This window comes from Camarhynchus parvulus, chromosome 5, assembly GCF_901933205.1.
Source record: "Camarhynchus parvulus chromosome 5, STF_HiC, whole genome shotgun sequence".
NCBI lineage: Eukaryota > Metazoa > Chordata > Aves > Passeriformes > Thraupidae > Camarhynchus > Camarhynchus parvulus.
Genome location: NC_044575.1, coordinates 55,848,577 through 55,991,333, shown reverse-complemented (window position 1 = coordinate 55,991,333; position 142,757 = coordinate 55,848,577). Strand labels below are relative to the sequence as shown.

The 142,757-nt window shown below is 45.5% G+C and overlaps 1 protein-coding gene across 2 annotated transcripts; it reads left to right on the top strand.

Annotated features, from left to right (window-relative positions):
- The first annotated feature begins 28,564 nt into the window (after positions 1-28,564).
- Positions 28,565-142,076, top strand: PRKCH (protein kinase C eta). 2 transcript variants are annotated; one of them, XM_030949160.1, is made up of 14 exons: positions 28,565-29,020; positions 55,246-55,309; positions 74,451-74,601; positions 75,399-75,433; positions 76,377-76,465; positions 78,063-78,192; positions 79,050-79,177; positions 81,685-81,828; positions 82,667-82,765; positions 97,702-97,856; positions 122,705-122,843; positions 123,724-123,912; positions 139,721-139,864; positions 141,069-142,076. In XM_030949160.1, the coding sequence occupies exons 1-14, from the start codon at positions 28,661-28,663 to the stop codon at positions 141,213-141,215; spliced, it is 1,974 nt and encodes a 657-aa protein (XP_030805020.1). In that variant the 5' UTR covers positions 28,565-28,660; the 3' UTR covers positions 141,216-142,076. The 2 variants fall into 2 exon arrangements, with proteins under 2 accessions (XP_030805020.1, XP_030805018.1); XM_030949158.1 differs by having other exon boundaries at positions 82,592-82,765.
- Positions 142,077-142,757: the final 681 nt, after the last annotated feature.

Genomic DNA, 142,757 nt, shown 5'->3' with positions numbered 1-142,757 from the left:
TCCCAAAGATTAAATTAAGAAATGACACCTAAATTATTTTTACTTTTAACCCGATAACCAACCACCCATGCCCCACAATGTGGACTTTTCTATCCAACTACACAAAACCACCCAAATCCATGGAGAAGAAGGTGAAGAAGGACCAGCCTCTGCTCTAAAAACTCCATCTTGCTTTATATATATTACTATATTCTAAAACCTAAAACTCTCGGTTTTCCACCATGTGACATCACATACTTCTATTCAAACTCCACACCCACAATCCCAGTTCTAGCATTCCATTTTGGAAACCTTCTCCACAGCCTCAGGTCAATGCAGTGTTCTCTTGGGGGTCAGTGCCTGTCAGCACAGAAAGTCTGAAATTCTCAGCATCCAGGGTTCCAACAGGTGGGAGTCCAGAGGTGCAGCTCCACTGGCACTGCACCCATGATGCTGGAAGTCTGTGTTTGTGGGCTCAGCACCAAAAGGTGCCTTTTGTGGCTCACTCGAGGCCACAGAGGTTCTTGGTAAAGAAGGGAGCTCAGATTTAGCAAATATAACACCAGTAGCTTGGCCAAAGGGCTGTGATGTCTCTGTTAACACAAGAGTAGAAGTGACCTGATTAAGGATGAACAAGAGATGCTTTTTACCCCCAGAGAAGTTAAAAAGAGAACCAGCACATGGCAGTGCTACCACCAAGGTAGGTGTGCCAAGGAAGGAAAGGGGGAGGACAAAGCCCAGATGTGGAAGTAGAGGTGTGGTGCAGAAAGAAATGTAAGGTTGGATTTACAAATCAGGGAAGGGTCACTGCTGCTCCATGATTTCCATACACAGTTCAGAGCATCCTAACGAGAGGCAAGGATGTGTTACATGGTTGTAGTAGAAATGACACACAATTTAAAGAAATGGATCAGCTTAAAAGAATGAACAGCTTTTTTTCTCCTCCAAAGAGCTGTAATTGAAATCAAGACAACCTACTACTTCCTGAGGGCTTCGTCATTCCCTTCAGATATCCTGAGGATCCATATTTGGATTTTTACCATAAACAAGCATTGAGAAACATGTTTCTTATTTAGGTTGTTCACGTGCTTTTCCCCTTCCTTCTAGGTCAAGAGAATTTCTGTGGACACGAATGGGAACAGGAAGGGAATTTGTCATGTGTGGAAAGGCAAACTTCCCAAAGTCCACAAAGCTCAAAACTATTAACCTATTTTGGGCATTTAGAAAACAAAATGTTTACCCTCACAAACTTGTTTTGCCTGTAATTTAAACTAATTTTCTCTCCCATGCCATTTAAGCAGATTACATTTCAAAACCAAACAGATTTTCTAGGGAGCCTGCTTATGTATTAAAGAAGGCTGACAAAAGCAAAGCAGCCACAGATCAGTCCTACAGAAAGGATTTCTGTGTGCCCTGGCCTCATATTTTCTAATATTTCTTCTGTTGGAAAGCATTTTAGATTTTTTTGTATTACATTAAATATTAAATTATGCATTACGTAAATTCAATAATACACATGAAATAATTATAAATTTGTATTTGTTATATTTATTGCTTATATTTATTTGTATTTTTGTTTGTATGTATTAAATCCACTGAAGCTTCTTTTTTTTCTCTGCCTTTCAGTTTATTTTGTCTCTGTCAACTCCTCCCAGCAGTGCATGTCTTAGTGAGAGGTTATGCTCTGTTTAGAAAACATGAATTCAATAATATGGAGAATAACTTTCTAATTTGTTGACATTGTCAAAGAATTTGGAAAATTTGGAAAATTTCAAACTTTAAGGTCAAACCAACTGAGAAAGCAAATATTTAGATATGCTAAATATTGGAATATTGTGGGTTATTCTTCAAACTTCCCTTTCTTATTGGTCTCACTTTGATGCTTAAAACTGATTCAGTTTTGCTGGCAGGGTACTGTGAACAGGAGTGAGATTCCTGTTTGTATTACAGTGACAACCAAGCAGCTGGTAATGATAAGGGAATTTTCTATACAAGTCAAGAGGTGCAGGAGGGAAGAGCCAAAGTTGAGCTTTCAGATGTAATTTTCTATGTTCTGACAGTTATGTATTTGATTTTTCAATGTTATGGTTTACTGCTAGCCCAGAAAGACTATAATGAGAGTTTGGAGGCACAGTGATAAAATTGGTTTGTACGAGGTCTCTGAAAGTAAATAGCATGAAAACAATTTGGCTGCAGTATTTTAATTGAATTTAACTGAATTGAAACACTTTGTTTTTTAAAGAACGGGGCCATTTGTGAATCTTCTAATTTTTTAACCCACATGCTGTATTTTTGTGCTTGTTGTGTCTTCTAAGGAGTTACATTTTATTCCTTTATCTATTCAGAAAGTTTTTGAACATATCTCTCTCGAAAAGCTCAGGGTGGGTGGATCTGATTGCAATTCTGAAGAAGAAATCCCATGGAAAGCTGTGGATATATTCTCACCCCATGGACATGCAAAGCAGGTCTGGATTCCCAGTGGGTCTGAGTCAAAAGCCCACAAAATCATTCTGAGCTTTCCCTGTGACTCCAGTTGTCTTTGGCTCGTGTTCAGTGAGTGGGGAGTCAGTTGACTTGTAATTCTGACCCCAACTTATTTTTATTTATTATGAGTGGACACCAGCTGCTTCTTTGTTGTCTGAAATATACTGTGTGCCCTTGAACTTTGACATCTTCCTTCCAAGAGGATGATTTAGGCTTTGTCCAGGGTTTGCCAAACCAGCAGGCTGCCCCATACTTTTGGACTTCCGACAGACCACGAGGGACCAATCCCCCACCTCCCTTTGGAGTGGTGCAAAAAAATGAAATAAGAAAAACAAAATGAGGCCTTATGGAATGGAACTATTGATGGACAGGGCCACAGCTTGTGTGCTACCTTTGCTGAGATGTTCAATTAACAGTCCTGTCAAGGAGAACCTGGCTTTGGTCACTCAACCTTACTTCATTTGAGTTGATAACCCTCGATATCCAACAGTGGGATAAACCAGATTCCTCAGCTTTGTTTGTTTTGGCCTACCGTGTCTCTTTATGAGGAAAATGGTCAAAGTAAAGTGCTTCCTCTGTGTATTTTGACAGGAAACAGTACTAATATGCTTTCCTTTTGTCGTATGCCTTGCTCTTTTCTCCTGGTGTTGTTTAAATATTTTCAGTCCAATGACATATTTATTAACCCACCACTCTCTGCATGGGGGAAGACTTTGATTGGCCCATCTGTAAAGACTCTCGGTTAAGGTGGTTTTTTCAGCGAGAGTTAATAATATTACTACTATTCACGTAAAACTCTGAGACAATCTCTTTAAAAATGGAGCACATTTATCTAAAACAGCTGGTTAAGAGAGCATGAGGGCCCAGCTAGAGTCGGCAAGGTCGGGGGTCAGGGTTAACACCAATCTCTCTGGAACTTTGAAGCTGACATTTTACAGATTATATGTGTCTCAGTGCACAGTGGGCATGGCATATAAATTGGTCTTAGAGGCCCCTATTTGTTCTCTGCATTTTTATGAGCCTACAGAGTTGTTCTTTGAAGCAGCACACACAGAAAATAAAAACTCATTTTAATGTTGTGGAACTATTTGCAGTAAATCATGTTAACATCCTGGCTTTTCTTTAGAGAGATGCAGGGTGTTTTTCCATGTTCTTGGGTGCTGTGATTGCCTCTGATTTAATCCTGTAATTTTCCTTCTAATCTCACTTCATACATCTTGTCTTCTCTCCTGTCCCCACTTTGGTGTTTGCACAGTTCTCCTGTGTGCCTGGCTGGTTTTAAGCTCCAAGGACACCTTCCTTTTGCCTCATGCAGTGACTTAGTTATTGTAAGTGCTTACTCCCTCCTCTATCAAAAATCCCCTGGCACTATAAATCCCTTGCTATTGTATGGCACTGCAGCCTTAAAAGAAAGCATCTGATTTCAAAGAGACCAAGTTCCATTCTGGAACTAATTATATCATTTATTTTATGATTTTTCTTTTAATTGCTAGGTGTTTTAACTGGAAAATGCTGAATTCTGGAGAGCCACAAGGAACAGACACTGTTAACAGAATCTGCTGGAGGTATTTTAGCCACCTAATTAATTTTCAATAAATGCTTCCAATAGGTAATTTGCTTCTGGCCAAATGTAAATCAACTGGAGACAAATAGGGTTAAAATTGGAAATGTGTGATGGGGACAATGTTTATGGACAAAATAACCTGGCACTCCTAGAAATAACTTGCTGACAGTAATAGAAAATTGGACCACACAGATGCTAACAAAACCTGAACACTGTGTGTCTGTCACATGGCCCTGGCAGAGTTTCTCCAGCTGGACACACAACTGGCTCCTGTGTGTGAGTCTCACCACACAAGGCCTGTTTATCCTAATACTCCTTTGGAATGGGTTGGGAATGATATCCCTCAGTTCTCATGTACCTGGCATCCTTCCTAAGGTGCCTTTTCTCCATTCTCTTTTGCAAAAATTGACTTTATCGTTCTCTTGAAATTCCATGAAGCCTCAAAGACACTCCAGACAGTACAAACATCCTCTTCAAAGCTCCAGGGCTTAGGGGTCATATTTTCAGAGGTACATAACAGGTGAAACACAGACAATTGATCAATAAAATTTTATAATTTTTTAATTAATAATGGTACCAATCTACACCATCTTCTGAGATATATTTAAAATTTCATATTTGCTTTTTAAAAAAATTTCCTTACCCTTTTCACATATTTTTCACTGCTTCTAATTCCATGATAAATCCCATTGTCTTCTCCAGAAAATGAAGTCAGTATCTGTCCCTTCCCGAAGGGGCTGTTAAAGATTAATTTTGTACTTCCCAGTGTTTCCATGCCAGGTGGCCCTTGGACAGAGCTGTCTCATGGCCAAAGTCCCCCATGAAACAACAAACTGCCCAAGTGCCTTCCTGCCCTTAAATCCAAACTGGGAAAAGTCTGACCTGGGCAGAAACAGACTCTTTAACCATGGAAACCTTCATATGAAAAGAGAAGTGTTAAGGTTTGATGCCTTTTTATTATAGATATTAAGTCACTCACTTTATAATTTAGAACAAATTAGACAATTTGGTTCAGAGACAATGACAGGATTGGTGCTACTTGCTCCTGGTGTCCCTGTGGGTACTGGGAGGCACTTCAGAGAATATGCCAGCTTCCCTATGAACAGGGAAATCTCCCAGAGCTGGTGCTCACAGGCAGACCAGCAGCATCCCTAACGAGATGTGGTGGAGCTGCAGTGACATTGTCATCCTGAAAAACAGGATACAGATAACTCTGTGGCACAAGGTGTGACAAACACGGGCTGCTGCCAAAAAAACGAGGACAAGGAGGTGTTTGGAGGTGTTTGATTGCCCTTCTTGCTTAAATCTTGAGAATTTTCTGAAACCAAAACTCAACATGTGGTCTTGCAACTTTTTATAAGCTTCTCTAAACATAAAGGTGACAAAGCAAATTATGACAATTATCCTGCCATTTTTGTAGTCTCTGTTACTGTAAAAGCACTCACAATTCTCTAAAAAGTCTCAGCATTTCCCTAATTTTAGTGGATTTAGGTCTGGTCATACCCAATAGGTAGGATCTCTGTCAGCTTCAGGAAAACGGCTTGGCAGCAAGTTTGTTAGTTGATCTAGCAAATCTTTTAACACTGTAGAATCATGAGGGGGTCTGGAAAATCTTGTTCATCTTTTTGAAGTCCCACAAAGTTTATTTCTGTCACTTTTATTTTGCTGTGATGGCCAGTGTATGGAAAATGGCAGAGTATCAGGCTCCATCCCTGCCTCAAGCAGCCCCAAACAAGGCTGTGTGCTGGCTCCCACGCTGCTTTCCTTCTTTTTCTTGGCTGTGCTGGCAGAGGCATTTTGCTGACACTGAGAGAGGAGTATTTATTTAGTTCTATACCAATGGAAAGTTTCTTCATCTGCAGTGCTGCTCATCAGAGATCTTTGGTTGTTTTTTTTTCAAATGGCTCAATGCTGGCAATGTCTTCAGTCAAAGACGTTTTCTCGGTGTCCCTTTTGCTGAGCAGGCGGACAAATGGGTTTCATGACTGGACTGAGAGAGGAGTATTTATTTAGTTCTATACCAACGGAAAGTTTCTACATCTGCAGTGCTGCTCATCAGGGATCTTAGGGTTTTTATTCCAAATAGCTCAATGCTGGCAATGTCTTCAGTCAAAGACGTTTTCTCGGTGTCCCTTTTGACACCCTTTTGTCTGAGCAAGCAGACAAGTGGGTTTCATGACTGGACAACAGGATGGGCATGTCCAGCCTGCTCCTGCTTCTCTGCAGTCTGGAGAGCTTTGCTGGTTTGTAAGAATGCTGTCACAGGAGCTGCCCAGGAGATTAACCACTGCAAGACTTTGTGTTTTGGCTGTGGCCACACCTCTGTTTCAACATTGTGCAACTGAGCAGTAATGACAATGTCGGCCAAAATGTCCAGCTCATGCTGTTCCTTCCTCCTTGTAAGACACATTGTTGCTCCATCAAAACCCATCCTAAAGAGCCTCTATGTTTTGGTTCCACCTATTTGTGAGACTATGTGGTGAGGTAAAATACCTAACACACAAATCCTTGTATATTGACAAATTGTTCTCACTGAAAGCAGAAAATGCCTAGAGACTTTACCATACAGCTTGAAAATTCTTAAGGAAATACTTTATGATCAAAAAACCAAACCAGCTGTTCCCATTTTGCTGGGGTAATGCAAGCCCAGCTGGAAAGTGAGCTGGACTGACCCCTGCCCTGAGGAGGAGCAGCCCACAGCAGAGCAGGGTGGTGGCACCAGTGCTGTAAACATCTTTGCAAGAAATCCTGAATTGTACAAAAGCAGAGCATCATTCCTCAATTTGATAATTCTGCTTTTTCCCCATCTAGCTACTCTAAAGACTTCTGCATAGCTCCAGTTTCCAATGTACCTGTCCAAGCTGGGTGTGTCCTGCACTCAGGTGTGCTGAAATCAGAGTAAGTTTCCCTCATTTTTGATGAGATAACAAGAAAGGCAGATAAGAGCTGAATTCAACAGGATTGTGCAGTTTGATGCAGAATCCCATTACAAACAGGTATTTTAGATATGTTGCCCAGAGCAATATTCTAAACTAGTTAAAAAATGGATAAAGGAAATAACTGGGCAAAAATATGTTGTAAAGATGGGGACAGATTCTCAGCTGGCCTAAATTTCTGTAGCTCTGATGAAACCAGTGGAGCCTTTTCATACTTTGCTATACTGGTATTTCAGCACATAAAGCTGTCATTTTTGTCCATCATTAATTATGAGCTGTATTTTTAAAATTCATAGTCAGACAAATAATTCTGTAATTAACATTGTGCCTAAACATGCATTTAGGGTTGCAGGAAGAGGGGCCAGTTAATCTAAAGACCAATAAAAGAACAATTCACATGAGGAAACAGAAACTGATTCTGCATGGCATTTTAAGAATATTTTTCTTCTGTATCGTGAAATAGATTGATTAATTAACCCTGAATCACATTTAATAATCAAGCAATCAATTATGTGTTCCAGGAATTCAGATTTTATGACCCATCTCCCTATAATAGCAAATTACCTTTACTAACTGTGTTTAAGATGGAGTTACCATAATTTTTTTTGACTGCTAGAAGAGCTGATGGTCATAACATCGGACAGATCAATCAGTTTTGGATAATAATCTCGAATTTTGGACGAGGACAGTTCTACTCTTAGAATTCTATTAAGATAAATGACAGCAAATTTTCCTTAAGCCTTGTTCTACCCAGTAGTACAAGCTAGTTAATGAGGGACTTAGAAGTTGCTGGAAATACTTTATTTTTGAGTTTATGGACATTTGATACAGTGCTGAATCCATATATTGCCTTTAAATCTAAAAAGCATAACAAGACTCTACATTTTCTGCATTAATCTAGATGTATTTAATTAGCAGTAAAGCACAAGGCTGGGAGCCAGGAGGTCTGGGCTATAACTGCTGTGGGGATCCTTTGCAAGCCTTGCCTTTGCCTGTCACCTGGGAATAAAAGTCTCTCCAGGGAGTATTTGCCACAGTGGAACTTAATTTACTGATGTTTTTAAAGAGCTTTAAAGGACTGAAATGGGAGGCACAGGAGAAATGAGAATTGTGAGGATCTATTGTGCATCCCAGGACCCTGGCAGCTGTTAATGATGGACACATGGCAGAAAGTTTACAGAATAGCTTAGATAACCACATATTTGGGTACTTACCAAACACAAAGCTTGCTCCTGCTGAAATCAATGGCAGTCCTGTGCTAAACTTCAGGAAAGCAAGACCAGCTCTTGTTCTCTGGGTCTGTGTCAAAAAAATGTGCAGACATGTTGTCATAAAATTTTCCCACTGGGACCGCCTTCATCACATTGAACTAGAAAGTGCAAAGGAAGAGGGAATCAAGATATGTATCTTTTGCATGAAATGGAATTTAATTTTTAATATCAAGACAGACTTTTCTTGATTGCTGTGCACAAATTTGTTTCACTTTGCTATTGCCAAATTTCTTGAGCTACTGCCAGTCGTAATTCATCTGAGCTCCCGTGCCATGATTAAACACATTGAGTGACTGAATGAAGATGGGAAATGCCAGTGCACATAAATCACAACAGAATGCCAGTTGTTCTCCATTTGCTTGCTCCTGCTCCTCCTCGTTGTCTCCCAACACCCATGATCAGTGCTGTTTCTTGATTGCTTCACTAACGTGTCCTGATCCTGCCTTTCTTCCAGCTTAGTTTACAAAAGCTTCTCTCTTGTTCTGCCAAGTAATCCTTGTTTCTGGGGAAAGCCCATCTGGAACACTCAGGTGAGTCAAATCCAGCGGTTTCCATTAGCATTGCAGGGATATGTCCACATTAGTGTGAAAAACCACCTGGAAAAACCCATTCAGCTTGGCATTTCAGCCACCGAGAAACGCCACTAATCCACATCTCTGTTCTCATGGTTCTGCCCCAGCAACAGCTCCCAGCCCAGCCCAGCCCAAAGAGTCTTAAACACACAGCCAATGGAGGAAAGTGTACAAAAACCTGAGACTACATTTCAGCCCAGGTTGATGAAGATGAAGAATTGTGCTCTGGGCAGAAAGTCACAAAAATGATAAGCGAAAAGACCGAAAAAAACCGGTAAATCACTCAAGGAAAACGACATCTATTTTGTTTTGTCCTGAAGTGTTTCATTATAATCATAAACTATAAGGTGTTAAAGGGGTTAACAGGCTCTCAACTCATTGTCAACTAATTATCTTTAAGGTGTTGTCATCACATACTAATCGCTGGGTGAATGCCAGTCCCACCACGGGGAGGTGCCCAACCCCAGGGTGACCTTCTCTCACCTAACAGATGCTTACTTCATTAACTTCAACCATCACTTGCACGGAAAAAAGCTTTTAGGGGCTTTCATCTTTTTAAAAGGGCAGGGAAAAAAACCCTAATAAACTGGTAGCCTGGTTAGCAGTAGGGGACAGCTTTAGCTTCAGGCACCATGGGTGGCTAAGATGTATGAGAAACAGATGTAAGACCTTTGGTGATAGGTCTGCACTTTCTATTTATTGACAAATGAAACAGGCAATAGAAGGCAATTAAAAGCCAATGATTGCACACAAACAGTGCAAACCACAACAGCAGAGAGGAAAGAAAAGCAACAGCATAGTGCAGCTCAGCTTGCTCAGGGCCAAGTGACATTGATTTGGGAAGCAAAAATGTGAATTCATTGCAAAGAAAATGTTTTGAGTTTAAAGCTGAAGAGGTTTGATCGTTGTTCTTGCTTTTGTATTCTGTTTTTCCCTAAAGGCTGCCCAGTTACAAGGTACTTCCCAGCTGTGTGACTCTGGTTTTCTTTCTGGGGTTCAAAGAGGAGCTTTAGTATTGGTTTTAATTAATGGAATGGATAAGAAAGATAATCAAATGTGAACACACAGCAAAGGGACAGTCCTTCATGGCTGTGACTGAATGTGACAGTGTTTTGATACCAAATCTCAAGTTTGACAACCTCTCTACATCTTAATGTTTTCTTAACAGGCAGCTGAGACCTGGACATGAAAATATAAATTCACATTCCTCTACTCAGGTTCTCTAGAGGGATTTATCCCTTTTCATTACTAATCTTCTGTCCTCAGGAAATCGGTTTGCAAGATAGTTTATCTCTGAAAGAACTCGGGGAGTGCATGTTCTGCTGACCTCCCTGATCCCAGAGCACACAGATAGGGAATGCAGGGAAGAGGGGATCTTCCTTGTGGGCATTTTAACAACCAGACCTGGGATAACACCTACTTTTCACTTAATATGGTGAAGGTGCAAATCCATAGGCCCAATTTAAGTGAGTCTTTATTCTGCAAACTATAATTTTGCACCAGAGGCAAGGAGAAAACCAGCAAACCCTCCCAGGATGATGTTATGGCCGAGCAGAATCTCATTAAAAATCAATTCCTCATGTCCATAAAACAAGTTTATTTTATCTTGTGGGAGCCTGCTGTTAGCACTCACACAGTCCCATTGTGTGGAATTCCTGCCCCTAGTTGTATGCCAAACTGCACAGTGTACCATTAACAAGTTTCAATTTTATGCTAAGCTTTTCAATATTTTTGGTGTCATTAACCGCAGGTTATTTTGCCAGCGTGTGGTGTCTTATAACATATGTTATTAATAGTGATGACATGTTTAGGTTCTGAAGGTTTAAACAAGACCTCCAATATTTACATTTATAAAAGGGGGAAATGATGAGAGCAGGGCTGCCATTGGCCACTGAAGGCTCCAGCTGTGCAGGTATTCATCCTAACCCTCACAGGTCAAGGCTTGCTGGCCAACTGTTACAAAAACATAATGCAAACCACATTTTATAAGCACCACAAGACAAGGCAATACATGTTAATTATCTATTACTCTGTCCTTTTTGCCGAGGGTAACAGGAGGGACATGTGTTTGGCCTTGTGCTTTGCAGAACCCCACCCACCCAAGCTCTGCAGGGATGATGGCACCTGGGTGATATGGGTGCCATGGGCCCAGGTGTCCTAATCACTTACACTGCCTTAACACCACAATAATCACAGAATAGCCAGAGCTGGAAGGGATTCATAAGGATCTTTGAGTCCAACTCCTGGCCCTGCACAGGACAGCCCCAAAAATCACCTGAGAGCGTTGTCCAAACACTGGGTGAACTGTGGCAGAGCTCAAGATGCTCAGCAGCTCTTCTTCACTGAGACCATGCCATGAAAGCAAGGTAAAATACACTCACATCTCAAAAAGAGAGGTCTGAATTAATGCATTTGGTGCCTTACTGCAACAGGTTAAGAATATGCATGTGCTCAGTAAATAGTTTTGCTGACCTGTGGTGATTTAAATTTCTGTAACTTGATTGTGTCTCTGGGCCTTTCATCTACAGGGCTTTTACATCTGTCTCTGTGTTCTGGTTGAAAAATGGCATTTGGGATTTTTAGGCACTATTGTAAGTAATGAATAATGGTTTCATAATAATTTAGAAATGTCACTTTTGCAAGCTGTGAAGAAAACATCATATGTTCAAAGTACTGCTAATCTTGCATGTGTGTGTTTGGGAAGAGAGGAGAGAATTGCAGTCCTTAGTACCAGACATCATTAGGATGATTAGTCAGGGCTGACTACACTGTAAATTATAGGGAGCAAAGAATGGTGCTTGAGTGATGCTTTGTGGTGCTCGGAAATGATTCATGTCTAGGAAGGATAAACACAGAGTCTTAAATGAATTATCATATACTGTATTTAGTTATAGTGACAGAAGGAGTCTAATTTTCATTTTTTTAAATTTATGGTGCACCTCAAATTGCAGGCTTAGGATTTTCAAAAGGACACATCCAGCTCTGTTTAGGCAACCAACTAATTGATTTTGTTTACTTGATTAAATTTCCCTTAAAAACTCCAGGGGCACTGGTTTAGGTTTTTGGTTCCCAAAAAAGCACAGGCATGGAAAAATGCTGCATAAAGTGGAATTTCCTTTGAACACAGAGCTGCTGTGTTTGTAACAGGTAAGTGTAGGCAGCAAGGAAGTGATGGTCACAAATGTGCCTGTGGGCCCAGCGTTGCAGAACCAGGCATGGGCAGGGGACATCCACTTTTCATTCTTTCCATAATGATTGTGCTTTTTGCAACACTGATGTTATTTGCTGTAATCTCAAATGCTTCAATTAAAATGCAGGTAATTAAAAATATGACATGACCTCACACTGCTGTCTCTGAAATGAGTGGTCATAGAGCACAGATAAGGACTTGGTGACACGTCAGTTGTTTGGGTCAACAGGGAGCCCGAGATCTCTGTTCCTCAAACTTCTCTGGGCACAGCAGATGTCATGGTCAGTAAATTTATTTTATTTTCCCATTATTTTAAATCAAAATTTCACAATAAATAAAGCGAGGGATAAAATAGAGATGAAATTATCCTTATGGTTTTCTATAAGGAAACAAGCAAAATTACCTCACACATCATGTGTTCCCACGCCTGTATTTTTGGGCTTCCATTCATCCAATAAAAGCTGTGTGAAATTTTTAGGGAATTTCAACCAAATCAGATGAACAGAAAGAAGATTTAAAGTAAGGATTCACAGGGGATTCCTACAGGTTTTATGGAAAGTGATGTCTGTGTAAAATGAAAACTCCTTTTCAGTACTTCAAGGGAGCTTATTAAAAAAGAGAGTAACTTTATACACAAGCAGATGGAGATAGGACAAAGGGGGATGGTTTTAAACTAAAAGAAGAGAGGTTTAGATTGGAAGAAATTCTTCCCTGTGAGGGAGGTGAGGCCCTGGCACAGGTTTCCCAGAGAGGCTGTGGCTGCTCCATCCCTGGAAATATTCAAAGCCAGGTTGGATGGGGCTTGGAGCAACCTGGGATAGTGGAAGGTGACCATGGCAGGAGATTGAGATGATCTTTAAGGTCCCTTCCAACCCAAGCCATTCTGTGATGATCGTGTAAAAGATGTAAATAAAAGCTCCCCCTGTGAGAGAGAGGCAGCAGCACAGCTCCTGCTGTACTGACAGAAATGGGAAATATACCTGTGAAACAGGTATATTTCCCATTTATTTACCCCAAGATACAATTCCCCAGTACATTTCCCATATATTTACCCCAAGAGGAGAAGAAGCCTGTGCTGAAGTTCCAATCCAAGTATTAGACACAGTCACAGGTTTCACCAGTTATGGTGTTTACAGAACCCCTTGACTTTAGACCCTCACCCCCCAAAATTAAAATTCCTTTTGAATTCAGCATCATAAAATAGCATCTATGAAATGGAATACTTGCAGTGTGGTCAGGACACTGAAGAGTGAATTCTACTTTGTTTAAAAGGCATGTTTTTATGAGTTCTCTCAAAGGTTACACACAGAAGAAATAATTTGTTGCTACAGTTGTTAAAAGTCAAGAAAAATCACCCAAATTTTATTTTATTTCTAGTTAATGAATTTCAAAATAATATTTATCAGAGTTTTTCAAGGCAAATGGGCAAGTTAGGCATGCATCTCCTGCTGGCTTTCAGTGGGGACTCAACAATTCACTGCCATATTTTTTCTTTAAAAGTCTCCCCCACCACTATGCAACTATTCATTTAGGGCTGATTTTGTATAGAAGGAGTGCCAGAACATTAACACAACTTGTAAATAACAGAGGGCTCTGCTGGGTGGTGAAATAGGTCCTGCCTCACCATGCTGCAGCCCTCTCACAACAGCTAACCCTGGATTCAGGCATCCAGCACTAGGAGTGCAAATTGAGAAATGCAGCTGGTGACTTTTTGCTTCATTTTTATTTTTCTCCTCCTCTTAGAAGTCTCCAGCTAGAATTCCCCAGCAAGGCCCCCTGCAGACAGCACGAGCAAAGTAGTTGGTGGGGTAGGAAAATTTTGGAGAACCAGAATGATCTGATCTTCATTGTTGATCCTCTTGGTTCATATTTATTTCGGTTTGAGAAGCGTCGCTGCCTGCCTACAGCATCTCTTAAAGGTTACCTGTGGAACTTTTTGGAATTTTAAGGGTCTTCAAATTTGTCCAGTTCATCTGGTGACAACAAACAACAAACGGATGAATGGCACAGTGCTGTCATCTGGTGACAACAAATGGATGGAATGGCACAGTGCTGAGCCCAGGAAAGCTTGGAAGGAAAGTGTGACCTGGACTTGGGTGTGCCAGCTGCTGCTGGGGCCAGGAGTTTGTCCCTGGCACTGAGCTGGCTCTCCCACATCCTTTAATTTAGTGAGATCAGTGGGGTCCCTGCCCTGCTCCCAGCCTCAGCACAGGCTCTTGCCTCCTCCCTGACACAGGATTTACAGCACTGCAGCTGAACAGCCTCAGGACTGGTGTTTTGCCTCCTCTTACCCTAAAGCTACCCTTTCCAAGGGCTCTGCCCGTGCAGGTTTTGGATGAGCACACAGAAATCCAGGTTTTGCAGCAGGTTCTAAATTCAATTATTGCTTTGAAGTCATTACAGTAATCAACACCAAAAGCACAGGGACTCAGATACACTTCCCTGCTTCCCTCATTTTTGGGAGCTCTTTGGGATCAAGGCAGAGTTCTTGCAGGTCTGTCTCTTTCTCATTCTCACTACATCTTGTCTTCAGGACCTGGGAGCCTTTTCTGCTCCTCTCTTGCACATTTTCTTTATCTCAGCTTGTTATAAGCTAGTCCTGGAACCAGCATTCTTCAGGATAAAACCATCTCCTGTTTTCCTGCACATGGTGTCTTTCTCAGATCCTACAGTCCCTTTGGTCTCTTCATTTGCAATTCCCTGCCCCTGTTTTCTGCTATTCCCTCTCTTGTCAGGTGGCCTCAAGCAGCCTCCAAAGTTATCTAGGTCCCCACCTGATGATCAGCAGCTGAGTCTTCTTCCCTCCCAGTCCCTGAGATGTTCATCATACTTAAGAAGTGAAGCAGCAGCTTTCTCCTTGTCCATGGCTGTTGCAGTGGAACAGACTTTTGGCAGCATTGAGTGACCCCTTTTTTTATTAGCCCTGTGAAAAGGCACTAAAGTTTCTCTCATCACCTCCTGTGGATTCTGGGACACTCTAAGCCTAAGGGAGCCAAGAAAGAAAAAGATTCCCTGCTCAGAGTAGGTTTTGTAACCTCTCAGACATGCAGAGAGAGTCCCAGAGAGCAAGCAGAATTCACAAGCTGTGTGTGGAGAGATTGCCCAACTTGTCACTTAACATGAAATTTTACAACCTTTCCCTAGGAACGTATATTACTTTAACAAAATAAAAAGACTTTCCCCTTATCAAGCATTATTCTTTTACATTTACAGTTTGCCTGACATACAGGAGTAATATTCCATGGTTTGCTACAACTTGTAAGTTTATGACCCTTCTGTGGCAGATCAGACTAAACATAATTCATTCACAGCTACTTAGTGTTCTGGGAAATAAACCCCTGAACTTAAATAACTATAGTGTGACCTCTGTAAAATATTATTTATGGGTTAAGAACTGTTATTATGTACATATCAAGATATGCCAAAGGTTGTAAAGCAAACACTAGTCAGCAAACTGCACTGTTTACTGGCCAAGTCACTCGTGGCTTGCTTTCTGGTTATAGTCCTACAAATTCTGCAAATGGAGAAAAAATATGACTTGGCTGCCTTGGTAATTAGAATGAAGTTGAAGCTATTGACCACTAAGGATTCGATAACAAATAATTCTCTGTCATAAACAGAATGCCAAAATATAAACAAGCAATCCAATGGAAACACAGGGTGTTTTCCATTAAAAGAACATTGATTGCCACGAGGGAGCAGCCACTGTCCAAGTCAGCAGGGAATGACAGCCCTTCACCCACGACTCATTTTGTAAATCACGCAGGAGAAAGCTCCAAGCACACATGTGATGCCTCCAGAAGGGAATTTCAGGTTCTGGTTTTGATATCTGCCATCCCACAGGGGCTTAGGGAGCACGTGAGGGTGTATTCATTGCTCTGCCTGTTCCTGTGTAATTTAGCTCTGTCAGAGCACATCTTGTGCACAAGGCTCCTGAAATGTTTTACAGGCAGGGCTGTGCAGACATACATCAGAAATGTTCATATCAGTCAAAACCACATCATATAATTTTATGTGAGAAATCTGTCATGGTTTATTTCCCCTTTCCCTTACTCCCCCCTTCTCCCCCCAAATAATGGTAATGAAAGAAAAAAAAATACAATAAAGGTATGAATGAAAAAATTAACCACTAACTTTCTCTGGACAGATCTTGTAACAGTCACATTTAATGTCATAGACAGACCCTTCTATCACTTTTTCAGACAGAGAAGTTCCCCAGGAATGTCAAAGGGATTTTAGTAATTTTTGCAGTAAGGACAAACGTAAGTACCTGCACACAGGTTTTCCTGGCTCTCACATCAAGTCCAGTAATGCTCAGCTCACAAAGATCCCTTTCAACTTGCTCTTTAGACATCAGGGAGGGTTTTAAGCATGTAAAGTAAATTTGTAAGGGGAAATAAGAAATTTTTAGCCCTCTGAAGAGAAAATTTGTCTGTTAATAACTCATTATTTTGTTATTAATTTTTTGTTGTTATTAAATTTTTTTGGTTGTTATTAACTGTTTTCTCTTGTTTTACTACAAAACTACCACGTAAGAGAGCTGGTACCAAAATAGCCAACAGCCCTGTGGTTAGGACAACCCCTAGAGACGGTGAAGACTGAAGTTCATGTTCTTTTGCAAACTTTGGATTTGCCCTTGGTGTGCCCCATCCCATGAGAGTGCCTGCTGACCAAAATCCCACGCTGGGCTGAGTCAGATTTTCTCCTGGGAGCTGGGTGGGAGCCAGCACCTTTCACTGGAATTTTTCAATCCATTTTCTTCAACAGGTCTCTTCTGCCCTACTAGTTGATGCTTTTTCCATGGTGTTTGCACTGAGGGACCTCAGTGTTTTACATTTCTAACATTTCCTTCCATCAATCCCATTACAGGAGTGACACTGGCAGTGACTCTGGGTATTTACATAAACACCATTTTCCTTGGATTGAGGCAGCTGAAAGATCCCAGTTTAGCAGCAAGGAGAAACCAGGTCTTGCACCAATATGATGCAGAATGGGAGGAGAGAGTTTGCTGCTATATTGCCACTTCTGGATGGAGTTGCATGAATTCTAAGGTGATATCCCTAATCTAGGTGGAAAACTAGCTGTGAGTTTGCTGCTCTATGGTCACTCCTGGATGGAGTTGCATGAATTCCAGGGTGATACCCCTAATGTGGGTGGAAAACTGGCTGTTAGCACGTGAGCCAAACTGCTCACTAAATCCCCCTGAGCTTCCCTTAGAACATGGGAAGTGCAGACTTAGCCACCAGTCTCCAGGGTTATGGGAGCTGCTGGAACAGGCAGAGTTTGAAGTGCTGGGTGTATTTTCCTTTGAAAAAATGAAAAGAGGTGGCATTTCCAAATATTTGGTTCCTTTTGCTAGGTCACAGGTTAATGTTTACTCATGCTTAGTGAGTAAACATTTTCTGTGCATCCATGTCTGTGTCCTAGCAGGAAAAACCCAAACTATGGGGAAACCAGGCCCCTCTATGGGCACAGAGCACCTGAGGCAGTGTGAGCCAAGCACAGGGAGCCTGGCAGGAGAACTGGCAGACCTGTGTCCTGGTCCTGGCTCTGTCCCACCTGCAGGGTACTCTCAGGCCACCACTCTTCCCCTCTTTGATCTGATTTCCTCCTTCCCTTGTGCATTGTCTGTTTTGATGGCAAGCTCTGTGGGACAAGCTGTGTGTTTCTTCCAAAGTGCTCACCCAGTTCCTACCACAGGGCAGTCCTATGCTTACTTCACTCCCCTAAGGCACCACTAAAAAGCAAATAATGTGAGAGATCTGAACATTTTTGCTCTTATGCATTTAATAAGATTAAATATGTATTTTACATGTGAGCTCCTGCAGGTCTCCTGGTTTTTTTTCCTTTACACCCCAGAGTAATTTTTGTCTTTGATTGCACAGGAGGCTTTAACATTTATGTCCTTGGAAGAGCTGGAAGTTGAAAGCATAGCCCTGTGCTGCTCAGTGCAGTCCCAGCCTGCCCAGGGGGCTGCTCTAACTAACCAGAATCAAATTAAAATGCATCATAAAATTACAGCATGCTTTTCTGTAAAGTTTTATTTTTACTTTCCTGGGCCTGGCCTTCAGGTTTCATTAGGAGCAGTGCTCAGCAGAGCTCCCTGTGGGCTGAGGGTACCCTCTAGAGGAATAGGCACTGGCAGCAGTGAAACACAGGGATGCTCTGTCTTCCCAGGAACTTTTTTAAGGCTGATGAGAAATTAAGGAATATGAAATGCTGACTCTGGATCCTGCCCATTTGTGCTGCTCATTCTGTGCAAGGGTGACAGGATGCAGGTGGTTTTAGGGGTCATGTTTAAAGGCAGATGTGTGCTTCTTCAATCCTCCCAAAATCTGGGGTTTGTGGTTCCCAGGCCTGGTGGGAATAGTGCAGTGCAGAGAGGGACACAACACTTGGTGTTTCCTCCTGTGCATAGTGCTGGCAGAGAATCATTTAGGTTGGAAAAGACCTTTTAGGTCATCAAATCCAGCCATTGTCCCAGCACTGTCAAGGCCACCACTAATCCATGTCCCCAGGAGCCATATAGAAAAGGTTTTTGAAGGTTTTCAGAGATTGTTATTATTATTCCACCACTTCCCCAAACAGCCTGTTCAGGGCAGTTTGGTGGGCCATTTCATTTTGTCCTATCTCTTGCTCCCTAGGAGCAGAGCCTGACCCCCACCTGGCTGCTCCATCCTCCTGTCAGGAATTGTGCAGAGCCAGAAGTTCCCCCTGAGCCTCCTTTTCTCCAGACTGAGCCCCTCCAGCTTCCTCAGCTGCTCCTCATCAGACTTGTGCTCCAGATCCCTCCCCAGCTCCATTTCCTTCTCTGCACCAGCCCCTCAATGTCTTTCTTGTTGTGAGGATCCCAAAGCTGACCCCAGGATTCGAGGTGTGGCCATGGTGGTCCCCTCAAGGCTTGTTCTCCAGGCTTATGGGATCATGCAGGCTGAACATGACATTCAGGCTGTCAGTTCTCTTCAGTCTGGCCAGCCCTGCTGGGAAAATTGCTTCCACTGTCCATGGAATGGGGTAGGTCTTCCTGAAATGAAATTCCACTTTATGGGATGAAAAAAATTCTTTGTTATCCAAATATTTGCAGCCTTTCCCTCTTCATAGGGATATTCTTTACATTCAGATCTCAGCACCCTCCAGTTGAATCTGTCTCTTCACCCCCAAATTGGAAGGAGTGACTTTTGTAAGCAAGGCCATTGGCAACACAGCTGGTTTCTCAAACAACTATGGAGAAGCTGACAGTATCTAATGACAGCACAACATGCGTGCAAAATAATGCTGCCATTCCATTTCCCCCTTGCAAATGCCTAAATTTAAATTAAATTCCCATTGTACTGCCTTATGGCAGTACTTAAGTGGCTCTTGATCGGTTTGAAAACAAAAGAGGCAGCTCCATCTAGAGGTCTGTGACCAGGGAAGAAATCCTGGCTCCCACAGCTCTGCTCTTAGGAGTTTCTGTTGATGCAGCATTGTGTATGTGGGAGCGCTTTCTCCTGTTCAGTGTGGCTTTTCCTTCTGGTTTCTAAATGTTTTGTAAGTTCAAAGATTTTTGGAGCAAGGTTTTGAGGTTTTAGAGCAATCCTGAGCTATTCTTATTCCCCCAGCTTATTCAGAGCGAGCTGGAGCTCAGCAAGAGCATCCCTGTGTGTAGCTGGCTGCCTGTGTGCAGAGTTTGGGACAGAAATGGGAGGGTCAGGGAGGTCCTGAGCATTGTTTCTCCCTGATTCTTTACAGACATCTGAGAATTTCTCAATGCAGTGTGGGAGAGAGGACTGTGCTCAAGCCTGCACTGGTATTTTCTGGCTGAGTGCACACCCTGATGCCAAAGAAGGGAAGAGTTCCCCTGTGGGAACCACCATGGAGTGGGGATGGGGACATGCATGTAACTTTTACTCATAGGTGTGTACCAACAGAAATATTATTTTAAGTAATTAGGAATCAAACAGTCCGACTCAAAGGGTCCTTGGGATGGCATCTTCATACCCCAGAGCTTTGGGCTTTACTGAGATTTTAAAGATCTCAGTAAAGGTGCATAGAGAGCTTTTTTTCTTCCTCTCAGTGATGAATAAAACAAAACCAAAGAGAAATATCCCCCGCACAGCACATCCCAGAGTGCAGCCTTGCCACAGCACTGTAATCCTGTGCTGGGGATTGTGCTGGGGTTTGGTTCTGAACCAAGAGGAGAGTTCTTTGTAATGGACTGAAGAATAATAATTAATATTCCTTAGATGGAGTTCAAAGGTTAATAATGCCCAAAACTTCCTATGTGTTTCTTTTTCTTCTGATCATCCAGTCCAGGTAATTGCTCCCTTCTCCCTTTGAGCATCCTTCATCATCATTATATTCTCCATAGTGTGCTCTCACTAGAATACTTTTAACTCCATTATTCCTAGCCCTTTCCTGCTGCCTTTTCTACTTCCATCTGTACTATAGGTATTGAAGATGATAGATCTTGTGGTTGCTAGAAAATGTACAGATAAATAGAAATTACTGGTCAATGCCTGCATTTCAGTAGAACAGAGTTCAGCTCTTGAGAAAGAATATGCAGTTCTTGGCAGATGGGATTTTGTTCTACTGAGAAGAAAGAAATTTTATGGGAGATGTGGCAGAAAACTGAAAGATCAGGCTGTCTTGACTGAAAAAAGAATTTTGAGAGCTTGTTGATCCTTTGCCAGTGTTAAAGGAGTCAAATCAGTTAAGTATTCTTAGCTAATATAATGAGTCTACAACATGCAGTCATAATAGCCCCATAACATTATTACATTTTTTTTCCCTCCTCTTTAGTCGGCTTAGTGTTAAACAATGTCTACCATTGTTTTAGCTCAGCTCATAGTTCAGTCTTTGGAGGACTTAAAAAAATGCAAACTTAAATTATTCAAGAAATGAACAACACCCTACTTCTTAAGGAGTAACATGAATATTAGAAAAACATTGCAGAGAGCAAGGACATTTTTAACTAGATCAGGTTGCTCAGAGACTCATCCAACCTGACCTTGAATGTTTCCATGGATTGGACATCCACAGTTTCTCTGTGTCAGTGTTTAACCACCCTTGTTGTAAAAAAAGTATTTCTTATACCTGATCTAAGCCAACCCTCTTTTAGTTTAAAACCATTACTCTTATTGCAACAGAGTCTACTAAAATTTTGTCCCCATTTTTCTTCCAAGCCCCCTTTAAGTATTAAAAAGTCTCCCTGGACCCTTCTCTTCTCCACCTTGAACCCTCAACTCCCTCAGCCTTTCCTCACAGCAGAGGAGCTCTGAGCACCTCCATGGCTCCTCTGGACCATCTCCAGCAGTTCCATGTCCTTCCTGTGCTGGGGACCCCAGAGCTGGATGCTGCACCCCATGTGGGCAAAGACTCGGGGTCTCTTCAGTGTTTGAACAGTCCTGCTGCTCCTCATAGAAATTCCCAGGATTTATTATGTTCTTCACAGAAAATCCCAGGATTTATTATGTTCCTCATGGAAAATTTATTATGTTCTGAGCTGACTCGAAGCTGAAAGAGGCAGAGATGCTCTTTTATTCTACCCCATTTCCAAAAGGTAAAGAGAGTGCACACACCTGCCAGTCTGGGGCCATTCCCAGCAAGCCTCTGCTGCTCAAAGGCATAAAGTGCACATCCCTGGGCTTCTTAAATACTTCTGGATTTCTTGTCCAACTGGTTCTGTTGCACAACATGTTAGCACGTGCTGGCTTGGGAAAGAGGGTGGGAAGGAAGTTGTTATCAGAGGCTGATAGGAGGGAAGCTGTACTCCAAGTGCTTGTTTATAGACAGCAGCAGATAAGGTGACTCATATCTCTGAGTCCCCAGCACTACAATGTCCCCATGCTCACACCACGTGAGACACAGGCATGGGCATACACAAGAGGCTTTAACCCCTGCCCCAAGGATGGCAGAAGCCCTTTTTAATCCTTGGTTGTACAAAACAGCACCGTCTTTAGCCTGTTCTTAGCAAATCTCCCACCTTTTTCTCTTGATATCAGATCTGCCATACCTGCTACCCTGCCACAGCATCTGAATGGGCTTGCAGGTAGCACTGGGCTGATGTAATTTGACCAAATTTGAAGTCCATGCTTGTCCTCTGACCTCTTTGTGTGTAGTCAAACCATGATAAGATCCCATTTCACAAGCCAAACAGGAGCAGGGTTGGTGAGGCACTTCCAGTGCAATGCATTCAGATACTGCACCATGAATCACTTTATTTGGAGGAGTGACCTCTCCTCTCCAGAGGGTTAAGCATCACATGTGCCACCAATACCCTGTGCTGGTTGTTGCCCTATCTTGATTGATCCAGGCCTTTAGTGAGCAGGTTGGATCACCTACACCAGGTGTGCCTTTTTGGGAGAGAACAACTTTAAAAGTACCATTAATAACTGCAGTGTGCTAGGAAGAGAACAGCTCAGAAATTGAGTTATTTCAATAGCATTTAATACACCCAACCACACAGAGGGTAAAGCTCAGTCATCTCACATATTTCCACCTCTGCAGTGCCGATAGTTGTCTTATAACACCAATTCCACCAGCTGGAGTCCAGAAGACAGTGTTCCCCAAGAGCACTAACAATGCATTTCTGGGTTTCTCCTCCCTCATTTGGGTGCCATGGCACTGCGGGTTGAAGAATACTGCTCCATGAAAGCCACTTCCATGGCAAGCTGCTCCCAGGCCTTCATGGCATTTTGACACTGGTGGTGTTTTCCCATTGCTTTGAACTGCAAAAAGGGGAAGAAAGCAGAGAGAAAAGTGGATCAGAGGCCTTCAGCATTCAAAACGTCGAAGGGAAGGGCTTTCATATCTCACTAATACTGGGTAATATTCCTCACGTGCAGGCATTTGCAAGATTGTGGCTCTAAGCTTATTTGTCAGCCACAAGGCCAGAAGAGAACTGTACAATTATCTGGACTAACTGTTAATGAGGGACAGAAAGCATTCACCCTTAGCTGACACATCAGTCCCCGTGAAGAGGAAGTAAAAGACATTTTTAAACTTGAATGTTGGATTTCAGTAGGTAAGAGAGAACCATGAATGAAGCAGAAGATTCTTCAGCCTCCTACGTACACACTACTGGATCTTTTACTTAAATCTCGTTATTACATACATGGGTGGAAGCTGCTGCCCAAGAAAAAAATACAGAAAAATCAGGAAAGCAGAGGGCACTGCAGATGCCTGGTACCTCAGAGCTCTGTGGTTTAGAGGAGAGGTTTGTTGGGCTCAGGTGTAGGGGGCTGGCATGTGAACTGAGTGTCCACATGGATGCCTTGAACCCATTTCTAGGCATGTCCGTCATGTTCGGGAATAAGTGAGAAACTAAATTATAAATAATAGAGCAAGACTGCTGGGAAAGAAATAAACCCCAGTAAACCAGAACAATCAGTTTGTTCTCCAGTGTTTCCTGTACAAGTAATAAAATCTAATAACTGAGTTGCTGTTAACAGTTAATGACCACTGCATTTGTTAATGGACCCAGACAAATGAGAGCAGTTTAATACAACAAACAGGCCATTAGCTGTATTAATGGTTGGCTTGTAGGAGTTAGAGCTCTTATAAACTATATTCTGCAGTTTATAATACCAGCACTTTATAAAATGACCCGGTGTTTTCCAAAAAATAAAAAATAATAAGGATCAGGTGAGCTACAATTAAAAAAAAATAGGTTTCCAAAAAATAAAAAATAATAAGGATCAGGTGCGCTACAGTTTAAACAATCAGTATTCATGGCAACTAGGAAAAGTTGAGATTAGGCTACAATTTCTTTTTCTCTTTTGCACTGGAATAAAGCAGGACCAACAGCAAACATATAGACCAGGCCTGATTCTTGTATAGCTTAAATGAGTGACAGCTTTGCTTTTGACTCAGTAAGTTTTGGATTGATCCTATAATTATTATTATTAGAGAGGAATTTGATCCTTTTTTTTTCTCTTCTTCTCCCTAGACTACAAATGATTCCACATATGGGATATTCAGTCTTCAGCAGCTGTCATTGTTTAAAGGTTTAACAAGCAGTCTTATAGAAAGAACTATAAAAGGGAAGTGGTATAAATAGACTAAAATTAATAGAGGAACAAAATAGAGTTAGTTCCTACTTCAATTGCCTCTACAGTTCTCTTAATTTTTTGTGTTTTTATAGTGTATTTAGCTGCAGTTTCAGTTACAAAAAGTGTCACTGGCACTTTTTGCAATGGTAGTTGTGAAAGGCAAAATTCTTCCATTGCTTTACAGACTCACTGCTCAATGTAACCAGTGTCTGGTAGAAATTTAATGTGGAGCAATTTAAGACTTTGCCCTTAACTTGCCAAATGAGGATGATACCAAATTGTTACAGAATTATAGGTTACTGGGGAAGGGCATAACACACAATTTTGTAGGAAAAAGAAATGGAGATTTTTTACAGGGTACATGAAATGGGCTCTAATTTGTGTATATCTGTAGTGAGATGAGGCCAGACTTAAATCATAATGTTACAATAGGAGTTGGCCAAGCTCTTTGGCTTTGTTTGTGGATCTGAACTGGAAGTTTTTCAGATAGATTCCCAAAAACATAAGAGAGAAGTTGCATAAACTTGTCCTTAAGGTTACTGTGACCTGAAGGAAGAGTGGAGGAGTAAACTTTGAGCGCTGTTCCCATCTTTGACCATTCACCCACCTGCAAGGAATGGTGCCTAAGCCAGCCTAAGGAGGTGCCATTCTTCAGTTTTTTACTTGGATAGGGAAATTACAGTTCAGAGGAGCATAGCATGCTCACTGTGTCCCTCCTAGGTCCACCATACCTCAGCCATGCTGTTCCATCTCCTTCCTGTTGATTCCTTTCAGCTGGCAATTTGTGGTTTAAGATGTTCCTGAGCCAGGGTTTATCTCATGGTCAGTAGCCACTATTAAGTCTATCCTCCATTAACACCTACTCCTGGATAAAGCTGTTTCTATTTCTGGCCTCCATTTTTTTGCAATGAACTCCAAATTATAACTATGCATTCTGTGAAAAGGCATTTGCTTCTGTATGTTTTTAAACCTCTGACCTCAAAACAACTGTAAGTGTCCTTTAGGTCTTGGCTGGGAAAGAATGAAAAATCCTTTCCCATTCACACAGCTCATGTGGTTTATGATTGTACAAATCTTGCTCATGTTTTCCTTTTCATTCATTCCTTCCCAGACTTAGAAATATCAAGCTAGGCAGTCTCTTTCCTTTCACAACCATGTTTTGTGCTTTTCATGACCTTTGTCATCTTTTTCTGTGCATTTCCTAGATTATTCTGCATTTTTTGAGATGGAGGGAGCAGCAGGCTTGCACACAATAAATGGTATGAGTGTGTCATTTTTACAGTGACAGTTTTGGCATTGCTGTCAGTTGTTTCAAACAATTACCAATAGTCTACTTGTCTTTTTGATTGTTGGTGAGCTCTGTTTTTTTTTCCAGGGGGTTTTCCACTACTACACTAAAACCTTCTCCTAGAGTGCCAGGTTAATAAGACTGCCGGTGCTCTGGCTTGTTTATCCTGTAATTTACCCATAATTCAGATTGCACAGCCTTTCTGCTTTATTTTCTATTTGTTGCCACTGCATGTTTCCCACCACTCTGGTGCTCAGGCACATCAGGAGATCTGTTCACTCTTCTCAGTGGGTTCCTTGAGCAGCTCTGTGCCATGGGCTGACTGCTCAGGGAACCATCCAGCTTGGCAGGAAGCACTGGGACGAGCTCAGCCTCCCTTAGCATTGGAGGGCACAGAATGAATCACCCTGCCATGCCTGGAGCCTGATGTCCAGGGTTCTGCTGAGGAGAGGAAGAGAATCCACACTCCTGCAGACCTGGCTGGCCCCCAGAGCTGTGCAAGGAGGATCAATGCAGCCATCACCAGATGGTGCAGCTGCATTCAGCCTTGCAAGGTCATGGTGTGCAGGGATGTTTTGATTCTTGGAAGAAAATACCTAACTGGGGATGTTTTTCCAGTGCATGGATGTCTGGAGAGTAGGCAGGGTAGGTTCTGACTTCATGTCGCTGCTCAGTTCTCTTTGAGAACAGGACATTTGGGCTTTGGCTGGGAGTTCACAATAGGGGTGTGTTCAGATGCTGTTTGAGATGATCTGTTCCAGACTGGTTTGAGTGGATAAACAAAATTAATTAGATTCACATCATATGAGTCCACAGGATTGATTTTCTCCTGCAGCAGCAAACTGGCTCACACTGCTGTTCACCAGAAATACTTACAACTGTGGCTCACCTGCTTTTTTCCATGAGTTTTTCAGTACTTGCTAGGTTTATCTGAAGTCTGGGTGGAGGAATCACATTATCACATGAGATTCCAATGAACCACTGCATAGAAAATGTTCTTTAAGTCCTCATCCCTATTATGGATGAAACTCCAGCATGGCAAAGTACTTCACCTTGTGTGATTAAGCAGAGGAAATGAGCCTTTAACCATCAGATTTTTGTCTTCTCCCTGTTTCTGACAGTAAATATGTGAGCCAGCCATTACTTTGAACAAGTAATGCTTGGGATGACTTCCATCTCTGCCTGCTCAGGAAACTGAGGAAAAGGTGAAGAGAAATTTTGACAGTACTATGGTAGTCTCTGATTGTAATTCATGTTTATCTCTTAGTCTCCTTGTGCCAAACATTCTTCACTGCCATTGCACTGAGCCCTTTGAAAGGGCACTAAGCAAAGTAAAATCTATATTTGCTGATTTGGAATTTACAGAGTGGGTGCTCCAGCCTTTCTAAGGCCTTCAGCCTTATCCTTTGTGTACCCATGCTGGGTGCTTTAAAGTTTAGGCTGTATTTAAACCTCGTCTGCAGCCCTGAGTGAGTCCTGGTGAAGTTTTCTAAGAACTCTGGGTTGCCCATGATGGTCAGTATGGATTCTGCACGGGCTTCAAGGGACAGCTCATAACTCAGAAGGACAGAAGTGTTGAAAGTACAAAATGACAGATACTGGTGCTCTTGAAAAGGTAAATAGGGGACTTTTTTATTTTGTGGTGTCATAAGGAAGTGGAGAATCCAGACATGAAAGCAATAGCTGATACACAGCTGATAAAAGGAAATCTTTATTTCTGACCAGCTCACTGCTGTGGGATACTGGAATCCAAGAAGGTACAAAGATTAAAACCAGGGAAAATAAAATTACCTAGAATGATCACAGCTAATGCTAAAATGTATTTCAGTAGGAACATCAACACAAAAATCCTAAGTCTACAAGTCTTTTATGAGAAGAGAGTATTCTGTGTTTACTTGGCCATACCCGCTGTTAAAAGATCTGGAGCCAGTCACTCCTGGAAACAAAATCCCAGAACCTGTGGTGGCAATTTCTAAAACTAAGCCTGTATTCCTCCTCAGGATGAGCTGTCCTAACCAAGCTCAAAAAATCTTAAACACTTGTCTTCTACAGTTAATAGTGACAGAGCAAGGAACTTAAAAGCCTTAAAAGGAGACCTGTCAGAAGTCTGATTTAAGAGTCTACAAGTTTTTCTGGCAGAACAGTTGCCTCCATGTGAGGAGTGATCACATTACTGAACCTGTTCCACCTGCTCTCTCCAGAGGAGGCAATCAGAGACAACCTGCTCTCTCTGAGGCTTGGAAGGAGCCTTGGCTTGGTGCTCCTACAAAACTTGGACTTCTAGAAGAAGAAAACAATGTGGAGAAGAGGGAAAGCGAGGAAAGGGGATGGGAGAAAACAGAGACAGTCTCCTAGGGAATGTGAAAGATGGCAGAGCTGAGGTGAGAGGAGTGGTCTGGAAAAGAAAAAAAAAAAGACACATAGAAAAAAAGGCTGCAAGCTGTCAGCCAGTCTTGGCACCATCCAGCTGCGGTGGGGTCACTCAAAGGACCACATCTTAGCGAGCGCAACCTAATTCAGATGCTGCCGGCTGAACAATGCCACCGGGAAGGCAGGATTTCATTGTTCCCTAACCAGTTCGCACCGCTTTGCTGTGAAATCTGCAAAGCAATTACAACTAATTAAATTCCGACTTTATTAAGCGCGATCAAACCCCCGAAGACAATCCACCCTAGAACCAAGCCTGCACGCCGAGCGCCAGGCACGTTAATCACCCGCAATTAACCCCCGAACACATCCCGGGGTTCTCCGCGCACGTTCTCCCGGCGGAGCCGTGCGGGGAGGCGCCGCTGCCCGGGGCGAGGTGCGGGGGCAGCGCTGCTCCGGCTCCGGGCTGCCGGTCCGAGCGGCGGGCGCAGCGCCAGCCCTTCCCGGGAGAGCACCGGAGGGTCGGAGCCCCTCGGGGGTGTCCCGGAGCTCGCCCCCGGGGCTGCATCCTCTCTCGGGGCCGGGCAGGGGCTGCTCCTCACTACGGGCCGCACCTGGGCAGCAGCAGTGGGCCGGGCCGGGCCGAGCGCTCCCCGCCCGTTCCCGCCCTCACGGCGCGGCCCCGCGGCTCCTCCCCGCCCGCCGCCGCCGCCCCACGCCCAGGTGTCCCCGAGCCGGATCGCGCCGCTCCCCCGCGGCAGGAGCAGCCCGGGCCGGGCGGCGGGGGGCGGGCGGGGCGGTTCCGAAGCCCCGGCAGAGGCAGGGCCCAGGGGCGGGTGCGGTGCCGCCGCCCGGCCCCCTGAGGAGGCGCGGCGGGGCTGCGGCGGGCCGGGCCGGCAGGAGAGGCTGGGTGCCTCGCCCGGCGGGAGCGGGCTCTGGCTCTCCTCCCGGCTCCCGGGCGCCCCGGGGGCGCGGCCATGTCCGGAGCCATGAAGTTCAGCGGGTACCTGAAGGTGCGGATCGGGGAGGCGGTGGGGCTGCAGCCCACCCGCTGGTCCCTCCGGCATTCGCTTTTCCGCAAGGGATACCAGCTCCTGGATCCCTATGTCACCGTCAGCGTGGACCAAGTGCGCGTGGGGCAGACCAGCACCAAGCAGAAGACCAACAAACCCACCTACAACGAGGAGTTCTCGGCCACGGTCACCGACGGCCATCAGATCGAGCTCTCTGTCTTCCACGACACCCCCATCGGCTACGATGACTTCGTGGCCAACTGCACCTTGCACTTCCAGGACCTGCTGCGCTCCGCCGCCCCCAGCGACACCTTCGAGGGCTGGGTGAGTACCCGTCCGGAGGAGAAGCCGGGGGAGCTTCTGCTTCTCTGGGAATGAATGAAGGGCACTCGCGGAGCCGGGGCTTGTCCTTGCATGCCTGTGCCGCAGACAGGCAGCCCGGTGTGTGTCTGCAGGTACACAGATGTGTTCCTTCGCGCATCTGTTTGTGTCCCTCTGCTTCGCATTTGCTCAGGCTGCTGCTCCTTAGGACCCTAAGGACCCTCAGCTGTCGTAGCTTGAGGGTGAGGACGCTGTAGTCTCTCCTGTAAAGTCTCTCCTCATGTTTGTAAATGAACGGAGATGAGACCTGTAGTACGTAACTTGCAAACGACACCAGCAAATTCACACAAACGTGTTCCTCCCTCCTTTTGCTCAGCACACAGAGGCGCACTTGGAGACTCGGATACCTGGGTTGGATGTATTTCTGCCCAGCTCTACACATGCTTGCACAATAGTTTGATGTGTGCATGCGGATTTCTTTGACTTCTTAGCAGAATGGCAGGACTAGTCTTGTGTCTGTTATGTACACCGCTGCTCTGGGTCAGTGCAGTTTCACTCTGAGCTAATTCTAGGTTATTTTCAGGTAAATGTCACTTGTATGCAGCCCAGAGAACCTAATTTATGGATTAGTCCTGATGGTGACAGAAACAGTACAGTCTCTGAGGTTGTACCTTTGCTTCCAATCTTGTAAAGGAGGATGAGGTGACTGTATTGATCCAGACAGTTTGCTGGTAAGAGTTAGTTTAATTAAAAAAAAGGCATGTATTCTGAGTAGAGAAGGTGCAGAAGAGCTGAGAATGTTCAAGGCTGTGATGGGTATAAACTTTTTGAGGCTGAGGAGTTCAGGATATGTGGTCAGATAACCACCACAATAAAACCAGATGTTGAGGCTGACAGCGTAGAGAACAGATAAACATCTTGATCCTATCACTGGGGAGAATGCTGGGACTTTCTGCTCTCTCTGTCTGTGGCTGAGGTGTGATGCTGCACCTTTGGGATGATAACAGACAATGATTAATTAATGTATATTGGGGTCATTTAGTTAGGTACCTTATAGATAGGTGTGAGGTTTGTGCACTGGAGGTGTTCTCTCTCAGACAGTCCCTGATGCAGTTTTTGGGTCAGACAGAAAGGTCCCAGCAATTCTCCAATGGCTTAGCTGAGGAGTTACTCCTGACAGCCCAGCCAGAGCTGAGGGCTTTGCCTGGTGGATGCATGCCCAGCTTCCCAGGCTACCTGTGCCCCTGGAAAGTATCTGCTCTGCTCCTGGGATTTGTGCTAAACCAGTTTCAAATACAGACCAGACCCCCACAGGCAAGGCAGAGGAGTGAGCTTAGGATAGAGCTATGTAGTTTTGAGGGTTTTCCTGATGTTTGAGTTGCTATTGAGAGAGGCCCAGTCCTATAAGAAGGCTGGACTCCTGGTCACACTGGAGCTGGTGACATGTGGGGGTGGGACTGCTCTGCTGCAAAGGTGGTGGCCTTATTTACATTACTAAAATACCTGTGATAATACTGCTGCTGGTGTGGATGCACGTACATTTCTTCCATTTAGTCCATCCTGCAGTGCTGATTTTTAGGGCAGATGCTGATTGTGGCCTGAAATATTCATCTGGTGGTGAGGGAAAATTTCTACTCCTTGCAGGATAGACAAGTGTTTTATGAACTCCTGTACCTGTGAGCTGATGGGTGCAATGGGGTGGGAAATCAGTGAATTCCTTTATCTAGATTGATGTAAACTGCTTTTATATCTAGGCATGTAGACAGAGGTTAAGAGCTGCTGCTCTCCCTTTAAATGAATGTCTGAAACTTACAGCTGGGGTGCATTTAGAGGGGAATGAGCAAATGTTTGCCTTCTGTTGCCTTTCTCTTTCCCCTCCCTTCTGATTTGCTTTGTTAGCATCTCGCATAGCGTGCAGCCTGGATCACATGATGACAGGGAACAGCATCTTGCCCTGATAATTTAATATGTCTTGATAAATCCAGCAAGGCTGTCACGGGAGTTTGTGTAATCAGAAGGAGAGGAAATGCTGGTTTGTACTAACCCAAGGTCTACGAGCTGCTGGCACAGTGCAAAACACCACAAGGAAATGTACATGATTTGAAACACCTCCACTCCAAAATCCTTCACTTCTGTCCTTTTTCCATCCCCGAAATAAAAGCACAGATAGGCAACTAAGGAGTGAATTGAGTGAGAGGAAAATTGGTGAATCTTCCCAAGTTTAACCTGGCTTCTGCTTACTTAGCTGTGCACAATTTTTCATTTTGATTTGAAATAGAACTTTTATGTTCACTTTTCAGAGACAGGTAAAACAGTATTTTGCTAAAATCCAAGTGATTAATAACAGGCAAACAGGGCAGGTGGCTGCTGTCAGCTCTCAGGCTCATGCTGCTCTGTTTATAAACATGGATTTTCTCCTGCTGGGGAAAAAAAAAAGAGAAAAAGTGATTAGTTGCAACATTGGTCAACACCTTTTGTGAGAACTGTAGGAAGTTTCAGCGAGGGGCAAGGAGGAGCAGTTGGTGTGTAAGAGTTGGTGCTTCCCAGATGACTTGCAGGTACATCACTGCAATTATGACCTGAACACTTAGGCAGATGAGTAAGTGTATGGACATGAGCTGTTTCATCAGTAATGCTTATACACCTGAGTCATCCCACTGGGTGCTGGGACAGTGTTCTCTGTTCATGGTTTGCTTTAAAGTTCATGTTTCAGACACTTCAAAACGGACCCTTTTCCTTCCAACCATTTGGGTTGTTTTCCAAAGTCTTTCTAGTAAACACATTAGCATGGTCCGGATATCTTCTAATTTGTGAGTTTGTTGTTACACACATTTGACTAATTTTCCACAGATCAAATTTGCAAGAGCTTATTAACTTCTTGCCGTTTCCCCTTTCTTATATTAACTTGTCAGGTTTCAGCAAAGTAGTTTTTACCAACATTGTCAATTAAATGCCATTGTGCCTTCAGTGGGCTGTAAGGCAGTCACAGCTGAGCACCATCTCCCCAGTGCCATGTTCTGGCTCTGGTAGGCATTGCCTGTGTGGGTGTGAGGTTGTGCAAACCTGAATGGTTGCATTTTACCCAGGTGTGCATGACCAGGTGCAGGGAGGGAGCTGAGCTGCCTGCTCGCTGGAGCTGTTTGCTGGGATTTACATCGGGGTTGAAACTTGCCTCTTGAAAGCATTTAATTTTGCACTAGCCTGTGCTAGGATCTTTTTACTTGACATATGCACCTTTGAAAGGTATTATCTCCTCTTTGGCTGTCTCTGAGTGCAGTATAGAAAGCTGTCATATATCAGTGAAACAAATGGAGTACTCAGTGTAGCTGAAATGGGAGATGTTTACAATACCTGAGTTTTATGTAGTAGCTGAAGTAATTTTTAACCTTGGAGAAACACTCTTTACAGATACTGAATGGCATTGTTACAAGGGAATTATTTAATCATGTTTGTAAAAATTGTTAGTCCCTGGGTGGATATGCCATAATTTGTAAGACTTTAACAAGGAGTAGACATTTAAACCTTGATCTTGAAGTAGCAAATCATGAGAGTACGCTGGAGGAAATCACATAACAGATGGGCTATAAGATTAGTGAGGCAGTCACAACTTCCTGATGAGTTTGTTGCTCGTGTGCAGGAAGAGATTAAGGCAATTCTTGTGTGTTCCTTCACTTCAGCTCTTTTGCCTGTATCCTTCCCTATTTTTTTTTCTTAAGGCAGAAATAATCGTGTTTTATCCATGTTTATATACAGTTGCATTTGTTGAATGTGAAGTTCAAGAGTTAAAAGATAAGTCACCTTCTCTCCAGAGCATCATGGCCATGAGAGAGAGGCAGGGTGCTGCAGGTCAAATATAACATGGTTGCTGCTTCTTTTGGCTCCTGCTTTACTGCAGAGTCCTTCGGGTGGGCAAAAGTTGCTTCAGGAAGCCAAAATACTTCATAGCTCTTGACAGAGGATTTTGTGGTGCAGTATTTTGTGTCTGTCCAAGTGCAGAGATAAATTAAGGTTGTAGAGGTGGAATAAATGGTGTCTCCATGCATAGGGCAGGAGCGGGCTGGGGTGAAGTTCATTTGACTTCTGTTTCCATGCACATGACAGTGATGTACAAAGTGCAGATCTCTGATCTTGTGAAGGTCACACTGCATATTAATTAGGCTTGAATAAAATGAGCTCCTTTGTGAACTTTTTGGAAGCCTTAAGTTGTTTCTGTAATTGTTATTAGTGGTATGCAGTTACTATGTTGAATAGGACTTGTGGAGAGAAACACCTACTGCAGAAGGTAAATAGGTCTGAAAGCTACTGGAGCTTCAGCTTTTCTTTCTTTCCTTTAGCATAAATTTGTCCTTTGGCCCAATGAACAGATCCCCTCAAAATGCCAACAGAGACCCATGCACCACGGCTACCTGAGAGTGCCCTGCAGCCTAAAACAAAGGCTGTGATAACTAAGGGAAAAATTGTTGCTATTTGTCAGGTGTTTAATAGTCTGTGGGGGTGTGGTGCTAAAAACAGTTGTTCTGATGGAGGCAGATGAGACAGCTGACTGTCACAAAGAGCTGCACATGTACTGCCCTGTTCCAGCATCAGAACTTGAGCTATTTGTCGTCCTGTTTCTTGCTCCTCCTCAATAAAAGGCCTGGCTGGCAACTGTGAGAACCCTTGGAGAACATGGGCGCTTTGCTTGAGAGTGTTTGGCTGGGGAGATTTGACCCAAGCATGAGAAGAACCAGTGTGCAGTGGCTGGGGCCAGTAGGGGGGTGTGGGACTGGAGATCATGTCCTGGCTTTGGACTGAGTGCAGCAAGATGTGTGTTTGGCTCTCAAGATTTTCTGGGAGGCAGTGAAGTGACAGTGTTCCTGTCCCCTCCAGAGATGTCACTGCATTCATCGGGGACTGTGGTTGAGGTCGGGGGGTGGCGGAATTCTGTGCCTGGGGCAGAGCCAGAATTCCAGGAGTGCGGGACAAGGCAGGACAGAGTCCAGGCAATCAGGTGCTGCAGTGACCTGGAGGGAAATGGTGACATGGGTAATGGGCACCCTTTGGGTACTCTTGCCACCAAGAGCAGTGGCAGTCACCTCGAGGTGACTGGAATGAGGTACTGGAGTACTGCATCCATCCCTGGAGCCCCCAGTAAAAGAGGAACATGGACTTTTTGGAGGGAGTCCAGAGGAGGCCATGAAGATGCTCAAAGGGCTGGAGCAGCTCTGCTGTGAGGACAGGCTGAGAGAGTTGGGGTTTTCCAGCTTGGAGAGGGCAAAAGGGAAGCCTTAAAGCACCTTCCAGTGCCTAAAGGGGCTAAAATAGAGCTGGGGAAGGATTTTTGACAAAGGCATGGAGAGACCGCAAAAGAGTAATGGCTTTAAACTGATAGAGGAGAGATTTAGATTGGATGTAAGAAAGAAATTTTTGACAATGAGGGTAGCACAGGTTGCCCAGAGAAGCTGTGGATGCCCCGTCCTGGGCAGCGTTCAAGACCAGGCTGGATTCGGCTTGGAGCAACCTGGTTTGGTGGAAGATGTCCCTGTGCATGGCAGAGGGTATGGAATGAGATGGTCTTTGAGGTCCCTTGTATTCTGTGGTTCTGTCAAGCCCTTGTTGATGTGGTTGGCTGGAGTGGGGGGCTGACTTTGATGCCAGGGGTACCTTTACATTCCTGCTGATGGTGCTGCTGCTGAACCAGTTGAAAGCCCTGCTTGGAGGGAGAAGAGGCAGCGAAGGGCTGATGCCCACATTGCCTTTGGTCATGTTAGAAGCTCATGAGAAGGTGTTTGCAGACCTGCACCCACAGCCCTGGGGGTGCTTTTTGCAGAGAGGCTGTGAGGAGGAGGAGGGGACAGCAGGGTGACCGCAGCACCAGTGAGCCCAGCACCCCAGGAAGCTCTGTCCCCAGCCCTGTGCCCTGCTGGCCCCACCTCACCCTGTTGGTGGTTTATATTTAGCTTTTTCCACAGGTCTTTTAGTAAAGCACATTTCACCCAGGCTGTCAGAGGCTTTTTGTTTGGAGTATTTTCTGAGTAATGATTTGGTTTCTGGCCATTTTGAGCTTATAGGCAATAAACTCTGCAGAGTGGATCGTCAAGGGGGCCATTTGAGCTATTGAAATGCCATTAGAAAGTCTACTGATTTACAGGGTAATTCAATATGAAAAACATATCCCTTACTGAAGTGAATAAGACTCCCACCCTTCCTTCACAAACTATCAAGGCTCCTTTGATGTTTTAGGCTTTAGCTATTGTGCTTTGCTAGTACAGCCAGGAAATTGGGGGCCTTTTGTGTAACCATGGATAAAAAGATGAACAGCAGAGTTGCCACATGAAATGAGTTACTGGCAGCTTTTATAAGGATTCTGGATCAGCCATTGCACCTTCTTGCCTCCCAGATTTCATCCTATTTAAGCATGCAGTTAAGACATGTCAGACCATGCTGCAAATTTAATTTCTTCTGGAGACAATGAGCAATCTTTGCTCTGATTGCTTGCTCCACCCCTGTGCTATTTGTAGGGCTATGCTGGACCCAGGCTGGAGTTGTGGATAACTAACCTGGCGCCGTGTCCTGGTGGAGATCACCACGTGGCTGTTTCTCTCCCAAGCCATGCCCTTCTGCTGGCTGCTTGTGAGGGAAAGCCCTGCATGATAATAATGATATCAAAGATAAATGTGTATGTGGAACAAAGAGCATCCAGAAGCGTCCCATTAACATTGCTAAGCCACTTAGGGTAAGCCAGACAAACAACTGTATTTCTGCAATGACAATGATATTTTTGTATGCTTTGATATCATGAGATGTTCTCATCGCTTAGGGAGGTCAATTGCTGAAGAAACCATCCTGCTTTAATTTAGGAGCCAGCACCACGAGCAGATGTGAGCCAGCTTTTGTCGTGTTTGAGCAGTGCTGTGTGGGAACAAGCATCCCTCAGCAACTCCTGTGCTCTTGATACTCAGTGTCTGTCCTGGGCCCAAGGTGATGGAAAAAATTGCTTTTTCACTGCCCCTGCAAGACCTTTTGTGCCCTTGTTGTGCCAGACCAGAGGCATGTAATCGATGTCCAGATCTATCCCACAGGCGGCCGGAGCAGTCTGACCGGCTGATGGCCCCGCTCCCCGGCTGCTCTGTCCTGGGGCTCCTCCAGTGTGGGGCAGGCTGCAGGCAGAAGAGTTGTTCTGGTAACTGCCGTGGTTCTTTTTTGGCTGGTCTTCCTTGTGAGACCCACTGCATCTCCAGAAAGCCTCGTGCTCTCCAGCCCACCGGTGCTCTCTGTCCTGATGGAGAGATGCAGCCCTCAAGACGGAGATGGGATGCCTGTGACCTGTGTGACAAATGGATGTCACACCCCGGGCTGGCTCCTCTGAGTGCCACATTGCAAAGCAATTAAGCCCATCCTGGGAAAGATGCTGTCCTGGGCTGCAAAGCCACAGGGCTTTTGGGGTGTCAGGTCTGGGATAAGATTTTCACTTGCTGGCTGAACCTCCGTGGCTCTGGATGAGAATTTCTGTGCTCCACCATGTGGTGTGGAGCTGCCCTTTGGGTCAGCACAGCTCACACTGGACTGAAACCCAGCTGCTGTTACTGTACTTACCCAGGAGCTTTGCCAGTACAAAAAAATGTTGGCAGGGGAGGAAGGAGGGAGGGAGGTATTAATCTGTTGGATGACATTACATAAAGGCTTTTTCTTGGTGTTCACCTGCCCAGTTTAGTAAGTTTTGAGTTTTGTGAGTGAGTTGGTTGAATTTGTATCAGTGATACAGTGGCAGCTCTCCAGACTCCTTCCAGGAGGGCACTCCTTTCTGTGGAACAGGGAGGAGATGAAGTATTGGTGCAGAAACATAAGCTGGGCAGCTTTGGTAGCTGACTTCAGTTTGTGAAATGGAAGATAGAATAAATAATCTTTTTTTTTTTTAGCTAACATGAGAATGCTATTTAGCCTTAGTGGAATTTCTCTCTTATTTTTATTTTTTTACTTTTTATGGCAGTACAGATATTTCTGTCAAAATGGGGAGAGGAGGAAAATGCATCCATGCAGGACACGTTTCTAAATGTGTGATTTGCTGTATATGAGTGTTGCATGTCTGCTATATGTTTAAAAAAAGATCAGTACAATCATTTTCAGTGTGAAATCACTTAACAGATCAGTAGAGCCCAGTAATCTCTCAAAATGAGGCAGTAAAGGACAGGATGTGAGAAATAGGCTGTGGGTCTCTGCTGTCCCAGGACTTTACATCTAATAGTAAGAATCACAGTGACAGATTGTCTGATAATGTGCATACAGGGGCTGAGGAGAGGTTTGAGCTGGTACCTCCATATCTGACACTGTCGTGTTTTCCCTGCCTTTCTCTCATATATTCTATGTTAGCCATTCTCAGAGACAGGATTTTTGACTTGCCAGCTGGTCTTATTTGGTGTGAAAAAGCAGCTCACACCTCTCTACACCACCTCTGTTTTCTAGCTCTCTCTCACACTCTGGCCTGTTTTGTGGTTTGTTTTGCCTTTGCTTGTTTCTTTTTTTTTTTAAATTCCTTGCCATCAGTCTGCATTTTAGCATAGCACAGTCTTTTACATGTTTTTTCATGAGTACATTTAATTTTACTCTGTCATGTAAGCAAGACATCCCTTGGAAATGAAATTCTTCATGTACATCTCCACTTGCTAAATTTAGTGTCTTAAACTTCCTATGATAGCAGTGGCATCTTAGTTTGGGAATCCTTTTGTCATTTTTGGATAGAAAAATGTTTGCTATCCTTCACAGCCTTATAGATGCTGTAGTGAGTTCAAGCAGGACCAGTGGTGCTGGGTGCTGTGGGTGTGAGTCAGAGGGACAAGTGCACTGTCAGAGGGATCATTTGGGGTTGTGGCAGCTCTCTGGAGCTGGCTGGCTCCACAGTCAGGATGGGAAAGAGGATGCCAGTTTAACTATGACAGTAAAAGTCAGCATGGGATGTCTGTGCTCCAAAGTGCTTTTATCTGACAAAATAGTTGCAAATCAATGCTGTCTCTGATAGCATTGGAGCTGGCTTGTCAATGTGTGATTTAGTTCCTAGAGGGATTCTCTCCACCTAGACTGGTCAGTCTAGGTGGAGAGAATGTTAAATGTATTCAGTTCTGGGCTTTGCTCCTTCAGAATAACAAAGGTTGTTTAAATCAGGAATGACTAATGCAAGACTAGCTTGTCCTGTTTGAATTCCTGCTTTGTCCTGCATTTGCTTTCTTGGTAAACAAGGACGTATACCTTGTTGGCCTTTTCCTCAGGACTGAAGAGCAGAGGAAAAATAGAGTTCCAAGTAGTGAAATTTGGGATAGAAGAAATCATGCAGTAAATCAATTTCATATCCTTCAATTTTTTTTAATTTTACATGCTTTACATGTTATCCTTCCCTCACATGTTAAGTGACACATACATGAAGCTCTCCATACCTCACTTCTTTCTGGCATCAATTTTTAATAACATCAATGTGAAAGTTGCCACCTTCCTTTCTCACTTGTTTTTAAAAAGTTTGCCTGTGTTTTCTGTGAGATTCCAGCAGAACAGGAGCCTGGTGTTTGCTTCTGCTGTTGTTTGTGAGGTTTACATCAGTGGATTCCCCATGGCTTCGATGGAATTACACTGCCAGCTTTCCACTGGCTAACTGTTAGAAGACCTGGACACGTTTCCTTACCCCTTCTTGCATGCAACAAGAGTTGATAATGATGGCTGGGCTGTACATTATTTATTGGGCACAGCGAGTGCCCATGGTGCTCTGAGAAAGAGGAAGGAATTGGCTTTCGTCAATGAGTTTATTATCTAGGTCATTCACAGACTGAGGCATCTCACATTAATGTATTCAATGAAAATTTATTCTCTAAGGCAGTTTGCTCCTGAGCCTGGAAGAAGATATAACCATGTGAGGAAACATTCCTGTGCAGTCCAAATCCATGGTGGGATTTCTTGTCAAAGCTGCTCATTGGAACACATTGCTAATACAAAAGCTACAGAGCTTTGTGTAGAGTGAGCCTCCATCTCCTAAGAGGGCTTGGTGGGAGTATTGCTGCTGATAATCAGTTTTCTACATGGAGGCCCATGCTTATCACTTCATTACCTGTTTACTTGGTAACAGTGAAAAGTCCAGCTTTGGGTACTTCCCAAGAACTGCTCACCAGACTGGTTTGTAAGGGAGGGTGATTTACTGGAGATGGTTGAAAATGACCCTGCAACAAGTTTTCTTTTATAGAAGTTTGTGCCTTTTTTCTGCAAGGGACTCCTGATGTGGCAGCCAAGAAGAAATGCTGGTTTATTTAGTTTTCTTTAAAGTAATGAGATGTAACTATGGTTATTTAGTAGCTACTCTACAAGCAACTAAGTTGTTCTCAGCTTAGAGTGGAGCAGAACTGGGTGGAAAAGATAAGCCATCTATCTTCCTATCAAAAACTGCCCCTGTTACAATAATCCTATCAATACCTAATGATAGTAACTAATTTTGACCAGGTTTCAAACAATTAGCTTGAGTAGCATCTAGCCTGCCTTGCCAATAGGGATGATGTTTTCTTTTCCCTTATTTCCTTAATTCTAGAAAGGACATGTTCCACTTTCCTCTTGCTGAATGGTTCATCAAAACCTAGATCTTCAAATTCATGCTCATGTCCAAGAAAGGAGCAAGGTCTAGAGCTGTTCTCATGAGCCCAGACAGTGGAGCTTTATTCTTTCCCTTTAAGGGACAAAAAGGGTATGATGTAGGCAAAATAAACGGTACAGGAATAGATAAAAGTTTCCTTGGCACATTTGCACAGGTTGAGGCTGATTTCTCCAGCTCTACCTAAAGCACAGTGGATCTCTCCCACATTTACTTTTAAGGAGCTGTCTCTGCAGGCCAAGACTCACTGTATCCACATCCTTAGGGCTTGTCATCCTCTGGGACTGACAATGTTGAAATGAAGAGCAGACCCTGGATTCTGGAGGATCAGGAATAAAGCATCAAAAATCCAGGCTAGGCTGCACATCCTCACGGAATGTTTTTCAGCCCCTTGTAGACAAAACGTGTTCATGTGCTAGTATGACCCTTTCCATCTGGGCTAATATAATAATTAGGAATGTGTAGGAATGAGTTTTGTGTTTAAATGTGATGGAGCACTTTTTCAGCAGCCCTGTGACCTGTGGGCTCTGGCAGTGTGTGCAGGGCAGATCCAGGAGGGCACCCAGCAGGTTCTTGCCCTCCTCTGCCCCATGGGCAGTCATTGTGCAGCAGGAGAGGTGGAGAGCTTCCTGCTTGAGTCTCTGCTTCTCTCCTACCCCATTTCACAGCTGAGCTTGCTAAAGAAACCATCAGTCAGGCGCCAGGCCAGTCAGTGTGGGGGCCTGTTGGCTGTGGTTTTGGAGTCGTGCGAAAGCACCCGTCCATTGTGCTGCCTCTGCACAGGAGTGGTGGCGGCCGGAAGAAGAGGCGGGAGTGGAATTTTGGGGCAGCTGGGGCCCTTAATCTGCTTTTGGTCAAAGCTTGATGTGTGGATGGCTTTTCCCTGTGTTTTGTATCTACCAAAGGACTTGGTTAGTTATTTATCAGTTCATAGAATCACAGAATTGTTTGGGTTGTAAGGGACCGTGGCAGAGACACCTTCCACCAGACCAAGTTGCTCCAAGCCACATCCAGCCTGGTCTGGAACACTTCCAAGGGTGGGCCAGCAGCAGCTTCTCTGAGCAAATTGTGCCAGTGCCTCACACCCTCATAGGGGGAAGAATTTCTTCCTAATCTCTAATATTTACCCTCCTTCAGCTTGAACCATCATCAACCTTCTGCTTCCCCAGCATTTTCTGATGACTACTGTACCAAGCCCTGTTCTGAGGTGTGCTCCTCTGGATGGGTGTTGGGAGCTGTGGCTGCTCTCCTCTCTGTCTTGGGTGAGAGTTGCCTGTGGCTGCCCATCTGCAAGAGAGCAGGATGTTGGTGCTGTGGTGTGGAGCTGCCTGTGTGCTGTGGCACAGACAGGACACAATGCACATGCATTTTAGTTCTTGCTTGGCACTGTGTCTAGCAAGGAGAAACCCTTTTGGCTGGTTATGTTCTTTCTGGTTAGCACTATCTTGGTTAAAATTCTTAGAATTGAAAGCTTGAGAAATTCTGAGAAGGAGCTTAGAACAGAGAGTGGAAGCTATATCTAAAATCAACACTTGGTTCATTTTAGAATTGCGTGATTCTGATTAAGTCAAGAATAATATTGCAGAATCTGAGTGGATTTCTTTAGAGGAACTAAAGATCATTCAAGTTGTCACATGTTTTGGCTTATGTGGATATGATCTCAGAAGGTTTCTGGTGTGTCCTTGCAAGTCTGTCATTTCCCTTTGTCATGGAGAAAGCTGTGTCTGTGATTAATACGAGGTCATTGATGTTATTTCTATATATAAATAAGCTTAGTGCAAAGATACTTGCCTCAGCAATGCATATGCAATACTCATTGTTTTTAAGCAATGCACTTCTTATTTTAGTAACATTTTTGAAGCTCCTGTTCCTGTTTTGGACATGAACATTAGGTGAGAAAAGAGTAACTGAGCTTGCAGGTTTTAAGTAGCCCTTGGTGTCCCTGTGTTTGGCTTCTGAAAGATTGCTCTGAAAAAATTTTGTGACCTCAAAAAAGCTCATCAGTGTTTTCTCAGTATAAGTTTTGTGGTTCATTTCTAGGTTGACTAAACTGTCTTTTTATGTTAATAGTTCTGGTCATAGGAAATTTCATTTGCAGAAAAATTTGCGAATCTCTCATCTCTGGAAGTGTTCAAGGCCAGGTTGGATGGGGCTTGGAGCAACCTGGTCTGGGTAAAGTATCCCTGCCTGTGGCAGTGGGGTAGGAATGAGATGATCTTTAAGGTCCATTCCAAACCATTCTATGAAATTTGAGTTTGCTGATTTTCTTGTGTTTTTTTTTTTTTAATTCAGCTGCACAAAAATATGCTGTTTCAGTGCCTGATAATGTTTTTTTGCTGTTAACAATAAGGAATTTTTTCTCTCTTGAATATATATGTATGTTTTAGCCAGTAAATGGGTGGTTACAAAATTCTGTACACCTATAGCATTTCTTCTTCCTCCATCTCTGACAATATTAAGCAAGTGTTTCCACAGGAACAGTGCTCTTTACAATAGACAGTGTTGTGGCTTGCTTCAAAGCCACAGCCAGAACATGTAGGTGTTTGAAGAGTACCAGATCTTTCCATCTCTCGCTGTGAATTTTCCAGTGGGTCAGTGCTTGTTCAGACTTTCTATCTCAGTATCTGAAACCACCCCCCTGTTTCATGTTGCTCATGTGTGGTAATGCCCCAGAAGCCTTTCAAACTCTGCTGGGCTGCAAGAGGAGTTTTTTAGAATCACAAAAAGTCGAAATTCGTGGTGCGGCCAAGATCTAGTCAGCAGCTCCAGTTCAGGATCAATTGTTCAAAGCCAGGCTGGACAGGGCTTGGAGCAGCCTGATCTAGTGGAAGGTGTCCCTGCCCATGGCAAGAGGCTGGAACTGGATGATTTTTGAGGTCCCTTCTGAACAAAACTGGTTTATTTTTTTTTTAATGCTTCCATCAAACCCCTTGCTACTGAAATCTTCTCAGGTTCTTCCAATGTAATATGTATGGGGAGTTGAACAGCATTAGGTTTTTTTATCTTTCTTAGGGAAGTGTGTTCGGAATGTTTCCCTTCGCTGAATGTGGGTCAGTCATTAAAAGGGACTGGATCTCTTAATTTACTTCCCTCCAAGGTGGCTGCTGAGAGGACAGGAACTAAGTGGCTTCTTGGCTTTATATTACAGGGCTTGGTAGATCTTAAAGAAGGAAGTGAATTGACTTTATTTTCAAAGGACATAAATGCTGTCCAAGGGATTTCTGTGCTCAGCTAGTGAGAATTAAGATAGAGGACTAAAACTGATGTGACTTTTCCCAGAGTGAATAAAATCTTGCTTTGGGAATTACAGGAACGTGTCCCCACATGCAGCCAGGGCTGTTTGTCTGCAGGAAGAGGAGCTTGAGGTCCACATTAGCTGTGCCACCCAGGTGGGGATGTGCTTTTCTCCAGGAGGGAATTTATACTTTAAACACATTAGTGTGCTGGAGTTAAAAGCATATGTGTTTGTATATAAAACACATGCAACACTCTGGCACAGATAAAATACCAGGGCTTCCATTCACAAAGAAACAAAACATTAAAACATTTGTCAAGGAGGAAACATGACCACAGTTTTCCTAAATATGATTGGCTTTGTAAGTGAGCCTGTCCTGCTCTTAGCTTACCCCATGTGCTGGGGCTTGTGGCAATCCTCAGCAAAGCTTTGTGTGCAGAGCAGAAGGTTTATCTGCAGGTTTGTGGGTCGTGCTGAGTTTTGAATGGGAAGTGTGGTCAGCACTCAAGTTGTATTCTCGATTGACCTGTCAGCAAAACCACTCCAACCATGTTCTGACCTTTTCCTCTACGTACCCTTTCTGGGTGTCTCAACCCTCTGGTTTATTTAATCCAAGGTAAATCTTGGTCGCATTGGTTCCTCATCTTAAAACCACACTTTGGAAAGAGAAAAAGAAATACGAAAAAGGGGAAATACGTGACAGCGTGCTGCTGGTAGGTCCCAACAAGCTGCCTGTCAGCTTCCAGTTGTTCACAAAACCCTGGAGATCCTGCTGTCCTTCAGAGGGTGGCAGCTGGGTCAGCTGAGCAGCACATCCCAGTGACACAGCACCTCGTCACCATCCGGTGGCTGGGGAGGGCTGGAGGCCGGTGCTGTGCAGCTCCTTCCTGGCTCAGCCTCATTGCTGGAGTTACAGCTCTGACTTTATGGTCACAAGTGGGTAGTGAGATCATCTCTCTCATGAGGTAGATGAGGAAAACTGTAATCACAGACTTGATAGGATAAAAATTGCTTGGTCTTGGACAGGCTGTCTCTTATTGTAATGCTTGGCCTCAGGATTTCAGGACAATTTTTTTTCCATATTATTTTTGGTACTGATGTCCAACCCGCTGCGCTGTCCTTCCTCATGAAAAACCTCACCTCTGCACCCTTTTTTCTAACTGCTGTTTCACAGAAATATTTTGATTGTACTCTTCCATCATCCCCACAAAAAAAAAAAAAAAGCCCAAACAGAAAACCAAACACATAAACAAAACCCACTGTACAAATAGGATATGATCTAACTTGGCAAAGCAAGTGTTGGCAGTGGCGTGGCCTTTCTGGGTGTTGTCAGCTGCAACCTACATTCTTTTTGCTGCCTGAAGACTTGATTGTGGCTCCCAGCACTGGACCTTGTGGGATTGGAGCAGAGACATGAGCAGTAACATCTGGACACCAGGAGCAAGCATCATACCTTCAGGAATGCTGGGGGAGTGCATGCCTTGGCACTCCTTTTTTTTTTCTTGTACCTTTGGAAGTATCTAATTGGCTGTGCAGCCAGAAACTGCTGGTGCTTTTACATGATGTTCTGGGATGTGTGTACCAGGGATATGGGGCAATCCCATAAGTGGCTGGCAGGGAATGGGAGAGGGAGTATGTGGGCTAAAGTACTTTTAAACCTTTCTTGTCATCTTTCCCTGTGTCCCAAGCAGGTTCTCTCCTGTGACATGGCGCTCATATTTGATAGTTTGCTTTTCTTCCCTGTCTCAAATCATTGGGCAGATCATCTTGCAACATGGAGAGGGGATGTGGATTAATACAGGCTGGGTATAAATGTTAGTCTTTTATCATTTCAGTGGTAAGAAACTGCCAGGTGAGGAACTGAGAGGAGGAAGAAGGAAGTCACTGTGATCAATTCCAGATCTGGGAATAATTATCAGAGCTGAGGTGCTTGGGTTTTCCCATGGTGTTACAGCCCATGCCAAGGTTTAAAGTTGCTGGATTTAATCTCTCCTTTTTCTATCCTCACTAAGGATGAGTAATGGGATTAGTACTGTAAGTGGGAATATGAGCTGTGTTGGGAGCTGTACTTCAAAAGACTGCCATGCCCCTGAGACATGCCATTTGAAGTCTTAGGATTTGCCAGAAATATTGCTGATAACAATCCTGCACATAAATTAAATCATTGTGATGCTGACAGGGGTGGTGTGTGCCCCTCAATCACTTAGCTCAAGCCTTTAAAGTCATTGAAAAGACTGAGAGTTCTGGTGCTTTGGAGCAATTGACTCTTCTTGATGTCTGGACTTCTGTGGAGTCCCGGTTCATGTTGTTTTTGTGGGTTTTGCTGAGTTTCCCTTGCACTTTCCAAGCAGTGTGGCTGCTGTGCAGCGAGCTAGGTCTGTTTTTTGAAGACCCAAATCCCTGTTTCTACCTCTGCTCCTGCCATCCCCATACATTGCTTTCCTTTTCTGTGAAACTGATGGTGTAAGATGTGCTCAGCACCCAGAGGGACTTTGCTGTCTTTGTTTGGAAAGGTGGAGATGTGTGGGAAGGGTTGGATGTGGGTGATGAGTTTGGAGTGCACGATCTCCTGTGCAGCTCCTTCCCTCTGTCATGTTGGCTTCCAGCACCGTAGGAATGTGACACCAGCATGGCAGCCTGGGTGACAGCCAGCACTGTGGGCCTTCCTGAAACTTCTACATCCACTTTTTAGTGTTCCAGCTGTCCCCAGTGCAGTAAAGATCAGTTCAGGTCTTTTCAACACTTGGTGTTGAAGGGAGGGGAGAAGAAAGAAGGCACCTGTAAATCAGGCCCTGTGCAGAGCTGTTGGTTTGTGTCTGTACCTCTGTGTTGTGGAACCCCATCTTCCTGGCATCGAGATGCTGAGCACATCTCACTCCAGAATCCTTCTTTTTTAGTTTTACAGTGCTCATTATTAGTGATCAAGCATCGTAAATAACTGAACTTTTCCATCAGATTGCTTTTTGCTGCAGCACCAGGACTTAACTTTTAGCTGTTGTTAAAAGGGTGGTGTTTGGCTCTTCTGACTGAAATGTTTGGAGTAGGAGAAAGTTGTGACCTTTCCCCTTTTTACCTGAGGTGCTGAGAAATTTGATGGATTATTTTGAGGACTAATGGATTTTAATGGTTCATGATCTCATCGGCTGTGGCCTGGTTTTAGAAAGAAGAAAGAGCTATTGGACAAAAATGGAAAAGCAGCAGTACACCAAATGAATTACATGTAGTAGGAAGATATTTTTAAAATAGTGACACACCTAATGGAGACTCAAATGAGAATAATTTCTCAGAAGTTTAGGATTATGCAATAAAGCCTATGAATAACAAGAAAATATTTCCCAGCACTGAATAGTGGAGAACAACACAAGTAGGTGAGTGAGCAAAGTTCTGGGGAGACAACTGCAGAGGGGGTCTTTACATAGTGATGCAGCTGGTTTAGGGGTCCCTGCTTCTTGGGTTGGATTCATGAACAGGGTACTGGGGGCTCTGCCTGATGCTGTACAACCCAGTGGATTACCTCTAAGTTACCCCTAAATTCTGTCCTGCTGTAGCTGTGCAGTGATGGTCCCTGGGCAACCAACAAGACACAGAACCTCAGACCATGTGCAGACTGTGCTGCTTAATGTAAAGTCATAAATGATTCATGAAGTCTGCCTCGATTTGTTAGGCAGGTTAATTAAAGCTGAAGGTGAATGCTGTGCCTTGGATGACTTCTCAAGACTGAGAGAACTGTTGTTGCTTCTCTGCCCAATCTTTTTGTTTCTCCTTCTGTATTTCTGCCTGGTGGCTGTTCTGTTCCTCTCTGGACCAAACCCAGGTCTCTGGTGTGCACTGGGCTACCTGGGCTTGCTTTTTCACTGCTCTTTCCTTCCTGGGGGGCACTGCCTCAGTTCTAAGCACATCTGTGTCACTGCTGTACTTTGAGGAAGCTCTGCTCAGCATCTCATTGTGGTGGCCCTTGGAATGTTTCCATGTGGGAAGTGCCACCAACTTGCCTACTTGGCACTAGTGAATGAGTTTATTTCTTTATAACTGTAAACAGAAAAAGTGGCACAATTTCCTATGTTTCTGCCAAGTTATGTTGGGTTCGTGTAGGAGACAGAAAATACTCTTGTTGGTAATCTCCAGATCCTGGAGATAGAGAAGGGCAATTCCTGTATTGTGTGCTCAGTGATAGACCGAAAACGTGAGCTGTCCGGATGATCCCTTTGCAACTCCAGCTCTACAGCTATTGAAAGATTTTTGTTTTGCTGGTAATAACTGGTTGTTGAGCTTTATTGATAAATTGTCGCTGATAATTGAATGGAAATAGAAGATTTTTATTGTTTGGTTATTGGTCAATGCTTTGAAGTCCCCTCAAGAGCAGACACCCTGTCCCACTGTCTCTTCTACCTGCAGTTGCGCACACAGGTGTCTGCAGGCAGATTTCCATACCTTGCATATGCAAAGCTGATAGCCTGATAGCAGCTACTGAATGTGAACATGGGTGTATTTGCTGTAATCAAGTGTTCAGACAGCTGAAAATGAAGCCCTGCATTTGCCATCCTTTAATTTAGTGGTCCTGCATTGATGTCAGCATTTGCCTTTGGGAAATTAAAGTAATCTGTGATTTTCCTTCCCATCCCTTAAAAAAAAACTAGCTGTAGGAGGAAGACAAGAGGAGTTGGAAGGAAAATACAGTGATGGACTGGACATGATGGTATTTGGCACGGTGTTACAAAGATGCATGGCGAATAATGAAGGTTTAATTGTGCTCAGCAGAGCTAAAGCTCTGCTTGTATGTGCTTGTGGTAGGGAAAGGCAGCATCCGTCCTGCCCACACAATTCTGGTTTCACACGGGCTGTGGGAGGCAGCTGGGGGGTTCCTGCCCCTTCTCTCTGCTCAGGGAGGCTCAGAGCAGCCTTTTCTCTCTGCCTGGCATCTCCCCTGGCCACCATGCACTGTCACTGGGGGGTTCCAGCAGCTTTGCTGTTTGTGGCAGTTCAGAGTCATCCCACGCTTGGTGTGTTCTGTGCCCTCAGGAAAGGGATCCTCACTGGTAGGATCTGGTCATCCTTCACGTTTTCTTCTCAGCCCATTGACCAGCCTAGCCACTTCTAGCCCCACACTTACAGGAGGTTGTGGATGAAAACTCTCCCCTGTTGCAGACTCCAGTGCGTGCACGACATTATTAGATTTTCCCATGTTCCCCCCATTTTGTTTTGAATTTCACTTAAATTTCTAAAGGAGTGGGTTCTTACTCAGTGATGGTACTGTTGGGATCAGTGCCTTGTCTTCAAAAAACTTCAGTACCATGGGACTTATAAACAGGCAATTGGATCCTCTCCCCCTGGCACGTAACTTGGGGAAAAAAGGTAAAAAGTCCCTCTGGAGAGTTGTTGTTCTTGTTTTTCTTTGAAAATATAAGGAGAACAAAAACTTAATAGTCCCTGAACCAGTCGTATCTATGTTTCTCTCTTTTTAACTTTATAACATTAATTTTTTTTCAAATATGCTAAAGAACATCTTCCTGCAACCATTACTTGTAAATCATTCATTGCTTTAGAGGTATTTCTCAAAAGCAATATAAATTGCTGTAACATCATAGGAGCAGGCTCTAGGTCTGGCTTTCAAAAGTTTTTTTTTGTTTTGTTTTTTTTTTTTTTTAAGATTTGAAACCTCCTTTTTTTATCTGTATTATATTTGTAGAAAATTCTTGGCAGGAATTTTCACAGGATAAATAAATCTTGTTCCCACCTCAGCAAATCTCCTGTAGAGGTGGGTGATCTCTTGGATGAAACCAGACTAAAATTGATTAAAGAGTCCAGGATTGGCTAAGAGTCATTAGTTATGCATACTTGTTCATGGCTGGTGCACAGCTTATAATTAGGCAGCTTGAACGAAAACAAAAGTAATATTTTAAGCAGCTGTCCTGAAACAAAAAATTAGAATGACAATATTACAGTAATAGCTGGAATAACTGGTTATAGGAGTTTTGTGAGAGACTGACTTTCCACCCATGTATGAGTTTAGCTGCAGAGTATGAAACTTTGTTCAGGTGAGCTGTGAGGGCTTTAACACTCAGGGTACCTGGACCTGCTGACTGCAGGTGGGATTGGCAGCTTTTCCCAGTGCTGTCCAGGTCTGCCCCAGCACCTGTGTGGGAATTGCTGCCCTGAGCACCTGCCAGCCTTTGCAGCAGTAAGAAGGTACTTGGTACCCTGTTGTGTGTGTTTGCTTTTCTTTGTTTTTTTAGGCACCCTAATTTGAATCTCAAAAAGTGCATGCTGTGCATTTGTAGGAAAAGCACTTTAATGTGTTGGTCTGGAAATGCAAAATCCCCTTTCGTACTAGACAGCCCTGAGGATTTTCAAAGGTGTCTGACTTGATAGACAGGTGTCTGTCAGCCTTAAAAAGTATAAGAGGGACTGATTAATCCAGACACCATGTATTTGGCTGAGAAAATTGCCATTTGACCTGTCCAAGGAGGTGCTGCCTTATTAAAATACAGAAAGATCTGACATTCCATAAGCATGATCCAGTGAGAGCTTAAACAAGAAAGATGACAAGAAGTAACTAGAGGCATGTGAAAAACCAGCTTTAACCTAACCCAAATTTTCAGCTCTTTCCACTGAGCCTTGGGAATTACCTCTACAAACGACTGATTACATATGCAGTTCTGTTAATTAAAATTAAAAATTATGTAGGAAGTCAAAAGATATAGCTACTTGTTTAATTAAGCTAATGAAGTCCCTAGGTAGCTTTTATATTTGCTTTACTCACTGCAAGTGTCTGGCCTGTTCTGTTTTTGAAGCCGTGTCAGCATTGACATGCCTCAGAAAAAGGCTGTACTTCTAGGATGCTTATGGATTGTGCCTGTGGGCAAGGAAGGACAGGGCAGCAATGGGAGAAGGGATGTTCTAGGCTCCAGGGTAAACACAGTCATCTTTTGTGTCTGATCCAAACACAATAAAAAGATTCCCACTGATTCTGATGTGCTTTAGATCAGACTTCCCAGACTGGATTATCTGTTAGGGTATGGGAGGGGGAGAAAAAAAAATCTTATAAACTTGTGTTTGTGAGATGTAGTGCTCTTGCCAGGTTTGGTGTTGAAGATGTCGTTTCATCCTGGAGGCCCACCTTATCTACCTCATCTTGATTTTGGAGGGTGAGCAACTTGCAGGCAGGCACCCTTTGGATCTGCCTCTTCCCATCCTTTCCTGGGGCAGGCCGGGCTCTCTCGGAGGCCAACTCACTCTACCTGCTCTTCAAGTTCAGTGGATGCTTCAGCTGGGTGTTGATATGTTGCCTGAGAGATTACCCTCCTTCTGAATTTGTTTTCCAAACCTCTTCCATTGATGAATCACACACAGCCAGTTTTTATTATATCTGTGAAGGCATGTGATTAAGGAGCCCTGTTTTGGTCTCCCTGCATCTGCTCTGCTCCTGAGCTGATTTATTTGTTGTAATGCAGAGAAGGGGAGTCAATAACACCTGCCCTGCTGTTGGGAAGGATGTCAGCACAGCCCTTTTCTGTGAGATGGTTCACTGGGGCCCCTCCTTGTGGGAAACCAGTCCCTGGCAGCTCCCTTTGAAGTCACATGGAGCAGCAGGATCCCAGCAAGTTCAGGCATGGGGCACCATGTGAATGGTTTGGGTTAAGAGTGGAGTTCCGAACTCGCAGCACAGTGTCCTGGCAGAGGCCTGTGCCTCACAGGGGAGGTGTAATGAAGCCATGGCTGAACTCCTCATCCTTACCTGCCCCTTTCCAGCTCGCCTGCCAAAATCCTCCAGCGCTTGTTTTCCCTGGCTGGGCTGTGAAATTCAGCAGAAGTTAAAGTGTGTGCTTAGCTCTGGGCCAAAATCCTGTGCTGTTCTCACAGGTACAGCTGAGCTCCAGCAGTTGATCTTTTCCACCCCTTGTGCTGTGGACAAACGTGCTGCCTTCATTTCCTTGAGGGTGACTAAAGGATTCACTACACTGATAAGCACACTTTCTTCTCCCAGTGAGCTAAAACTTGGCCAAGTTACCTCTAAACCAGCCACAAAGTCTGTGTTTCCCCCCGCTGGTTCTTCCCTGGGGGACCAGGCTGAGGATGAAAGCGCTGGAGAAGGGGGTAATGTGATGATTGTTTACAGGTCTGCCTGTCAGTGTTATGATGCTGCATACCACCAGTTTAGTTTGATTTATTCTGAGATCGCTGCACCTCCTAGCATTCACAGTATCAGGCATGCATAGAATTTCCTAATTTTCCTTTGCTCCCAATACAACAGGACTTTCCTTTGGCATTGATACTAAACCTTCCAGGCATAAGCTTGTGATTCCCTAAAATAAATTATCCCATGCCAGATCTTTGGCATTAGGAAACTTTGTACGTATTAGCCTTTGATGATTGTGTCAAATACATATGGATGGCTACATTCCTGTATCACTTCTCTTGTGCTATGGTGTAGGAGTTCCCCCTGAGCATCACCTGTGCTGCCTTCAGGCTGTTGAGCTCCTCTGAACCTCTCCTGCTTTCTTTAGCAAAGAGTATCAACTGCTTTGTTGACCCAAACTGATTTCATGGTCTACTTTGGACTTTATCAACTCTGTCAAGATGAATACTGTGACACCCTGTTTCTCTGTAAAAATGTAGGGGTTTTGCCTTTAATGTCAATTCTGGGAAATGAAAAACAGAGAAGAAGTGAGGAGTGAAACCTGGCGTCTGCGTGGTGCTTGTGTTCCACCCCCGCTGCTGTTGGGAGGCTGGATCCCGAGGGTGTTTGCTGCTGCTGGGAGGTACTGGCAGCCCTGGAGCTGTGCCAGCATGGAGTCAGGGCTTGGGCTGCCAGCCCAGGTCGGGTTATCCCTTCCATGGCTGGAGGGCCAGTCCTTTGGCAGCTGCTCCCTTTTGAAGTGCTCAGGTCTTGTTAAGTAACAGAACATGGTGAGAAGCCCTCTCTGTGGAAGAAGGTGCTGGTGCTGGAAGTGCTTTGGTGACTGGAAAGGTTGAAGGAGGGCTGATATCAGGAGTTCCTCCTTTTGGGGACACACTGGGGTGCCAGGCTCCTGCTCTGTGGGTCTCTGGTTTCAGCTGGCTCTGGGCAATTTCTACATGCCCAGCTCTGGCTGCAGTTGCTGGGTCAGGAGAGTTTCCCACAGCGTGTGCTACATCTGTGGCTGCACTGCAAGGCTGAGAGCGGTGCTGAGGGTGTGAAGGTGCTGCTGAGGGTGTGAAGCAGGGGCAGGAGCATGAGTGGCTGTGCTGCAGAGCTGCCTGAGGTTACCCCAGGGCCTGAGCAGGGTGCTGGCTGTTCACACCCTGCTCAGCTCGTGGGGCTGCACGGACACCATGGGTGAGCAGCTCACAGGTGTCAGCTGCTGCCAGCACGGGGCCACTCCGGAGTGTGGCCATGGCTCTGGGTGTCCCCATGATGGTGGGAAGCACATCCTGTGAGGCAGGTGCTGCTCGTGGGGATCTGCTGATGTTTCTCAGGCCAGCTCAGCTCTGTGGTCAGACATTTTCCTTTCAGGTTTTTAGGTCAGGCGTTATTTTCTGTTTCAGGCACGTTCCACATGTCTGAGAGTTATCTCAGGTACTGGGTTGGCTGCTACTTAGCTGGTCAAATTGATCCTTAAAGGAGATCACAGCAAGTCCAAAAGCCACTTTTCCCTGTGGTCTGTTATTATTTCATTTCATTTCGTGGTATGTTATCTTTTGTTGTTCTGTTGCTATCAATTTAAGTCTAGAGAAACCCTTAAGACTGTCTGGTTTTAAACCCTTGTCTAGGACAAGAATTCCCCATTGGTCCTGCATCCATCAGCATTGGTGTGCCAAAGTTTCAGCAGCTCCAGGCAAGCTGGGGCTTCAGCTTCATTTGGAACCTTTCAGCTGTAATTTTTAATTAGATCCCCCTTAGATGTTCAGTGAGAAGACATTGAGTGTAGCTCAAGTCCTCTTGGCTGAGTGCTCTTGGACTGTGGTACAACATCAGCACTGCTGCTTGGTAGGTGTAGGGGATTTGACTGGTCTTTAATCTTGGAGTGTGGAGGGGAGAGAGATTGTTTTATAACCCTCATAAATCTCCTGCTATTGCTTTCTGAATTAGTTTCTTTCTGTTTTGTGAGACTGCTGTAGGCAGAGGGCTGTGCTGTGCTAGGGGCAGAGGAATCCTCTTTGCAGAGATGGAGAACGAGGTGTGTCAGGACTTTGGGCCAGTTTTTGTCTGTGCCCTGTGTCAAAGGTGGGTGATGCTTTTGTTGGATTCCCTGGCCTCATCCCAGATGCTTGAGTCCTGACAATCCTTTGCTTTTAAGACTAAACAAGGAGTGCAGGATTTATTCTACATCCCACCAGAGATACTGTGTGTCAGAAGAAGGGAGGAAGGATCCTGTTTGTCCTGTGTGGAAGCAGGAATCTGACATACCCTGTATGGAGACTGACAGGAAAATGATTAGCACTGAAAAATTATTTTGGAAACCTATGTAAGTAAGGATTTTTTTCCCTAAAACCTGAATTCTTGGTATCCCACAAATCAATTTGCATGATTATATATTTATTATTATATATTTTGGAAGGGACCATCTCTTTACAAAGCTGCACATCTCTCCAGGGAACTAAAATATAGGCAAAAATGATGCATGATATTGCTGGAGTTGGAATCTATTTGGGAAATGTCTTCAATATTAATGGAGACAGAGGGCTGTTCAAACACAGCTTCCTAAAACCAGTGTAATATGCAGCGCAAACAAGCACAAAAATTAATATTGAGTCAAGACTAAATATTTGCTTTAAAATTTCCCTGTGAGACTGATTTTAATTTTTTTTTCTTTAGTGAAGAATGTAGTGTCCATAAAATCAGCATTTTGGTAGGATTTTCCCAAGCAGTTGTAGCTTCCCTGTTTTGTGTCCCACTGATAAAAGTGTGTGTGTGGCACCTTACAACCATAGCTGGAGTCATGTGAATGAGATGTTTGCTCATTCTTTCTCCTAAAAATATTTCTTCTGCTCATCCTAACAAATTCTCACCAGTGTAAATAACAATTTGTCTACTTCTGCAACAAATTGTGGGCTCGGGAAATGTATGGCTGGCTGTGCTTCCCCTTCACTTATCCCAGTTTTTTCTGGGCTGTGTCAGCATTCTGTTCCGTAACTCTGCAGAGTCAGCCCAGCTCAGACACCTCCTCCCACCTGCAGCTGTGCAGGTGCTTTGCTTCCATTTGTAGCTTGGCTGTTTGGCTTCTCTTTAGGGTTCGCCTTTCTGTTTTTTTCATTACCTTAACATTATTGCCTGTTAGGTTTGTGGCAGCAGCGTTTTTTGGAATCCAGGAGCAAATGCCTGCGTCAGGGGTGGTCCGTAGCCCTGGCTTGGGGAGCTCAGGCTGATGCTGGGGGTTTGTTTCAGTGATGTGCTGGGTGTTTACCCTGCAGAGGAATCAAAGGGCTCACAGGGTACAGGAGGCAGCCTGAGCTCATCATCCTGTGGTTGTTCAGGAGGAGCAGGGAGGGTTTGGATCAGCAATCCATTAATTCCCCCAGAAAGCTCCATTTTCAAAATTCCTGTTCTGCACAGGTGATCCATACCCATGGGGTGTGAAGCTCCTCTTTGCCAATTTCAACCTTGGAATTTGTGGGAAATTCAGGGTGTGCCTTGTTACTTCTTTTTTTGTGTTTGTTTTTTAACTGAGATTTTTGTTTGACAGCCTGACTCAAACATCAGGAATCCTTAGCTGGTAAATAGAAAAAAAAAAAAAACAACGCCAAAAGCAAGACCTTTATTAAAAATGTATCTCAAAATGAAAAATCTACTCACCAAAAAAGAAATGCTTTCTTTCAAGGACAGGCTGACTGATGCTGGGATTGAATCTCTGATCCCTAAAATTATGTTCTGTATTTCTATCTCTATCTAATTTAGATTAAACGACAAGAAGTCCTTAGGTAACAGCACTAACAATTTTCTATTTCCTATGGTTTAAGGCCAAAAGGTGATTTATGTAAGAAATCAGCATTTGCCTCAGCAATGATGGTATTTTGAGAGACTGAAACAATTTCACTGAGGTAAAATATAATAAAGAGATATCCATGTAATTCTTGAAACAGTTGCACATGAATCTTTTCAGAGAATTCAGTGTTAGTCCTGCTTCATGTATCTCACAACTTGGAACACTATTAACTGTATTTCATTATTTTTTAAATTATTTTTTCTCTAGCAAGGCTGAGTTTGTTCAGCACTTCCAGGAAAAACATAAGACTCAATTTTCTTATTTTTTATAGAGCCCTGAATGCTGAACAATTTGGGCACCAGATGCTTGATTTTATTTTTTTTTTTTTGTCAATTAAGGTGTGCCTGAGAATATATGCACCTTCAAATATTGTCAAATTTCTGCTTCAAAGAAACCAATCTTCTAACATTTCCTTTCCTTTTTTTTTCAGGTGGATTTGGAGCCAGAAGGCAAAGTGTTTGTTGTCATAACTCTCACAGGAAACTTCACAGAAGGTAAGAGAGTTGCTCTGGCTTGTTTCCATTCAGAGCTGGACTGCTCTGTGTCCCTGCCATCAGTTCCAGAGCAGTGCAGACATTTGGATTTTTCAGGGGCTCCATGCTGTGGTGTGCCTGAGGTTTTTTGAGTGATGGGGGAAATCTGGAAGGGGCTGTTGGTGGCAGCTGGAGCTCTGTGTCCCCTCAACTCTGATCTCAGGCCTGGGGAGCTCACTGGTTGTGCTCTCTCTGGTTTATTTCCCTGAAGTTGTCCTTCAGACAGGTTGTTTTTGTCACTGGTGCTTTTCACCTGGCGGCCTCTCCAAGGGCAAGCTGAGGAGAAAGCAGAGCATGTTTAAAATGGAACATTTTGAAAACATCTGGATGGGTTTTGTTCTGTAATTGTTCACATCTACTTCATGACCATTTCTGTTTCCTGGGTTCACTTTGCACAGGAAGCTTGCAAGATTTTAGTGTGACAGCTGCCCTAAAAAAATATCTGGGCAGTCTTTTTTTTGGTAACTGTATTTTATAGTGTGATGGTTTTGATGTCCCTGTTGTTTATTTATTGTGATACCAGTTATGAGTGTGGGTGTGAGCTGTGCTGCAGCAACCCAGGAAATCTCTGTATTTGTAACCAGAGAGCAAAAGAGTGCCAAGGTGTGCTGGGGAGGCCTGGAGGAATTTCTTGCAGGGATGAAAAGGATGTTAGAAATTGGCTTTAATGTCCTATGACAGAGCCAGGGATGGAAAGGAAATAAACTGGAGGGCTTTTACTGACTTACATCCCAGCTTGTATCCACATGCAGGAGTGCCATGCTTGGCCGTTTAAAGCATGGTGGGCATGAGCATAAATGCAGAGTGTGTTTCAGACCTGTGCTGGTGGCTGAGCATGTTGCTAACAAGGTCTCAGGGATGGGAAATGCAGAACTCAGATGTTTGTACAGCTACTGCTTTCCAAAGGGAATGGGAAATGTTGGAAATAATTTACTTCTCTTTCCTCTGTTGTTCTTGAGGATGTGTAGACTTACAGAACAGGAACACCAAAGGTGGCTCTTGGGTTTTTTCTTTTCTGGTTGTTCCCATGTATGGTCACATTTAGAGTTTCCAAGAAAAGTCTTAATCCAGGGCAGTATCTGATTGCAGATACTGACTTTTCCCGATCATTGGGTAAAGGAGGTATTCATGAAGAGGTTTCCCTCTGATACACAGACAGGTCTTGTTCATAATAGCATATTTAAATCTGCTTTTGTCTCTTTTGCTGGAAGTGTGGAGGCTCTGAATGGTATTTGAAATTTTAAGGGTTTTTTGGAAAAAAAGTCTGAGAATAATTCACAACTTGAAAGCTCAAAAAGCAGCTCCCCCCTCATTCCCCTGATCTGGAGGGCAGCCACTGCCACATCCTCCCTGCTCTCTATGACTTCTTATGCTGAGCTAGTTGTTTTGGTTATGGAAATAGCCAAATTCACAGGGTCTCAGGCACCACTGTCTACCTCCAGTGAAGTAAAAGTCCAAAAAGTGGGCAAAGAAAGGGAGGAAGTAGGGGGGAGAAGAAGAAAAATTAGCAAAACCCCAAAAAACCCCCAAAAAACAATTGAGACTGGGGTTTTAGGCCCATGTGAGACTACCTTATTTTGTTTGTCCTGTTTTGTTAGTTTTGCTTACTCAAAACAGGCAGTCCTGGTGGTGCTTGGACTTAACCTTTAGGAGTGGTGGTTTTTTGGTTTGATCAAAAGTTCTTCTGACCAAAGCCTTAATTTGGTTCTGCTCACCTAGAGCAGGGATGGGGGAGCAGGGTGTGACTCCTGAGAGTCTGACAGAGGCATTTGAGGACTGTCAGGATGTAGTATAGCAAACATGCAGCTGCAAAGGGGTCAGTTCTTTGCAGGTTCCCATATGGCTCTTCTGTCCATCACTGCTACACTGCTGTTTTGAGGCAGGGAGATCTGCCTGTTAGATGTGTTAAAAATATATGTAGTTTTTCAGCAAAAGAAAGGAACAGAGCTATAGGAAGTGAGGGAGGCCTAGAGAAATTATACCTGCCTGTCTTTATTTTCTCTGCTTGGATATACTTGCTGTGCTAAGCTGTATTTGATTATATTAACTACCCTCATTCAGCTGACATTTCCTGTGTAAAGCAACCAGTGCAAAATTAAAATGAAAATCTCCTTACCTTGGGAGGAGATTACCGCTCACAGAAGTCACAGAATACTCTGAGTTGGAGGGGACCCACAAGGGTCAGCAAAGTCCAACTCCTGAACTCCCCAAGGTGACACATCCCTGGTGGCCCTGGCACCCAGCTGGGGTGGAGGGAAGCCCCCTCTTCCCCAGCCATCTCCTCACTGACCCAGGAGCTGTTTCAGTCCAGGCTGTTTTATAGAGAAGGTGAAGATTCACTTCTGCCTGCCATACTTCAGGCATTGCTTAGGGATTGATTTCCTGCCTCTTCTCAAATGAATTTATTTACTCTTTTCTGGGTTTTCTTTATTTCACCCTTTTAGGATTTTTTTTTCCAGTCATCAGATTTTTTTCAAGTCATACAATTCCTTTTGAAAACTTTCTTATTCCTTTTGCTCTGGATATAAATACCATTTCCCCCCCCACAAGGGGTGACTTTAGCATTCCTTACCTCTGTGTCTCCTTGATTCTGCTCTCTTAAAAATAGTGGATGTGCCTTCCCTGAGGTGTGTTTTTGCTGTGGATGTGAGGCCTGTTGTCAGCTGAGGAGCTGGAACAGGAGCAGGGTGCAGTGTGTGGGACCACACCAAGCTCTGCCCAGCCCTGGGGACTGCAGGAGCTGTGGTTTAACAGAACCCAGAGAGTCCTGTTTCCCTCCCTCCCTGTGATCCATGTGTGTGCCAGGAACTCTGAGATAATCCACAAGATCTCAACTCTTGCAGGCCCTCTATAGAGGGAGAAAATCTGCTTTATTGCTCTCTTACACACATAGGGCTCTTGAGGTACCCCAGAGGGTGTTGCTCAGCTGGTGGCATGAATTCAGACCTGCTCTCCAGTGCTTGTTTTTTCCCACTGAATACTGGTTTCATCTGTGAAAGAGCAAACCCTGAATTAGCTCTTCTTCAGCAGTGTATGATTGATTTGAAATCAGAGCCTTGCAGTGAGTGTGGGTGAACCTCTACTGTGGTTTGTGCCTCTGGACCCCTGTGAGATGTTAGAAGAGATTCCCCAGAGCTGGTGGTGGTGCTTGGGCCAGGCTGTTTGGCTGCAGCAAGGTCAGGCTGGACACTGAGGGGCCCCAGGTGTGTGCCTGGATGGATTGAACCTCTCCCCTTGCAGCACTGGAGTCCCAGAGCCAGCCCAGTCCCCTCACAGCTTTGCCTGTGCCCTCAGTTTGCCACCTCTCTTTCTGTTTGCCCTATTTAATTCTGAGCAAAGCTAATTAAATTAATACAAATGAAGTGTTTGACTGAATTAATGAATGAAGCAAGACCTGTAGAAAACAGTGTTTCTATTTTAGTGCTTTGAACTCTTGGAATTTGCCTTTTTTTTTTTCATGTTGTCACTCAAAGTGATAATTCTGGTTTGAAATTCAGTTTTAATTTCATAGTTCTAAAATAAGTAATGGTTGTTTCTTTTCTTTCAGTGTCAGTAAAGACAATGACAAATTTGAGTTCTGGGCAAGAAATAGAAAGACAAGAATATTGAAAAGCCAAGTGAGTCGGTAGAGTGGATATAGCACCTGTTGCTAAATATTTCATGCTGGTAGGGTTTGTAGCAGCAAGGAATCATAGAGTCATATTGGAAGGGACCTTTAGGATCATTTAGTGCCATCCTCCCAAGGGGGAGGCTGAACCTGCTTACCTACAGGTAACCTAAGAAGCAGGTTCAGGAAGCCCAAACCTGTTTCTGGACCAGGAAATGCTTCTTAGTTTTGCAGCTGGCACATTCAAATGGTTTGTCCTCAAACATAGACTCCTGGTCTTTTGCTGTCATTTTTCTTAGAATACATTTTTCTAACACAAAGTTTTTTTTTTAAAGAAATAATGTTTTCTCTGACAGGTACCACTAAAGATCTGCAGTCTTAAAGTGTCAAGTGGAACATAAATGTTGTGCTAACAAGATCCTTGCTCTGCACTATAATGTAGCTCCTCAGCCTCATAAAATTTCTATTGACAGATCTGTTATCAGGTTCTTGCACAACAGGGAGGAAAAAGAGTGTTACCAATCCTCTGTAAACTGCAGTAATGACTGCTTTCAGCCCATCTTTTATAGTTAAGGGAATAAATACTGGAAACTAGGAAGCAGGAATTAAAAAATGCTCTTCTCTCCTTCCCTGTTTTTTTGGGCCACTCTTCTCTTTTGCTTTACTGGCTCTAGCAGGGTTTTAATGCTTGTAGTAGACACCACCTAGAAAACCTGCTGGTCCAAACTGGACATGTCAGTGCAGAATAAGATCAGGTTCTGCTGTCCTTGGTTCACAGTCTGAGGACATGGAAGCCTTTAATGTCTAGCCCAAAGTCTTATGTGGCAGAGACCAGCAGGAAACATGCATTTCTGCACTCTTGTATTTTTTTCCAGTAGCTACAAGTTTTTTCAATGCTTTACACTTGTCACACCTGTGTGCTGTAGGCAAGGGATTTCCAGATCCATTCCATGTTGGTCCTGCTCTGCATTTTCAGATGGAGATAGGTCAGGACAGTTTTGAGTCCCATGGGGGAGAAAATACACCCTGAGTGTGCCCTGAGAAGACTGAGCCCTTGCAGGGACCAGGGATGTAATCCACAAATGCTGTGCATCTCTGTGTGGCAGGCAGGTGAACTTCAGTGGATCCCCAGCCTTGCTGAAAGATTTCAGTCAGGTTAAAAAATAAAATGCCAAGTTAAAAAGTAAAAAGTTTCCAGAAGCTGATCTTGAAGTCCTGAGCAGATACTGGTCTCCTGGAGGTCACACTCTGCAAACCTCAGCAGAGGTCTATCAGCCAACCAAGGGGAGCAAGAGCAGCTCTGTCCTTGTCCTGAAGCCTCCATGAGTTTCTTTTTTTGTATTTCAAAGTGAAACTTTCAAAATGTGCTCATTGCATTTCACGTGTAAATATTGCTGAGAGAACCCTAGAGAACTTACACCCTGGAACTCTGATATCTCACATATGTCTCTCTGCCTTAAAAAAAAAAAGAAAACAAGGCAAGTTCTTTAAATTCTGAATTTTCACAGGGAAAAATATTTCAATAGGGAAGTAAACAAACAAAGCTGTTTATTCCTGGTAGCAGGAAGAGCCAGACCCTGGGAAATGAAGTGATTTGCTTGGTGTTTATGGAGGGCCTGTAATGCAGAGGCAGGAGGAGAACAGCATCCCAGCCTGCCACATATCCACAGGACTACTTTTATTTCTCAGAAAATGATGCATGTGAGCCCCACGCCTATTGCAGTGTGTCTAAGGCCAAGAGATTTTTGGTAGTAATTTGTGACTTGCCCAGATCTGCCAACTGCAGAGATACCCAGACACTGTAAAAATGCAACAAACAGCAATATCAGGGTTAATTTCACTTCCTCAGTGGGCTGTGTTTTGTCTGGGCTCTGAAACCTGGAGATAAATATGCAAGCTTGCAATCAGTGGGATTTCAGTGTTCCTGGCTGTAATGTGGAACAGAGGTTTCTCTGCTTTATTTTCATGTGATTCCTGGAAGAGGCGATGGTAGTTCCCAGGGGAGATGAAATCTCCTTGGCCTTGGAGGACAGGGCTGTGCTGGAGCTGGTGTTTGTGCTGCAGTGGGGCAGGATGGGGAGTGTGGCATGGAAGGAGACAAACATGAAGCTGCAGGAGGTGGGTGCTGGGATCCAGGGATGATGGCACACCCTGATGCTGTTTCATGGCCATCCCTCTCTGGACCCAGTGTGGTTGAAGGCATCTGAATGATACCCTGGACTGGGAGGAAGGGGATGCCCTGACAGTAGCACACCTCAGGCTGTGCCTGGATTTCTCTAGACCACAGTTTGTGAGGTGCCTGACTGATGGAATAGGTAAATGGCTGTCCAAAAGCCTCAGTTCTTTAACAGGGGTCACTCTGTAAATCTGTGCCAGAAACTACAGGGAAAAAAATACCAACAAAGCCATGCTGTTCATTTTTTTCATCCATCTCTCTCTCTCTCTCTCTTATATATATATATATAGACATATACATATATACACATATACCTTCAGCTCCACCAACTATCAAATTAATATCCAATTTAATATCTGTATCCAGTTTAATATCTGAGTCTCTCAATTCTGGCTGCTGGAGGAGACTCCTGATTTAGGTGGTACCACCCCAGTCAAGGGTTTTCCTTCTGTCTGGGGAAACCTGTCCAGCATGCAGAAGTCCTTGTCCCCTGAAGGTAACAAATGCTGGTGTGCTGCAGTGTTTATTTACCTCAGTTTACCTGGGAGGTGTTCAGGCATGGTTAGTGCTCCTGGGGAGACCCAAGGGTCCCTCTGGCTCCCCAGACATGAGGAGGACCAGCAGCATCAGTCCTGCTGCTTGGTGACGGGCTTGTGCAGTTCAGTCCTGCACCTCACTGCAGGGGGACAACATGTCCCAAATAACCAAGGGCAGAACTGAGTGTTCAGCGTTAGGTGAGCTGGCATGGAGCTGTAGGAAGCAGAGCTCACCTTCTAGTGGTGCTTTAGGAGGTGAATGCTCACACTTGCAATTTCTACACCTCTGTTTTAGGTTGTTCCAGACCATGCCTAGCAGAAAATAATGAGTTTCCTGCTCTTCAGTGCCAGCTGTTTTTGTTTCCTGGAGTGCTTCAGCAGCAATGATTCTGTTTGTTTTCCACAATGACAAGCTGAATCAAAACAGAGCTTTGAGCAAAGAGATCCTGACGTTGTTGGGCCAGGGTGACCTCAAGCTTGGCAGAGGCAAGAGAGGGAGGGATGAAAGCTCCTGCTGTCCCTGTCTGCTGTCTTTGGGGAATATTTACTCATTTGTGATGTGGGATAAACTGCATGCCATCAGCATGGCTCGGGGTGCTGTGGATACCACCTGCATTGAGCCACCTCAGTGGCTGCTGCTCCTGACACTGCCAGCACTGCTGGGGGTTGCAGATGAGGGAATGAGGCAGTTTCATAATTGAGGGTAAATCTGTCTGTCTGAAAACGATGCTCTTGGGTTTCCCTGGGACTGCCTTGAGTGAGGTCAGTTCTGCACCAGCTGTGTGGAGTGGGAAGTTGGAGCAGGGCTGTGGTTGGGTTTTGGGCCAGAATTCCCCCTGGCTGAGCTGAGCCCTGCCCTGGGTGCTGCTGTGAGGCAGGAGTGGGAGCCCCAGCAGTGATGCAGAGGAGGGAGGAAGGCAGGAGGTCTGGCTGAACAGGTGTCCTGCTCTCATCTTGTCCTTGCCCCATCTGCTAAGACTAGTGACAAGGACAGTGAATGGTGGAAACACTGGGAAAAGATGCTTGGAGAAGAAATAGAGCCATAAGGGTCTGGAAGAAGGACAGAGATAAGGAATGTAAGGAGAGAGAAGGAAGCAGGAGATTTGTCTGGGGACTGCTGATGGGTGGGTATGGGCAGGAGTAGTCAGGAAGAAGCAGCTTAAAAGAAGCCCAAAAGGTTAAAGGAGTTGGGAGGAGGAAAGTATGGACAGAGGGGACTGTAGAGGAGCTGCAGGGGACAGGGAAAGGCTGCAGCAGTAGCATAGCTGTGACCATGAAAGCCAGCTTCTTGCTAGAGGCTGGAACTGTTTTTAATGCCAGAATCTCAGCTCTTTTCTGCCGTCTAGCTGCCAGACTTGTTGAGCATGTGTGTCTGTCACCAGCACTGATCCCCACACTAAAGCAGAGTCCTTTCCTGGCAAGTGTGTTCTCCTGTTAGTGCTCTCCTCTCTCCCTGGAGCTGTGGGCTCAGAACCACAGCCTTGCTGCTGAGCCAGGATCAAGGAGACTGCTGCAGTTCCAGCAGAGGAACTTGCTTCCAATAATAACTTTCTTTGTTTATAAAATGTAGGAGATTGCCTTAGAGCCAGAAACCTTTTCATTTGAAGGATATCACTAGAAAATAAAACTCTCAAAAGTCTGACAATGCTGAATTTTTGTGTCTAAGATGTGTCATTCCTGTATGTTCACAGTACAAACTTGCAGATGACACTTGCAAGTCAGCAAGGATAAAGGCAGAAAAATGTTTCTTGTCCAGCTTGCTCAGCTCAGAGTTCTTAGGTGTTCAGTGTGGAATTTTACTGAGTGATGGCCTCAGTCTAGTCCTATTCCTGTTTTTACTTGCATTGACTCTGGTTCTGTATTTCACTTGTGAATGGGAGGCAAAGTGGGAACAACAAGCCCTTCAAGGGAAGGGTGCAATTGCATCCAAAAGGGCTGATGAGAACTTGAGCATCAAGGCCATGGCAGAGAAATCCCTGTGTCCCATGATCTGGCTGGAAAATGTCTGTGTGGGAAGGCAGGATGCTGTGTGGGGGGAGAACTGCTTAAACCTGTGCGAGGGCTGTTGTGACCATCAAACCACAGGGCTGGCTTTCATCTCCTGTCATTTGAGCCTAAACAAATTCCCTCCTGAAGTGTTCCTTCCCCATTGAAGGACGGGGGAAAAAGATGAAGTGAGGTACAGGTTTTAGTTGTCTCTCACAAGCTGTTGGGGAAAGTGACTTTCTTCCTGCTCACCCACTTCTGCTTGTTTGTTAATGGAGTGAGATGGGAGACCCCATGGGGAGGCAAGGTATGAATTTACTGCTGTTCTTACAGCTGCTGGAAAGGGGCACCTCTTTAGGAGAATGAAATTGATTGTGTCACATCATGGAATGCTGACACCAGACTGCCCAAGCAGTCTCATGGTGAGTCACCATCCCTGGAAGTGTTCAGGAAACAGCTGGACATGGCACCCAGTGCTGTGGTTTTCTTGACAATGTGATGTTTGGTCAAAGGTTGGACTTGATGATCTTGGAGGTCTTTTCCAACCTTTATGATTCTGTGAGCCTGAGTCGAGGCAAGCAGCACCCTCTCCATGTGGCAGCCAGCATTTTTAAAGCTGTATTTGTTTGGATTTGGGACATCTGCTTTTGAAATCCCAGACACATATTTCAGAAGTGGCGAAATATGTATTGCAGGGTGAAAACCATGTTTGGGAGGAGATGAGGAAAGGGGAGAGAATCAGGTCTGGCTGTGTTAGCTGCTGGGAAGCTGTTGGGGCCAACTGCATTCATTTCCTGAAGGCCTTGGGAAATCCCTCTGGGAAATCCCAGTAATCCCCTGGCACTGGGAGGGGCAGAGCACTCATGGTCCCTGCCATCTGCAGAGGTTTCAGGATGGATTGTGCCATCCCCAGCCTGAGCACTGAGTATTTCCTTGCTGCATTGCCAAGGAAATTTGGGGATGTGTTGATGAGAAGAGGTGCTGCTTCTTGGCAGAGCTCTTCCCAATAAGCTGGGAACACAAGAGGCTGCATTTATTTTTCTTGACAGATGCTTTGCTGTGGCAGTGTTTTACTCAGCCCATGGTGTGTGGGAACCTGCGTGGGAGAGCAACATGGTAAACAACCTGCTTTTTAAGGCTGTGGAAATTAGAGGCCTCATTGGCAAGCTGCCACATGGAAATCTCCAAAGTTCCTGGGTCAGCTGTGGGATCAGAGCTGAGTTTGTTGCTGGACCACTTGGGCTCCTCAGCTGTGGGGTGACCAGTCCACCAGGAGAATCCAGGTGTAGCAGGGTGGTGATTCAGGTGTTGATCATCCTGCCCAGTGAGCCCAGGGCCAGTGCAGCTCCAGGGGAAAAGCTGAGGCCTCTCATGACAGCAGCCAGAAGCCCCAGTGGCAGAAGAAGGGGAATGTTTAACTTGTCCTGTTGAATTAGCTTTCCCAGGTACTTTGCTCCTGTCTAGATTCCAGTTGTGCTTTGGGATCTAGTTTACTTTCTCGTGGAGAAAAGTGCAGTGCCCTTGGTGAGGGAGGTTTGAGATTTCATCTTAGAGATGGCTGCTTGTTGAGTGACATGGTTACTTATTTGTGGAGATGCTGCAAAACTTTGGGACCCCTGAACACAAGCTGCTTGATATTCCCATCTCAACTGGCTTTCTGTTCATCCCAGTTACTTTGTGTGTTTTGTCTTTGTGTTCCATAAAGAGTGTTCTCCTGCTCCTCCTTCTTTTGAGGTTGATTTTAAACCTCTGTCTCTAGCAAATTAAACTGCTTGGACATAAAAATGTGAGTTTTCAGCAGATTTAGTTGATTGTCAGACATTGTGTGGACACCCTTGTTTCAGTAACAAGGCAGCCAACTTCTGAAGCTGCCCTGTGCCCCAAAAGGGGGATATCCCCAGAGCATCCACTTTAAAAACAGCTTTAAGCTGCACTTGGTTAAAAATAGGTTTGACTTGAATCTCATGCTTCCCTGTGTGGGCAGGGCCTCCCAGGAGTGAGTTGTGATCCCTGCTGTGGAATCACCCACAGCATGTGAGCTCCTGGTGACTGTGACAGCAGGAGCAGGGGGGGTTCAGGATCTCCCTGCCACCAGTTCTGCTTTTCTGGAGGATTTTGCACAAGTGATGGGAGCTCTGACTTATAAATGCTGTCACTCTGTTCCTGCTACTTCTGCAGCCAGTGTGGTTTGAGATCTTCTAAATCAGAGGGCTTCTGGCACATGAATTAATCATGGCAAAGATCAAAGTTGCTCTGTTAGTTTTATTTTCCTGGTTTTAATGAATAATGTATTAAAATGGTTTCCTTCCCTAGTAAATCACATCTCAACGTTTTTCTCTTGAGTTTAGTAAGTGGGAAGGACCAACAGGAGGTTTTACAATGGAAATTTGCTTGCCTAAGCCCAAGGAAATGGTAATGATTATGATTGTGAGGGGAGGAGGGAGAGGAATCAGTTTGTTAAGGCTCTAATGAGCCATGCAGTGAGAAGTGGTTTGGGTTTGTTGGGGTTTTTTTGCCTGTTCTTATGTAGGTCAGTGTGACAGGAGTGGGTTATGGAGCAGTTGAATGCAGGTAGGTCTGAGATGGCAGGGAGGCAGCTCCATTGTGAGGAGGGAACACTGGGGCTGGGTGACTTTTATATTCTACTTCTGCTACAGCCAGAGGGAAGCACCTGTCTGGGATACAACCAGACTAATTTATTTTGCTTTTTGAAACTGTGTCTTGCTGAGTAAGGGACAGATACAAGGTGGCATCCTGGTCACAGTGCCAGTCTGGGGCTCTGAGAGCTCAGGTCAGTGCTCAGGTTTCTCGTCTCCCTCAAATCCCTCTTCTGATTTCTAAATAAAATCCTTTTCTCCTGGAGTCTCCTCTCTGTGCAAGCTGAGATGCCATCGTTGCCTAAGCCTGGTTTCTCTGGCAAACAAATATATCCTGAGGTTTTGCAAATGAATGCAAAAGCTTACAGAGATGGAATGGTAAGGTTACTCAGTATAGAAATGAGTGGAAAGGTTTTTCCATTGACATTTTCAGCCTTGTGCAACATACTGTGGTGCCTTGCTTCAGAGCTGTCAACATCTGCAAGCAAATGTCTAAAACCAACTTTTCTTAGGGGGAAAAAAAAAACTTTTCCAAGAAAAATCATGTAATAACAAATATGGAAAAGCTGGTCTGTGCACGTCTGAAAACCTGTGAGGCAGTTGGGATTAAAACTCTATGCAAATAACCTGTATGGTGTTCATAACTGGTTGGGAGACTTGAAGAGGCAGAAAAATACTTGTTTTAGAGGTTCTCAAGCTGCCTTCTTCCTGCTCTCTCATGTTCTCACAGAAGTTATGCAAACAGATAAAAAGCAGCTTTTCCTCCCTCAGCCCCAGCTCTGGGCTGCACCCTTGGCTTTGCAGCCCTCTCCCCTCCTGAAGATGAGGGTGCTCCCAGCAGCCACACTCTGGTCACCCCAACTCTGCAGAGCTGTCCTACTCTCCCTGTGCTGCCACAGCCAAGTCCAAGAGGCTGAAGAAAACTGAGCCCCCCAAAAGTTGCTCTTCTGTCTTAGCTACTGGTACCACCAGAGCTTTGGCATCCTGGTGTAATTCTACAAATAAGCATGTGGTGGGGTTTTTGTCATGCTCACCAATATTGTTGTGTGAACCTCACTGATCCTGTTCTCACTGCTGCCACACTGAAACATCATCCTTCAGTCCTCAAATGCTGTTATCACTGAGAGCTGAAACGAATTTATGTTCTAGATCTGGCAAGAAAACAAGGAAGATGGATCTACCCTGCTTCAGCACTTGGACAAGAAACAGAGGTCTTGTCTCCAGTGCAGAGTTCTGTGTGATTTGTTGCAGGGATGATTACATGTTTGCATTTCCAAGATTGCTGATAGTGCTGTTTCATACTCCTGAGTGGGGAAAACTTTTTTTGGATTCAGAGCATCATTGTTCCTTCTCACTCTTTTAGACAATATTGACAGGTTGGCACCTCAAAAGATGAGCTGCCCTTAACATGGCTTTTCTATGAAGTCCTGGAAGTCAGCAGTCCTGCCAGCCCTCACTGGCTCTTTCTCTGATCTTCACACAAAACTTTATCCAGTTTCAGAGGGCAAAACAGCAGCTGGATCAAACATAGGTCCCTGTGTTTGATGTGCCACATGTTTGCTTTGCAAGGAGCCTCTCCTGGGGCTGGAACCAGAGTGCAGAGACTGGATTGTGGCAAAAGCAACAGAAGGATCCACTGCTGCTGAGGGAGAAACCCCATGTGGTCACTTCTTCATGGAGTTGGCTGTTTTCCACCTGTCTAATTTGTGTATCCAACTTAACTTTTGACAGGAACTGAAGGAAAACTTTGTAATTAAAAAATAGGCTTTCACTCTGCAGCATTAATGCTAGGGAAACAGAATAGGATGTTTAAATCCTTTTCCCTTTTCAGGGTCAGGCTGTCAGCTTCTTCAATGGTGTGTTTGTGTTTACAACATTTTAATTAGCAAAGCTTCCCATGGTTTTGACCATCCACAGGATTATGGTGATAAAACTCCTGTTTAAAATATGCAAAACCTTAGTAAGGGATTTTTGTCATAACTTACATGTTTTCCAGCCAGAAAAATAAACATATTGGTTTAGCCTCAGTTTATATTCAGGAGATGTGAGGAAGCCCACTGTTAGGTAAATATTGAGAGAACACCTACATACTGATGGCTGGAGGGTGTGAGGGGAGTGAATTCATTTACTTGATCTGATTTATGTATTCTTTTCCTAAAACACCCACTACTACTCACTGTTAGGGCATGAGCTAGATGAGCATTTAGCATGATCTGAGATTGTTGTTCAGTGCTGTGGTGCTTGCAAGAGGTGAGGGATCTCTTAATCTTCTATCTTGATTTCTATACTCCAGTAAGATCAGTGGTTGGTCTTTGCTCTGTGCTTGTGTGTCACTCAGTGCAAGGGGAGCTTGCCTGCAGTGCTCCTAGGGGAGGATAATGTGTATACTGCTCCTGGTACTAATAAAAAAAAGCTTAATTAAGTTTTTGCCTATTAACATTATTGATTTAAGGCTTTTACATTGTTTTTTTTAATATCTTTATTTCTTCCAAATTAAAATGCCATGGTGCCTATGGGAGGGTAGCACTAGGCACTGTCACGTGTGAGGAGGTACCTGGCTGACCTTTGCTGTGCTGGTGTTACAGCAGTGGTCAATAGCACCATGGTGAGATTTACTTCCAGCAGATGGGACCTGACTCAAACAGTTCCAAACATACCATTTCATCCTGGAACTCTTCCTCTTGTCTTCCTGCTGTAGTTATACCCCACTGTAAGGATTTACCTGACATAACCCCCTGGAATACAAACTGGGGTGGGGGGAAAGGAGGGATCTCTGCCCAGGAAGCTCAGGGGGCAGGTGGGGTGGGGATAGAGGCTGCTGGGTGGGTGAGGCTGTGCTGGTGCTTGCCTTTGTCCTCAGATGACTTGGTGGGTTATTTATTCTCCTCTCCCGCTGCATGTATAATTTCCAGTGCCATAAACACATGTTCAGTGTGAGTGCAGAGGAGGAAAGGGAAAGAGGCTTTTTAGTGTTGAACTTTATAGTTAAGCTTTGCAGATAGACAGGCACAGTGGATACCCCATAGTTACAGATGTCCCAGTTGAACCACGGATGTGGAAACTCCCTTCACTGAGCAATTACTTGTCTGCTTTTATAGCAGTATTTGGACATTTGAACTGTTCATGGTGGTTGTTGCTTTAGCAGAGGTTAGAGGCTTTTAAAAGTCTGGGTTTCTTTAATTGTCTAGAATGGCTTTGTTTTGTAAAACACTCTCTGTGTGCAGAAGGAAAATTTGTATCCTACAGGAAACTGGCCAGAATGCAAAACATGAGCTGGGAGAATGTCTCTGATGGCTTTATATCCTCTGACACCAAGGATGGGGAGGCATGAGGGGCTGCTGCATTGGCCATCCTGTCACAGAATCACAAACTGGTTTGAATTGAAAGAGACCTTAAAGATCACCTCATTCCAGCCCCATTCTATGGGCAGGGACACTTTGCACTAGGGCAGGCTGCTGCAAACCCCATCCAGCCTGGCCTGGAGCACTGCCAGGGATGGGGCACCCACAGCTTCTCTGGGCACCCTGTGCCAGGGCATCATCACCCTCACAGGGAAGAATTTCTTCTCAAGAACTCATCTAAATCTATTATCTTTCAGTTTGGATCTGTTTCCCCTTGTCTAGCACTACCTATCCTGGCAAACATTCTCTGTTCAGATTCCTGGTGGGCTGCCTTCAGGTACTGAGAGGCTGCATTAAGGTCACCCTAGAGCTGCCCCTTCTCCAGGCTGAGCAATCCCAATTCTCTCGGCCTTTCCATTAGCAGGCTCCAGTGCTGTGTTGGTGGATGATTTCTGCCCACAGCCTCTCACCCAGTGGCACTGGGACCTGCTGCACAGATGTGCTGGGTGTGAGCTGAGGAACTGCCATCCTGCTGGTTGGGAGGAAGGAGGTTTTGGTAGCCATATGTTTCACCATTTCAAAATCACTTGCAGCTTGTTGGAGGGCTGAACTTGCCAGCTCCATGGTGTGGTGTGTGGGATGCATGAGCACCCAAGCCCTGGAACAGAGGGATTTATTCTGTGGGATGTGGTTGTATATGTAGATCCACTGAATCATATGATGGATGGTCTCCTGCAGCTACACCTGGGCTCAAGGTATGGCTGAGGTTGTGCTGGGCTCTCCCTCTCCTTTTCACTTGAGCCAGCAGCAGAAAATGGGAAGAAAAGTGCCCAGAAGAGTTGATGGTATGTGGAAAGTAATCCAGGCCTTCCTGAAGCCTGCTTAGTAACACTCAGCTTTGTTATATTGTAAATTGAGGTGAACATAAGCATGGGTGTGAGGATCACCTGAAAGATGTGCAGTATCAGCAGAACACTAGCAGGGTCTGACAGCCAAGCAGTGGGAGAAAGTGTGAAATTTGAGGAGCATTTTAAATATGAGTTAGCTTTTAGTAAAGAAAAAACCCAACTTGTGGCACGTGCATTAATGGCAAGCAGGTCTGCAAGGTGGAGCTGTTATGCTGTGGGGTTTGGGTGTCTGGAGAATGGGGGATGGAAGCCAAGTACAGCTCTAGGGAGGAGGCTTCAGGCTGGCCCTGATGATCCACCAGTGCAGGCAGCATGGAGACTCCCTCTGTAGCCCAGGAAAAAGCAAGTGCCTGTAATTTTTTGGGTTTAGTGAACTGTTTCAAAATTGCCATCTGTCTGAAGCTGGGATGCAAACCACAGGGATGCACAGCAGTGTCCCATGGGTGGCTTTGCAGGCTGGCATCGACTGTCCCCTATTCCTGGTGCCAAGGATTGGTTTCCTCTTGCCATTTGTGGTCTGCACTGCATGGGAGAGCTCCAGGGAGGTGATTACCCCATGTTGTTTCTTGATGGGAACCATAAAAAAACCAGAAGCTGTAGGAGCTAAATTGGGAACATATTCTTTTAAACCCTGCTAAATGGGGGCTTAAAGGGCATTAGCTGTTGGGCTCCTAATGGAGCAGCTGGCATGGAGCAGGCTGGTAACTGGATTGCGCCTTTAGGTGATTTACTCAGGTGCTCACCACCCACTCAAACCCTGTGCTTCCCTTTCCATGCCTCAGAAGTTCTCCTCTGCATGCTGAACACCCATGCAGGACACTTTGCCAGTTGAGGTGTTTGACCCTGATCCAGGAAAAACACTTATGTGTTTACCTAAACCTAGATCAAAGTGATGATCTCTTCAATTTGAAGTTGGGCACATTCTGTAATACTATAAGGATTTTTGGTTTTTTATTCTCACATGAAGTTGCAGGAGGCTTAGGCTCAGCAAAGCAACTGTGTCTTCATCTTCCTTTTAGAGAACCTTTTGGTTGACCTCTTGAGGTTCTTCTTGGGCTTGTTTCCTATGGTAGATAACAAGGCAGCTGAACTTGTGCAATGATGGTTGAACGTTTGAAAGGAATGTTAAACCTCCACAAATCAGATCTCACTTCTTGAGATCAAAATGACATCTTGTGCGTGGGAAAGAGGCAAATTATCTCCCAGCTGCAGAGTTCCTCCAGCTTGCTGTCATGTGTTTCTGGTTGCCCACTGACAGAGGATGCTGAGCTAGATGGACCAATATTCTGATTCAGTCTGGTAATTCCTGTGGTCCCCTGAGTCCTGTTGACCTCAGAGGGGATTAAACACATGTTTAAGCACTTCCCTACAAAGGCAGGCTCTTCTGAGCCAGTCTGTGCCCAGCTGCTTGGAGCTCTGCACTGAAGAAAGCAAGTTTCTGTTAAATGCTTGGATCAACCTTACCACATCCTTTTTCTTGGTGTTTTGAAATGGGGAAATCCTAATTTGTAGCATGCACTTCCATTTAAAAAATAAATGCAAGCTGTCCTAAAGTCAAACCATGCTCTGTGTCACAGTGATGCCACTGGGTAGGAGGTTTCCATCAATGCCTCTGGAAGGGACATGTGCACAAATGGCTGGGAGAACTCAGCAGAAAACCCTTGGCTTTATGGCTGGCTTTGCTTCTAAACCTGTAGCAGGAGTACCAAGAGGAATACATCCTGTGGCTCACAGTACCTTGAAGTGGCTGGGCTCAATACTGACAGGATGGTTTCCCTTATCTCGACAAAGAGGACCAGGCAATATGCCTGTGATGTGGGATTCCTGCATTTCAGGCCTTGATCAGGTCGACAGCTTTTCCTCTATTTCCACTACCCCCCTCCCTCCAGTGGTTAATCAGCAAAGCCAGTTGAAAGCAGGGAATTGCTCTGCCCCCTTCTTGTGGCAAGATAAGTGGGAGGGTGACAGCTGTGTTTGGGTCCTGCTGCTAATCCACTGCTCTGGGAGTTCACAGACCTGTCCCTTCCTGTGGAATTATATCCATGCAGAGGGTTTGGCAGGAGCTGGCTTTGGTTTTGCATCCAGTCCACACTCAAAACAAGAGTCCTGAACACAAAACATTGTTGCACAGTCATCTGTGGCAGACTCTGGTGTGTTGTCCTCCCCCAAAAAATGCACTTGTTTTCAGAGCCTTTACTTTGCAAATTAACTAACTTGAAAACTGCAAATTTAATTTCTTTCTGCTGAGGCAAGTGTGCCCCAGATGAGGCTTTGATCTGGGAAGCTGAGCTGAGTCTGCCCAGGTCTGTGTGAGGATCCCAGAGACCAGCTGGCTGGGATATGCAGTTTGGACAGCTGCTGCCTAAATGGGAATGGCTCTCTTGATCTAGAGCTCAGTTCATGCCCTTTGAGAGACACTTGTTTTGTGTAAAATGAGCTTTGCTAGGAAATTGTTATGTGACTGAACTAAACTCAGTAAAAAGATTAGATTATATTGATAGATAATTAAATTGTGATATTAAATTGTGCCAGAGGAGTTTGGACTGGACATGAGCAAACATTTTTTTTAATGAGAGGTGATTCAGACATGGAAAAAGGCTTCATAGACAGGTGGTGAGTGCCCACAGCCTGTCATATTTAAGAAGTGTTTGAGTAATGCTATTAAAATATATAAACTTTTGGTCCATTCTGATGTTGTCAGACAGTTGGACTGGATGATTATTGTAAATCCCTTTTAACTGAAATAGTATACTCTGTTCTAAAATTAAATTACATTTTGGGACAATTCAGATCTGAATGCCAGCAGTTCCTAGATCCCTGCTTTCTAGAACTATCAAATATTACCTCACCTTTGGTAAATGAACCTTTTAAAGGAAGCTGTGTGGCACATATCAAACAACTAGCCATCATTGAGAAAGTAGCCTGGTTTTTTTTTACTGATGCAGGAAGTATTGGAAGTATGTAAAAATACTGCAAATAGTGATAAAGAAATGTAGCATGAGAATACCAAAGGTTGATGAACACTGTTCTCAAAGGAAGGCGCTACGTTCACTCAGCAAGTGTGGTGGTGGTCAGTTGGTTATGTGTAGTCTTGTTTTCAGGAGTTATTGCCCAAAAAGCTGAGAGTTATAACAACTCATTAGCCTTGAGCTTCTGGTTTATTTACGGTTTTTGAATTAATAGCTTACTGGCATGTCTCAACATGGGAGAGGAGTGAGGGGATGACAGGAAAAGGCAGATATTTCTAGATTAAAAAAATACTATTTTGAGCTAAAGGGGACATTGCAGTTAAGTTCTGTACCTGCTCCAGATGCCATCCTTGTTCTAGACCACAGTTCCTTGACTTCTAAACCAGGGATGTAATTGTGGCTTTTGAAAGCATTTTATCATAGAATCATAGAATGGTTTGTATTGGAAGGAACCTTAAATATCATCTAATTCCAAACCCCTGCCATCACCCCACCTTCCACTAGACCATGTTTCTCCAAGCCCCATCCATCCAGCCTGGAACATTTCCAGGGATGGGGCAGCCACAGCTCCTGTGGGCAACCTCTGTCAGGGCCTCACCTCCCTTGCATTCATTCATTTCTTCAAAACATCCAAGCTAAACCTGATGTATTTCAGTGTGAAGCCATTCCCCTTGTCCTGTCACTCCATGGCCTTGTCAAAAGTCCCTCTCCAGCTGTCTTGTAGCCCCCTTCAGGCACTGGAAGGAGCTCTAAGGTCTCTCCAGAGCCATCTCTTCTCCAGACTGAACAGTCCCAGCTCTTCCAGCCTGTCTTCACAGCAGAGGGGCTCCAGCCCTGCCATCATCTCCATGGCCACCTCTGGGTCCACATCCTCCTTAGGTTGGGGGCCCAAACTGAATGCTCTAGCAAAACCAGAAGCAAAAACTGTGTGTGATGACCTTAATGTTTTGTTGTCCTTTTTTCTCCTCCTCCCCCTGCACAGGGACCCTGCAGAGGGACCGGATCTTCAAGAACCTGACTCGGAAGCGGCAGCGGGCGATGCGCAGGCGCGTGCACCAGGTCAATGGGCACAAGTTCATGGCCACCTTCCTGAGACAGCCCACCTACTGCTCTCACTGCAGGGAGTTCATCTGGTAAGAACAGCCCAAACACCCTGGAACAGGGCTCCTCAGTCCTTTTTGTTCTGGGGACAAGGCATCCCCAGTCCTGAATGTCATTTAGGACTTTACCCAGGGCCTCTGATGTGATGCCCTTTGGCTGTCGGGTTTGGGAGGGCACATTTATGCTGCAGAGAGGCCAGAGGTGTGTGTATCTTGGATGCTGAAAGCAAACTAGGTTGATGTAGGGATGTGGCAGTGTCCCTCCCTTGTAACCACAGATTATTCCCCTTATTTCAAGGGAAAAAAAGTATGAAACAACCTGAAGACCCAACTCACTGGAGTGGAGCGTTGAGATTAGACTGAGGAAAAAACCAGTTGCTTGAAAGTTGAGAGAAAACTCCTGAGAACAGAAAAGCCATCAGAGAGGTGTGAAGTGATGCATGTGGAGGAGTAGGCAGACTAAGGAGAAAAACGTAGATATGCTTCAAAAGAACATGAAGTGGGAGAAATAATAATAGGGTGTGGGCTGCTGGGATCAGTGTAATATGTGTGGTGTGTGTTGTAATGAAGTGAGGTATCTGAGAAATGAGAGTGAGGGGGAATATTGGGGAATACAGGCATGTTGACAGCCTACCCTGTGAGCCATGCCTGTGCAGTGCTTTCCTGTGCTCTCACACCCCTGTGCTGGATTGCACCACTACTGCTGGGCAGCTCTGCCATGGGATTTATAATTTGGGATCCTCCTGCATTTTGGCTCTGCCCTCTGTAAACAATCTGCAAGATGACCATTCTTCTGCCATTGAATTGTGTCCATGTTTTCTCTTGGCCAGGGGCGTGTTTGGGAAGCAGGGATACCAGTGCCAAGGTAAGGTGCTCTGCTCCTGCGTGGTGTGTGTGTGTGGGATGTGCTGCTTTGGGAGTGCTTTCCCATGCTGCTGGGGCATCCTGCAGCTGTCAGCTGCTCTGGAGTCCCCACTCCTCTTCCTCCCCAGGCAACTAGACTGTGCTTTTGAGCCCCTGTCAGGTTTGCCCCTGACATTCCTGCAAACACCTGCACGTCTGGTTGCTGTTTCACCCTTTGCAGGTCCACTCAGTTGCTACATGCAACACCTAGCTGGGCTTGAGGTACCCAGGGTCCCTTCAGGACAGTGCTCAGCTGGTATTGGGACACAAAGTACCCTGCTGGAATGGCCACCCCCCTTTCTCTCCCTTCAACAAAGTAAAATTTGGGAGTTTGCACTTTGTGGGCTGGCAGAGCACTTCTGCCTGAATGCATGGTTTGGTTGACAGGGTGTGGAGATGTATGTGGTGCTTGTTTGCATTCAATTATTGTTCTGCCTTTCCCTTTATTTTGCTTTTCCCTTTTTCCCAGAACTGCCTGCTTCATGGTCATTCAGTATAGCCTAACACAGCCTGTTCCTGGGCAATATAATCGGGCACTGGTGTCCTGTGAAAGGAAGCTGCATGTAAACAAAATGGATATTGCTGTGTGAAACACTCTTCAGTGGATAATTATTTCAACAGCATTTTTTGAGTATTTTAGAAGCTACATAGTTGTTTTTGTGTCCATCACCCCTATTTGATATAGGCAACTGTTTTCTAGGCTGTGTCAATAATCCAGTGCAGAATTTTTGTTGCAGTAGATTGAAGATTCATCTCCAGATCTGTTGTAAATTCCAAGCCACCAGTTATTTTTCACATCTGTACTGTGTGCTGATGGTGCAGCTGAGCCTTAAGGAACCCAGCTGGTGGACTGATGTGTTCTGAGTCTTCCAAGGGCTCTTTTCAGTGTGCCTCTTTTATTTCAGTGTGCACCTGTGTTGTACACAAGCGCTGCCATCACCTCATTGTCACAGCTTGCACGTGCCAAAACAATGCTAGCAAGAACGATCTCAAGGTAAAGTCATGTTGGTTATTTTGGGTCATCAGACTTTGTCTGGGTTGCTGGGGCTGTCCTATAAGAGAATTTACTTCATGTTATCTTTATTAATGGGTTTAAAAGTGGGAAAGAGTGATGGGGACCTGCTTTACAGCCATGCAATGTCATCCTGTTCTTCTGTCTATGCTGTTAACTGTTTGGACTAGCACATGGTTTAAGAAGTCAGGATATCTTCACTGGAATACATCAATAAGTAGCAAATCCAGTGTTTTCCTTGGTAATTTTCCTGCATGATTAACTGTGGTGCAATCAAAATCTGGTGTCCAGTTCTTAATGTGGATTTCTCTGGCCAACCACTGGTCTTTGTTTTGCCTCTTTTTTCTTTTCTGATTGCCCGAAGGGCTCATTTAGTTGTTGCTCCACACCTTTGCTCTGTGAAATACATTGTAATAAAGAACCCTTGCATAATTTGTGTTTCTGAAGGTTTTCCTTCTTGCTGGTTTTGGCCATGTTGGATGGGAGTAACATCCCCACCTAACACTGCCCTGTCCATCTCGTGTCTCATTTCTGGAACTGGAAATGGTTCAATAACTGAGGAAAAATCAAATCAAATCTGTTTATTCATGAGGCAACTCTGTGTTTTGTGCCATGCAATTGCCTTTGTTATTTCTTGCCTCTAAACTGCTGAGCTGACTCCTTAAAATGACCCCTTGACAAGCCAGATGAAAATGAGTTAAGAAGCCTAAGGGTAGAATGCAAGTTAAATAGTGAATGTCCTCACCCCTCTCTTGGGATTATGAAGGTTTTATGACACATTTAAACTACTTTAAAAGAAGCCAGAAGTGAGGAGGCACCACTCACCTTGAACTTCTTGTTCCAGTCACACTCCTGACTTTTCTTTAATAGAGTTGTGGGTTCCGCCTCAGCTTTCCAGGATCTGCATGTTGAGAAACAAAGTCAAAAGTGATGAATATGCTAAATGGGGACTCCTTTCTTCAGCCATTGAAACATTTTTTAAAGGTGCCCTTGAGATCTGAATGATTTACAATTGGAAAAGAACAGGGTTAAAAAGGGGATTGAGTGCAAATGATAAATTGAAATGTGTGCCTGAAAGGCTGTTAGTTACAAGGAGGGCAAAAAGAGGAATGAGAATTTTAGGAGGAGCTGTGAAAGCAGTTCTGTATTAAAATTAATAAAATCAACAGTTTGACCTGAAGTTACATGTTTTTGCATGTAGTATGCCGGTCAATAATTTTGAAACTGTGTGATTAAAAAATGCTGTAACTCACACTGCAGTGGGATTGGTTTGTTTTGAGGTATTACAATTCTAGCTTGTCTTTAAGAATTCAAAATTGGCTAGAGAGCCCTTCTTTTAAAATCTGCTTTGCCAGGTAGCCTGGCCTGGTGGGCAAGGAAAGCAGGGCTGGCTCACAGCAGATGAGGCTGTTAATTCAGTATTCACTTGCTGTAAACCTCAGCGAGGTGATGGATTGGGACGTTTTTCTGACTTGAAATTATTTTCTTAGATTTGCACTCAAATGCCTGTATGCAAATGAACACCAGCTTATAAATATGTGTTTGAATTTTAAACGTGTTCTTCCCTTTGGTGCTTCAGGTGACTGAGCAGAGGTTTGGGATCAACATTCCTCATAAATTCGGCATCCACAACTACAAAGTCCCGACGTTCTGTGACCACTGCGGCTCCTTGCTCTGGGGGATCCTGCGACAGGGTCTGCAGTGTAAAAGTGAGCAGCTTCTCTATGTTGCCTCTTCACAAAATACATTTATTTTTAGACTCTTGATGCATTGTGTGGGCTTGATTTGTGCAACCTTCAGGAGAAAACTGAGTGATGAATATTTATCTTTGTAAGAGTTTGAAAAAAGGCTGATCTCCTTTTTCATCTCTTCCTGCCAGAAGGACTCTCCTTTGCACTTTGTTTCATTTGCATTATTAAAAGTATTCTGCTTCCTGCATTTGTATTTTCCCTTTACCTGAAGGTTTTTCATCAGTTAATGAGTTAAGGCAGTGAAAAGGCATCTGAGGGGAAAAAAAGGTCATTGCTTTAGGCTGACTACCCTGCCTATTAATTGATGACTAAGCATGTTCTGGTGTTAAGTTTTTGTTTCAGTGATCCAGACTGTAAAATCCTTGCCTTCATCTCCCACAAGAGGGGGTGTGTGTGCCCATGAGTTAGAGCTAGAACGATTTTTGTTTCCCACTGAACACTGTCTTTAAAATTAGAGACAGGAAAATGCAGGGGACGCTTGTTGTGAATTCTGTGGCCTTCTAATATTAATTGTACTTACGGACATAGCTGCAATGGTAGTTATGCACCTCAAAAACATGTGCTTATGAAAAGCTTTAGGCAATAATGGCATCCTGCTTGGAGAGTTCCTGGTTTTCAGGAGTTTATTCTCTTACAAGAACCCTAATTGTGCTTCTACTTAAATCAGTGGCAAAAATCCCTCTAGTTTAAAGATGCAGGGTAGGCCCAGATGGGTGTATTTCCTGAAGCAGAATTAGTAAATTGTTTCTCAGCAGTAAACCCCTCCAAGTTATTTTAATTGTTCCTTTGCTTTTACTTTCCATTGCCCCTGTCAGTCTGTAAAATGAACGTCCACATCCGATGCCAAGCAAACGTTGCTCCAAACTGTGGGGTGAACTCAGCAGAGCTTGCCAAAACCTTGGCCTGCATGGGTCTGCAGCCAGGAAGCATTTCCCCAAATTCTGTGAGTATTGCTTTTTTTCCTTCTTTATAAAGAGCATTTACAACGGAGTGTTTCTATGGGTGTAGGAGGGGGCAGAGGCTTCCCATAGGACATGTAATGCCTGGTGGGGGACTGCAGGAGCAGGTCTGTGGCTTGTGGCAAAGGCCTTACCTGGAAAATGGATGTCTGACATCCAGGTTTTCATTTTTAGGTGTTGCTTTGCGATGTGCTTATGTTTCACAGTGCTGTGACTCCTCAACACTCTTTCATCTGCTTATCACAAATGAGAGCACAATTAGACCCCCTAATTAGTGATCAATATGATTCATGCCATGCATTTTTTTTTTTACTGCAAGTACAAATGCTATCCACATGCATGGCTTGTGATAGAGCAAAAGAGCTCAAGAAGAAGCCTAGTTCTCTTCCCAGCTTTGTTACTTCTTCTGTGTGATTTTGGGGAAACCATTTCACTCTTCACTACATCCCTGGCCAAAAATCTGTGGTGCCTGTCAATACAACAACAACAAAAAAATTAAAACCCAAACCATAATTTCCAGATGTGGTAAATCTTTGGATACAATTGGCCAGCTATGCTGATCAACCACATCAGGCTGTATCAGCCTAGCAGACTCATTAGGCTGTGCTGCCCCTTTTGATTTCAGTTGGGTTGTAGCAAACTCTTATCTTTGCTCTTCCCCCTGTAGCAGTTTGGGGGACAGTTATCGTGGGAGTTACAGGGAAATCCCATCCTCCCTTCTCCATTCTGCAAAAATCAGCTCTTATTAACACTTGGTTGCATCATCTGCACATCAAAAGGAGATGAAAACAACAACAACAACAAAATCTGTGCTTGGTGTTTAATGATCTCTTCTTGTTATTCATCACATAAAGGATCTAGGAAAATGCTAAGACTGTGCTGTAAGGACAGCCCTGAATGGCTTTAAGCTGAATGGCGGTGGGTTTAGATAATACATTAGGAAGAAATTCTTTACTGTGAGCCTGGTCAGGCCCTGCCACTGGTTGCCCAGAGAAGCTGTGGTTGCCCAATCCCTGAAAGTGTTCAAGATCGGGTTGGATGGGGTTTTGAGCAACCTGGTCTGGTGGAAGATTGTCCCTGCCCATGGCAGGGATTTGGAACTAAATGATCTTGAAGGTCCCTTCCAACACAAACCTCTCTGTGTTTCTGTGACTGGTCTTGGTTCTTTGCCCATGGTGATGAGTCTCCTGTGCAGAAAGAACTTTGCTATACACGAAAGTAGTCACAAGATGGAGCTCACGAAGTCCCTGTGACATTCTTCAGACCAATAAACTGAACAGAAGTGTTCGTTTGTGTGCACATGCCTGGAGAGCTGTGAGCAGAGGGCACTGGAGGTTGGCTTGATCTTTCTGTACTCCAAAATTAAGAGCTCTAGAAATGTGAGCTGATACTGGTACAACTCCTGAATATGCAGCACCTCACTGCTGGCATGGGAATGAACAGCTTTCCACCAAATTTGGAGTGGTGGAGCAAGCCAGCGGCCCAAATATGGAAAAGAGACGTGTTTTGAAGTTGGGGTCCCACTGAGCTGGGCTTTGAGTAAGAGTCTTAAAATCAAGTAGAAACATAAGAAATTCAGATGAGATCTGCTAGGGTTCTAAATCTCCCCAACCTTTTGCCTATTGCAGAAATGATGCAGTCCTCCTTACTTTGCTGGTAGATAGAAGATTTGGATTTCCCCACTCATTCTTTTCATTTTTTTGTGGGGAGTAAGGATGGAGAGAGTCAACCTTGCCTCTTGACTCTTGGGGATGGTCCTGTGCAGGGCCTGGAGCTGGGCTTGATGGTCTGTGATGGTGTTCACAGGGGTTTTCAGATTGGGGAAGAGACACAGATCTGGCTCTATGTTTCAGAAAGCTTGATTTATTATTTTATGATATATATAACATTAAAACTATACTAAAAGAATAGAAGAAAAGGTTTCATCAGAAGGTTAGCTAAGAATAGAATAGCAGAGAATGATAACAAAGGTTTGTGGCTTGGGCTCTGTGTCCGAGCCAGCTGACTGATTGGCCATGAATTACAAACAAACCAACATGAACCAATCACAGATGCACCTGTTGCATTCCACAGCAGCAGATAACCATTGTTTACATTTTGTTCCTGAGGCCTCTCAGCTTCTCAGGAGGGAAAATCCTAAAGAAAGGATTTTCCATAAAAGATGTCTGCGACAATGGTCCTTGTGGGTCCCTTCCAAACTCAGCATATTCCGTGATTATCTGGGCTGTGCTGGGCAGTGGGTTTACAACCCAAAATGCCCATGTCAGGAGCTGGTGTTGAGATGTCAGCACAGCCCTGAGCAGTGCTGAGTTTGGCTGGTCACATGTGGCAGCTGTGTGATTCTACTAATACAACTTTCTGCCTCTGCAGCCATAAAGTGCCCCTGGAAAGGCCCCAAATGCCCTGGTTGGTGGATTGCCTACCTGTGAGCACTTCTGAAGCAGAAGTACAATTCCTCTGCAGGCTGACACTTCTTTGCTTTCTTCCACAGAAACTGGTTTCCAGATCTACATTGAAACATCAGGGAAAAGGCAGCCTGAAGGATGGCAACACCATTACTGAAACCTCAGCAAGTAAACTCGGGATCAAAGACTTAACCTTCCTTCGTGTGTTGGGAAAGGGGAGCTTTGGAAAGGTGAGAGTTATTCCTGGCTATTTTGTGAGAAACCACATTCCTTATTTAAGAAGCCCCAAGGCAGCTGAAGTGATTTCATAACATGGTACACAGGCTGTCCAGTGGTACTCCAGAGCAAGTTCTAAGTGGTACTTGCTTTGTGCAACAAAGTTGGTTACAGAGAGCAGGGAGAAAAGAGAAGAAAAAGAAAGCTGACAGCAAAGTGAAGAACTGGATATCACAAAAAAGAAGTTAGCACCTGAAGGAACAGCTGCATGCCAGGGCCTATACCAGGAGCTGCAAGTGTGTGTTAACACCCATTTGGGCAGCATTTCTTGGAGCATGTAAAGACTTTTCCTTTAAAGGTAACAAGACAGTGGTTTTAAATGTGGTGAGATGGTGGTTTTGTTTCTCTGCTTTGCCAAGAAGATGATGTGAAAGAGTGTGTGAAAGAGTGTGTTTGAGTTTTATAACTGAGGAGGGAGGTAGAATGAAAGGCCCTGCTCAGGCAGTTTGTGCTGGCACAGTGGGTGACCTTCAACCAGGCAGCCCTGTGCCAGACAGGAGCAGCATGTGGGCATGTCTGTCCAGAGCAGCCTGCTGCAGGCAGTGGTGTGTGTCATTGATTGTACACTGATGCCCATGCTGACAGGCTGACTCACTTTGGTCCACAAGCCTGGTTGTGAGATGAGTGACATTTCCAGCCCGGGAAGGTGTGAGAAGTTCTGTGCTGCTCAGAGACAGAGGGCTCAGCCCTTGCCATTAACCCTTGCTTTTGGTTTAGGTGATGCTTGCCAAGATAAAAGAGAGTGGGGAGCTGTATGCAGTGAAGGTGCTGAAGAAGGATGTCATTCTCCAGGATGACGATGTTGAGTGCACCATGACCGAGAAACGCATCCTCTCCTTATCCAGGAACCACCCCTTCCTCACCAAGCTCTACTGCTGCTTCCAGACTCCTGTAAGTACAGCCCAGGCAGTGGCCAGCCTTCCTCCTGGCACTGGCTGCCATGAGGAACCTTGCTGTGGATTTGGCCCCTGGCCTGTTATCAATGTCCACCTCAGACACAGGAGAAACCTCTCTGCTCGAGGATGTGTGGCAATGTTCCTCACTCGGGGTCACCAAATGTAGAAATTGCAGGCAAGCCTGTCATGGGAAGAGATGAGAATCTTGACCCCATGTTTCAGAAGGCTGATTTATTGTTTTATGATATATATTATATTAAAAGAAAATGATATACTAAAAACTATACTAAAGAAATAGAAAGGATTTCATCAGAAAGCTAGAAAGGAAAGGAATGGAATGATAATAAAATCTTGTGACTGACCAGAGAGTCTGAGGCAGCTGGACTGTGATTGGCCATTAATTAAAAACAACCACGAGACCAATCAAAGATGCACTGTGGCATTCCACAGCAGCAGATAATTATTGTTTACATTTTGTTTCTGAGGCCTCTCAGCTTCTCAGGAGAAAAATCATAGCAAAAGGATTTTTCATAAAATATATCCGTGAGAAGTATGAACAGAGCACTGTGCTATATTGCATCTCTGACATCTGCTGGGCATTTGGCAAATAAAATCCTGGCCTTTTCTGAGCTCCCTGACAAACTGGTAAGGCACAAAGACTTCCTTTGTGTCTTCCCTAGAAACATCTTCGTGCCATTGAACATTTCCAAGTGCAAATGTCTACACCTGCAGTGTCCTCTGGTTGCTCTGGCATCTCAGGCTCTGCTCTGTTGCTGCCTGAATTTTTAACAAGGCTGTATTTGCATTGAGTTTTCTGCAAACTTTAAGATTTGCACTTGGAACTGGAGGTAGCCTCTGGTGTCTGCCAGCCTTTGTAGACTGCTCAGAACTGAACAAAAGATCCTTTTGGGGTTACTGGAAAGGGTCTGCCTGACAGGGGTGGACACTCAGTCAGATCCATGTATGGTTGGTATTTCTTCTTGTGTAGGGCAGACAGATGGCAGCATTGCTGTCCCTTGTGCCCCGTGTACCTAAGTGGAGGACAGGACATGGGCTGAGTGCCTGGCTGGGAGCCTCATCTGGTGTGTGCTGGTGCTGGGAGCCTCTTGCTGGTGTGGGTGGTGGAGGGAGGAGTGGCTGAGATGGAGGCAGTGGCCACAGCCATGTATGGCAAGGTGAATTTGGGAATCCCTCAGCTAAGCTGTTATTAGGACCAAGGCATTTTCTGCAGTGTAGCTCTTCAAAACTGCCTGGGCTCCTTTCCAGTTGCATTTTGTTCTTTGCTAAAGGGCAGTGGAGCTTGTTTTCCTCTTACAAGAGGTAGGAGAAACTTGTCCTTTTTATTGCAGCTTTGCTCCTCCTACATAAACCCAAAATACCTTAAAAAAACCAAAAAAAGAGCAGACAAATGTATTCAGCCACCCACCCATTTCTCTTTTCACTGGGGTGATGCAACAGCCAGCTATGGCAGTGAAGAAATGCGCTCATTTGGGGGGGAGCCTTTGGGTAGACTCATCTAATAGAAATGAGTGGTTTGTGCTGGGTTTTATTTAATGCACAGCTCACATGGTTCACAGAGCAGCTGTGCTGTATAGCAGAAATGAAACTTAAAGCTCACTGTTGTCACTAGTAACCAAAGAAACTTTTATTTCGTGATATTTCAACTTGTAAGGGTTTTCCTGAAGTATCAGAAATGTCCATTATTGATGTGTTCTGTGTCAAATGTGGACTTTGCCACTCACTGCTATGGCCTTTGCTATGGCTTTGCTTACTGAATTTGCATGTGGATGTGAGAACAGCAAGTGTACTCCTTGGCTGTGTAGAGTGCTTCTTATGAACTCAGGGAGGATTCAAGGTCACTGTGTGAGCAACTGTTTGTCACGTTCAACAAAACTGAACACAGTCTGCTGTGGGTGCAGGCAAGCTCTTCTGGGCTGCTGAAGTAATTGCAGAGTCTTTTGCAAAGAGGAAGAAAAGGGGAGAACTCATCTTGTTTAGACTAGCAAATTGAAAGCAGAAAGAGGATGTGATTGATGTCTGCAGATGTCAAGCACTGAGGAGGGAAACAAAGCTGTCAAGATGCTGGTTAAGATTAAATGAGTCTAGACTGGCCATGGGTACAGTTAGACTGGAAATTAAAAGGAGGCTGCTAAACAGTAGAGCAGCCTGGAACAGGAGTTTCTGGACCAGCTTGTCATCAGAGGAGCAGTGGGAAGAACCCCTCAGCCCTTGGTGCTCTGAGCACAGAGCTGGTCAGTCCTTGAAATGGTGACAAAGGAGTGGTGCTTGTGTAGCAGGACCCTGCTATTTCCAGTCTTTCCTGGGTTCCTCTTTCACTTGAATCCCACTTCCCCTCTGATGATGAAGAACACAAAAAAGGGAAGCACTTTTTACAAAAAAAAAATGCAGATTTCAAATTGAGCTGGTTCGTGATGTCTTTTGCCCATGGTCTGCACTCAGTGACACCAACTTCAGTCCAGAATAACCAGGTTTAAATTGCTTATAAAAGCACAATTAAACCCCTTTGCTATAGCAGAGAAATTATTGCAACAACAGGGATATTCACTGGTCACAGTCTTTCCAGGAAGGCTTAACCAGGCTGATACAGACTTGGGGTTTATTGTTTGTATGGCATGGGGATATCCCCTCCATTAACAAGACCTTGGCAGAAAAAGATATCTATCTATATAAACCATTATAAATATAAAAAGAATAACCACTTATTCAAAATGTCATCCTGCAGCCATATTTAAAAATTTATGGATTTAGGAGCATGGTAGCACAAATACTCAGTTTGCAATTACATGGAAACCATGCCACATGTATCACAGTTACAGCCCAGACACTTAAAATGTGGTATTAATGGTTAATAAAAAAGCCCCCACAACTCCAGTCTGCCATGGAGATCCTGGTTACATAATGACCCCCAGGGCCTGCCTTTGGGAATTTTTCAAGAACTAGCCACTTTGAGGCCTCTTACCATTTGTCAAGGCCAAGTCAAAGCCTGATCCCATAAGATCAGGACAAGCTGGGACTGACTGGCAGAGGAGTAGCCCAGCTGGGAGGCAGACAAGGCTGATGGTAGGTGCCAGGTTCAGTCTGAGCCAGCTCTGCAGCCCCATGGAATGTGAGCTAAATTATGGACCAGGCTGCTTCAGGAACTTGGAAGAGTCATTGTCCCATTCTGCCTGGCACTGGTGAGGCTGCACCTGACACAGGGGTGTCCAGTTACAGCCTCTCCCATCCCAGTTTAAAGGAAATCATGGAAACTCCAAAGGAAGGCTCTTGGAAGCACCTGAGATGCTGCTGCAGTCTGAGGACAGAGCACTCACAGGATCTGAGAATTTGGCTGGATCCAGAGCATTTGAATTCTGTTTCTTTTACAATATCCCAGCCAAAGCAGCAAACTCTTCCCCTGGCTTAAGCAGCCTGGGGGTGACTTAATCAGCCTGGGACATGTGTGCAGCACAGTGTGATATCTTGTGGTGCCAGGAATGCAGCATTATTCCAGGGGTGCCCCATCCCTGGAAGTGTCCAAGGCCAGGCTGGATGAAGCTCTGAGCAACCTGATCTAGTGAAAGATGTCCCTGTACAGGAGAGGAGGGTTGTAATTAGATAATCTTTAACATCCCTTCCAACCCAAACCATTCTGTGATTCCATGATTAGCTGAGCAGGCACAAGTACCTGAAACAGCAATGCATTACCTGAGCTCATCTATACTACTGCTTCTTCTTGCCTATTTTAGAGCTGGCTGAGGCTTTTCTGAGCTTACATTAGCCACTGATGGTTTTCAGAAAGGTTTTCTGTTCTCTTGTGTAGCCTCTGTGCTCAGTGTGAATCTGCCTCAGTCTCAGCTGCTGCTTCAGTGATGCCCTCCAGCAAGGGCAGCTTTATTTGCCTAGGGTGGACTCCAGGCAGCCTCCTCGCTCCATCAGGGCTGAATCCTGCAGCCACTAGGTGGTAGGAGCTGCAAGGGCTGTCCCTGCCTGCTGTGGGTCACAGTTTTCAGACCATAAAGATGAAATATCAGCAGCTCAGCAGGCTGGCAGAGGCTGGATGTAGCCATCTGTGTGCCCAGCACTGGGCTGGGCAGTTTTGGACTTGCACCTCTGGATTCCTTTCCTGTGAAAGGCAAGGAAGGAGTCCAGATGCTCCATTGCAGGGGGGAAGTTTAAATCCTGCTTCAGCTGCATCTGTGGGAGGTCTTTCCTGCTCACCACCTCTCTGGTTTTTTAATTTTTTTTTTTAATTGAAGGCCTTGCCCTGGGAGCTTTCCACCTTGCCTAAGCCATTTACCTCTGCTTTTTCTAGGGCCTTAGAATAATTCTTTAGTGCCAGAGAGGATTATGCTTCTGCTCCAGTAATCTGTGAGTTGCTGACAGGTGCTGGGACCTGTGGATAATCGTGGATCCTTGATTGGGGGTGACAAACACCAAAAAGTGTTTGTTTCCATTTACCTGAGCCTGGTGTCATCCAACACCTCAACAATACTGTCCTAGGAGGGGTGAAAGAGGCTATAGGTATAAATAGCTAAGTCAGTAATATAATCCTGGGGAATGTGAATCCTGGAATGTTTTAATTAAAATCTGTTTGCAGTAAGCAGGTCCTGTGTTCTTTGGGGTTTAGGAGCCATCCTTCCTGCACAGGTGGTTTGCTTTTAAATCCTTTTGTCTCCACTCATATGCATGAGAATGTAGAGGGCTGGGGGAGATCAGCTTCCCATGCCGATAGTTTTGAATAGCTTCTGGTTTTAGGTTTATTGCCCTTATCCCTTTTCTCATGACCAAAGGGTCGTTCCAGGGGACTGTCCCCCAGGCAATGCTGTTCCCGGCACTGTCCCTGTCAGCCAGCCTGATCATTATATGGATTTGCTTTCCCTTTGGCTCTGCTGACAGTTGCTGAGGCTCAGAGCCTGCCCCTGTTGTTCCAAAAATAGTGAGACAGGAGCACTTGGCAGCAGGCTGTGATTTTCTATAACGAGTGTCCTTCAAGATAATGATGAGCAGGGGTGCTCTTCAAGCCAGGCAGGAGTGGCCTGGAACTCCAGGACAGCACAATCGTGGAACTGCTCCCGTTTTACGAGGGCAGCTGCTGTTTGGCACCCAGCTTTTTGTCCCCATTTCTGGCCGAGGGCTCATGTTGTGCTCTCAGCATGGGAGGGAAAGGCTTCTCCACATCTCTACTGGCTCTTGGGGCACTCAGGCAGTCCTGCCAGGGTCAGTGTGGTCATCTTGTCAAGGGTTTAGAGATATGAGCCTGTGTTTCACCTCCTAGAAGTGCTAGAGATGACCTGGAGCCTTCAACAGGAGCATCATTTTCAAGTGAGGGCCCACAAGCCAAAGTGCTGGGACTGAGAGGTGGCAGCTCACCCACCCCGTGCCCCCAGGTGCCACAAGGGAGGTCTAAGTGCCCTTGTATCTCCAGGGGAGTCCTCAGTCGTGGTCCCCCGAGGGGATCTCCAGCATCAGCCTGGTTGTCCACCTGCCACTCCAGTGTCACCAGATGGGCAGAGCCCAGTGTGGTGGAGGTGAGGGAGGCTGGAGAGGCAGTGACAGCCTTCCTGGGGCTCTGGGAGATGAACAAGTGCCCTGACACAGACTTTGGAGTGTGCTGGTGGGCGTTCAGGAAGCAGTGAGGCCTCTTTGATGTTCTCTTTGGAAGGCACTGGGAGGGAGCCCTTTGGGAGCAGAGAGGATGGCTTTGATGCACTCCCAGGCTCTGAGCCCCCAGCATTCCCTCTGTGGCATGTTGTGGAGGCACAACTCCATGTGTGCATTCACATGACAGCCAAATGCACATCTTGGATGCTTTTCTGCAGGCATTGAGACTTTTTCTCTTGTTCTTGAGAGTTGGCACCTGTGTTAGCCCCAAGATACTCTGCTGGAAGGCTCTGCAAGTCAGGCTGGAAGGAGCTGCAGTTGTTCTTTACCTGGGGTGGCAGGTTGGTTTTTGGGGGGTTCTTGGACAGGGAGGTAAAGGGGAATTTCCTCTCTCCCTTCACTCCCCAGTGCAGATCCTGCAGCTGTGTGCTGTGTGCCCTTGTATTGGCTTTGTGACCACAGCAGGGACAGCCAGTTTCTGCTTTCCTCTGGTTCCTGTCTGGCACAGAATAAAGGCAGGCTGGTTGAAAGTGCATCTTCCTGTGGTTTGACAGTGTCCACATCACCAAAACCCCCTGATGTGTGTGCTGGCACGTTGGTTCCAGCTGTCAGTGAACCTGACGTGCAAGGCCTGTGCAGCCCACTCGGAAAACCTCTGCTTTTTCTGCCATCTGCACTGCCACCTTGCAGTGGTCACTTTGCTGCAGGAACATTTGAGGCCAGGGGTTTTTTTGCAGGCAGGAGGTGAAACAAGATCAGACTGACATTTCTGACTCTAATCTGTGAACTTTGCTGGATGTCCATGCTCGGGGTGCGCACTGAGGCAGTGAGAGCTGAGCTGAAAACATGAGCTGCAGGGTTGGAAGGGTCAGCTGCCATCATCCTGTCATAGTCCCCAGTGTAACTTTCTGACCCTAGATGGTTGAGGGACTTTGGATATTTGCATTTTCATGAAGCTGATATAAATGCCTGTCTTCATCTGCAGTGGCTTAGGGGAGAGACTGTAGCTTGGACAAATCATCAAGCTCACTGCAAGGGTAGGCAAGTGTGTTGCCTATGGTTAGCCACAGTATGAGAAACTAATGTTTTTTGTCCTTAAAATCAAGAAAGTTGTGGCATAAAAAGAGATCAAAATGGAAGCAGCTCTTAAGCAGCCCTGAGCAAGCAGGTGCCAGTCAGTATTGAGGAGGAAAGGGAAGAAAAAATCAAAAGCAATCTAAGCTCAGAGAAGAGGTCAGTAACTGAGGTGTGAGCTGGTGGTGCTTTAGGTTTCAGTCTCTTAGAATCTGTGTTGCTTTCCAGGTGATATTTAAGGTGAGAAGGTGATTCACAAATCCTCACACCAAGCTGTTTCCAAGTGGCTTTTGGGTAGTTTTGGCACTCTTAATTTTTGTGAAGACCTTTGGCTGAGCTTGTAGAGGTCTCTAGCCTTCCCTAGCGCTGCCTGAGCCAGCAGATATTGCAGAGCTCAGGATTTTGTAAAATGGGAAGAACTGTTGCAGGTTGGTCACTCTGAACTGAAAACACCAATTTCAGTATCCTTTTTGAGCTGAGGGTTGTAAAAAAAGCATGGCATTTACAGGGCTGTTCTCTCCTGAGACACCAAGATGCCAGCAGCCAGCTGAGGGGTGCAGATGACCTATAAATCTTTAATTAACAGGTAATATCTATAGTGTCATATACTCTAGTCAATTTATTCCCCTCTAAATTCAGTCAGTCCTTTGATTTTTTTTTTAAATCTTTCAGGTGGGAAGGAGTATTTGTGGAGTTTTCTTTACCATTTTAAAAGGTCTGGGAAGGAAGATTTTGTGTTGCTTCTTCTTTCAATTTATTTTGTATCCTTTTAATATTTCATTTTAATGATGCTCAAAGTGTCTTTTTGTTTTTTAATTAAGATTAAAAAACCAGACTTTTTTTACATAATTGATTGGCTTATCTGAATTTCGGTTTTTTTTCTAATTTGGGTCTGGTCATGTTTAAAATAGAACAGGTACAGGTGAACAGGATAATAATCCTTATACACACAGGGTGTGTAAAAGTTTCTGGTGAAAAGATGAGCTAATAGTGTAACACTGCTGTGAATTAAGCTGCCTTGCAGGGAGGGGATGAGGAGGAAGGATGTGTGTATGCTTCACATGAATACCCCAGAAGATGCATTGTTCCAGACAAACGACTGAATTTGCCTGTTACAATAACTCTCCAGCGTATGAGCTTGACATTTCAGCCAAGTGTTTGAGAAAACAGGGGCAGGAATTTGGAGGATGCAATTAGATTTAGGCTTGTTTGTTTTGGTTTTTTCCCCCCCGGGGCAAGTGGGAACCCGCAACTGCCCTCAGCTCATCCTTGTGGTTGACATCCTTGAGCTCCTCTGGAGTGAGCTGGGTGTTGATGTGCATTGTGCACCTGAGTGCCAGGGCCACCTTCAGCCCCAGGGACCCTGCAGAGTTTATTTATGCAAGTGGCAAGAGCCAGTTTATGATTCTCTGGGCCATGTGTATGTGCCTTGCTGCAGTGGCCTCACAGGGAGCCTCGTGGTGCCCACTGTCAGCAGTGTCAGAGAGCAGAGTGTGGTGGGGTGATAACCAGTGATAACTACCTCATTTAGACTGGTGACTCTTAATTAAAGGACCTAAAAACAAGCCTGGTGTTTGGGAAGTGGTCTGAGATTCTCAGAAATGTGCTCACCAGCTGCCCAGCCTGGAGGAGACACCACATGCACCTTATGCCCATTCTGAGCTGGCTTAATTTCCACTGCACCTCCTTTTAGCTTAAAAAAAACCACCCAAAACCAACAGAAGAGAGAAACTTTCCCTTTCTTAGCCTTTCAGCTGCATCACACAGTGAGCCCTCATCTGGGTAACCCCAGGGCTGTGTGTGCCATCTGTGGCTTGGTTCCCTAAGGCAGAAGTGGTTCCTGGGGCTGGCAGCACTTCTGCAGCCACTGGAGCAGGGAGGAAGAGCAGCTCAACAGAGCAGCTGGCTGTAAAACCTGTTGCCTCTCTGTCTGGGAGTCCTGGGCCACATGGGGTTCCTTCTGAGGCAGCGTGGGGCAGAGGTGTTCCTTGATGCAGTTGCTGTGATTTGAAACCCAAGGACCAAATCTTCACTTGGCATCAGTCACTGCCTTGCTCCATTGGAGCCAAGCAAAAGAGGCTTCATCTGGGAATTTGGGGCTGAGCTCATGAGGTCTGTTCTTGTGCTCACACTTGTGTTTGTGCAAGGGTTGTTGTGGTGGGTACTTCGTGGTGAGGCTGTTCACAGGACACCTGTGATGCTCCCTGGGTCTGAAACCATGTGTTTCAAACAGGGAATAGGAGGCACAGAACCCCCCTGTTCTCCCTAACCCTTGGAGTTGGGAGTAGCAGTAGCTCCTGGGGTGCAGGGCTGCCTTGGTCCATGGCTGGGTGTAGAGGGGAGGCATTTCCAACGGGAATTCATAGAATCTGTGTATTCTATTGTGAAGGGCTCCTGTTGAATAATAGACTCATGGAATAGGCTGAGTTGGAAGGGACCCACAAGGATTATTGAGTCCAGCTCCTGGCCCTGCACAGCACCATCCCCAAGAGTCCCACCCTGTGCCTGAGAGCATTGTCCAAACCCTCCTTGAGCTCTGCCAGGCTTGGTGCTGTGCCCACTGCCCTGGGGAGCCTGTTCAGTGCCCAAACACCCTCTGGATGGATCCTTTTCCTGATATCCAGCCTAAACCTCCCCTGACACAACTTCAGGCCATTCCTTTGGGTCCTGTCAGAGATCAGTGCCTGCCCCTCTGCCTCCATCATGAGGATGTTGAAGAATCACAGTGAAGGAGGGGAAGCACTTCCAACAGTGGATACTGTGGAAGGATGTGCATGGAGGCATTTCCAGCAGGAATTTATGGGTTCTTTGGAGACCTGGGTATGGAGGATGGGCATTTCCTCAGAGAGCAGCATCTAAGAGTGGGGCACGACTGTGTTAGTCCTACAAAAATAAATATTCAGTTACAAGCCTGTTTCTTATTCCTCCTCCAGATCATGTGCTTTGCAGTGCTTTGACCCAGATACAGATGGCCCCTTGCACTGCTGAGGAGTTGGACATGTGGCTTTCTGGAGCCCAGTGCTGAGAAATCATGGTTTATTTGCTTGCTCTCAGCAAGACCTAGGGCAGATTTGCTTTGTGTGGGGGTTGTGGACCACGAAGGGAGAACATTGGGAACACTGAGAGAGCTTGCCAGCTCTTGTAATTATCTTGTAATGATTTGCTTGCAAGCTCCCTAAGCCCTGCTACTCTTTTTGGAAACAATAATTTTTCTCTGGGAAGCAGTGACACAGCTGTGTCTGTTTGGGGATGATTTGGAAAACCTCCCTTCTGCTCTGCAAAGCATAAACTACCAAAACAGGGGAAAATGACTGTTTTCTTGGGGAAGCCCTTTGGCTTCAGTGAACTCACATTGAGCCCAAAGCTGATTTTCTAAGGAGTTGGGTGCATGAATTATTTCCAAAAAGATGAAATGCAAACTAAGCACAATTCCTGAGCCAGGCTGATTTTTTTTGTGGGGGAAAATTGGAGCCTTGTGATTGGTGATAAGATCCCAGGAGGTCTTGTGTGGGTTATAAATGGACATCAACTATGACTTTTAGGTAGAAGAGGGTAGAAGTTGGCCATCACACTGTTGGCACAGTGGAGAAAAAAGATGCTCTTTAAATAAAATCTCGATTTTTTTTTTCTTCCCCTGTGATAACAAAGAGGAAAGGTATGAGGATCCAAAGCAGCTTGTAGAGCTGGTGAGGACAAAGGGCTAAAGTGATGCTTGAGATGGATTTTAGTGTTTGCAAGGGGCAGTAACCGATGTGTGGGTTGTCCTTCTTGGTGGCTCTTGCAGTCAGTGACTTTCTTCAAGCCCCACAAAACCCCCTACGGCAATGAACAAATACAATGGGTGTATGTAGCTGCTGTCAGCCTGCTGTGCTTCCAACAGCCTCTGCCCTGCTAATGGGTGAACAAATAGGGGTGGAAAACTGAAATGAAAAGAAATAAATTTTTAGAAAAGCCAAGAAAAATAAAAAAGACAGCTCTCTGGTGTGAAAATGGGCAGGATTAATCTCTGCATGTAGGTTGAAATAAACCTGCTTGATCCCATGGATTTTATTTCCTGCAAGTGTTTTTTTAATTTACAGTAACAATTGCTCTGAGAGTTTATTCATCCTGATCCCAGGCCAGGAGTGGTGCAATGTGATTTCCTCCTGTGGCTGCCGCTTGCTGCGAAGCCTTTGGTGTCACTGTTTCCTGTTGACTCAAATGCTCCTTTCTTACCACGTCAAACAGAGATACCACATCAGGCACACTTCTGGGCAAAGCACAATAGAAAAATAGACATGTGAGGAGTCCAGCATTGGGCCCTGTCAAAAAACAATCCAGCTTTCAACTCCTCCTAATTCCCACTGATAGTACCCAAGAAAGGAGGAGACACATAACTGACTCTTAGGTCAAGTTTGCAAGTGTCTGAACTATCTGCTGTTTTAAGATCTACTTTTCCTGGCCCCTTCTTAAGTTATTTACTCTGTCTTATTCTTCTGGCTGCAAATTGCCTTCTTTTTTTCTTCTTTCCTCTTTTTTTCTGTTTGTCTCCCTCCTCCCTCCCTCTTCTCCTTACTTCCCTCTGCCCTTCCCTTCCTCTCTCTTCTCCCCTCTTCCCCCCCTTCCCTCCAGCTCCCTCCTTCTTTCCCCCTCTTTTCCTTTCCTTCTCCTCCTTTTTTTTTTTTTTTTCAAAAGGATACCACTGTTTATTTTATTTCTTAATGATTCCTGGGAGAGCGGTTGGTCTTTGCAGTTTTGCAAGCTGATGGTCTTCCTTAGGAATAAAAATGGAAAGCCTTGCCTGGCTTTGAGATGATTTTTCCTCAGAGGATGATCATTAGTGCTGATTTTCCAAATGCCTATTGCCAGGCATGTAGCTGACCAGTGCACAAATGCTGCATTATAAACCAGTTGTGATACCAATACAATAAACCAGCTGTAATACCTATCCTGCTCTTTTCTTCAGCAGCCCTGTGGGATTTCTGTGTGTTAGGAAACTGGGCAGACAATAAGCTGGACCTCCTTAAAATAAATAGGAAAAAAAAAGATTTAAAAAGCTGCAGTAACCCCAAGTTCTGTATCTCTGCTTGACCAGTGAAATGAGTCCATGGGTGGGTGTGACCATATAACACGTGCAGCTATACTTGCTCAGGTTTGCAGTTAGTCTGAAGCAAAAGCAGTTTTTAGCAAAAAAAGCTGCTAATTCCATGGCAGCAGTGATGTGAATTTTAAAATCAGCTGTTTTGGTGCTTACCTGAACATTTGAGAAAGATGTAGTGTCTTTCTGTAAGCATCATAGTAAAGATGAGTACAGCCAGAAGTCTGAGGTGGGCCATGGAGTTTTGCCTGCTCTGGAGGAGCTGGACATACATGTTTTAAGATAGGAAGTGCTAATTTTGTTTCCTTGAAGGTCACCTTTAAGGAAAGAGTAGAAAATCCATGTGTGTTCCCCTAAGTGCATGCATGTTTATAAAGGCATATGTATCACTTACATAAATACACACACCATCCCTCACCAGGCTGCTGGTAAATTAAATTGCTTCCTGTTGGGGATCTGGCAAGAGGGATTTCTTTTTAAGTATGGGCTTGAGGAGATGCCTGGACAAGCTGGGCTAGATAAGCATGTGTCATGTGGAGAGATCAGCAAGGAAAGAGGTGGGAAAGAATAACAAGGAGATGTAAAAGCTGGCCTGACTGGAGAGGCAGAGGTGATACCTGTGCTACAGCCAGAGGAACAGGCAGGCACAGCACAGCCAGGCTGAGTTTAACCTTCTGCAGTGAAGATGTGGCATTAGAGGGCTGAAGTGGGCAGAAGAGCTGAGGCTGGTGATGGGTTTGCACAGTTCATGCTGCTCTGGATCAGACTACTGCCCAGACAAGCCAGCTCGGGTGTCTTTCAGTGCCCTCTCATAAAGACAGAGTGAAACAATGAGGTGATATTGTCTATATGGACTAGAGATAGAATTCAGCACATGGCCTTGGTGCTGCAGGAGTGTTGTGGGAGTGCTGGGAGCAATGGTGAGGCTGCACCTCAAATTCTGCATTCATTTAGGGACCCTTGCTGCAGGAAGGACATGGAGGTGCTGGAGTGTGTCCAGGGAAAGACAGAGGAGCTGGGCAGGGGTGCAGAGCACAAGTCTGATGAGAAGGAGCTGGAGGGGCTCAGCCTGGAGAAAAGGAGGCTCAGGAGGGACCTTCTGGCTCTGCACAACTCCTGACAGGAGTGTGGAGCCAGCTGGGGGTCAGGCTCTGCTCCTAGGGAACAAGGGACAGGACAAGAGGAAATGGTCTGAAGCTGCACCAGGGGAAGTTTAGGTTGGATATTAGGAACAATTTCTTCACTGAAAGTGTGGTCAGGCTGCCTGGAGCAGTCTGCCCAGAGCAGTGGTGGAGTCACCATCATTGAAAGTATTTAAAAGATGCGTAGATGTGTTGCACTTGGGGACATGGTTTAGTGGTGGGCTTGGCATAGTTGGGTTAGTGGTTGATGGTCTCTAAAGGTCTTTTCTAACCCAGATGATTCTATGATTTCATGATCTTTACCTTCTGGAAGGAGCCCAGCAGGAGCTGTTGGGCAGAGCCCAGGTTGGCTGTGTGAAGAAGGCTGTCCTCATGTGTTAAAAGCCATTTGCTTTCCTGCTCATGTCCATTGAGAAATGAGGGAATTTCTGGTTGTTTTCCTTCTGCCATGTGCATCTCAAGATGTTAATACCAGTAGTCGTTTCAAGCTGACTGGCTGCCAGAAAGTGGAGCACAACAATGCTTATCCTCTTAAACTTAGAGAGGGTTTAAAAGTAGCTTGTAGATAATTAGCATCAGACCTGGGAAGAGTCTTGTGGGAAAGGACAAATATTAAAAGCCTGGCTGATCTCAGTTGAATTCTGTGCCTGTTTTCCAATCTGCTTGTTCCTGATATTCAGAGAAAAACTCTAACAGCAAATACTGAAAGTCCTGAAACAATTGCTGAGAGGAATTTTTGAACTGGATGGCAACAATTCCAGGGTTTATTTTTGTGCCAAATCTCTCTGTGTCCTTCCTCTCACAATCAAGTGAAATCATGTGAAACCCCTACTCACTGCAGAGGCACAGCTTTTAAGCAAGTGCCTCCCTATCTGTAGGCTTTTGCAAAAGCCAGAACAAAGCCAAAAAAGAAACCTCGGAGACCAACAGCTGTGGTTAATGAACTGAACTTCATCAAACAAGTTGCTTTTCTGCTCAGCAGAAACTTTTATTTATGCTTCATGCTTATCAGTTCCTCTGTTCCCCAGAGGTGTCTGCAGGTTAGTCAAAGGAAAGCTGGAACCTGAGGGCCCAAAAAGCTGCTGCCATGCAAGTGTATGGCAGGAAATCCCATCCTGGAAAACAGCCCACATTCTCCAGAAATAATGTTGGGATATCCTCGAGACAATGTTGTGCTGTTGTGGTGAAGCTGCAGTCTGGTTATGCACATTGTGTTATGGAGCAGCTTTCCCCCAGGATCTGAAATGTTTACTAGGGAGTGATGTTTTTGCAGATTTCTCTTGTGCCACTCAGTTCAGACAGTACTGATGAGGGGCTGTCATTCCCTGCTGGTTGAGGCAAAGGATAATTCAGAGAAACCCAATGGAGCTGATTACTGGTGAGCACACACTAACATGCCCAATCCACGCGTGAACAGGAATTCATTTCACCACTGGGGTCAAAACTTTTTGGAGGAGTGCAGGGCCAGGAGATACGAACAGGTCTTCCCGGTACTGATTTGATTTTTCCTGAAAAAATCAGCCTTTTCCCCAACTCACTGTATCATGCTTACTGTGGGATTCACATTCTCTGAACCTGAGAGAAGCAAAGAATCAAACAATTCTTATCTCATTTGCTGCTTCTGTGTTGTGCCAAAGTAGAATGCAATTTTTTTTTTTTTACACAAAGTGATGGTGTTTTGTTTCCTTGGCCTGTCAGGGCCAAGCATGTGTGTGTGTGTTGGGACTGTCAGCTGACAATCATGAGATTCTGTGCTGTTAAATTAAGTTGGGTGTTTTGTGAAAATTCAGTTTAGATGTAATGTAATATAGTGTAATATAATATAGAATAATATAGTATAATAAAGTAATTAATTAGCCTTCTGATATCAGTGGAGACCTCCTTGACATTCTCTCCCCCTCGTTGGGGTTTCTCTGCTTTTCTGATAGCTTACTGAATGTTTTTGTTTGGGAGAAAATAGTTTTGCTAAGACTTTTCCAGGCCTGAGCAAGGCTGTAGCTAATGCTCTTCATGTTTGCTGTGTCTGCCTGTGTGTAGGATCGCCTGTTCTTCGTGATGGAGTTTGTCAATGGTGGGGATTTGATGTTCCACATCCAGAAGTCGCGGCGCTTCGATGAGGATCGGGCTCGGTTCTACGCTGCAGAAATTATTTCAGCCCTCATGTTTCTCCATAGCAGAGGCATCATTTACAGGTGAGCTCTGCATTCATGGCCTCCCTGTGTCTGAACCCCACGGCTGAGATGAGAGCTGCAGTTTTCTGCTTGAATAAAGAAGTGTCACTTGCTGCCCACCAGGAACAAGTTGTCAGCTGGGGTCACAGTACCTCCAAATTCCCCCTGCACGTTGGCCAAGGTGCACCACTTTCCAGGAGGGAGTGAAATTTCTGGACAGGCATTAAATGAAATCTTCACAGATTTTCTGTAGGGTGAATATAAGGATCTGCTGCTTTGGCCACAGTGTGCCATGTTATTTCAAGGCTAATACATGCTGGTCACACCAAAGCCTGTGCTTCCCTGCAATAGCTACTGTCTTTAAACCCTATCTATTATTCAGTGCCACTCATCTCAGCCACTAAAAATGTTTTCATTCCTGCCATACTCCTACAGCAGGAGTTTTTCCTTCCTGCCCATGCCTGGCATCTTTGTCTTTGCAGCGGGACTGGAGCATTGTTGCCTCCATGCATCAGCCTCCACTCGAGGTCTCAAGGCTCTTCTCAGGAAGCTGTTTCCCATACATAGCTCTCCTTTGTTATTTGTCATTTTTCTGTACTCAGGGGGGCAGTTTGGTTATATTTTTTCCTTTCTGTGCTACTAAAGTGCTCCCCTGTCAGCTCAAGCATAAAGGCATAGGGCAGCCAGCATGGATCAGAGCCAGGCTGCCGTGCAGGCCAGCAGCACCATTTGACCAGCCACCACCATTCTCCCTCATGCCCCAGAGGCAGAGCAAGGCCTCTTCTGGGATGGAGCAGGACAGCTGGAGCAGGGAGTTGTCAGCACTTAGACAGTCTGGTTGTACAGAAAGGTTTCTTTCTGCCATACTTCACAAAACACCTCTGATATCCTTGTGCCCAGAGCGCTGGGGAGGAGGAACAGGCTGTTGTTTTCTTTGGAATGCTGCTACTTGGAATCCAGCAGCAAAGCACGTATTTTTGAGCATGGCCTGCTGTAGCCCTGCTCAGTCTCACTTGTGGCATGCCAGCACTGCAAAGAATAATGTCAAGTCTCTCTTTTTTGCTGCTTGGTTACAGTTGTACTGCTGGGATCCAGAGCTGGGTGCAGGATGAGACCAGTTCCAATCCCAGGCCAGCTCTGTTAATGCCATTTCTGTGGGTTGGGCCAAATGTCATCTGATTTGGGACATTTAACCCAATCAGTAGGGCATCCTCCCATGACAGATAATCTCAGGTTTGAACTCACAAAAACCAGAATAGCTGAGGGCTAAAGTGACAAAGGGCTGGGGGCTGTACAAGGGGCACTTTCCTGTCTGATGGACACATGATAGGATCAGCCAAGTAAAAGCAGCTTCTCTGTCTCTTCCTAGCTTGAGCTCCAGTAGGAAACAGATGGTCAGGTGAGGACAGAGAATATTAAAATATTTTTAAATATGAACTCATGTGACATAAATGGCACAGTGAAATAGAGAAGGAGTGTCATTTTAATATTCTCCATGTCCTGAGAGCCTGAGGATGAGTAGTGATATATACCCTAGGTATCAAGCTCCTAAAGCACAGTGATTGTCTGTATAGAATAGCAAATCTCCTTACTCTACAGCTGGATTTCAGTCTAATTCTTCCCTTGTGAATAATGCCAGCCACTGAGGAGAGACCCTGCCAGATAATTATCCAAATGACATTTTCCTTAAAATAGTGACATCCAGTAGTTATTGTCAGTCATTCAGCAGCAAAACTGGGTCTGTGCATAATGTAATGCCTTGTGCTTACAGCTTGTCCTGTCTGCCCCAGCCTGCTGCCTGTCACAGGGTAGGAGTAACTGATCCCTCTGGGTTTTGGCACTCTTCAAGTGCTGCTGTAATTCATGATAGAAACTGGAGGAATAATTGGAAAGCTCCTCGAACAACTGCACAGGCTTTGATCTTGTTGAGAAACTGGTTAAGCTGTGGAGTCAGGTAGCTTCATCTTCATGGGGCAGGTCTGCAGGGGGTTGGGTGACTTGGTTTCTTATAATTAGTTGGGGTTCTGGAAGATGTACGAGGAGAGAGCTGCTGGCTGGGGCTGTACTGAGCTGAGGTTGCTTCTGTCAGGTCACAAACACCAGGCTCTGGGGGGAGTGTGTAGGATAAAGGGGATATTCAGAATGGTATCACTGCACTTGTGTAAGAGAGTTTGGATCAGATTTTATGATCAGAATGTGAGTACTTTCTTAGGGAGCAGGAGGCAGAGACACCAGAAATAGCCTGACCAGAAAGGGTTTTACCACAAGCTCTTCAAGGTGTCTTCTTTCTGGGTTTCCAGGGTCAGTGGAGGAAGAGGGTTGCTGGCCTAGAATATTCTGTTGCATTTGTTTTTCTTCTGGGCTTAACTTAATAATACTGTATTTTTCTTTGCCCCCTTCAAGACTGAGCAGTTCAGGAAAGAATCTGCATTTACCAGTGCAATGAGCGTTCTCCTGCTAAGTCAAGTTGCATTTGCCACAAGTGCTGCCAAAAGCTGGGTTTTCTCTTCTTTGAAATGCTAGAGAGGTTTGAGAGACAGCACTGAAAGTTCATCAGGAAGTAGCTGAAACTTGTCATTGTGGCCTGGCAGGATGGTGCTGATGGCTGCTGAACACCTAAAATCAGGTGTTCACCGATTCCTTTTTTAGCCACACACAAGCAATTTGAACTTTTTGCATTTGCTACTGGAAGTCCCTGAGAATGGAGTTTTGAGGCAGATGACTTATTTTGGCTATATGTGATTATTTTATTTTAAAACTGGGCTTACAGCTGGATTGGTGCTCTCATGAGGAGATGGTTTTCATGATTGTCTCATGCGGGAGATGGTTTTCATGATACAACTGAAATTTTCAGTGAGTTTGCTCCTCATTTTGACGAAACTCCTTTTTGTTCTCTTTAAAAGAGAGCTTTCAGTTTCAAAAACCTTTATTTTTCTCTCTTCATTTGCAGCACTACAAAGGAGAGATGGCTTTCTGGCCTTATCAAGGGAAAGTCTCTGTCTTGCCCTGAGCTGAGGTTTAGCTGTCAACTTAGCAGCACCTATTTATAGGTACTTCCTGAAAAAAAAAAATCAGCAAGTACAGTGGGGTTCCTTAGCCCATCATACAGGGGAATGCATCCAGACATGAAAACAATCTTTTTACATGTCACATCACAATGTATTGTGCACCCCTAACCACAAAGGAGTAGGGCAAGGATGTGTTTGGGATCAGCTCATGCTGGATGCTGCCAGGAAAATGTTAGGTGATAATCATGCTTATTGTAAATAAAATCTTCGTTCACAGGGCAATATTTGTGCGCTACTGCTTTCTCTAAGATTATTTCTAAAGGAAATTACAGTGCTGGGCTCTGTTGCAGATAGGTGGGTTGGTTTGTCATTTTTTCTAATGGCTGGATGTGCTATTTTTCTTGAGGCAGCTCTTGCTGACTTTCACTTTCCAGTTCAGCAGTTCCCAGGGTAGGGGAAGCATATTTTGGCTTCTGTGCTTGCCAGAAACAAAACAAAGCAGCATATCTGAGCAGAATTAGGTTGCACAGTGGCTTATTCAGTACGAGGGAGCTGGTCCACTCACAGTCTGCTAAAAAGCACAGAGATAGTGGATGACTGCAAGGGTTTATTTTAAAAGCAGGACATTTCCTCCTGAGTAGCACTACTGTAAAAATGGCTGGTCTGCCCTGCTGCCCTCAAATTCAGACCTTGGCACAGGCCAAGGTACAGCTTTGGGAGTGGGTGGATCCACATGTCAAGGTCACCTACTTGAGTACTGAGGGCAAATGCAAGTATTTCCTTAAATTTGGTTGTGGTGGGGCTGGGTTTTTTAGAGGAGGGGGCTTTGAGGTTTACAGTAAAATAGAGTAAGACTTTTCTAAAGGCAACACAAAGCAGTCAGCCCAGCCTAGTGGCACAGCCTGAATTTCTGTGACCAACCTTTCTCTCTCTCTCTCTGCAAATGTCTCACTAGCAGGATGCCTGGGCTGAGAGGGTCTCTTTTCAGAACACACCTCCTCTACCTGCAGAGGTGATACAGCATGCAGGACACAATGTCAGCTGTGCTTTAGTGGTGACTTTGCCAGCCTGAGGTGTAGAGTTGGACACCTCCATGCCCCAGCTCAGTGCTTGGCACAGCACTGGGGCAGATCCGTCCTTAAGGCTACAGCTGGTGTAGCATGGAGGGTCCTGCACCTGGCCAGGAGCCAGAGGAGATAAAAGGCTGCTGAAAAGGACTGGTTATTGGCTGCCTGAAGAACCTTGTTTTTATCTTGAGGACTCCTCCTGGTCACCTCATTTCACTGCCTTTGTGTCTGTATTGGTGTTTCTGATGCAGCTGACCCCTCTGGAGAGGCTGGGGGTCTGCTGGTGCCCTATCACACCTCTGGGTGTGGGAGGGTGTGCAAAGAATCCCTGTGCACTGCTGTGTGGGTCCTGTGACTCAAAGGTCCTTAGTAGGATGCATGGTCCTTTTGGAAGGCAAAAGATAATTATGCAATTATCCAGATGAGAGGTCTGGCCTTGGGGCTGAACTCCAGCTCTTGGGGAAAATAAGATAAGCATATTAACAGGCAGTGTTTGCTCCTCTGTGTGTTACCTGAGAGCATCTCCTTACTGTGGGGGGGACTTCTTATGACAGGGAAAAACCTTCTCCTGTGGGATCTGGGAAGATTGCTGGGTACTGGCCAGGCCTCTGAATTCATCACCTTTCCTTGGTGGAGGAGACCCATCAGGTCTGCAGCTCTGTGTCTCATGACTGTTGGCTTTTATAGGGAATAGGCTTTTTGCAACAGGTTAATTCCCTGCCAATTCAAACAATGAGCCTGTGACACTTGGAGGAAGCTTTACATAAGCCTTTTATGGAGACCAGTTTTGCTGGAAAGACTGCTGTTAACTGAAACAACACTAAGGTTTCTTTCAGCAAAATCAATTAAAAATTACATGCTGAAAACAGAAGCTGAATGCCTTTCCTAATTACATACAGCCACTGTTAACAGAGCAACTTTTATTAGTGTGCTGTTTGCTTTTTCCATGGGTCAAGACAGTGTAGGCATGGGATTCCTCATGTTCACTCTTTGCTTTGTTTTTTGGTTGTTGGTGTTTTGTTTGGTGGGGTTTTTTTCAGCTGATGATTTTGTTTATTCTGATGCCTTTTTTCACATCTGGAGCCAGATCTTGTTTCCCCTGAAGTCAAGGGGCTTTCCCCGGGGAGGTAAATGAGCAGTGGAACTGGATCTGTGGCTGATAGCAGCAGTGCTCTCTCTGCAAGGCAAACTGCCTGGCTGGGGGGCTATCCAGGGATTACTGCTGGTTTGCTTAGGTGCTGTGCATAGCTTTGTTTTCTTGGTAAATAAAGATAAGCCTTTGGTTCAATCAGGTGTTTTTAAGCTTTTCTGAAAGACCTTTTAAGAATGACCTCCAGGCCTGGAGACCTGATAACAGCCTTCTAATATCTAAGAGGGGTCTACAAGAAGGCTGGAGAGAGACTTTTTCCAAGAGTATGCAGTGATAAGACAAGGGGGAATGGCCTTAAGCTGAAGAAGGGTAGATGGAGGTTAGATATAAAAAAGAAATTCTTTGCTGTGAGGGTGTGAGGCCCTGGCAGAGGTTGCCTAGAGAAGCTGTGGATGCCTCATCCCTGGAAGTGTTCAAGGGCAGGTTGGACAGGGAAGGTGTTCCTTCCCATGGCAGTGGGGGTTGGAATGAGATGATCTTTAAGGTGCCTTCCAACCCAAGCTGTTTTATTGCTCAGTGAAAGTTTTTGCTTGAATGTGCTGCAGTTGATGCCTCTCTAGGTAACTGTTGCTGATTTGATGTATTTTATGCCTCTTTTCCCCGTGGATTTGGCTGTGTGGGCAGAGTTGTTTGCATCTGAGGAAAGGGTGGGAACAGCTCAGCCAGCGCCAGAATGGGTGTGAGTCTCCATAACCTCAGCTGTGGGATCTGCCCTCTGTCACTGCAAGAAGTCTGTTTGGGGGAGCTCTGAGGCTCAGTGTAGTGTGGGGCTGGGGCCCCAAAGACCAGAGTGGATATAAATGTAAGCAGAGCAAAATGAAGGATGTGCTGTTTTCTGAGAGCAGCAGAAGGGATGAAATGTAAGCTGATTATTTGGTGAATGAGTGAAGCAAATCAGCTAAAACCTGCAAACTGGCACAGAATCCTCCCTCAGCAATCCCATCCCTACAACAACTGCTTAGTGTAGAAGAGGAATTTTCATGCTGGAGTCTCTGGAAACACTTCATTCAGCTTTAGGAAACATAAAGGGATATGTCTGAGGGTCAGGAGTGTAGTGATGTCTGTGGCTGTCTTATCTGACAGTCAACAACTCGTGTAGACTGATTTGTGCTTCTAGACAGTGCATCTTGCACAGAGTGTTCCCCTCTGCTGTGGTTGTTGCATGCCTGTGAGATGGACTCTTTTACAGCCTCTGGCATGCAGTGCTTAAAGGATTGTTTCTCTGCACTTGATCAAATGGAAAGTGCAGAGAGGAAAAAAAAAGCCCCAGCCTCTCACGTTTCTGTGTCATGTTCAATCAGTCAGAGTGCAGGACAGCTCAGGCCTGATTTACAGTTGTGCTTAGCAAGAGCAGTCCTGTTTGGAGATGCACAGATCAGATCTCTGTGCCCCATTGACTCCACTGTATATCGTCTGTGAACTTTGGTGGAACTTTCCACATGACTAAGGACTACTGAATAGCCCACAGAAGTTGTTGGCTCTGCCAGTGTCTACTTTTCCTCTATGGTTGTTTAAAGGGGCTGATTTTAAAACCTGCAAACCCTGCACATAATGAGTTTGTATAAATCATTTAAAAATCCCAGCTCGAAGGGGCCTCAAGAGTTTGTGTAGTTCATCCACCTGCCCCAAGGCTGGAGAACCTTTGCTGAATGCCAGTCTCTCATACTTTCACTTTTTTTTGGTGTAGCTGCTACATTTACATATTAAAACATGTGAACTCTTACAGGCACAGACTTATTTAGGGAATGCTTGCAATGAGAGCTTGGCATTGTTTGAGAATTCTGGTGCTGGTGCAATAAAAATTAAAAAAAATTCCCTCATCTGTGGAGGGGATAGGTGATTAGATGGGAGTTGTGTTCTGGCATTCCTTTGTGACTAATAAATACTCATGGAGGCATTTCACAATTAAAGAGCATGCAGATGCAATTAAGAAATAGTTATGTGTAACAATTACAGACAAGTTTGCAAGGAATGGAGACTTGGAAACCAGAATTAGGCTCAATCTTTAAGTCCTAGAGCACCAGGGAATATTTAGATTAGAACTTTTGAAACAAAGAAACTTTTATACGAAAATACTGGTTTTCTGTCTTTCCTGCTCTCTTCTTTCTATTTTAAAGTCGTAAAGGTCACAACTTAAATATATTTTCTGTTAATTAAAATTTATTTTTAAAAACTGCCCCTAAATATTATGTTTTTAGCCAGAACTGCTCATCTGTCTTCTAGCATGTTCCCTGATACCAAAGGCATTCAGGTGTTTGATTTCATGAATTTTGAAAACATTTGCTCTGAGCCCTCCAGAATTGCCCAGCGTTAATCCAGTAATTTTATTGATCTTTGTACCCATCTCAAAAGGAGGAAGCTTTCAGTGTCCCTCTCTGAGAACATGAGCCCTGGGTTGGCATTAGGGAGGCTGATATATATAGCTGGGGAAAAGGTCTCTCTGTCAATCTTAATAAATGTTTTGTACAACTTCTTGAAAGAAGGATTATGCTGACAAAATGCTGTTGCATCTGCTCCTCTGACTTGCTGAAATGGAAGATTTCTTGCATCACAACGTGTTGCAGTGAGTGAAGTTGCTGTATTTGTGAGGGACACAATGAGAGACTCTGTGTTGAAATATTTGGCCTGCAGCAATAGCTGCAGTTAGCCAGGGAGAATTTGACTTACTCTTTTAGCTGCAGCAAGATTGGCACCTGATGTTTCCTTGGTCAATAATCCCAATGTTTAGATCTTGTTCTTTGTGCCAGGGAGCAGGTGGGTAACTCTGCTTTTATGCAAGCAGAGGCATTTTGTAAAGCCATCCAGCAACTTTTAATATCAGTGGTGCATCACTGTCACACCTTGTCTATGGATTCTATTTCAGAGCTGCCTGTAGTGATACAGATATAAACTAAAAATAACAACACAATGGAAAATTTCAGCTATGACAGGGTAGTGCTGCAGTACTAAGTGTTTTACAATTCCGAATGTCTGTGGGAGAGAATTCCCTCTCCTGTCAGTGGTAGCCTGGGCAGGATGGTGGGCACAGCTTTGTGTGCCAGCTGAACTGCTGCTGGGGCTTGTCCTTAGCTGCTGGTGCAGGCCAGGCTGCCGTTTATGGGGCCTATTCTCATGGAGCAAGGGGAAAGCATTGCTCATCATTTGGCCTCTGAGTCAGGGCACCTTTGCTGTTAATAGGTTGGAGAACCTCCCCTTTTATGAGGCTGTGCCTGAGGGCACAATTTAATCTTGGAATTGTATTACCTGGTTATTATTCCACTCAAGAAGCTGTGGCAGTATTCCAGCTGACAACAATGGGAAGGGGAGCAGGCCTTCAAGTCTCAACTGTGTACAAATGTGATGTATTCAGAACCACAGAGATCCTCCATGCTCTGAGCTGATTCCTTCTGAATCAATTAAAGTTTCACAAGCACAATTTATTATTAACATCCAGAGCTGCTCCCACAAATCTCTCAGCAGCGTGGTAGAGGAGTGCTCATGAATCAAGAAGATGACTTCCAAGTAGGAGAGGTTATTTACTAGCTAAATCCCTGATCCAGGCATCCTGCCATGGCTAAGTCTGTCCAATGGGATGTGTGCATCCACATCTGAAGCATTTCTGATCTGGAGCATTTTTGTCATGGTGCCTGGCCAGAATGGGTCATGCCATCTTTGGCTGTTGTGCTGGAAAAGGAAGGGGGATGGAGGAGGGGGGAATTGGGAAAAGCAGGGTTAGCTGTGCAAGGGGACATTATGCCATGTGCAAACCTGTGTGGCAGCAGGGGCAGGAGGAAATGCTCCCTTCAGACTCTCCAAGGACATTCCAGTCAGCCAGCGTGGGCTGTGGCACTGAGGCTGCCCTGTGTCTCTGTGTCCAGACTCTGTGGCACTTGTGCTGAGAGTCTGAGCTGGTGTGTGACATTTAGCAAGCAGGCTTTGGGTTTTCTCCTCCCTTCTCTGGATCTTGTTACGTTCCTTTTGACATTTACCTGAGCATGAAAATGTAGCAGGGTCCCATGTCCTTGCTGACTCGTGCCTAAAAGCTGAATTAGTGTGCTTTGTGTTTCTGTTTGTCAGTGTCTCTTAGCCATAGGTTGAGGAATTGTATGCTTATCTGTGCTTTGGGGATTTTGACACAATCTTATCAACTTTGTAACCTTTGACATTTCCTGCACCTTCTCTCTTTTTTTTTGCTTTTACTTAATAACCAATCTTCCTAGCTGGAGCGACCCATTCCAGTATTACTCATTTAATTTCTCATATATTTTGAGCAGTAGCTTGAAACTTGATGCCCAAACAGCAGCTTTACAGCCAGAATTTCTACCTTCAGACCTTGTTGAGCACAGAGGGAGCAAAAACCTTGGCAGCTGACTCCTGCTTCTTGCTACTCTGTCCAGCCTTGATAAATGAGAAAGCCAAGGAGAAGCTGTGACTGCTGCCAGCTGGCCAAGCTCCCAGAGAGACAGTCCATCCCCTGGAAGGTCAGGGGGCAGCCCTGCCCGGCCTCTCCACCCTTGAGCAGCACAGAGCCTGGAGCCAGAGCTGGGCCTGCTCCTGCTGGGGTCTCTTTGGGGCCATGGACAACCCCCACAGGAATTCTTGGTGTCCTTTGTGCTGCTTGGGATGCAGCAAGCCAGGGAGATTCAGGCAGTCAGCTCATGCCTGGCACTGCAGAGTTGATTTTGACCCATGGGTGGCAGCTGATCTGCTGGTGGTATGTTTGAGATAGGACTGGTGTAACTCCAGCCTGAATTAATGGTTTTTTCCCCCCATCCTTACACAAAGTGAAAATGCCCAAATAAGCCTTTGTGGCACCATATCTGTTAAATAAATATCTTTTATCAGTGACTGAGCAGCTTGAAACATAGTTCCCTGTCTGCTGTCAGAAAAGGCAGTACTAAACTGTGCTGCTTCTTGGAACTCATGAGGTTTTGGAAATGAGCCAGAGCAAAGGGAAGCCAGCTTTCAAACCCCAAAAGCCACAGGTCATCTGTGGCTTGAGTAGGCTGAAGTTGGATTCGTGCGTGGAAAGTCTCTATGTCACAGATTCCCCTACACTCTTTTGATCTTGAGAAATTGCTCTGCTCACTCAAACTGGTAATAGCCCCAGGGGAAGGACAGCTATTTGGGGTGATAAAATTAATGGGACACTATCTTGCAGCCTGCCCTCTTTACTGCCCCTCATCATCTCCACTCAGAGCTGCCTTGGGGTCCTTCAGGACTGATGGTTTTCCCAAGCCACAGGACAGTCAGAAGTTCCTGCCAGAACTGTTGGATGTTGCTTCCCAGCATCAGCCTATGGCATCTCTGAATCCCTGCTGGCCAGGAAGCAAGGCAGCAAAGGCCAAGTATTGCTAGTAAGCTGCCATTGGAATGGGGACACGTGGAAGAGAGACGATGGTCTCTGGGGGCCTGGCTGTTGCCTGTGCATGAGTTAAATGTAGCATGGAGTATTGGGTATTTCACATTCTGTCGTGTCTAGAACAGGGCAATTGAAGTCACTGTTTGATTGCCTGAGAGCCTTCCCTAATTTCTCTTCATTTTCTTACAACTAGGCTCATGCTGAAAATCTCCACCTCTTCTCCAGGGAAGTTCATAATATTTCCAAGTCTTTGCTCTGCTTGTGTCTTCCTTGGGACCTTGCTGTGGTTTGGGGCAGTTCAGGCTGTTCTCCTGTTCCCTGGGGGATGCAGTTAAAAGACAACTGTCCTTCAGCAGAGCTGGGTTATAGAAATGGGCACATCATTCCCAGACAATCGCTATTTCCCTGAAGCCCACAGCATGCAAGGGTGGCTGGAGCCTCTGGGTGTAGCACAGGCACTGCTTGCTCCCAGGCTTTCTCTGGGCTCTGCTGGCACAGCCCTGCACAGCACTGGCCAAGTGAGTGTCTGTCCCAGTGCTGTTATGTAAGGAGGAATTTCAACATTAATTACCTGTCTTGGCTTTGGGTTTCTTTCTGTCTCTGCTGACACCAGAATGAATCTCGGAAGATTCAGCGTGGCTTCCTCAAACAAAACAAACAAACTTTATTTCACAGGCTCTGGGCCTTGCTGATTTCTGCCAGGAGCATCCACTTTTCTGGGATGTTTTCCCTTTGTTTCCCTGCCACTGAGGAGGGACAGCAGTTTTTCTGGAGCTGCTGCTGAGCATAGCTAACATGCTTAAGTATTTGAGCTGCAGGGAGGCTGGCACTTCCAGTCAGGCCAATTAAAAGCGAAAAAACTAACATTTCCCTTTGCTCTCAGCCACCTTCCTGCATTCTGAAGGGCTGGAGGAGGGAGGGATGCCTTTAGAGCTGTAGAGGTTGGCTGGGACAGAAGTGTGTGCTGGGCCAGAGGTATCTGTGTGGATCGTGTTCTCCCTAATGGCTTTCCTCCCCCCCTCTGAAGTCATTAATGCTCGTTAAGCCAGGATGGAAACAAACCCAAACAACAACAGTCTACAAAATAATTCCATCACTCCAGACTAGTTCTTTTTTTTCCTCCAGTGAAGCAATTAGTCTCCTGTGATCCCATTTTTAGCCAGACTGGAAACAAGCAGCCGGACAATAGTGAATTCCTCTTCTGGCAGAGCAGTCATTGGATCTGCTCCCGGATGGGAAAGGTGAGGCAAGCCCCCTTGCCTGTCTCTAGGGGAAGAATCTCCCTGCAGAAATCCCTGTGGGTCTTGCTGAAAGCCCTATTTTTGTGCAGCCTCTCCCAGTGAGTCACAGCCTCTGGCTCTCTGGCTACTCTGAGAGCTCTCAGTACCATGGCTTTTCTGCCAGCCCACTGCAGGGTTTAATTCTCTGTCGTTTTGCTCTCATGGGTGTACAGCCCTTCCCACTCACTGGCTGATGATGCCAGTTGTGGCTGCCAGAAAGTCATGAAGTAACTTGTGGTTTATACCAACAGCAGAGCCATGTAGGACTCGTGTGGAGGTGGGGTGAGACTTCCCAGTCTCACTCTTTGAGTGGTACTTGGAGCTAGGAATGGCTCGGCTTGGTCCTGGGGATGGCTCAGCTTGGTCCTGGGAATGGCTCAGCTTGGTCCTGGGAATGGCTCAGCTTGGTCCTGGGAATGGCTCAGCTTGGTCCTGGGGATGGCTCGGCTTGGTCCTGGGAATGGCTCGGCTTGGTCCTGGGGATGGCTCAGCCCGTGCTAGGGGACAGTGCTGTGGAGCAGTGAAGTGTGATGTGAGCAGGGTCAGGCAAAATTTGGGGGGTGTGATAGGGAAGAGAGGCTGAAGTCGCTGAGGCTGCCCAGAGCAGCTGTGGATGCCCCATCCCTGGAAGTGTTCAAGGCCAGGCTGGAGGGGACTTGGAGCAACCTGCTTCAGGGGAAGATGTCCCTGCCCATGGCAACTGGGCTGGAATGAGACAATCTTTAGGGTCCCTTCTAACCACAGCCATTCTGTGATTCTCCTCTATGATTCCCTGTGTAGCACCACACAGAGCTGTGGGGGGAGCTTGGCCAGAGCCACCCGGGAAATTACTCTGTTCCTGTAACTGCTTGTAACATGAGTAAGGTGAAGTGCTGTCCTCTGCCCGGGGCAGAGCCTGCAGCTGTGCCACACACAGGGCCTTCCTCTTGCCTTTGAGGTTTTTGTAGGGTGTGGGGAAGCACTGGGTTCCCCCTCCATCTCTGCAGCGCCCTCACTGCCCTGAAAAGCACGGATGGGACAGGGTATGACAGGGCAGGTACAGCTGGAGAGCACTGTGGCTGTGCTGCTGGAGGAGGAGACTTAAATCACCAGCAAAAGGGATCTTGCTGTCTCTAGGTTCTAAAAAGCAGCCTCAATGCCACCTTAGCAGCTGGACAGTGCTAAACCCCAACACTTCCCTTTCAGGATGCAGGAAGGCTCTAAGCCCAAATCCACGTTTTACCTCATGCACACGAGGTAAAAGCCACAGGGTTTCTAGTCAGGTGCCAGGAAAAGCTGCAGCTGCCCAGAAAAGGGCAGCTGAGGACAGAGGGGAGCTCTGCTCACTGGCTGCTGGGATTAAGAGCAGCTCACGGAGTGTTTGAGTCATGTGTCACCAGCTCTGACTCCTCTGGAATGAAGGTGCCGTGTGGACACCGGGGCCGGCGGGTTGTGCAGTGCTCCTGCTCCACGTGGAAAGCCAGGGTGGAGAAACACTTACCAAAGAAGTCTGCCAGGCAGGCTCATCTGGGGATGTGCAGAAAAAGTGTTTCTGCCTGATCCCCACAGCTGGGATCAGCTCTGGGACACAGCCTGCTGCATCTGAGCATCACCCTGGGTGTCAACTCCATGCCTGGGCAGAGCTGCCCTGGTTGCTGTGGAGGGATGAGAGGCTGTTGATAAACATTATCATCTTGTTGGATGTTCTCTGGTTTGAGTCATTCCAGCCGTGGTGATGGTTGCTGGTGGTACCAGGAGTGCCAACAGGCAGCAAACCAAATGCCCAAGGGTTGAGTTCCAGGTGGGTGGGATGGCTGTGGGGATACCAGTGTGTGCAAGGAAAACTCAGGGATTCCAAACCTGCAGTGCCAAATTCAGGGATTGGCTGGAGAGGAAGCAGGATGGGTTTGCATTTGTATCACTGTGGTGCTTCCCAAGTCACCAGAGGGACAATGGGAGGTGGGAAGTGAAGTAACCCAGTGTTCAAAAGCTGATTCCAAATGCTCTTGGACATAACCTTGATGGGAAAGCAGCTGCTCTGTCATGGTGTGGTTGCCTTCCTGTTAACAGCCTAGGACAAAGCACACTGCAGCACCCACAGCACCACCCCCAAACAGTGAGCTGTGCTGTCACAGCCATGGGATCATTTCAGGTACTGTGCAATCATTCCTCATGCAAAACCATGGAGAAGTTTGCAAACCATTTGTGAAGTGAAGCATTGTGGAGTCTGTTTGAGAACAGAAATGGAGGACAGGTAAACTTACAAATGATGGCCCCAAAGTGCAGAGGAGACATGGGCCATCTATTGCTCCATGTCTGCAAATCCATCTAGAAAAGTTCCAGGGGCTCATTAGCTTTAATATGTCAGTTGTGGGTGATGCATTCAGCATGTTGGTATTGAAATAATGTCCTTTTTATTCCTTTTTCTCAGGACAGTACAGTCATTCTGCTTTCCCTGAGCCTCCATGGTTTTCCATTAGTCCTCAATCAATTATTTATTAATGGGAGAGTATCTGAGAGCAGCAGTCCAGTCTGAGAGCAGCAGTACTTGACTCTGGAGATGGGTTTGAAGTACTTGATGGCTGAACCCACTGGAATTGTCAATAACATTAAGAAGTACTTTCCTGCCACAAAATAAAAATGTAGCCTTGTAGGTGGAGAGTGCTAAACTTTGATGAGGACATGAGTTAAAAAACAGTGCACTTCAGGTGTCACCTGGGTGTAACTTTAGTGAGGACAGACAAGGAGTTTTTTGAGAATCACCTTACCTTCAAGTTGACTAACTTTGTATTGTGATATAAAATATGTATTGTTGTGCAATTATGGCCTGTGTTACAAACATGGGAGGTCTAGGTAGAAAATCTCTAATTCTGAGTTTTTATCTGATGTGGTGCCTCAGCAAGAGGCACCAAGGTTTCTGCCTGATGTTTCTTGTCTCCCTAGAGTAGGAATAAGTTTTGGTGGGGATTTATGGTGTCTTCTTTCTGACCAAAGGGATTTATAAGCAAAACATAAAATTGCAACCTGTGTAAGCAAGAGGAACCTGATGGCTTCAGATCTTCCACAGCTGAAATAATAAAATCTGAATATGTCAGGAGGCATATTTCCAGCTAGACGCACAGCACCCTGGGCATCCTTCTCCATGGTCACACATGTCAGAGGCCAAAGGGACTTGCAGGGACTTGATGTGTGAATGTGTTAAAAATTCAGGGATTGAGCAGTGTAAAGACAGACTTTCCTCACTCATGTCCCATTTCTGTTTTTTTCCTTGATGGGGTCAGAGGGGACAGTGCTTATTTCATTTGGTGATTAATTTGTTTCATACATAACAGGAGCAAGGCAGCTGGCAGCTCCTTGTGCCTGCCAGCCGCGTCAGGTGAGCATCACTTGACTCCTGCTCTGAGTTACTGCTGCTTTACCAACAATCAGGGAGCCACCTGAGGCACCTAATTTGGGAACTTGGGCAGCCTTGTCAGCTGGTGAGGCAAATTTAGAGGGTCTGAAGTGGCTTGGGAAAGCATCTGTTCCCCTGTGCCAGCTGAAGAGGGAGCCCAGCCCAATGAGACTCAAGGGTTAAGTGCTTGATGTGCCGTGGGGATAGCACCAGCCAGCATTGTTGGTGGGCAGTTTGGGGTCTGTTTGATGCTGTGTGGCATTTGGGGTGGCACATGGGATCTGGTGTGTCCCTGCTGGCCTGGCACAAAGGTCAGTGTTGCTGGTTCCTGCATGCAGGCAGCCTGGGAGGAGTCAGAGTGGGACTGCAGAGAGCTGAGCATGCCCAGCCAGGAATTCCCCCTGCCTCTGCCCTGCTTATCCAGGATCCTTGGGCTTCACACAGCTCTGGGTGAATCACCTGTAATGAGTGAATAACAACAGTAATTCACATGAATTGAGAAACTAAATCTTGGGATAATGACCCATCTTTTAGGCTCCTAGAAAAACTTCTTCCATTTTATATTTAAGTGATTGCTGTGGTCAAAAGCAGAGAGATCAGAGCAGTCAGAAAAGCACTGTGTTTGCCTAAAGGTTCCCTGCAGTCTTAGGGAAAAAAGAGCCAATTATATCAGCGATGGTGTCAGTTTGTTTTTTTTAAGAAACATCATTTCCTAGGAAATTCATTCATTCATTTCTTCCAAGGGGAACCAGGCAGAACCCTCCTGTGCAGACCCTCCTGTGCAGCAGTGGGGTGGCTGTGTGCTCTGTGCCCACAATGTGTCACTAGCAGGGAGACTGTTCTTTTGCTCTGTGCATAAAAATTCAGTGCAGATGGTGAGATTTTCCAAAGCAGCCATGCTGGGCCAGCACGGATGCTCCCTCAAAAGTTAATAGTAAGTTTGGCAGTGGAAATCTACAGGCCAAAGGAAGGTGCTTTTAAAAATCCTGTCTAAAAATACAGTACTTCTGCCTTCAGCTTTGTTTATTCCATTGTAGAAAGGAGATTAGCACCTATAGCCTTAGCCTTATAAATCTAGATCTGTAATTCAGAGCCTTAATAAGGTTAAGTAAATTTTTTTTTCCTCAGGGCAGGGCCTATTTCGGATTTGAGTAAACTTGACAGGAGTTGGTTTTTTTTTTCACTGATTTCCCTGGATTTAGAGTCAGGCTCAGAGTACAGTGAACCTTACCTGTATCAGATGAATGTGGAGAAGTCTGCCTGACCAGATTTACAGGTTCCAGGCAGGAGTGTCCTTCCCACAGAGCACTGCTGGCATTCCCAGTACCAGCACAGGCTGGTTTGCACACATCATCCTGATGGATAGAGACACCTTCATTTTTATTTTCTTTTGATATTTCTAGGAGTGAAATATTCCCCTTAAGACTGGAGTGAGGAGGGTGGGTTCCATGGCAGCTGTGGGATGAGCAGGAGAGTCCCTTTGGTGTGGGCTGCTGGCTCATTCCCCCAGGGCAGGGTTAGTGGCACACAGTGGGGACCTGTCCTATGTGCTGGGGGACGCAGCACAGGCCAACCCTGATGCTACCAGGACAGCTTGGAGCCTTCAGCAGCCCTGTGGTGGGCTGTGGGCAGCTGGTGATGACTAATCCTGGATAACTCTCACTCCATCTTGTAGTGTTGGGACCATGCTGTGCTGCGGGCACAAACCTGATTTCATTTTAATTTCCATATCAGGCTTTGAATCAACATTGATCTATTTTTGTCAAAGTGACACAACAGGCCTTGTGCTTTTTAACCTCTCCTAGCTCCATCAGTCTCCTGTATTCTTGTTCCTGCATTTGGGTCTTGAGTCTGTTGTGTGCCTCTTCTGAAGACTTCAGGCAATGGGATGCACAAAAAGAAACATTGTGGTTGCTGGGGTTTTTTTCTTTTTTTTTCTTTTTCCCTCTTTTTCTGGCAACAGTAAAAGGAGAGCTCTGTTGGGAGCAACTTAGCAAGTAATGTTTCAGGGCCAGCAAATTCCAGTGTTGCTGCCCAGTGGGACTGAGGAGTCTGTCACAGGACTAGGCTGGCAGCTCATCCAGAGAGAGAGAGCGTGGCATCCATACCAAAAACTGGACACGAAGCCTTTTTCCATCCACCCTCCCCTTCCTGCAGTAAATGCTCTGGGATCCAGGGAAACACTTCAAGTGTAGCTCCTCTTTCCTGAGTGCAGTCCCACATAAAAGTGCAGCAAATAATACATAGATTATATATAAGTATCTATTAAAAAATGCACGCACACCAATTTGGATGCATAAATAAATTATAGGGGTTGTGCCATCTTTGGGATTACTCCAGTGTGGCAACCTCCAGCATGTCTGTGTTTCACCAGTAATGGCTCTGGCTCGTGGCTGCCCCATTTCACACATCCCCCATGTCTTTTTGCCCTTGTAAAGCTGCCTTTGGACACTGTCATCAGCCCTCTTACAGCTGCTGTGGGTGTAGTAAAGGGAAGTTTGTGGGTGTGCCTGACTCCAGAGGGACTCAGTGAGGTCCCACTGGGTCTGTACCACCAGCTTGGGGGAAGCTCTGTGATCATCTCTGGTGGTGTGCCCAGGGTTTTTAGTCTCTGCCTTTATACTTGAGCCTGACACTCTTGTTTTAACTAGAGGATGAATCAGCAGCAATGAAATCCTGTGAGTAATTGTGTTAATCTTCCACAGGTGCCCTTCTGAAGTGCCCAGAGGGAGGGGAGGTGGGAGTGCTGGTGCTTCAAACCACCAGAGAGGTCTTGGATGCTGGGTGATGCCATCTCCTGTGCTGGAAGAGAAGTCAGAGCCTTGGGCACTGCTTGGTCTCCAGAGCAGCAGCCCGGGGTTCAGCAGGAGAGGGCCAGTGCTCTGATGTGGGCTGGGAGCTGCTTCCAGGGAGCCCCTGCAGGCAGGAAGGGGTCAGGCAGATGGACAGCCAGCAGCACTGGGTGCCAGCCCATCTCTGCCAAAAACCCCATGGTGCTGCCTTAATGCAGGCAGAATGCCTGTAGGAACTTGTGCTTGTGCTTGAAGGGCTGCTTGACTTTAAAATAATAATGACAGAGCACTTCTGGGTGCAGTGCTTGCCAGTCTGTTTAGTCTGAACAGCAACAGAGCAAGAATCAGACTTACCCCATGAGTGTGCAATACTGATACCAAGTGCCTTTGGACATCCTGAAGAGCACAGATGCAGGTGTGAGGATCTGTCTTGGGCTAATTCACCCACTCCTGACCTTGCCCTCAGGCACTCCTTGGCCATGTGCTGTGGTGAGAGCTTCCAGCATGTTCCAGTGCTGTGTGTGACCCTGGACCTGAGTCCATATAGCATCAGGCTGTAACATCTTGTGTTGCAAGAGAGGTGGAGCCTGTTTTGGAGGCTGAGTATCCCTAATCCATCACACCTTTATCCCAACATATGGCTGCAGAGCGTTCCCAAAGCTCTGTGCTCTGGCTGCCAGCAGGGTGGCTTGGGTGAAGCACAGACAAGGCAGGAGGCTCTTGTTGTACTCTGCCACATTCCCCTCCCAGCTGTCTGAGGAGTCTGCAGGATGTGCTGTGGTGGGATGGGGCTGTAAAAGCCCCAGGAATGGTGCTGGGCTCCTGGCTGGAGCGCTGCTCACATGCTGAGGTGGCTGTAGGATGGAGCTTTCCTCCTCTGGCTCCCGTGGCCAGCAAGGACAGGCACCTGTCTACTGCTCAGTGGGCCAGCAATGAGTGTGGATTTCAGTGGAGTTTCACTTACTTGTACCACTTATCCTGAGTCTGAGTTGGATCCTTGAATCATTATATCACATTTCTGCTATTGCTTTGTTGTGAGAAATGAGAAGGTCAGCCTGGAGCCGTGGTGGCTCTATTTACAGTCCCTAAACACTGAAGTCTGGTCAGATTTTGAAAACAACTTTTGGCTGTTAGGCCAGTGTAGAAGGGCACTTGCTGTGTTTCATTCCTACTTTCTGGTAATTACGAATTACAAATATCTGGAGAGATCTTCCCCTCATTTCTGTCCTGTGACGCTGCACTGCAGGTTGCAGTTTGCTGTAGCCAGGCTGTCTGTGTGGCTGACAGTGGTCTGGGTGGGTTTCACCTCAGAGGTTGTTTGGAAACCAAAATAAATGTTTTCTTTACCCAAAGGAATGTTTTTCAAGAAAACCAAGAGTTGAAGTTATGTTTTGAGTGCCTGTGTATTTTGACATTATTTTGTGCAATGCTGGGGAGGATGGAGCACACAGACTGAATCCCATGGGATTTTGGGAATTGTGCTGGGAAGCTGCAGGTGTGTAAAGCAACCCTTTCCATCTCAGCCTGTCATGCCCACACAGTGGTGTGTGCAAATGCCTACCCACTGTTTATATGCTGGGTAACAGCAGTGTCCTACCTCTTTATTTGGCAGCAAAACTCAGGATTTCAACTCTTTTTCCCCAGCTTGGTGCAGCTTGATCCTTTTCTGATCTCAGCTTTGTGGCTCCCATTATCAAAGACCAGCAACCTGGTGTTTCCTTTGTGATTTTAGTGTTTCCTCCTGCCCTAAAGATGTGCCTAAGCAAATACCAGCAGCTCAGCCTGGGTTTTTATGTCTTAGCTCTGGTAGAATATGTTGCAGGTGTCAGCTTCAGCCTGTATTTACTGCTGCCACTGAGCTTTACCACTGCCTAGGACATGCTTTTCTCTTCCTTGGGGCTATGAGAGTGTGAGGTTCTGGTTATAAAAGCTTACTTGATCGTAGAAATAAATAATGTCTGGTTGTTATTAGAAAAACGTGGGAGATGTGAACCATTTTCTTTGAGGGAATTTATAAGCAAGTTCTCTACAACCCAAGACTTACAGTAGAAACTGCCTTAATTCCCAAAGTGGTATAAAATCTTGGGGACAAAATGTGGAGATCCCTAGTCAAAAGCTGGTGGGAATAGATTCATGAAAATAATTATTTTCTTTGAGTTTCCTAACTGAGACTCCAAGATTTAGTATGGAAAGAAAGGTAAAAAATAGTTTTGTGGATCCAAAATAAATGTTAAGGCTTTTTAAAAGCAATTCTTTTTTTTTTTTTTTTGCAAGTCAAGACAGCACTGGTTTCAGGTAAAAGGAAGTATTTTAGTTTGGATGTTCCTTATGAATGCAAAGGAAAATGGGAAACATTATCAGCTTCACAGGAGTATTTAGGGCTTTACATAAAACTGAGACCTCCATCTGTTCTCCTCTTCATTTAATCAAAGTATGGGTTTAAATCTGTTGTCCACTGTATTTGGAGCAAAGCCTCCAAGTTGAAAACTACTGCCTTTTCCTTAACTATCTTACCAACTGTGCTATTCTGCAGGTTGTACATCTTTCATTCTCCCCTGTTGAAGTTGCTTCATTAAAAAAGAAAATTACAATGTTTTTGGAGCAGGAGTTGGAAACGTGTATTAGTTTGGCTACCAGAGCAGGCAATAGAAATGCATTTTTCTGCATCATGATGGAGATTGCAGTATTTTTATGAAGTAAAATGACTTCAGCAGAAGAGGTGGAGAAAAATTAAAATCTCATCCCTGCTTGCAAGGGAACTTGAATGCACATTTGCTCGCCCAAATGTGTTTCCAAGGAGTGTCTAAAGGGAAAGTTTTCCCCTTCAGAAAAGCCAAAATTACTCATTTAGCTAATTTCAGGTTTGGGGATTTTGTTTTTTATTGTGTATTTTTTGAAAACCATTTGGCTGGAGTTCCATGTTAGCCACATTTACCTTTGTGACTGGCACCACTGTGTGATTTGCATTGGGATGGGAGCACCAGGCTTTAATGAGCTTTAAACTGGACCTTTGAGATCAGCAAACCTGGGATAACCTTGAGGGGAGGCAGGAAGCCAGTGTCTGCCACCTTTACACCTCTGGATCCTTACTACATGTACAGCCTTTACCAAAACAGGGTGATGAAACCAAAATAAGGGAAAAACTCTCCCAACTTCATCCTTTCAAATTCAGTTTCTACATCAGGAGTGAGATGGCAGGTACGTGTATCACACACATTCCCTGGCAAAAGTCCCTGGTGCAGGGAAATTGCATTTGACAGATGCTTTGGAAAAGGACCAGATCATCTGCAATTGTAATTTTGGGTTTTTTACAAACGTCAAACTCGAGCAGCAGATGTGCAAAGAACACCTCTCCCAGTGAGTGACACTGAAGCAGCTCATTTTATCATTTCTTCTGGGTCTAGACTAAACAAGGCCATTAAGCCAGTGTGCCATAGCTGAGGGTGAGGACAAAGACAGCCTTTTCTGAGTCAGGATGAAGCTTGTTTTCCAGGGAGGCTTTGCCAGTGAGAGGCAGAACCTCAGCTGGACCGTAGAACGCAGCCTCAGAAAACCTCTCTGCCGTTACTGCTTCATGGAACTGCTAAAAATATTGGATGGAAAATGCAAGTATTAAGGAAATGAGGTAGATTTGGCCTTTCTGAGCTGGATGGTTTCCAGTTTCATCAGCTTCCCGGAATCCTTGCTGTGAAAATGAAGAGCTCCTTGTAAATCTCAGAGAACTGTCAGTGTTTTTCCTCTCATGTGGCCGTGCTGGCTTATGGGGAGACCTGTCAGCATCAAGCAGTGAGTTCAGAGCTCACAACTGCGGGGATGGCTTGGGGCAAATGCTCAAACCACAGCTTTCCCAGGGATTTATCATATGGGGAAGCCAGAGAGAGCAGGCTCCAGAGGAGCCCGTGGCTGAGGCTGCCACTGTGCTGGCCCACGAGACCTCCGAGAGGGAAGTGTAGGATGATCTCCTGTCACTTTGCTGAGCAGAGAGCATTGAGCAGCCTTCTGTGGTCATGGGAGGTCCTCTTCTGAAAGGATCTGCACGTAGCCAAGGGCCTGAGCAAGTGAGAGCCAGAGTAACGTCACATTACAGGTTATGTGAAAATAGAAAATGCGAGTGTTGGGTTTCACACTGCTGGACAGAAGTCAGGAGGAGACAACAGACACTGTTAATGGGTTTAACGTGCAGTGTGGAGGAGCCAAGGGCTGGAGCTCTGCCTCGTGTGGTTAGAGCTACCCAGAGAGAGGCAGACAGTTTAAATTTAATGGTAATTACGGAGGCTCTCTGGGAGGACACAGCCAGCCCAGTGCTCTCGCACCTGCAGGGCTCCTGCCATCTCAGAGCTGGGGTGAGCATGGTGCCCTGTGCAGCTAACAGGGGTCTGGGACATCCTGCAGCACGTCCTGTGGGGCAGAGGCTGGGAAGTGGCAGCGTGCCCTGGTGACATGCTCAGCAGAGCTGGCCCAGCCCTGTAGCTGTCTCTTGCCTCTGCTCTCCCACATTTGGGACTGTGTTTCTGCTGGCTCACATGTAAGGATGGTGTATTTTGAGGTATGCCCAAAGTGTTCCAGGACGTGGTGGATGTTTCAGGGAACAGAAGGAGGTTTGCTAGGGGGATCTTCAAGCGAGTTCACCAAAATTCCCCTTCCAGCTGTATCTTTAGGGGTGCACCACAATAGTCAGCACTGCCCAGGACCGAGAAGGTGTTTGCTGCATTTAAACCCAAGCCAAGAATAAACTGTCCATTTCAGCCACATCGTGGCAGATTCCTGAAAACAAGGCCTGCCTTCATGCTTGGAGGGCTTCCTTGCCCTGCCAGGAACCACAGGGAAGAGCAACAGGAGCTTTGGCTGTAAACTACTGCTGAAGATGGGCTGTCGTGGGCAACCACGCACAAACCTCTCCCTGTGCTCCCCTAAAGCCTTTCCAGGACAAGCCTTTGCCCACATGCCTCAGCCATCATTTGTGATTCTCAGAAGGGAAAAAATAAGTGTCTCCTGCTGAGAATCCTGCCCAGAGCAAGCACTGCAGCATGAAACAGGCATGGGCACTGTCCTGGGCATCCAAATTTCACTGGGCAGCTCGTGGGCCTGCTGGGAAGGGCAGCAGTGTTGCAGAAGGCTTTCTGCTGGCTTGTGTAGCCAAGCCATCCTAAAGTTCAAGAGAGAGGATGTGTGATCTTGTGATTAAGATCCGAGCTGGAATTCAGGAAGCTGGTGTTCAGCCTTGTCTCTGGGGGACGCGGGCAAATTTCTTAACTTCTGTCCTTTGCTTTCCCATCCATTCAAAAGAGGCTAAGAATACTTTTCCTTATCTCTTTGGCAGAGGATGTGGCTCTGATTGTCTTACACAATGTGTCCTTGATCTTTCCAGCGCAGCAGTGTAGCTGAGGGAGGGCTGTCTGGAGTCCCATGGGCTGTGGAAATGCCAAAGCACAACAGAGCCATCAACCCCCTGATTCTCACGTCAGGATCATAGATGGACGATGAGCAGGATCAAGCTGGTTTCAGATTTCAGCTCAACCATTGGTTTTTATATTGATGTGGAGATGTCACCACTGATGTTACCACCCTTCCCAGGGAAATAGATATCCAACCAAAGGGCAAAATGGATCAAGATCCAACATGAAGGGGTTCTGAGACCCTAAAATTTATTTAGTTTTTTGATCCTGATGTGGGCATCAGAATGACTTTGAAGGTGGCTTTGTCAAGCCACCCCATCATGGTGCTGCTGTGATGGCTCTGGGCAGCTCTTGGGCCAACACCTGAGACAGTTCAAAAACTGAGCTGTGACTGTGCTGCACAGAGCTGCCATCAGAGCTCCTCTCCTGCATCTGCAGTGCTGCCTGCAGCTTGTCTGGCAGCTGCAAAGCAGAGGTGCTATGAGCTGGTGTATTTTTAGGCAGGCATTGCCTAAGTCTGCAGATGACCCCGTGCTGTTCCTGACAGTGCTTCTGGCTGCAGGTTATTCCCTTGGGCAATCTCAAGGTCAGGCAAGCTGATAAGCTTTGTTAGAGCTCTGTCATTTTGGCAGCTCTGCTTTCCATGGGGAGCTCCCAGGCTGTTAGAGGTGATGTACTGGAAAAAGTGTCCCCCTGCAGCTTGTTGGGCTGCAGGTCTCTTGTGACAGTGACAAGGAGGTCCCCACTCCAGTGAGGGCTATGGGGGATGTTCACTGCTTGTATCAGTGCACTGCTGGAATTGATACAGCTGGGGGGACTTTAAGAGTTTGCCTTATGATGGAGGCATCCTGTGCTGCCTGAAGATTCCATCCCTGCCCATGTGGTGTGATGTCAGTAGGGAGTTTCTTCTCTTCTCAGCTTGGATAATGCTCCAGATGGGGTTTCTCAGTCAGGCTGATAACAAGGAGTTCTGAGACTGAAGCCCCAAGGCCTCAGGAGAACAAGGAAGGTGCTTGCCCTCTGCAGAGTCCTTGCTGTCCTCCCCAGCTCCAGTGTCTGCTCCAGTGCAGCTTTGCTGAATCAGAGTGCAGCCTGTGTGCAGCATTTGCTGCATCATAGCATCCTTACACAATCTGACAGCTCTGGCAACCTCTGCTCCAGTGATTCCCAGAGCTAAATAGGCAGGAGCCCTGCCAGCCAGGTTTGTGGTGTGTTTGGAAACCCATGTGGGCAAACTCCTGCAGCACCTGCCCACATTAAATGGCACTGGCAGAATGGTGCTTCTTCCTCCCTTTTGAAAGAGATGAAGCAAAAGAAAACCTCTCCTGCATGACTTCTGTTAATTTTTTTTATGATATGAGGTTTGCCCAGGTTTCAGGTGAGCTTCTGAGGCCTGGGGTGGTGTCTTCATCTGTGTGGGGCTGCTCCAAGCACACAGTGACTCTGAATATTCTCATTTTAGGGACTTGAAGCTGGACAATGTGCTGCTGGACTACGAGGGGCACTGCAAGCTGGCAGACTTTGGAATGTGCAAAGAGGGCATTCGTGATGGCATCACCACAGCCACCTTCTGTGGCACTCCAGACTACATTGCTCCAGAGGTAAGGAAACCTTTCCTTGGTTGGAAAAATGGCCACCATGTGAGAAGTGTAGGTCAGCATGGAACTGCCAGGTTCTTTGGCAGTTCTTATTTGATTGCTGAGCTCAGGGTTTCCTCCTTAGATGTATCATCAGCCCCTTTTGAAGGAAAGCATGAGTAAATCTTCAGGCTGCTGTATGCACCAAAATAAGCCTGTATTTTTTTTTCTAGAAAATATGAGGTGAAAAATGGAAATACGGCTGCAGAAATCTTGAGAGGCACATACAGATGCTGTCCCAGTTTGATTTGAAAGGAGATTGAATTCTCCTTCATTCCACAGTTCCTTTTTCTACCTCTCACACTCCCTGTCATTCCCCAATCTCACTACAAAATGAATAAACACCTCTTTTAAGGAGCAGCTGCCCTCCAGATGCTGCCAGATGTTCTGAGAAGGTTTCACATCCCTCAACACAATTGAATTTCTGTCTGTGGTTGATGTTTGCACCGTTCTCCCACCCTCACACTGCTTCCCCTGTCCAGAAAGCCTTGCAGTAGGAGCCAGGTAGGTGTTTTCTTCCCCAGGGCAAGGGGGAGGCGATGGCAGCTCACACCCGTGGCTGCTCAGCAGGTTTTGCTGGAGTGCCCCTTCTCCTCCAGCTCAGCCCCAGCATCATTCTAAGGCCTTGCTTCCCAGGTGACCCAGCCAAGCTAATTCAGCCCTTGGTGGACCTTTGTGCTGATCTGGGGGTTCCCAGAGTGAGATCACTTCATGTTCCTGGACATCCTAACAGAGAGCGCTGTTAGCGCAGAGAACCTCTGCGTTACCATTTCCAAATCTTTCTTCCCTCCCCTGCTCCCATATGAAGCTCCAGGGTTGGTGTTTCTTTCCTCCTGTGCTGCAGATCCTGCAGGAGATGCTGTATGGCCCTGATGTGGACTGGTGGGCCATGGGAGTGCTGCTGTACGAGATGCTGTGCGGCCACGCGCCCTTCGAGGCCGAGAACGAGGACGACCTCTTCGAGGCCATTCTGAACGATGAAGTTGTCTACCCAACGTGGCTGCAGCAGGATGCAGTGGCCATCCTCAAAGCAGTGAGTCCCTTTGGCTGTTTTCTCTCTGTCCTAGCTGTCTCCAGCCTAATTCCAGCAAAAGAGAGCAGGGCCAAGATATTGGCACGTAGAAATCACGTGAGATCCTGACCCTGACCCTCCTCTTATCTGGGATTGAAGGGTAAACAGAAAGAACATCCTGCCACACTTAGGTGTGTTTGCAGAGTTATATGGTTTAGTAGCCAACTTGGCAAGCAGAGTGTGAGCCTGTCTGTGTCTGGGCATTCCCCTGCTTGCTTAATGATTGACGGTGTGTGGTCAACTCCCAGAACAGAAGCAGCAGGTAAATACAGGGTTTAATCAGTAGCAACCATATGGCCAAGAAGTGAAGGCGTGCTGATAATCCTCTCTGGTAATGCTAGCATCCCCCAGGGTTGCTGCCTATCTGCATGCAAAGACAAGGGTTTGATTTTTGTGTGTTTGGGAGGAAAAGAAACAGCAAAAGGTTTGAGGAGAGCTGTTGCTGGCAATGTTCTGTCCTTGTCCTGCCATGTATTCCCAGCTTTTTCCAGGAGTTCTTTTATCCACATGCCTCACATCTTTGCCTGTGACATGGGAATTAAGCTTTTAAGATTTTGGGCTCTGTATGAGCCTAATGCGCTGGAACTGCCTGGCTTTTCTGTAAGGAATCAGAAGGTGATTTATGACAAGAGTGTTAAACTATGAACTGGGAGACCTAACTTGACTGTTCTGCTACTGACTTCTTCCTGCCCTCATCACATCACCAGCTATCTCTAAGATCCTTTTAGAAAGAGAAGGATCAGAGTATTCCCTTTTCTTGAGAAAGCACTGTGGACAAAGATGCATTTAATAGTGGATAGCAGTAAATATTATGGTAATAGAAGATCTAAGGAATAATTTGATAAGGTAGTAATTTATAGAATATCATGGAGCACTGGCCCAGAGGAGTGAGGTAGTCAGTGATGGGAGCATTTGAGGGAAAGAGAAGAGTTTTTAGTTGTGAAAATGTGGAAATTTTCTGCTGAAGGGTTTCTGTTGTATATGAGTGAAGCAATTGCTTCCTATAGCTGAAAATACATCTGATAAATTTCACCAAAGTCAACTGACAATAAAATCCGCTCCTGGAGGAGTGAGAGGAGCTTTGAAATCACAAGTTGTGCTCAGAATTGATTGATTGTGATGCTGGAGGCTCTCTTGGGTTTTGGAAATAACTTGCTCCGTATTTTAAATATAAACATGAACTTCAGACTCATTGCAGCTTCTGGAGCAGTGTTTAAGTGGTTGAGCTGGAACTCTAAGTACCTCTTAAGTACCAATTCCTCTTCTGCAGTGACAAGTACTAGAGGAGTGGATTTGTTGCAGCTATATTGCATAATTATGAGACAGAGGTAAAATGTGGTCATGTAGATGCTTGTCATAACAGGAATCTCAGCGTGTAATAAAATATGATTTGTGTTTTAGCCTCTTGATGAAATGAGTGTTTTCCTCATGCTGATAGGGCCTCCCAGAAACAGCCAGTGCAAGCTGCAGTCACCCCAGGCTGCTTTAGTTTGTGTTCAGAGCCCAGATTTTAACAGCTTAAGGTACTTTCTGTGATTAATAGACAAGGAACTTGATGAGGGGCACTGGAGGAAGAGGGCCAGAATTGGGCAGGGAGCTGGGAATTTAAATAGAAAGCATTGAGCATCTCCAAAACCCGGTCAGCTCAGTGACTGCTGCTTCCTTGCCTGAAAAACAGCCTCCATTCCAGCCCCTCTGCTTGTCTGCTGCATTGTGTGTTGCTGGTGACAAACAAATGGAATCAAAGCTGCCTCTCTGAAATGCACAGGCACTGCTCAAGAGAAGCACTACACTGTGTCTGCTCTGGGGAAAAAGGCTGAATTTTGGGGCATTCACCAGAAGTCTTGGGATTAACTAGTGGGAATTGATCACTGAGACCTTCAGCTCCTCAGTGTTTCTGCTACCTGGAAGTGATTGCTGCATCTTATTTCACCAATTTCATCACTGGTGATGGCTGCCTGCAGGCTGAATTTCTGCAGCTTCACAGTGGCTGCTTTTGGGCCAAGAGCTGTTCACTGGAAGAGCTCCTTCTTTCCTCCTTTCCTTCTTACACTGAGTTCTAAAGAAGCATCAGAGCATGTTGGCTTTAATGGGAAGGAAACATCCTGTCAAGGGATTGTCTGGGGCTCTAGATTAAAATGGAAGCCACACACACGGACACTTTGATCTCTTTTGAATGATAACAAATGTTATCACTGCTGAGGTATTACATTTTTCATTATATTTTTGATAATATTTGGTCATTTTGGTATTTATAGGGATTAGTATAACACAGAGTGGTAAACCTGGTTTTTTTTGAGAAAGAGTAAATTTTCTAGCTGCTAAGTATGTAGATTTTCTTTTATACACACTTTTGATGCTAATATTTCTCTTAGATGCAGAATTATGACTAAATGAGCATCGTCTAATTGCTATTTTGTTTTTCTCCAACAAAACATGCACTTGAGCTCTCTGATTTGGAGCTGTGACAGTGCTTTTTAACCATGATGTTAAGAGCTCTGGAAAATCAGCATCCAGCTACTTCAGTGACATAAATGATTGTAAGTAATTACATGGCATGGGAAGCCCGTGGAAGATCAGGGAATTAAACCTGGATTCTCTTGTATTGCAGGCTAAGGCCTTAGTAGCCTTAATAACTGGATTATCCCCTCACTAGAAGTTCTGGTCTCTAACCTTGAACAGGACTAGTGAGAATTCTCTGAGTTTGAATGGTACAAAGCTCAAATGAAAATCAAATTCTTAGGTGTACTTGGGTGCAGGTGCTTAGAGATGCTCTACAAAGAGATATATCTAGGTTTAGAAAGCACTGGATCCATCTGCCTTTGTGAAGAGCTTCATTTTAAACAAGGATAGGAAGTTTTAGTACTTATTTCACAGATGCGGTTGCCTTGTTTGGCTTTCATTTTGCGTAATTGCATTTCACCAATTTCCCCCCTGTCAGAAACCACATGATTTCTGAAGATTGCACCCTGTTCATCTTTGCAGTTTCTTGATAATAACAAAACTACGTTTTAGGACCTCATTTACATCACTGGGTGTTTCTGGAGGGTTTGTGAACACTGGTACCAAGGAAAACAAAACTAACCTCAGTGCCCTGGGACTTCGTATAGAATTGAAAGCGGAAATATTTGTGCTCCAGAAAAAAACCTTTTTATCTGTTTCCCTTTCTAATGTTTTTTTTTTTTTGTCCTTGAAATTTCCCCTGGAGGACTGGGGAGGGAGTAGGGCAGAGGTAAATCAGCAAGGTTTGATGGAGTCAATAGTCTCAGAGGAGGAAAGTTGAACATCTCACTTTTGTACCCTGCCCTGTCTGAATGTGTCACTGGGGAATTCAGGTACTGAGGCTTCAAGCCAGGAGGAGAGGACTCAAAGTGAGCTCTCCTCTGCTTGTGTGAGCAAGTCAAACTGGGCATGGATTTGCTTGTAGGAGTAATAAAAGTGCAGAATAGGAGAATTGCTGCTGAATGGATTCAGACCACTTCAGCTTATTCCAGACGTGAATTTTGCTTTGATTTTAATTAATTTTTCCATTGCCCTACCTGAATGCAGTTCCAAGGAGCTATTGGGATTCTGTGTGTCAAATAAATTATTTCAAATACTGTTTGCCATCAGCTGACAGAGCAGTCACCAGGGTCTGATCATGGAGAAACTGTGTGAGCCTGCAGAGAGCAGAGACTGCTGCAACAAATCTCTTACAGGGAGAGTGCAGCTAGAGATTACTTTGTTACAGCGTATCAATATTCTGAATTTGTTAATTGTCGCCACCAAAAAGTGCTGGAGCAGAGAGGGGAGCTTTCCAGGCAGGCTGAAGCTTTGGGATTCAGCTGAGTGAACTGCAAAATGAAATACAATCCTCTTGCTTCCCATAAGGGGGGTGGGTTTTTGGCAGCGTGTTTCGCTCACTTTGTGCATGCCTTTCTCAAATGCAGTGCAGCCACCCTGCCTGGCTTACAGCCAGCGTAGTTTGAGTGCAGAATGGTGGGACATATTGAAAATCAGATCTCAGAAACTGATGGTGTAATGGGAAGCAAATTCCCCAGGAAAGCTGCAGGGATTTTCCTTTCTGAGCGTGGTTTCAGATGAGGAGAGAAGGGCTCAGCCTATGGAGTCACTCCATGGACTGGTGATCTCAAGTAGCAGTGCTTGGCCCAAAGGCTTGGAAATTTGGATGAGAGATTGCAGCTTAGATGTTTTCACCCTCAGAGCCTGGTAACAGCAGGGGCTGGAAAGCAGCATCTCCCTAGGGAAGTGTTAGTACTGCTCTGCCTTCTGCACCCTGGATTTCCAAACTCCTGTCACAGCTGTTTGCTAAAGCCAAGGATGTCTCTTGGCATTTTTATGCTAACCCCCAGTCTTAATGAGAGCTCTGAAACACTTCTGGCCTAGCTGAAATGCTCTCTCCAAAAGTAAGGCTTAGGCAGCCTTGCCTGTAGCTTTATATTTTGGGGACACAAATGAGACTGAAGCCTGTTCTTCCTCCAGCTGGTTAAAGATGTACATGTTTTTTGAGAAAAAACCCTACTGGAGTTAAAAGAGTGGGCAGAAGTGGTTATATCCACCTCCAAGTGGGTTTTGTGTGAAAAATAAACACCAGAAAAGACAAGAAAAGAAGAAGGTGCAGAGGAAATTGGCTGTGATTTTAGCAGCCTGTCCTCTCCCTCAGCACAGGTGGAACAGCACTGGGGAGCCCAAATGCCCCTGGATTAGTGTGAAGAGTGAGAGGGCTGGGAAAGTGAGGGAGCTTGGCTGAGGGCAAGCATGAGAAAAATTGCATCAGCACTACAGTGCCAAGGATGCAAAAGTAAAACTTGAGCTGTGTTTCTAGACAACAGCAGCCTGGGAGTGACTCAAAAGGCAAATGGTCTGGTTGAGTGAACTCTCTCCTGCTTTGTGTCACTGAGTTCCTTTCCCCCCCTCCGGACACCACTGAGACTTTGTTCTTGCAGAATTGTGTAAAGTCCCCTTTGCACTGTCAGGTTAACTCCAAGAGGCTGTCCTGTCTGGGAGTGGTGCTTCAGACTCAGCTGCAGCACTAATGGTGCTCTGTGGGTCAGCAGGAGCAAGGTCCTGCTCTGATGATCTGTGTTTCATGGACTTGTTTCTGGCTGTCAGACCACAGGGTGAGGAAGTTGAGATTTCCTGTGTGTACATAGAAATAAGTTTGGTGAAAGTTAGGAAAGTGTGTGTATCTGTATGATTTTCTTCTTTCCTAAACTTACAGCTGACACTAGGTGAGGAAAAACTGTATTTGAAGGGTACCTTCCTCTGTCTCTCCTTGTCATGGAAAGGAGCAGTGTTTCCCATAATTTTTCAGGGATGATAAAGTGAGATAAATTTTATTACTATGTGTGTGTGTATGAGTTGAATCCAGGATTACCTGGGGAGTACAAGTTGTCATTCCAAAGAAATACTGAGGAGTGAATACCTGAATACCTGTGTCCCACGTGGTCAGTGTGCAGACCAGCCCAGTTTGGCTGGATGCAGGATAACAGCTCCAGCAGAGCCCCTGGAGGTTCAGGCTGTGCAGGCACCTACCATAATGGGGGTTGAGAAGAAAAGAGTGGAGGGATCACAGAATGGTTTGGGTTGGAAGGGACTTTAAACTCCATCCAGTTCCAACCTCCTGCCATGGGCAGGGACACCTTCACCAGACCAGGTTGCTCCAAGCCCCACCCAACCTGGCCTTGAACACTGCCAGAGATAATTCACAGCTTCTCTGGGCATCTTGTGCCAGTGCCTCACCACCCCATGGCCAATAACTTCTTCCTTATATCTCATCTATATCTCTTATCTCAGTTCAAAACTGTTCCCCTTGTTCCTATCTGCCTGTGTAAAAAGTGCCTCTCCCTCCTTTTTATAAGCTCCCTTTTAATACTGGAAGTGTCCACATACAGATAAAAAAGAAAATTCCCTGAGACACTTCATCCAGGGCTTAATAAAGGAGAGAAAGCAAAGTGAACTGCCCACCCTAAGGGTGCCCCCCTGAGTGCCCAAACCCCCTTATTTTCAGAAAGGCTTTGTGGATGGTGAATGCTCTGTGCTGAGCCAGACTGGCCCCACCACTGTGGGCAAATTGAAAATGCCTTGATGAAGAGAGGAGGCAAAGGGATGGAGCTCCTACAGCAGAAAGACTTAGAGGCAGATTTTTTAATGCAATCAAAGCAAGCAGTCTGCTGTGACAGAGGAGTGGAGGGGAAAGGGCTGTTTCCAAACTGCTGACGAGGATGTCTGAATTCAGGAGAGGTGTGGATGAGCCCAGCTGCCTACTTGCTGCAGCTGCTCACCCCTGACATCAGCAGGAGGGTGAGGTCCTCTGGACTTTGGAGAGGTTTATTCTGTTCATATTCTGCAGTTGTTGAGCACCTCTGGATAGGGAGAGGTCAGAAGCAGCTGCCTCCTCCCTCAGCACATCACTCATTCCAACATCTGTGCTTTCTGCTGCCTTCATGCCTCACCTTTTCCCTAAGTCCTGGGCAGTCTCTTTGGCCCCTGCATAAACTCAACTAAACCCCATTGTTTGTGCTCCCCAGCCCTCTCCTGAGCACCTCCAAGGAGTGAAAAGAGGCAGCCAGATGCTGATGGTGCCCTTGTGTCACCCTGCTCAAGTTGTGTCTCCCCTTTGCATTTGTATCCTGCAGATCTGGGCCAGGTTCTTCCTTTCCAAGTGACAGAAAAAGGCAGATAATCTGTTTCCCATTCAGTGCTGGAATAGACAGAATGAACTTGTTTCTGAATGAACCAGATGTATTTTTTAGGCAAAGTTCAAAAGGAAGAGGATGATGGTGGACCCACTGAAATCAAAGAGGGAGCTGGATGAGCTCATTGCTTTATCCTCAGAGCTGAGGAGCCTGCTAAAAAGGCAGATAGATATTAAAAATGCCTTCAAATGCCAATAAATTATTCTCCTTGGCATCTCTTCAGAGTTGGCAGTCTCCATAAATTCCCTTGCACAATTTGATTAAGCTTTGGCTTTCAGCATGAGGCTGATATTTAAATCTCTCTGTGAAGCTCCGTGCTGGATCTGTGTACACATTTTTCCTTTATTTTGTTTTTCAGAAATGCTTTCATCTTGCATTTCCTGGTTGGCTCCACAGCCACTGCTGCAGAAGCAGGGCTCTGGAGCCTGTTGTTTCCCAGCTGGGGAGGAGCTCTGCAGTTTTAAATGACCATTTCTGCCATAAACACACTGTGGTGAGGTGACAGGGCTGTGCCCACCACAGGTTGCCTTCGTACCTCTTTTGCCTTGCACATCCATATCTGTAACCTGCTGTCTCTTATCTTTCCCTCCTAATTTTTAAAAAGCAAACAGCTTTCCCCAGTAATTTTAATCTCTTCTGTTGATTGATCACACCTTTTTCTCAAGCTCTCCTCTTCCCCACAGTGTCCAAGCTCCTGAATAATTCATTCTGATAGAAAACTACAGATACCTGTATAGAGCTTGCCCAGGCCAAATTCATCTTGAAATAATCATTAGGTCTTTTACCATTCCTTTTCCAACAGGCTGAAATTAGCTTCTCATTTAAGTGTGCTTTGTGCAAGCTCAGATTTCCTTCAGAAAAAGCTCCTAAAGCAGCCTGGTGTGACTCATCCTCCTCTTTCCTGCCAGGGATGGGGGAAGGTGAAGGTGTGCCAGCATTGTCTTCCCCATCTTTTTTTCCTCCTTACTCCCTGGTGCTCAGGAAGGAGCAATTCCCAATGTCTGAGCCTAAGACTTGTGGCCCAGGCTCCTTCCTCAGCTCTGCCATATTTAAACTGACCTTAAAGACGCACAAAAGGGGTTTGGTGAAGTCCATTAGAATCCAGTTTTGGGGCAGATCCTAAGGATTCCTTTGAGAACCTGTGTCCATCCTGGGTTTGGGAATGATTGCTGCAGGATGGGGCCAGCTCTGGCTGTGCAGTCCTGGCAGAAGGGGCCAGTCCATCTAACTGGGAGGTCTTCACACTGTGATAGAGGTAACAAAACTCTGACTGACTGAACTGTCCAGGGCTTTAGGTCTTACTCATCCCTCCAGCTTTGAACTTTATGACATGGTGTGTCTTCTCGGGAACTTTAAAATTAAAAGAATTTAAATACAACCAGGACTACAAAAAAAAGCTCCTTTGAAGTATTTTTTTTTTCTTTATTGGACTTTACAGGTTTGTTCAGGGCACTTAAGTCCCCTTTGTACTTGACCCTATGTAAATAGACCACCCAGGGTTGTGTAACAGATTCCCAGTTCCTCTTGACAGGACTATCAGAAAAGGATTAATTGTTTTCCCCTGCAACCCAAGGGAGATTTTACTCCTGCTTAAAATGAGAGTGGGATCATGCTCCCAGTCTGTTAATAAGTGTGATGCTCATTTTGCCTTCATGTTTGTGCTACTCTGATTGATATATTGATTTAGTAATGGACCTGCATATCCCCATGCTGTACCTGTAGCCTGACTGTGGTAATTGAAAACCAGCAGCAGGATTTTGATATTGTCTGAGCAGCCCTGCAGCTGGTGACCCCTGTGGGGGTGACTGCTCAGTTCTGAAAGCACAGCTTTCTGGGGTGTCATCCTGACTAAAACCCTTGTCAAATATTCCATACAGCCAATGACTGAAGTTAGTGTCTACTTATTATTACTGATTACAGAAGTGCCAAAAGCAGAAGTGTCAAAAATCAGTAGTTATCCTCAGGAGCCAATGCATTTGATACTTGTGGCCTTTTTATTCTACATTGGTGTTGATGAGTGGGGAGAGGCAAGGAAACAGGTAGATTTTAGCACAGTGAGGAAGTTTGTAGCTGTTCAGACAGCATTTTAGTGTGGTAGTCAGCAAAGTCTCATCAGTTCACACCACTGGAAGATCTGGAGCCAGATGTGTCTGTCCCACATGGGAGTTGCTTTATCCACCTGGGTTTATTTTGGTAGTCAGCCCACCTTGGTTTATTTTGCTGTTCTCTTGTTCAGCACTGTTTGCAATCCAGTTAATCCTTCTTGTTCCCTCGAGCTCTGTCTGGGCAGCATCAAGCAGCCATTTCTGTACCAGGGGAAAGTGAGATCAAATTTATCTGCTTAATACCCACTGCACTGACATTTTGTCCTTCTTGCCTGGGGCTGGCACATCGGACATGTGACTTCTGTCATGCTTATTGTTACATTCTTCTGGCTTTTAGGGAGCTGGGCTGAAGACTTATTTTTACCTCCCTTCCCCTTTTTTATCTGGAAAAGGAGATAACAGATATTTCACACTCTGTCTCCTCCTCCCCCCTCTCCTTTAAATGCTTTCAGGGCAGTCTTGTACTTCTGAACCCTGGCACTGTGCTTGCTGGACCTTCTCTGCACTGAAGGATTTCACCTGCTCCCAGTTTGGGGTAGGCAGGGCTGCAGCACCGGGGGTACCCACACCCTGTGGGGTCACATCCTGCCTCAGCAGCACTGAATAGCACTGCTAGCAGTCAGGGCTTCCAGCATCTGATCCCTCTGTGTGCAGGAGAGGAGCAGAAACGCCACATGGCCTGTGATGTCTGCAGTCAGAGCAAATCCCCAGATTAGACAGAGGTGGCTTTTGAGAGAGCCACGGTGACTCCAGGCCTGCTCTCAGCAGCACAGTGCTCAGGGAAGGTCAGGGAAGGAGGATTCCAGCTTCCAGGAGCCTGGCTCACAGCCACAGCCAGGCACTGGCTGAGCTGCCCCAAGCACAAGGACTCCATGGGACAGCTCTCTGACCTCACCTTGCAGTGAAACTGTGCCTCCCTCACCTCCTGTAACCTGTGGGTCCGAGCCCTGCAATGCTCTCACAGGGGGAAATGAGGCACATTTGTGAGCATCACCTGGCAGGACTGGGATGGAGGCTGATGGGAGCTTTGCCCAGGAGAGCAAAAGATAATTCTGGCTCAAAATGAGCAGATTTTGTATTAAAAAAAAAAAATCTTGCCTTCCAGTCATTAAAAATAATACAGGCATTAACAGACAGAACCATAGAACCATCTTTCTTCTTTGTTTGAGGGCTAATGACACCCCAGACCATGGGTTTGTTGCCTTACATAATGGGCAGCCAAACTGTTTTCAGCAACTGCAGCATTCAGTCGAGAGATTCGTGTAGGGAAGCCTTAATTAGAGTAATTGCTCTATTTATATAATGATTCCCTTTTGTCTCAGATCAAATGGATCTTTGAGAAATCTTATTTCCTTTCCAGTTAATTTCTGCCCTGTTAGTTTAGCTCATGAATCTTAATGAAGAGAAGCACCTTGGGTATCTCCTGATCTCCTGCTCTGCCTCATTACTGGGGGGGAGACTGTGGGGCATTAATCTCCTGTGCTGCTGCTTCTGCTCTTTACTTTGGTACCAACATGAGAGAAACACCAACAGGCAAATTTAAAAACCATGAACAGGGAAATCTTCCATTCCTTTAACAGTTTGACTTGACTATTACAGTGTCACAATCTGAGTAGGGCCCTGTGAGGCACAGGGTGTGAGGCACAGGAGGTGACACTGAGGTACTGCCACCCTCTCTGTGACAGGCTGCCCTTGGGCTCCTGGTAAAATAAAATGATGAATTTTCCTGGGTCTCTGTTCCCTGCCTGTATGATTGGGAATATCCTCCCTTTCTGCTGTGTGCCTGTGTTTGAAGGATGAGCTGCTGGGACACAGGATTTCTTCTTCAGGGTAAATACACCAGAGTCCTGGTGGGAATTGGTATGTTTAAAAGGTTATTTTGTACAAGAAAGAAGGATTTCTTTCTTGTCCAGATGGCTGACAGTGTGAAGGGACTGGTTGAGCAGAAAGTTGTATTTCTCTTCCTGAAGTGCAGTGACAGGATTGAGCCTTGTTAATGTTTTCCTAGAACGTGATGCAATTTCACGTAATCTGTGATATTACTCATGAAATTAATGATGCAAATAACACATACATCAGTTGTGTAAAACCAATCAGGGATTCCAGTGTTGAGAAAGGAGACTTGTAATTCAAGGAAATAAATGCAAGGAAATGGCTGATTTGTGCAAACATCCCTGCAGTGACTCCCAGGCCATTCAACTGATTTGCAGACTCAGCCTCTTGAGACAGAAATTGCAATGCTGCATGTGAGCAGCACTGCAAGAGTCCACCACAGCCTTGCCCAGTTTCCTGGGAGTCCTGGAGCCCTTCCCAGCATGGTCTGAGCTGTGGGAGAAGGGGAGGACCAGCACAGATCCCCTCACCTGCTGCAGGCTGAGCTCCCAGGGCTGACACAGATTTTCCCCAATGGTTGGCACTGCCATGGCAGCATTTTTTCCTTGTAACTTCACGGGCTCTCTGTGGACTAATCCCCAGCTTTTAATTTCTTGTCATGGCTTGCTGCATTTTCTCTCAGTAAAGGTTTTCAACTGATCTCGTGAAGTCATGGTTTTGGCTCATGCCAGCTGCTGGTTTTGGCTGCAGTGCTGCTGGGAGGGTGAGCTGAGGTCAGGGAGAGCCTTGCTCCAGTTTGCTGCTCAGCAAACTGGTGTAGCCCAAAGGATCCCAGTCTGAGGATGCTCCCAAGGGGCTCCTTACCCTGGGAATGGGGTAATTTCCCATGGCTGGATGTGGTCACAGAGCAAGGGCTTGACAGCCTGGTTCAGGTTTGAGCTTGATAGTGTTGGTATTGGTTTTGCTGGGAGGCATCTTGGATTTGAGTTTCTTTTTGCTCAGGAACATCTCTGGTTTGCCTTGTTGTTACTGTTAATTTTTTTTTTCTTTGTGTTTCTTCTTTTCTTCATCTGTGTGCCAGAGGCTGAGGTTTGTGCTGCATTCATGGTTATTGTGGAAAAATAAAGATAATTAAGCATTAGGAGATGACATCTTTCCACCAAAAAACTTTCTACTGAAAATCTCTCGCCACCTGCACTGGAGGCTTGTCCTTGGAAGGACATTGAGGGCTGTCAAACCTGTGAAGCAAGTGTCAACCTCTGGCCTTCCCAGGAATGCCAGCAACAGCAAACACTTTGTAAGACATTTTCCAGCTGGTTTTGAGTGCAGCCAAGGGATCATGGGGGAGAGGAGCCACACTTCTGAAAACCTTTCCCCTCAGCACTTCACCCCTCCTGCTGCACAAGAGCCTCTCACATGGTCAGGACAGGGGCATGGGCTGCAGATACTCATTTCAGAGATGGAGGCTGAGCTTGTAATTAAGTTTTACAGAAATCTTGAGCTCATTGCTTTGCGGTTAGTGCCATCAGACAGCAGAGGCAGCATGAGATGGTGTGCCAGATGCTGCCCTGCTGCAGCAGAGAAATGTCAGTGCTGCCTCAGGCAGGGAGGAAGCAGATTCATGGGTTTTGGAGCCTTTGAGAGGTCATTGAGTATTTCGGGTTTTTCTGCCTACTGGGCAACACAAACTGAAAATTTATCATTTCTGTGTCAGTGCAGTAATTCCTGGTGAATTCAAATAGTGTTTGAGAGGCTTTGTTATTCATTTTAGTGCAAGCGGGCTTCAAAATTACATTCTGTCATTTTGTGTACCTCTTACAGCAGAGCAGGCAACTGTTCCAGAGCAGAACATCAGTGTGAATCTGTTGGAGTCATCGTTTGCACTCCTGCAAATGATAAAAGACTGTGATAAAGACTGGAGCCTCTTGCCAGAGAAACACACCCCCTTCATCAGACTGTGGCAGACCTGCCACCTCCAAAACTCACCAGGAGATTTTATGTAAGGGAGGAGCAGCCATGGGCAGCCCCTGGGTGCCTGGGTAGCCTGGCATGGTGCTGCACTGCCCAGGCTGCAGGGCTGTGTTTCACATGCCACATTGCCCAGAGCTCCATCCAACCTGACTTTGAGCTCTCTCTGGGCTACCTGTGCCACATTTTTGCTGAAGCAGACCAGTGTGAGCTTGACTGCCATGGAAGGGGAGCCTCTTCATGTTGTGTTCATACTCTTGGTAGAGTTCATGGTCTGTAACTCACTTCCAAGGTGCTGCTAGCTTCCACTGGGTGCTTCCAGCACCTGGGAAACAGGCTTAGAGAGTGCTCTCCAGGGTGGTGCATGATGCTGTGGGGTCACTGCAGCCCCCTGTGCTTCTCAGCCCTGTTTGTACAGAGCCACAGAGGCAGCAGCACTGAGCTTAGGTCAGCTCATTCCTGTTGGAGGCAAGGAATAATTCAGAGGGGTTTTGTGGAAACCTGCATCGTCTTCAGGAGCCAACCAGGGAAATGTGCTCCAGCAGCAGATGAATTTGAATCCTTCACTCTTCTCCTGCCTCCTTTGTGGGGTGGATGGTGCCTAGAGTTACCCAGCTGAGGTTTACCAGTCTCTGGGTCCAAAAATGGAAAAATTGGAGCTGGCCACTTGAATTTGAACAGTTTTGGTTTGAATGTTGTGTTACCTTAAGGGATGGCCTTTGCCTAATCCTCATTGTCCTAACAAAAAGGGTGTTTTAAGCAGCCAGGAATGAATTTATGTTGGCTCTTCTCTTGTTGCATTGGATTTCTTTGCTTGGTGCAGTTTTGGCATCACATGGAATACATCAAGCAGATAGGAATATAAACACACTTTTATATCCCAGGGCTCTGAACTGGTCTGGAAATGGACACTTGGGTTCAGGTTTTGGTCTTATATGGTTGGGCATGAATGGGAGCCCAAGCAAAGTTTGTTGCCAGTTCTTTTCAGAGTTTATTTACTTTCATGATTATTTTTTCCCTTTCCACATTTAACAGAAGGTTCCTGGTGTGATGGAGGTGGTGGTAGGGCAGGAGCCAGGAGACATGTGATGTATTCCCAGATCTTTTCTCCATGTTTTTTCTTGTCTTTTTGGAATGTTTCAGTCTATACCACTCCCAGCACCACCAAGCTCTGGTCTTGTTTGAGCTTTCTAGGTGTTCCAGCAATGCAAATCAGAGCTGGTGAGGTGCAGATATCCATCTGTGGGGACAAAGAATGAATCTCTAGAGAAAGACGGGGCTGCCAGGAGGTTTCTGGTCTGTTTTGCAAAACAAAGAAGCCTAGTTCAAGGCTTGCAAAGGCTTGTCTGAACCAGGTCTCTCAGAGATTTTGGCTTGACCCATTTCTTGTTTGGAAACCAAGCTGTTTCTGGGGATATCACTATCCCACAGAAATGTTGGGGCAGTCTCTTGGGAAAGAAATTGTGTTGAAGTTCTGATGGTAGAAAGGGAGAAGAACAGGCTGGAAGGTTTGGGGAGACACAGAAGCTCTGCCTGTCCTTGGGCCTGACCCTGGAAATGCTGCATCCCCAGGGGCTGAAGAGTCCAGAGGAGCATGGGGAGAGCCCAGCTGCAGCAGCCACCTCAGCTTTGTCCCTGTCCTGGTAACTCCTACAAATCTGGGGGCACCTGGCAGCTCTTTCTACTGATGTTTTGGGTAGAATGCTGGAAAATGGTTCTGCTCTGGGGAATCCTGTGGCAGCACATGACCTCAAAGGGTTCAGGGGATCAGGGTAGAGCTGGGGGGTTTGTGCTGATGCCAGCAGAGTCTGGGGTCCTGCATGGTGTCAGCTCAAGATGCCCCATCTGCTTCATCCCTGCAGCCCCCTCACAATGGGGTGTTGGGGAGAATTCTATAAATCAGGCAGTCATCTTTCTGCTCCCCATCTTCTCCCTAGATGGGGAATGACTAGACCCTTTATCCTCTTGTCCTAGGAGAGTTTGTACCTTGTGAAAGGCTCCTGCAGTCAGAATGAAGCTGGTCTCTCACCACACCTCCCCTTCTTTTCATTCCCTCATTGCTGAGATGCAGCAGACTTGGCCATTCCCAAAACAGTGACTGATTGTCTGCTTTGGCTGCTTCAGCTGTTTGCTAAACATAATGCTCTTTCATCTTCCAGGAAATTGTCTGGACACCTCCACCAGAGTGCAGCTTGCTTTATGCTGCTGTTTCAATAGGCAAATAAAAGCAGCTATTTTCCCAGTTTAAACATAACCTGATTTCTCCAGTGAATTGGAAATACTTGAGGGAGGGGGAAAGATTGTTTATTACTGAATTTTCAAGAACTGTAATTCCAAATTAACAAGTCAACCAGCTCTTTTTCTTCCTGGGGAAAGGATTCTCCTCCTCCCCTTTAAGAATATCCACAGCACTCACATTTCATCATTTTCATCAGGACCTAAAGAGCACCCACTGGGGCCCTCTCACACCATCTGTGTGATGTATGCCTTTCCTCATTGCTCCCTGGCAAGTCAGGGCACTTTGGCTGAGGTTTGAGATTTCTTTTTGCTGCCAGCAGAATAAAAATGTTACCAAATGAAATCCTTTATTGGCGTTCCAGCAGCGAGAGAGGAGACGGTCACCTGTCTGCTCCCATCAGCTCAGGGTCAGAGGGCTCTAAAAGGCAGAGCCTTGCCCATTTTCCTCTGTTTCCTGAGATGACAGGAAGGAAAGCGTAGGCATCTGGCAGGGCTTCAGCAGGGAGAGGTTTAGGAAAAAGGCACAGCTCAGGATTGAGTCTAGGCCAAAGCCTGGCTGGCTGCTGGGCGGCATTTGACAGCAAGCTTGTACTCCTGAGAGATTAATACAGAAACAAATAATGACCAAACACACTGGGCAATATTTGTAATACTGCAAATGATGCAACTCAACTTTCTGTTCTTACTGTGGTAATCAAGGATTTCACCAAAAGCAAAAGCACCAGGCAGAAACACACCCCGACTTCTTCCTCTGGGGAGCGAGTCGAGTTCCTCGCACGCGGTTCCATTACGAGGAACTTGAGCAGTCCGGCCAGCAGCCGAGTTCAACAGGAAAGCTGAGGACAAACTTTTGTGTGGCTGATCATGGGTCCCTCTCCCGTGGCCCTGCCGGATGGGAGGGAACAAAGAGCCCTTTGTGTTTTGCAGTTCATGACCAAGAACCCCACGCTGCGGCTGGGCAGCGCTGGGCTGGGCGGCGAGGGCGCGATCCTGCGGCACCCCTACTTCAAGGAGCTGGACTGGGAGCTGCTGAACCGGCGGCAGATGGAGCCCCCCTTCAGGCCCCGCATCGTACGTGGGGAGGGGGGCTGGGGGCGGGCACCCCTCGGGGGTTTTCCCTCGGTTTGGCTCTGTAAGCAGATTTATTCCCGTGAGACAGCAAGGAGGTGGAGGAAGGGAGGTGAGGCCTCTGACACTGGCTTGGCTGCTGGTTGGGCACCTGGTGAGCTGCCTCTTTTCCCTTCCATGCTGGATTTTCAAAGGCAGCTCAGTGAAAAGATGCAGATTTGTAAAAGCAGCTGCAGCAGGTTAGGCACTCAAGTACCCTTTGGCTTGCCCCAAAGATAAAACAGGGTAAGTAATCCTCATCCTGCTCACTCCACCTACCCCTCCACAGCAGGGCTGTCTCTCCCCTGCCTCTCTGTGTTCAGCACAGTGCTCCCTGCTCAGGCCACTGTCAGTGAGTGCTTCAAATGGCAGAGAGGCTGCACAGGACACAGTGCTGGCCCTGTCCCCAGTGATGCCACACAGCCCTGAGGATGCTGTGTGAGAGAAGAGTGCTGCTCCTCATGGACAGCCTTTCTGGGGTTATCACTGTGGCTTCCTTGTCTTTCAAATCATTGTCTGCCACAAGCTGGGCAGGATCTGGGTATGTTAGACTTCAATGTCAATAAATTTTATTGACCTCAGTGTCAATAAAATATCTTGCTCTGGGTGCAGGAAAAACACATGCCTCATGAAAATGTGCCACAAACCCAGTTTGTGTGTGTGTGTTCTAAGCAGCCCCACTCTGTAGCACACAGCAAGGAATCCAGCACCTGGAGCCCAGCCATTTGTCTTCCCACAGCCCAATAATTCAGAATTGTGTGAGTTTAATGGCTGGCACTAAGAGAATTGCCCTCCACCCCCTCCCCAAGACCCAGCTGAGACACTCTGCAGATGAGGAGGGGCTGTGTGGAGTCAGCCAGTTGAGAACACAGCTGATAACTGTGCTGCCATTTGAGAGGAGATACTGATTTATGTGCCCTGCCCTGCCATGTCTGGCCAGGGAAGCCCCCAGAGTTGCTGTCAGTTAAATCTGAGAGGGAGTTCCCTGTCAGAACCTTCAGAGGCTGGAAAAGGCTTTGCTCTGTGAGAGGCAAGCCCAGAAAAAGCTCTCAGTCAGCTCAGCCTGGGTTATGGAAGTGATGGTTCAATGCACTCAGATACAGAGCAAGGATCAAGCTGATGATACATACTTCTGACGTGTCTTTCCTTTGTGTTTTCCATTTGACAGAAATCCAAAGATGACGTGAGCAACTTTGATCCAGATTTTATAAAAGAGGAGCCCATCCTGACCCCCATTGAAGAAGGGATCCTTGCAATGATAAATCAGGATGAATTTAGACACTTTTCATTCACCAACCCAGACCTGCTGGAATAGCTGTGGCTCTGGAGAAAGGCTGATGAGAGGACTGGGAGGAAATTAAATGAAAACCAAGTTTACCAGTAATTTCATTCTCAAGGAGTAGCAGTTCACTGACTGGCACAATACAGCAGCACCACTGTCAGTGTTACCTTAATGTGAAATTGAAACCTTCCTGTGTTTGTAGGGCTTCTGCAGCTCTTGGATCAAATATTGACAGGGGTGGAACAAACCTGATATTGTAAATAGCTGATGCAGACAGAGCATTGGATGCTGAGCTGGTTGGCTCAGCCTGAATGCCACCGCTTGCAGTGGATTCCAGGAGTCGGCTTGAGCATGGAACAAGTGTCTTGCAGCCCTGAGCCAAACAGACTTGTGACAGTGCTGGTTGTTTGCACTCTTCTGAGGAGTCCCAGCACTGTCCAGCGTTTTGGAGATGTCATCCAACATCCCATGGCCTGAGTGAACCAGATGTTCCCACTGACTTTACCTGTTTCCTGCAGTATTTATTTCTTTCCGAAGCACAAATGGCTCTTTTTGACACTGTTTGGGTTCCCATGTGAAATATTTCATTGTGCTGACTAGCAGAAGGAAAAAAAAAAAACAAACAAATGCCCTGTGCCCCACACAGATTCTTCCAAATCAAAGGGAAGTCATGTGCTCGTAGTGTTTTACTCTTTGTGCATGTTGAAAAGTTTTAGTGTTTGCATTCTGTGAAATGCCTTTTTACATCATGCATCTTCAATGCTCCTTTCTTTGCCTCCCAGCTGTTTTCAACTATAATATAACTTGTTGTACTGTTTATTTAGGCCCTTTCTATTTAATTATGTTACACAGAGCCCCTTTTGTGGGTTTAGTGCCTCATTAAAATTTTGATCCAAAGTGGTAGCACTTAAATTATTTGTAGCATTATTGCAATGGGAGCCGCAGAGCTGGCAAGCTGCTTGAAGGCAGAGTTGTCAACCAACAGGTAACACAAAAGGACAGCTTTTCTCCCATCAGAGTGATAAACCTTATCTAAAGATACACAATGACTTGGTTTGGTTTGGATTTAAGAGCTCATTACTCACAGGGCACTTCTTATCAGTTGCATCCTCAAGCTTCTGCCACAGGCAGTCTGAGATGATTTTTCAGTGCAGATTTTGGAACCCAGATGCTCTGGGAGATGGTTCTGTGCTTTTCCTGTTCTCCTGGAAGCTGGATGATTTTTCTGAAGCTCCTTGGCACACCTTTGCTCTCCTTGCTGGGCTTGAAGCTGTATGACAGGTTTATGGCCTCTTCCTTGGGCAGATACAAATTTCTGGAGAAAGAAAAGGATTTCTAACCTCTTGCAAAACTGATGATGTTTGTATTGGGCTCCTCACATGCTTTAACTTGAGAGAAGGGTGAGGTTCAGCAGAGAGGGACAGTTCTGCACAGACCTCACCCCACTGCAGCTGTGGAAGTTGTGATGGGGAGCAGGAACCTTGGGCATGGAAATTGCAGAGGTACAACCCCCATTACAGCACAGACCCACTGGTCTGAACGTGCTCACCTGCTGTGAAGAGGAAATCTGAGATG

Bases quoted from the DNA above. Each gene is read 5' to 3' on its own strand.
- PRKCH (XM_030949158.1), top strand. From the start codon at position 28,661: ATGTCCGGAGCCATGAAGTTCAGCGGGTACCTGAAGGTGCGGATCGGG. The intron at 29,021-55,245 runs GTGAGTACCCGT...TTTTTTTTTCAG, and splicing joins GCGACACCTTCGAGGGCTGG to GTGGATTTGGAGCCAGAAGG. The intron at 97,857-122,704 runs GTGAGCTCTGCA...TTCTCATTTTAG, and splicing joins AGCAGAGGCATCATTTACAG to GGACTTGAAGCTGGACAATG.